Here is a 137,442-nt window from a genome sequence, read left to right as displayed (position 1 = left end):
ATGGAACGTAAATCCATGGGCTATGGAAAATGTAATTAGTTGTAAAATTAGAGTTCCAAGCTGCACTGTGTAGCTGTGTTAGACATTCTTCTGATTTTCCCACAGTAATCCAACTCTAGTATATTCATACAAATTGCTGTACCCATCTTGCCAATTTTATTTTAACTTTGCAATTGTAATTGAAGACTACGAAATGGAAGCACAAAACAATTTGTAAACCAACCGGCACACTGTATGTACACATATGGAAGATAGCTTGATGTTTTTATGTTTTTATGTTTTGTTTGTTTATGTTTGTTTTTAAAAACTAAATTTTTTTTTTTAAAATAAATAAATAAATAAAAAAGAAAGTCTGGTCAATTATACACAGATATATTGTGCAAGCTCAGACACTGAGCAATAGTAGGAAATGAAGCAAGGAGTTACTAGATGCAGCTCATGTTGGTGCAATAACAAAAAACTAATCCAGAGTGAAAAAAGGTGAGATAGCCATCAGTTACTTAAGAATGTTATGTGACAGCTTTGAAAATCTTCTGGTAGTAATTCTAAAACAACTACTACTACTACTGCTACTACTACTACTATTGTTGTTGCTGTTGTTGTTGTTGTTGCCTCAGAAGTTGTGAATATTCCAACACTGGAAGTTTTTAAGAGATTGGACAACCATTTGTCTGAAGTGGTGTAGCGTTTCCTGCCTAAGCAAGTGGGGTGGGTGGGGGTGGACTAGAAGTCCTCCAAGGTCCCTTCCAACTCTGTTATTCTGTAATCTGGGATAGGACTGGGATTTGGTATAGGAAAGAAATGTTGAATGAGAAGAACACTAGCTTCTTTGTTTTACTTAACATGTTTAGATATCACCTTCATTTCAAAAGTATTTTGTCTCATCAGGAAGGCAATCACTTTAACCGTTAAATAAAAACACTTAGTTAAGTAATGCTTTTATTGTAATTTATGCAGTTAAATTGAACTAAACAAAACTTTGCCATCCACGTGCTTAGCCAGTCAGCCTGAAGCAGGGCCTCTAGTTCAATGATAGGAGGCAAATTTTGATGCTGAAGAGCTCATATTCGACTGTGATCCCTCGAGTTTTATGTTAACGGTCTGATCTGATACAAAGCACCTTTTCTGCTCCCAGAAATGAAACAAAATGTTAAAAAGTTACGATATTTATGTAGTTGCTTACCAAAATTCGGCATGCTCTACCGCTTCATCAACTGATCTTTCCAATTTCTACCAGTTGTCATATTCTTGAGCTCTGACATCTTTTTTATGTCGGTTTTAAATGAGTTGTTATCTTACATTGTTTTTACGTGTAGGCTGCTTCCCCCCCCCCCCCAAAAAAGAAGAAGTTAGATAGATGTAACTGGCTATGTAGACATGCTAGAAGAAACAATGGATAGAAACTAATTAAGGAGATAAGCAACCTAGAACTAAGGAGAAAGTTCCTAACGGTGAGAAAAATTAACCAGTGGAATGGCTGGCCTTCAGATGTTGTGGGTGCTCTATCACTGGAGACCTTTAAGAAGAGAATGGACAGCCATTTCTATGAAATGGTGTAGGGTCTGCTGCTTAAGCAGGGGGTTGGACTAGAAGACCTTCAAGGTCCCTTCCAAGTCTGTTATTCTGTTAAGATTTTAAAGGATAGGCCATTGTGGCAGGATCCTATTAAGTTGTATTTATTTTTACACATCATGGTCCCATCTTGCTGTACTCATTTGGATAAATGAAGGAGGCATGCCCTTCCAGGAAGCACTTTATCCATTTAACTATGCTGAAAAGTGTGTTTGTTATTATTATGAACTGGTGATCAAGTGGTAATCAGCACTTTTCCAAGATAGCAATGAATGATAGAAACCCAGATGTGTTGATTGCCAGGTTTGGGGGGAATTGTTTTATTTCAGTCTTCCTCTTATGCATGTTGCTTAAACAGAATTTAAGCCAACTGGGTAGCATCCAGATGTCTGTTCTTGCCAAGCAAAGCAAATGTTGGGAGAGTGCTTTTTCTAGGTCAAATAGGAAGGAAGACTTATTGCTATTATTAACATCTTCATGAGATTGGCCATAAGAAACCACACACAAAGTTAAATAAGTCATTTACAAGATTCCTGAACTGGAAAATGATATCTACTCCCTTTGTTGAGATTTTCAGGAAAGAGTAACTATGTCATAGTCTTTCCAGTTAGAACAAAAATATTCTTATGGTATCTTAATACACGGAGCTATTTCAGGCAAATAGCACCCTGGGACAGATGGTAACACTACAATATGCCACAGTATACTTTTCAATCCGTGATGGGCTTAAAACTATTGGTTGCCCCAATACAGTACAAAATGAAGATCTGCTATTTCAGGTAGGTATATTCCAAGAAAGGTATATTCCAAGAAAGATACAGAACATCTATTTCCTTACTTTAGGAAAATTAGATATTTCTTTAGAAACAGAACAGAGCAAAAGGGATAATTGAGTCCTCTCCTCACTATGCTTTTTTCATAAAGAAGTTGTAGAAGACAGCCTGTTCTTCAACTCTTTCTGAAAATTTAAATGTTATAATGTTACATTAAAAATATGAACTTGTTAGGAGAATTAGCAAATAATTTATTTAAAAATTTGCAGTTCTAGACCAACACCTCCTCGAAATTAGAATAAAAAATAATCAACATTGTGGCCTGCATGGAGCAGGAACTAAGCATACCAAGATATGTGCAAATCATACAGCTTCCAACTGCCTTTGATAGTCCACCTAATTTTGTCACTTTTCTAGAAACATTATGATCCTGATCATTAATAGGAAATGCAAAATTGCCTGTTTGGACCAATCTAAATAGTTTGTAATTATACAAGATATTGAACTCTATCTTCCAAGAATGATAAATGATATTGATAGGATAGATGTCCTTAAAAACAGAGATTCTTAGTAACACAGAGGCCAAAACCCACAAAGAATCTTAATGCAGTTTCTATCTAGATGTTCACTTCTTAGTTCAACAAAAATATGAAGTAATGTATTGAAGTAATGTATTTGAAATTCCTTTTCTCTGGAAAATTCACATTAATAAGCAACTTCACTCCTGTTTCCATCTCAGTACATTTTTTTCTCAAGCATTCAAAGTTTTATTTCCAGTCAAGAAAGGAATTATAGATATCTTTTTGTGCCTTTGAATGAGGCCATTCCTCCATTATGAGGATGTTGATTCTGTATCTGGTAAACTATCAACTGCTCTAAGGGAAACCACCTTTCATGGGTTCACAACAAGATTTTCTACATCTCCCACACATTCCTCTATTTTCTCCCATCTATCCAAATCTCGTACCCACCCATGTCATTGCCATGCAATTGACTGTCACTTCCTGTTTGTTTGGAATTAGTTTAATTTGAATATGAACCTGGTCAATTAAGTGTCTTATTCAGTAACCCATTATTAAGCAAACATAACTTAGCATGATAGTGAAACTTGTTTATAGAAAGATCAGTAAAGATATTCTGGGCTAGTATCAATGGTGTCCAGTGGGGGGATGCTCAAAAAAGTAAAAATTCTGGTTATGGCAATACACACATGAAGCCTTTCTCCTTTGTTTGTATGTGTGATCTTGATGTATGTACAAATCATCAGAACTTTGATCATGTTCTCATTACCACTATTTTGTTGTTTTGGATTCTTCCAGACACCATTAGGTGGTCACACTCTGTGAATATATGGTATCAAGCAAATTAAAAGAACAGCTAACTATTCACCAAAATTTCTTCACCCGCAGTAAACTTCTTGAGCAAACTGATAGGAAAGAATATTTTGTAGCTCTGGGTTGAACTGAGCTGACATTGGCTGTTTGTACTGATGATGTTACATAGTTTGGTAGTGAAACATCTTTTTTATTTTTATTTATTTATTTTGGTTTGTCAATCGCTTATAAGATAATAGGTATAAGTATATACATAGTTATTAATACATGAAATGGGTCCATATAAGAAAAATAAAAGAAACAATAGGACAGGGACGGAAGGCACGTTGATGCGCTTAAGCACGCCCCCTACAGACCTCTTAGGTCAATAGTAGACAGTCTAAGGTTAAAGTTTTTGGGGTTTGGGGAAGAAACCACAGAGTTCGGCTAGGAAATACTGGGCATGATCCATTGCTGTTTACAAATACTGAGCCAAATAATGTGTTAAAGATGTTGGCTTTAATGGTGTCGTCGTTGCAGTCTTTACCATTAGGTCCTATCAGGGGTGGGATGGCCCTTGAGTCTTTTAGTTTGTTGTTTACAAAATTATAAAAAGCGTGGGTGGAATTGGTGCATAGAAGTTTTTCCTCTTGTTTAATGTGATAACTGGTGGCATAAATTTATGTATTGGCTTTTGAAGTTGGCAACGTGACCAGATCTGTTTTTCTGCCAGAGTGATCTCTTTTTGAATGGAAGTTTCCTTATTGTTATGGGTAATCTGTTTTTTTTTGTTTTGGGAGTTGTTAATGGTACATATAGTTTGATGACTCTTTTGACTTCAAGTAAAAATATGTTGTAATGGTCTTCAACAGTATTGCATCCAGTGAATAGAGATTGCCAATCAAGGGATGAGAGAAAACATCTGCAAGAAAACATCCAAGAACAGAGAGCACGAAGGATCCCACATCCCTTGAGTTAATCCATAACATATTTTACTTACGTTACAATGCTATATGAACATAAGCGATTGTGGCTTGTAAATCTTCCTTTAATTCCATATAATTGCATGTTGCAATTTATTACTTGTGAAACATAGTCCCTAACCTGAATAAAGGATAAAAAAAGCCTGAAAAGATGCTTAAAGAAATCCAAGGAATTAAGACTATTCTTAGCTATATATTACGTGTAGCTTTGACAGCATTATGCTTCCCCCTCTTTCCTCCCCCACTACTTTTTGGTATTTTAAGTCTTGTTGCATTTATTTTTTTCCTTTTAGTAACATGTAGATAAATAAGTAGACAAATGGTGTAACAGTACAATGTAATTAGCTTAAAATGGAAAGTTTTATCACACAACAAATACTTTGATGAAATTCACAGCAGATTCTTTTTTTCAATCTTATACTCAACTGTGAATGAAAATGTCAAATAATGCATAGTAATACCTGTATTAGTAATATTGAAATTTTAAGTTGTAACTGAGAGTCAGTTTGGTGTATGTAGTGGTTAAGACAGTAAGCTAGAAATTGGAAGATTGTGCGTTCCAGACAGTCTCTGCCTTAGGTATAAAGCCAGCTGGGTGACTTTGGGCCAGTTATACCTTCTCGGTCCTGGGAAGGAGACAATAGCAAATAATTTCTGAAATCTTGACAAGAAAACTGAAGGCATTGCCTGGAATTGAAAATGCCAAAAACAATAATAACAATAATACCACCTCTCCCAAGTCCTTGTGAAGGACTCAATAGGTGGATAAAAATGCCAAATCCAGTCTGAACATTTGGCTGACTGTGCAGTGAACCATAGTGACAAACAACAGCATGACAAAGTAGCTGCAATAGTGTATTGAAAGTTCATGAAGAAATAACATTTGTCTGCAAGCAAGAATTGGTGGAACCATAAAACATAGAAAAAATAATAATAGAAATGAAGCAGCTAAAGTGCTCTGGGATTTCAGAATTCAAACTGACAGACACCTGCCATATAACACCCCAGACTTAATAATTGTCGATAAATAAGACAAAAAAAAGTCTGGATAGTAGATGTGGCAGTACCTGGAAAGAGCAGAAGAGTAGAGAAAGAGCTGGAAAAGGTAACAAAATACAAAGATCAACATCTGCCAATCCCAGATCTTTGGGATAGGTGGACAAAAATGCCAAATTGACTCTGAACATCTGACAAACCAAAATAATAAGAATATGTTTTTCTCCTTTTAACACTCTAAGTTATCTAAATATTGGAATGTTATTATTTTTCATTTAATATGGTACAAACATCCATGTACTTAATCAATATAGTGGTCCTTGACTTACGACCACAATTGAGCCCCAAATTTCTGTTGTTAAGTGAGACATTTGTTGAGTGAATTTTGCCCCATTTTACAACCTCACTGCAGTAGTTACATTAGTAACACAATTAAGTAATCTGGCTTCCCCATTGACTTTGCTTGTCAGAAGGTCACGAAAGGTGATCCCATGACCCTGGGACACTGCAACAGTTATAAATATGAGTTGGATGCCAAGCATCTGAATTTTGATCACGTGGCTATGGGGATGCCACAGTGGTCTTAAGTGTGCAAAATGTTCATAGGTCACATTTTTCAGTGCCATTGCAACTTTGAATGGTCACTAAATGAACTGTTGTAAGTCAAGGACTACCTATACAATATAGTAAGATTTATAATCATATAATAACAAAGAAAAAAGGGACCAATGTAAAATTCTGAATGATTAGTATCTTATGCAGCTATGTATTAAAAAAGAAAAAGATTTAAAAAGTATAAGATAATAATTATAGGAAAACATGTTATAAAGAGCTAAATGCAACCATCTGGCTTATAACAATCAAATTGTAAATCTTTTCTTTTTGGTGATCCTGATTACAATGTATACAGAGCTCCATGCCAAATGACAGTGACTTGGCAGCTTTCCAAGGAACTGTAATCGAGAACTCGAGCAATATTTTAAATACTTGAGATATGATACATCTACAGCAATGCAGCAATGACTGAAATTTCCATAACGCTAAGACAATGGTAAGCTGCTATTATAGGATAGGGCAAGATACGTTTTTTTCCTTATTGCCTGAAAAAAATGGATTCTGTAATCGTATTTGTTTTTCACTTATGTTCTAGTAAGTTCTCATTTACCTGAGTAGCTGGAAAAATCGGAGCTGTAGTCCTACTCATACACCGTGTTTAATTGTTAAGTTGTTTTCGTATCAAGTGAATATTTAGAGTCAGTTAATTTGCCTGTTTATTCTGGCCTTGGTTTTTTTTTCCTCTTTTCAATAAATTAGTTTGTTAATCAATCCATCTAAATGTGAATAAGAAGAAAAATATTCTTATATATTATTTTTGTACAAGAATAAGAACCAACATGTTTGAATTTGGGGTGCTCATATTCATTAAAGAAGACATGATCTGAAAAGAAACACTGTAATTTATTCTATGATTTGCAACTAATTTTCCTAAATATATAAATAAATTCCTATTAGGAAAACAATTTCCATCAGGTTCTTGCTCAGTCGTCACCAGGTGACATCAAGCTAAGCAGAAAATGAAAGGATGCAACTCCAGTGATATTTGGATTTTCATATTTTGAAATATATAACACATTATTGAATAGAATTTTGATTATGGGTCTCCCAGTCCTAATTCACATTCCAATGCATATCACAATAACTCTTTAATTTATATTAAAGTGTACATATTGTAAAAAAAAATCATAACTACATAATTCTTGAATTTCTTTTTTTTAAAACACATGTCTTAAACAAACATCCAGTGGTCTTTCCTTTACTGATTGTATGGAAGCTGAACATCTTTTTGAATGAAGAGTGATGCAAAAATCTTCTAAATATTTCTGTTATTTGGTTATAAATTATTAGCAAGACAGTATCTGTTGCTAAGGTAACTGGGAAGCTTGCTGAACTGATTCAGAGATTTGCAGTGGATTATATTATTTATCCTGGCAACTGAAACTTGGGGTGTTACATTTTATGCATGCATTTGGAAAAGTGTTTGGAGTATCTACAATTTTTCTTAAATGAATATTTTGTAAAATGAAACCTTCCTTTCCCATTCCACAGAATTAAATTGTTATCACAGAAAGCTGGCCCTGTCCAATGTGCAACAACCAATGAAAACATATACAAGATGGAGATTTCAAAAGACTTTATTTGTGCAGAAGAAGGATTCTGGGAAAGGCGAAAAACGGGCCAAACTGGAAGTTCCGGTAGACCACGCCCACCCAGCAACCCAGCAGAGAACCGGTTGCTGGGATTTTTGAATCCCACCCCTGTTAACAACCATATGACTAACAACTGCAGTTATTCACTTAACAACTGTGCCCAGAAAAATTGTAAAATGGTACAAAAGTCACTTAACAAATGTCTCATGTAGCAGCAGAAAGTTTGGGCTCAATCATGATTATAGGTCGATGACTATCTGTATTGCCCACAACAATCTAGGTCCTCATTTTACCAGCCTTGGAAGGATGGAAGGCTGAGTCAACCTTCAGTCGATACTGTATTCTAACCACTGTGCCACCATGAATCCTAGGCCTGTATAAAGACCACTCCTTCAACAGTACAGTTTTTATAGTTACTTTTCCATAAGCCCACCCTAAGCCCACTCCCTTTACTTCACCCTGTAACCTTATCCATATGACTTGAATTAAGCCAATGTTGCTTAGCTAGCATCAGCATCTTCCAGCAGCATTCAGCACATTTGTTCCTAATTTCTAGTAACATTTAGCATATTATTCCATAATTAGCATATTGCCCCCAAGTTCCTCTTTTCCCAAGTTGTTGCTTTGTCCTTTGTCATGCCTGGTGTTTCACTTGAGCAAGCATTCTTGATTATTATTTTTATTTTTGTAAGCATTCTTGACCATTCTTGCATGCTAGCAAGTTACTGAATATGAAGGCCCCTAAAGGCTTCTAAAATTTAGCTTCTTAATATAAAGATATTAGAGGAGGGGCTTTTAGTCTTTTCAACTGTCATCAAATTGACAGTTGGAAAAACTCAGCAGCTACCAGGACATCAGCACCCTGGCAGGATTAACTGCTTATGTCCATTTAGTTTCCCCACTCAAAATTTTAAGTTGGCATGGTTGCTCCGCAGGTAATCCTTCACTTACAACAGTTCATTTAGTGACCATTCAAAGTTACAACGGCATTGAAAAAAGTGACTCATGATTGTTTTTCACATACAACATTTGCAGCATCCCCATGATCAAAAGACAGAGACTTGGCAATTGGTTCATATTTATGACTGTTGCTGTGTCCCAAGGTTGTGTGATCCCCTTTTGCGACCTTCTGACAAGCAAAGTCAATGGGGAAGTCAGATTCATTTAACTGGGTTACTTACTAATCAACTGCAGTGATTCACTTAACAACTGTAGCAAGTAAGGTCATAAAATGGGGCAAAACTCACTTAACAAGCACTTAAATGTCTCACTTAGCAACATAAATTTTGGGCTTAGTTGTCATGAGTCAAAGTCTAGCTGCAATTGACTGCAGAAATCCATAAAATGACTAGATGGCAGCAGAGCGTTTAGGTTTCTAGAACTTCTCTACTTCCATCCACCAGACAGAAATCCACAAGATGTTTTCAGCTCAGATATGGTAGTCCTTACAAGGTACCTACCCTATTTCTCTGGCTTCACTATGTGGGAAATGTTACTTGACACCTTTTGTCAGTGCTGCTTAAAGTTAAACTTCTGCCCTGCTTCCCCACTTGACAGGAGGGAAACTCCATCAGAGACCCACCCTTTGCCCAAAATCTGGTACCTGCTTCCCCCCCCCCCTTTTTTTAAGAGATGGGAACCCATTAAAGAATCATTTTGTTTCAGAATTAAATGAAGTACAAATGTGTCTACCTTATGAGAAGATGCTTAATTTTTTTCTGTAAAAGAATGAAATATGCTTTTCATCTTCTTTTTTCCTTCCTTTTCCTTTTTTTTAAAATAACATTTTTACTTTAGCAAAAATTCCAGGCCTTGGTTCACTCAATAGATTGTAGTGGTGATTCTGCTGACCATGGATTATAGAGGCAATCTCTTTGATTTCTAGGGTCAAAGGCAGGGCTCTATATCTGGCTCTTTCAAGAAAATGAGATATCCAGACAGGATGCTGATCGCATCCCAAACATGCCTAGCCTTCTACCATGCCCATGAGTTATGTTAAAAAAACCAAAACCACTTACAGTACCTCAGGACAAGCATTATAAGGTTGAAATGTTCTGGGCCTTCCCGCCATTTTGGCTGTGTTGTCCTGTAATATTAAAATTCTACCAAATTACATATACTGTACAGATAGGAAAAAAAGCTAGTGTGCCTCAGACATGCATTGTCAATTCAGCACAATGCCACAGCATTGGGAGCATCATCCTGTTTCCCCTTCTTTTCTTCTCTCATGGGGACTTCCTTTTCCACTTCCTATTTCTGTTGGCTGTGACATTTATGCTGTTACAATCTGAAGTCTGTTACAACCTGAAGGCACATACTTTTTCTTCTTCATTGCTGAACCATAAATAAAAGCCCAAAACATGCAGTTATGCTCTATTTAAATCTCAGTATAAAATACAGCTTGGTAATGATAATTTGAGGAACTAAAATAATAATTTAAAATAGTAGTATCTGGTAAAGATGATCAAAGCCTCAGAATATTTTGAAGCTCCAAAGGAATCAAATTCTGCAAAAAAAAAAAAGTGATGGAAGTGGGCCAAGAAAAATGCAGCATCATGCGTGCATACAAGAGATTATTTTGGAAGGATGATTAATGGGACTATCATGTTTTTTGAAGCATGTTCAACACAAAGGTGTTGGAGTGTGCTCTGTTGCTATTGTATAACAATCTGCAGAGAGAAGAATGAGGCTGCAATGGGGAAAAATACCCCAATAGCTACACAGAATTACATATTGCACAAATTCTGGTGAGTATGGAAAAGGTGGAGCTTGGGGCTTTGGTAGGCTACATGCACCATTCATTATAACATTACAATGTTGAATTGATCTTGCTGTTTGTGGCCAATATATGTGGTTGCAAAGATAGGCAATTATGAGCCTGTCATACAGAAGTTTTTACTTTTGAGTTTTTACAGAAGTGTTTCCTTTGAGACAATGCCAGAGTCGTTCTTTGCACCTTGGGTGTACATTACATTTTTTTGTGCTGTGACAGCTTTCTTCTAAAGCAATATCAATTTTCGCTTACTATAGCAGGAATGGAGGAAAGTTGTGTGATGCTGAGCAGTAACTGAACAACTCCCTTCAGGAAATTAAGCTACTGGGGATTACAGTATATGATACTCTGTTGAAAAACAATTTAGCGGTTCAAAACCTCCCAGACAGGAGACACCGTGTGAACTTGTAGAGAGGCTTACCTTGATACCTGCATCCTGAGCACTTGGCTCACTCCCACTAACAACACATTAGCCATGACATTAGAGCGGTTCTTGACTATGTGCCAGAATTCTTTCTCTGAACAATCTTGCCCTTTAAAGTTTTCTTTCATTCTGGTAAGTCTAAACAAGAGGAATTATTGTACTTTTCAAACGTCCCATTTTGTTAGAATAATCTCAGGATGTTAGTTGTTCCTGGGACCCTAATACATTTATTCCTGGCTCCCTTGCAGTTGAAGTGCAATTGCAACAAAGCTGGTCTTTTTCTCTTGAAGCATTGTGGAGAAGGCCATTCCCTACTGGCTCAATCTCTCATCTCACCTACTCCTCTGGCCTCCTTTCTCTTTAATGATCTACATAACATTGTGCTTCAACATTATTGTGGAAAGGTGATTGGGGACTGGCATCCAAATGTTCTGAGTAACTCGGCAACAGAAAGGTTGATGATGTGGAAGTGCCAGAAGACCTCTCATTGCATGCAGTTGACTTACACTTGTGCTAAAAGCAAAACAGATAGCCCTCAACTTACGACTTACAATTGAGCCCAAAATTTCTGTTGCTACGTGAAACATTTGTTAATTTTACGATTACATTTTACAACCTTTCTTGCCACATTGGTTAAGTGAATTATTTAAAGTAGTAAATTAGTAACACAGTTGTTAAGTGAATCTGGCTTCCCCATTGACTTGGCTTGTCAGAAGGTCACAAAAGGGGATCACATGATCCCGGACACTGCAGCTGTCATAAATGTGAGTCAGTTGCCAACTGTCTGATTTTGATCATGTGACCACAGGGATGCTGCAATGGTCATAAGTGTGAAAATCGGACATAAGTCACTTTTCTCAGTGCCGTTGTAATTTCGAATGATCACTAAACGAACTGTTGTAAGTTGAGGGCTATCTAGTAGGTTTCAGGGAAGTAGAAAGACTGTTTATTAGAGATGTATTAGTTTATCTGGCAATTTTATTCTTATCAAATGCAATCATCAGATGTTTCTGCTCTAAACTTGTTTTAGTTCTTCAAACACTGACTTTTTTTCATTGAGTTGACCATGTGTGTCTGTGTCTGTGTGTGTTTTTCCGCAACGTGTCTCTGGTCATATAAAATAAGGTTTGAAACACTTTTTTCTTCCTTTACCAACATCAAAGTGCGTCTACGGTACACTTTTTAGAAATCTATAGCTTTGTAGACAAACTCCAAAGTCTTGTATTTCAAGTTGTGCATCAACTTTTAAAAGATTTGATTCCCAGCTGAAGGCAGGTCTCTGGTTCCTATATTGCTAGATGAAAATATCATCTTGTGCAAGTTGTATAACAGCATAATCATACTGAAGGCTGATAATGTTTGGGGAAGGATCCCTCTGATGCCATTACTATAACAAAGACCAGCAAGAGTTTTTAATAATAGATTTTTCCATAAGACATTAGACAACATCATTGTTTATATATGTTTAAAGGATGCAGCCTCTCTAATACTCTTTCTGAAGAAAATTTTCTCCTCTGTACCTATTCTACTAACCTGAGGAAGAGATCTAATATACTTGCAATAAAAATTTTGAGAATAAATCACACTACCACCAAACAGATTTCATATTAAGAGTTTAAATATAGCCTCATATTTTTTGTTATCTTTTTGAAGGCTGAGCAGAGAGAGAAAAAAGTGGTTGTGATAGACTACAACACAGATGTCACAGCTAACAAAAGTAGGAAGGGAAGAGGAAATCTACATGAGAGGGAAAAGGTCATTCCTTTTTTAGAGAATTAGTACCTACTGTTACTTATGACACATCACTAATTATTCCTATAATTAAAAAAGGAAACATAGACAAGCTTGTTTAGAGGAACAGTGCTGGCATGCAGTCAAGAACATGTAGAAACATTCCTGTGTTGTTAGTGGGACTGAATTAAATATTAAGGTTGCCAATTGGGCTGTGAGTATGTTGTTATATTGTATTACAATATCATGTAGTATATTGTATTACAGTTTATTTTTGGTAATTATTTGCTCTCTCTCTCTCTCTCTCTCCCTCTCTCCCTCCCTCTCCCTCTCTCCCCCCTCTCTCTTTCTCTCTCTCTCTCTCTCTCTCTCTCCCTCCCTCCCTCCCTCCTTCCCTCCCTCCCTCTCCCTCTCTCTCTCTCTCTCTCTCTCTCTCTCTCTCTCTCTCTCTCTCTCTCTCTCTCTCTCTCTCTCTCTCTCTGAAGAATGCTGCCTGAGCTGCATCTTGAGTGGACAGATTTCTATAATGAATTCCATATGGGATAGCCTTGAAGACCATCCAGAAACTTCAACCGGTTCAGAATATGGCAGTGTGACCAGTGATGGGAGTGCTTAAATTGCCCATGTAATACCTCTGCTTTGCAAGCTGCACTGGTTGCCTTTTGCTTCTGGGTGTAATTCAAGGAGTTGGTTGTTACCTTTAAAGCCATGGCACAGGGCCTAGTAACTGGAGGGATTAGCTGTCCTTCCAATGATATTACCCCAGCCTGATCTAGCACATATAGCACACTCTGGATTTCTTCACTTAAGCAATGCCATTGATTGGGGCCATGGAAGTGCATTTTTTCTGTAAGCTTTTTTGCCCTAGGAAATGAGGTTTCCTCTTGAGATACAGATAGCCCTTTGCATGCTGTTGTTTTGAAGGGGCCTAGAGACCTGGCTCTTCATCTAAGCCTTTAATAAAGATGACTCCTTTTAATCTGATATGTTGATTCCTTTGGTTTTTATCCAGTTTGTTGTTCTGCCATTTGTACCTTTTTTGTTTCTTGTCAAAGTCTTTGGAATCAAGTGGCATATATATTTAGTAAGTAGTAATAAAAGTAAATAAAGCCATATTAAACATCCCCTTCAAATGGGGTTACATCTGATTGTTAAGTAAGCTAATGTTGTTTAGACTTATTATTAAGTGAACTAAGGATGCTTACTATTAGAGGTGGTATTCAGCAGGTTCTGACCAGTTCTGAAGAACCAGTAGCGGAAAATTCGAGTAGTTTGGAGAACCGGCTAATACCACCTCTGACTGGAGATTTTACAGTATCCTTCCTCTGCCACGCCCACAGAACCAGTAGTAAAAAAAATAGAATCCCACCATTGCTTGCTATATAAATATTTTCAGCACTTTGTTCTTATGTGAGCTCCCCTGAGTCACACAGTTTGTCTTCTAGCTTAGAAAATGAAACAGAAGAATAAATGAATTCATGAAAACAACAGAAATAGTAATCTAGAGTATTCTTGTTAGCTTGAAAGTATAACAATCACAAAAAACATAAATTGTCAAAACATAGTTTACTCCTTAGAAGGGATAGCTGCAACATCTGAAGGCGAGAACTGTTAAGAGCTATGTCAAATGTTCTCAATGAAATTCTTTCTCCCTAGATGTGTTAATCTATAACTCTCTTAACTCCTGTCAATTCTCGCTCTTAAATTTTGAAGACTTTATTTTTAAAATACATTTTTATTAAGAATTTTAACAACAATAGTAAGAACGAGTACAAAGTAAACTTGAGAACGAGAAGAGAATGAAAAGAAAGAATAAAAAGTGTAGAAAAAAGAAAAGAAGAAAAAAAGGTAATATAATAAAAGGAATACATAAAGAAGTGATTTCATCACATCGGGAATAAATCAATTTAACAACTGTTCACCTCCTATAAGGTTAAAAAGTTATCTCTTCGTCTTTCATCCCAGATTGCATTCCTTATCTATAAGCAAATCCATAAAACATCCATTTTTCAATCCTGGTGTCAGCAAAAAGTCTATAAAGACTTGCTGGAATATTGCAAAAAAGAAAAAAGAAAAATGAAGGCTTATTTAACTGAACTCAAATAAACCAACTTTACATTCCTTCCTTTAACAAGTAGTCCTTGACTTACGGTTGCAATTGGGACTGGATTTATGTTGTAATTCATTATAGAAAGTGCAAATCCACTCTTCTTGGGCAGCTATTTGGATAGAGGGGGTGATGGCATCTATGACCTCTCATTCGCATTTGTACTGGGGCATGCGGGAGAGGGCATCAGCCAGAAAGTTCCTCCCCCCCGGGATGTGTTTTAGCACAGAGTTGAATTGGTTGAAGTATTGAGCCCAGTGGACTTGTTTGGGACTCAAGCCCAGTGGACTTGATAGCTTTCGCAGGGTCCTAAGGGCCTCCAGATTTTTATGGTCGGTCCAGACTTCGAACGGCAACCTTCAAGCGGGTGACGCCAGGTTAGCAGAGCCCATCTCACCACGAAAGCCTCTTTTTCCCATGCAGCCCTTTGCGTCTCTGTGTCCATGAGCTTGCGGGAGGTGTAGGTGCAGGGCTGTAGGCTTCCTTGGCTATTTTGTTGGAGTAACACGCTCCCACTGCTAGGTGGCTGGCATCTGCTTGGAGGGGATGAATTGCCAGTAGAAGTTTGTGAACCCGAAGAAGCTGTCTGCGGGTGTGAGGGGATTGCCAGCCTAAGATGGCTTGTACTTTGGCTGGTCCATCTCTGTGCCCGCATTTTGACAGTTTGACATACAGGTTTGCCACTATAAGTTTTTTCAGTACCTGCATGCCGAAAGTGCGTGCATGCACGCAAGAGAGTGCACATGCATGCCTGCACCCATAATGCAATGCACACATGACCCCACCGGTGCTCCCTGCCTCTCTGTGCATGCACTCAGGACCCCCTGTGCTCCCCCCACCCCCTGCGCATGCACACGGGACCCCTGCACTCCCACCACCCCCCTGCACATGCGCACATGTCTCCCGCATGTGCCCCCCCACATGCACGGCAGATACCCGAAAATCTGCTAGCTGGCAGGAGGCATGCACGCATGCACAGTGGAACTGAGCTGGGGCGACGGGTCTGCGTGCCACTTCCAGCACTGTTTCAGACAGATGGTTGTCCAATCTCTTCTTAAAAACTTCTAGTGTTGGAGCATTCACAACTTCTGGAGGCAAGTTGTTCCACTGATTCATTATTCTAACTGTCAGGAAATTTCTTCTTAGTTCTAGGTTGCTTCAGGGGTGGGATTCAAATTTTTAACAACCGGTTCTGTGGGCGTGCATTAGGTGGTGGGCGTGGCTTGGTGGTCATGTTATTGGCTGGGCGTGGCCAACTCAACATCACTCACATTGAGGCATGCATCTCCTCGCCTAGCCTCTCATGACTGTGGGGATACTGCAACAGTCATAAGTGTGAAAAACGGCCATAAGTCACTTTTTTCAGTGCTATTGTAACTTTGAATGGTCACTCCACACAAGCAAAGTACCAGCAAAGGAGGGGAAAAACCTCCAGAGAAGTTACAGAGACAGGAAGTCTAGTCCTGCCAAGGGTTAATGGAGAGGCAGTTTCTGTAAGCAACACCAGAATGTTTCCTTCCTGCCTTCCTTACAGGATTAGGCCAGTAATTTCTTCTAACAACCGGTTCTCCAAACTGCTTAGAATGTTAACAACTGGTTCTAGAAAATAGGTACGAACTGGTAGAATCCCATCCCTGGGTTGCTTCTCTTCTTGATTAATTTCCATCCATTGCTTTTGTTCAGCTGCTCTGCCTCTAGTACTTTCTCTACACTCTTTTGTAGAGTCTCAACATCTTTTTTACATTGTGGCGATCAAAACTGGATGCAGTATTCCAAGTGTGGCCTTACCAAAGCATTATAAAGTAGTATTAACACTTCATGTGATTTTGATTCTATCCCTCTGTTAATGCAGCCTAGGACTGTGTTAGCTTTTTTGGCAACTACAGCACACTGCTGGCTCATATTTAAGTGTTTGTGCACGAGGACTCCAAGATTTCTCTCACAGTTACTACTGTTAAGCCAGGTACCACCTATACTATACTTGTGCTTTTTCTTTTTCTTGTATAAATGTAGAACTTTACTTTGTTCACCATTGAACTGCATTTTGTAGAACAAACAATGGTGACATGGTTCAAATGTGAGGGCTTTTCTATAATCACCAAAGGACAAATTGACTTCTTTTTGGTATTTTTTGGATTTCTCAGTTATCCAGCAATAAATAAATAACAAAAATACCAGCAATAACATCTTTTTTTTCCTTGGCCTTTTCTAAATCTGGTTTGAATATTTGGATCTCCCTTTCTGTGTAGAGCACTAATTTGTATTATGAGATTTGAACCCAAAGCATTATTTTGCCAGTACATGAAACTAACAATGCTGTACAAGTCTCTTTTCATTGGTACTGGCATGTAGGCTAACATCTTCCTAATTGAAAAATATGTTATGGATAAGAAACAAGCTTGGCTCTGAGATGGTTTTGTGCTTGTAAATTTAATGTGGCTTTCATACCAAAGAAATCTCAATGGAGATTTATGAGGTACCAAATACTGTAAAGTAGATTAGACATGCCATTAAAATCTTCAGCAGCAGCTCTGAACTGCTCTATTTATTTGGCAACAAGTACAGGTAACCTATCTCTACAGCTGAGCATTTAAGATATGAACAATTAAAAAGCTGAAATAATACAGCTGTTATAAACCTATTCTCAGATATCAGCAACAGCTAAGCAAAGCAAAGCAAAGCAATAATAACCCTTTACTTACCAACTCTCAATACTACTTCATACTACTTCATTACTTTCATTATCTCAAAAAATCAATTTCTTTAAAATAATTAATTTTTATCAAGTGATTAATTGGTTTATTGTTTTTATTGCTTAGTATGATTGAGTGTTTAGTGCATATAGTGTAATTACTGAATATCTGATTAGTAAAATCTGTGATTTACTGAATTTAATTGACCAGTGTGTTTAGTAATTACTGTAATAAATTAGGCTGTTTGTTGCTTAGCAAAATTATTTGATTAGAGTGATTTGAATAACCAATTGATTGATTGATTGATTTTTAGTAATAAGTAACCTTACTTTTGATTTGTTCTCTAACATATCAATTAACATTTATTAATTACCAACATTCATTAAGTAACTGTCTACCTATCACATTAACTAGCTATTGTAATTGATTACTGTACTATTGCCATTGACCATGCCATCCAAAAACTACAAACCAAAACAAAAGAAAAATATCTCTACCAATGACCTCCCAGACTCCTGCACATGTTTCAGATGTCTTGAAACCATCAATGAAAGCGAAATTTACATCAAATGTCGCCTATGTGATAATCTAGCCCACTCTGCCTGCTTAAACACAAACAAAAGTCTAGTTGATATGGTTAAAAATTCAGATACATTCTTTTATCTATGTCCATCATGTTCTCCAAAGCTAAACAAACGGAGTACCCTACCTGATAGAGTTGAAAGCATAGAATCACTCATTCACTCAATAGAAGAACGCTTAGCAACACGTTTTGAAACAACTATACAAGCAAGCCTAATTTCTCTTGAAAAAAATACAGCACAGATAAGTAAATACCTATCAGCTCAAAATCAAATCCCACAACAACCACAACCACTACCTCAACTACAATCACAACTACAACCAAACATAACCACCAAACCACAGCCACAAACAATTACTACCCCTTCAAATAATTCCACAAATAATATCTCCTTACTCATCAGAGACACCATGGAATGTGAACAGAAACGTCCAAATGCCATCTTATTTGGTCTCGAAGACACCAACGAATCAGATGACATCACCAAAGTTTGTGATATCATAAGCAACTCAAATACAACAAACATCTCTCCTGAAGATATCATTGAAATAACCAGAGATGGCCATGGGTACAAACACAATGACGGCTCTGTGGCCCCAAGATTTTGTAGAGTTGTATGCAAAAATGAGTCCAGCAAACGCATATTCATTCATACAATAAATGCCATTGCAAAAACCAATCCCAACCATGAAAAACTTCGCTCAAGACCAGACTTATCCATACTGCAAAGAATCCGCTCCCGTGAACTCCGCGCAGAACTCAAAAACCATCTAGACAATGGAGAAAAGGACCTATACATTGACTACAGAGCTGATTGCATCAAAAGAAATTCACACAACCCACAACTTCGCATCCAGCCCCACCCCATCCAATCCAACATCACTCAAAACTAGGCATGCATGCCCCTAACTACCTCTATTCCAATCACAACTGGCCTTAAATGCAAGCTACTCAATGCAAGAAACCTTGTAAATAAAATACCTGAATTTCTCCTCTTACTAAATACGGCTAAATTCAATATTATATTTGTCTGTGAAACATGGTTCAACGCATCTCTCCCTGACTCCATTACCGCAGTAAGAGACTATCATGTTTACTGATCAGATCGTGAAATCCGTAGAGGAGGTGGTGTTGCTATTTTCTATAAAAAGTCCCTACATCTAAAAAACATCCAAGTTACCCAGGAGCTTGCTCTTCCTGAGACCATTGTCTGTGAACTGTCCTTAAATATCACATTTCGGTTCTTACTATGTTACAGAGCCCCTGATTATGACATTGAACATGTAAACAAGCTAAATTAACTACTAACATGGGCAACATCCTGCCCGCACACTTTTATCTTTCTTGGTGACTTCAATCTACCTCACATTAACTGGACCCTAAACGAATGTAAAACTGAACCCATACATGCAACCTTCTACAATGCTGTAACAAATCTGGGACTGGAACAACTAGTAACCGACAATACTAGACTTAATAACTGCCTCGATCTCATCTTCTGCAATAGTTTGAATTCAATTTACGGAATACAAATTAAAGAACCCTTTTCCAATAGTGACCACAACATGATTGACTTTTGTCTCAACGTACATCCACACAAAAATCATCACAATGACGGAATCCCCCAATAACTTCAAAAAAGGCAACTATGATCTTATAAACAACGATCTCTCATCCCTTGATTGGCAATTTCTATTCTCTGGATGCAAAACTGTAGAAGACCATTCCAAAATATTTTTAGTTGAAGTCAAAAGAGTCATCAAAATATATATGTACCATTAACAACTCCCAAAAACCAGAAAAAACAAATCACCCAAAACAATAAGGAATCTTCAATCCAAAAAGAAATCATTTTGGTGGAAAAACAAATCTGGTCACGTTGCCAACTTCAAAAGCCGATACAAAAATTTATGCCACCAGATAAAAACTGAACGCACCAATTATCACATTAAACAAGAAGAAAACCTTCTACGCACCAATTCCACCCGTGCTTTCTACAATTTTGTAAACAACAAGCTAAAAGACTCATCCCACCCCTGAAAGGACCTAATGGTAAAGACTGCAATGCCGACACTATTAAAGCCAACCTCTTTAACACATTCTTTGGCTCAGTATTTGTAAACAGCAATGGATCATGCCTAGTATTTCCTAGTCAATATCTATTGGACCGGATGGAATATGTGCCTACTTCTTAAAAAAGCTATCCACTGCCATAGCCAAACCTCTAAGCATAATCTTTGAAAAATCTTTCAGGACCAGCTCCTTGCCAAAACTATGGTCACAAGCCATGGTCATCCCCATCTTCAAAAAGGGAGACCCCAGCCTAGTTGAAAATTACAGACCAATCTCTTGATGCTGCGTCACCTGTAAAGTCATGGAATCAATCATTAACCAATCCATCATCCTCCACTTAGAAACAAACAATCTACTCTCTAATAAACAATTTGGTTTCAGGAAAAAACTATCATGTAATCTGCAACTCTTACACTGCAAAAACATATGGACTACACAACTCAATCAGGGCAAAGCAATAGACGCAATCTACATAGACTTCTGTAAAGACTTTGATTCAGTGGTACACGACAAACTACTACTAAAACTAAAATCTTACGGTATCTCTGGACATCTGCATAACTGGATAGAAGCAATCCTGTCAAACAGACAACAAATGATCAAAATTGGGAGCGTCCTATCAAATTCTGTACCTGTCAACAGTGGTGTCCCCCAAGGCAGTGTTCTAGGACCAACTCTTTTCACACTCCACATAAATGACCTCTGTGATCATATCAAGAGCAACTGCATTCCCTTTGTTGATGATGTAAAGCTATTCAACACCACAGACAATACTGCTACCCTTCAAAAAGACCTTGACTATGTATCAGAATGGTCAAACAAATGGCAAGTTCAAATCTCAACAAATAAATGCTCTGTCCTACATATTGGCAAAAAAAAATATCCAAAAATAAAATACAGGCTGAATAGTCAAGACCTTATTGATGATCCAAACTCTGTCAAGGATCTTGGAGTACTCATCTCAAATGATCTAAGTGCTAGAGCCCACTGTAACTACATACCAAAAAGGCGTTAAGAGTTGTTAACCTAATCTTACATAGCTTTTTCTCTGGTAATATCACACTACTAACTAGAGCATACTAAACATTTGCTAGACCAATACTCGAATACAGCTCATCAGTCTGGAACCCACATTACATATCTGATATTAACACAGTTGAGAAAGTCCAGAAATATTTCACAAGAAGAGTTCTCCACTGCTCTACTCGTTGCAGAATACCTTATGCCACCAGACTCGAAATTCTCGACCTAGAAAACCTAGAACTATGCCACCTTCGGTCCAATCTAAGTATAGTATATAAAATCATACATTGCAATGTCCTACCTGTCAATGAATACTTCAGCTTCAACCATAACAACACAAGAGCAAACAATAGATACAAACTCAAGGTTAATCACACCAAACTTGATTGCAGGAAATACAACTTCAGCAACAGAGTGGTCAATGTCTGGAATACTCTACCTGACTCTGTGGTTTCTTCCCCAAATCCCAAAAACTTTAACCTTAGACTTTCTACTATTGACCTCACCCCTTTCCTAAGAGGTCTGTAGGGGGCATGCATAAGCGCACCAACGTGCCTACGGTCCCTGTCCTATTGTTTCATACATACATACATACATACATACATACATACATACATACATACATACATATATTATTTTCTTATATGTATCCATATATTCATAACTATGTTTTTACTTATACCTATTATCTTGTAAGCAATTGACAAATAAAATAAATAAATAAAAATAAATCAGAATCTGCAATGACCCAATTTTTGTCGTTGCAGTATTGGAATCATCATGCTATCTTCATCAATTTAATTTTTTATATTTCAACTTTCTAAAGAGGCACAATTATAATATCATACAGTATGTTTTGCATGGGCATTAATGTATTGACTCCTAGCTTTCACATCCCCTCTTTAAAGATTAAAACATATTGGATTTCAACAGAAGATTATGTCTGATCATATCCTCTTTCAGTTGCACGTCAGTTTGAACAATAAGCTTATTTGCGTGAAGCAAATTCCATTTAAATTAATGGAATTTAACACACTACATTTCTTCTAGGTCAAAGTCTCAGAGACATAAAAGTTTCTTTGCATCAGAAAGTGTGTGTGTGTGTGTCTAGATAATTAATAGACTCCTATTAAGAATGGCAAGAAATGTGTGCTTCTGTGAAAAACCATCCTGTGAAAATGCAATTTGTACTGGAAGGCAAATTTCTATGGGCGAGCGTGTGCAACTTTGCCTAATACAAATTCTACTTTAAAAGAAACAAATTTCCCCATTAGCAAAAATATAGTATAAGCTGTATTTTTAAAAAGTTGTTTAATGTAATATAATTTGAAATTGTCCAGATTTTAATGGACTCCAGTCCTTCTCATCCCCAACAGCTTTTACAAGGAATTCTGATTTTGAACGAAGTAGCACTCAAAGTTATTATGTTTGCAGAACCTGTTTGTTTTCTGAATTCTAATTTAGGGAAGAGCCATACTTTCTATTTGGACTATTGCCAGTACAGGCCATTCACTTTATGTTGAGTACAAAAATGGATGACATTTAATTCTCAGCCCATAGCAAACACATTTAATTGTTTGCAGTCCAGAGTCAAAACTGCTTTTTCTGACACGAGCCATCTTTTGCCTATCAAAGGAGACAATCTAATTCTGTTCTAGTAACAGTCCTGGTTGTGATTGGCTATGGTGCCTGGCACACTCCCTTCCCTCCAGAGTTGGTCTGCAGCCATTTCATCCTGAACTGCCAGGCAGCTGTGTATATTCTCAGCAGGGTTATTGTTGTTGTCGTCGTCATCATCATCATCATCATCATCATCATCATCATCATCATCATCTCTTTTATTCATTAAACATGAAATTCAGTCAACTGAACATTTAAAATTGTATCACAAATATCAGTGACTGGTGCTAATGGTCGATATGGGTTATTGCCAGTGTCCTATGTATCAACCAATATCTTCTTAAAGTATACGATGTTCTGAGTAGTGCAGTTTTTTGCAGGTCCACTGGTGTTATTGCAGGACGCTGCAATTTCTTGATATGTTTTGTAAAATTCTTGGACACGGTACCAAGTGCCCTGATACCAATGGGTATCACTGTTACATGTTTCATCCATAATCGTGAAGCTTCAATGGCCAGGTTGCGATATTTTGTAATTTTTTCCAGTTCTTTTTCTTCGACTCTGGCGTCTCCTGGTACCGCGATATCAATAAATTGTACGCTTCACCCTCAACAACCGTAATACCTGGTGTGTTGTGTTTCAAATGGCGATCCGTCTGTATTTGAAGGATCGCCATTCTTACCATTATTATTGTTATTGTTCTGAGGTAATTCATTGATGGAGTATTAAGTCAATGAACTATACCCAACTCTAGAATCTGATTCTCCATTCAATCATCGCCTCTCCTGCTGGGCACCCTTTCTATTTCTAACTAGCCTGGATAAAACATGCTCTCTTTGCTTTTCCACTTCTGCTGCAAATCTTTCCTTTATGCTAAAAGACATTTTAAACTTTCAAACTAGGGATATTGCTACTTTATTTCCAGGAAGATGTACTAGCTGACAGTTCTTCTTTGCTACTTAATTTCTACTCTCTATTCTGTTACATGGAACTTACAGAAGAATCGAAAGCAAAACAGCAAAGTATCCTCTGTTGCTTTCATTATTATCACATCAGAAATAAGATGGTGCCGTTGCCTTTAATCCTGAGGCACCCTAGTTAGCATGAAGCTGGAAAAACCCGAGTCCCTGAGTCTGAGAAACACCAAAAACCTTTGCAAAGTGAGTCTTTTGCCCCCTGACAATATGAACTGCAAGTAATTCAGGCAAAGTGTTTATTAAGGTGGGTCAGGGTTATCGGGTTACAGAAATAAATGATCACATACATTTGATATATGTGATGTATCAGAAGGCAACAAATCAAACAATAAGACATTGATCTGCAACAAAGTGTTGCTTTGTTAGACATGGAAAGGAAAGACAGTCTTAAATATGTTTCATCTCCTCCTTTTGTACCTGGGTTCATTTCTTTCTTAACACTCGCAACTTTGATCAACAAGGGAAATGGTTTTGGCTCACAGGAAAAACATGGTTTCCCCTAAAGGTCAAAAGAAAATATGGATCTCATGCTAAAATACTAATATCACCTTTAGTAAAATATTAATAAAGTCTAAGATTCTATGTAAAAGTATCAAAATGGAAAAAAAGGCTTTTAAAAAAAATCAGTTTGGAAGCCTTGCAGTGTGGTACTAAATACCATGATGTGTGAAGACAGTCCTAATATATGTGCCCAAGATGTTGCATAAGAGTTATTTATTCCTTTTGGTATAAGCATGTTAAATTTGTCAAAGGGTTCAGTGAATTTATGATGTGCAATGAAATGAATGACCTTGGGGAAAGATGCTGCCTAGGAAACAATCAGGCAAGAAAGACTGGAGGCTTCAGTTCCTTAACAGTCAGAGAAAGAGATTTAGGAAGAACTTTCCCTCCTGGATTAAACAGTTAAAAGTGGAGGCAGGAAATTTGTATCTTCAGACTGGCATGATTCTCTTAATGTAGCCTTACACTGAAGTAAAATCAGTCCATCTTGTGTTTCCTATCTGGTTTACCTGGTTTACCTTGTGTTTCCTATCTGGTTTACCTGTTTTATTGCCTGCCTGCACTCCATAGCATCCTCATCCATGAGACATTCACACACACACACACACACACACCTCCTCCTGCAGGCACCTTTGCACCTGCCTATGCTCTACAGTGTCTGCCCATAACACTCCCATGACACCACAAACCTGTGCATCTGCCTGTGCTCCATAACACCTGCCCACGGCAACTCCTGCAGCACTTGCACATTTACACACTGGCTTGCTTGACTGAACTCCTGGCTCTTCCCATTCAAACAACCCGTGTATTCTTGAAGCTACAGTGGCAGCCTAAATTGCCTTCATTAAGCAACATAGTCCCTTAACATTGAGCTTTATGATTACACTGCTCAGTGACAGGAATTCTAATCTGAATTTTTATTGTAACAGGAAGGCTACCTGTACTAAAAAATGCAACTGAAAATGCAACATGATGTCACATCATTAGTTTTTATAACTATCCTGTGTGTTCTAAATACAAGGCAATGTTTTTAAGGCTAAAATTCCTTCTAAGAGACTGTTCACACCACCATGATGTTTACCCAGTTGGAATAAGCATGTTGCTCCCAACTCATAATTCCACATAAAATGAAATACCAGTCAGTTCCAACCTGGCTATTTGTGATCACTTTGGCATATTTTATCCTAATGTTTAGCTTTAAGCCAGAAACACAGGCTGCATTTGCACATTGCAATCATTTTACCATAAGGTTGGTTTGTTGGGAACAAACATAATAAGTGACCCTAGGCTTTGTAGTTTGTAAACTACAATGTGTAGGTTAATGTGATGTATGAATCCAGTCATATTCATATAGCAGCTTTTTGAAGTAGATGGTTTGCAAAAGTACTAGATATGAAATTGTTTGGTTTCCCAACTCTTGTTTTGTCCGTTTGGTATACTCTAATATTCACCTCCAACGAGGACAATGTCACTCGCATTTTCCTTTTGCTATTTTCTTTGAAAGAGTTCTTATAGAATAGGTGATATAGTACTCTGAAATTTGGGTAACCCAAGGTTTCCCAGATAGCAACAATAACACGCCAGTCATTGAGGGATGCAGGACGGACAATCATACTGCTGCCACTGCTTTGTTTCAGGCTATGGGCGAAGTTGTTACAAGAATACCCAAACTGCTGAGAGGTCACTGCATCATCTCCATCAAACATAGCCAGCACCTTCAAGTGTACCTTAGTCCAGGGAAAATACATGAGCAGTGGCAGATTAAGGCTCACTGGTGCTCTAAGCACTAACAAATCTTGGTGCCCCCTTCCTTTGTACATACTGTACAAACGAAGCCATATTCTCAACTTTATGGTGCCCCCTTTGGGCCTGGTGTCCTAAAAACATACTTAGTCTGCTTAACAGTTAATACACCACTGTACATGAGAGGAAAGATATAAAATTCTCTCCCAAAATTTGAAAGTCACAGCACCGTGTTTAAGTATAACCACATACCTAACAGGCTTGTTTAAAATTCAGTCACCAAGCCACTCATAGTATCATACCCTCATCCAGAGCATCAGAACATCTAAGGAAATCAAGCAAACCTTCCTTTGTTTTCCCTATCATCCAGCTTGACCTTCTATTTTTTTTTATTTTCCATCTGGTCACTCAACAATCTCTGGCTGATGAGTTCCTTTTTTGGGAGTTAGCAATTATCTCATCCACTTAAGGAATTAGTCTATGTGTATACATATGGGCACGTACATTTTCTGAGTTGTCTTTCCTTTTTATCAGCACCCACCAACATATTTGCTATTAGGTGTGATTAAAATCTATTACTAATCATTGCATTCAGTCTACAAATCTTTTTTTCTTTTAAGATTGATCTCAAGTCAGTTGGGATAATTTTTAGATTGTTTTCCTTTCCTTTCTCCCCTTGCCTGAATGTTTGCACTATAGTATTTTATTTGATGAACTAATCTAAAGAGCTTGAACTTATTGCATGCTTTTTGCTTGGTCTTAATAAAGATTTTTCCCATGCTATGCATTTTTTAAAAAAATATGCAAACATCCTAAGATCTAGAGGAATTCCATCCTGAGTTTTCCTCAAAATACTCTCCCTCTGCCTCCTAAAGCTGAGTAGGCAGAGATGAAAAAATATGATAGTTTTTGCTCAAAAACATTTTTTTAATTCTAGGATTTCTTTTAATTACGTGATACTCTGACTTGAACATCTGGGCATTTTCAGGATCCCTGAAAACACTTAGATTGTTCCCCAGTCATCAAATCATTAAAAAGACAAATGTCTCTCCTGTGTCAAGGTACTTCTGGTGCAAATCTGAGTAACTTTTATTATTTTATAGAATGAGGCTGATGTCTTGCTAATGTTTGATCCCAGCATAGTACAAGGACATCTGTGGTACTTTGAAGGAAATCAATGCTGAGTCATGTTTCACCTTCTGTTTCCATTTGAGTCAATCATATACCTCTACCAAGCCCATGGCATGGCAGGAACACAACTGGTACTCCAAAACCAATTTTGTTAGTTATGGCTCAACTACAAATAGCTTTATCCTGTGTCGATCTGACCCACTTACACATTATGCTGTGCCATTTGTTGACCCATGATGTGCACAATAGGTACAACTTGTACAACTTATTAAATCATAAAACTTATTAAATCATGAAACCGCATTCATCAGTCACATTGGCTTTATACATGCAATATATTCAGCCAAAACCAAAAGTACAGAATAAGGAATTATAGCTGTCATTTAGATTAGTGATAAAAAACAACAACAACACATCAGATAAGTAGATGGAGCTAGCTAGAGGAACTTATGAATTAAACTGAAAAACAGTGATTTTAAACCATTATGTAAGCATTATGATCAAAGTCAATTAGAAAACAAGATTTTATATCTTTTGGCAATGGTTAAATAAAGTATCAGTAATCAAGGTAAATGTTGCCCTTTTGAATGTCTTAAGAAATAAAATGAAATGAAATTATTTGTTTTGTGAAAATCTGTAATTACATATATGTAGCACAGTGGTTAGAATGCAGTATTGCAGGCTAACTCTGCCAACTGCCAGGAGTTTGATCCTGACTGGCTCAAGGTTGACTCAGCCTTTCATCCTTCCGAGATGAGTAAAATGAGGACCCGGATTGTTGGGGGCAATATGCTGACTCTGTAAACTGCTTAGGGAAGGCTGTAAAGCACTGTGAAGTGGTATATAAGTCTAAGTGCTATTGCTTTAAGTTCCTGCCATTCTTCTTTCTTTAAACCAGGGCTCTTAATTTTAAAGGAAGTTTCTCAGTTTTAAAAATACTTGTAATATGCATCATTTAAAAGCAAAGTTCAAATCTTACATTTGAAATTTCACAAAGGACTATTTTGAAACACAAAGCCAGGACATTATTTTTAATGCTTCCTCAAACACAGAACCAGCACATCATGTTAAGGCTTTTTCATTAATTCTGTAAAGTTAAAACTACTAAAAATAGTTCAGACTGGAATAGACAAGACACCTGTGCCCAATATTCTGTTTGTCTTAGCAAAACGAAAGTGAATCTTAGCAAAGCTGAAATGCAAGAAAGTATAGTGGAAAGGATTTTCCAGAACAGGAGTTATTATCTCATTTTCTCATCATAGTACTCAAACTTACTTTGTTTTGCATATGAATGAGGTATAACCCAAGGCTTTTAAACACTACTTTTTTCCCCACCTGGTGCTTTTTAGAAGGAATGAACAGAGAGGGTGGGAACTGAAACTAGCTATACCTGTGGGGCACCAGACTGGGAAAAAATGTAGTAGGAAAAAAGAAAAAAAGAAAAAATGATCACATGTATAATATTTCTTCTTTTTATGTGATTTCTTCTTTATGCTAATAGTTGTCCCTTCTTGATATGATCATTTGAGTCAAATTTTATTTTCTATTAGATTTATATTGCACTTTTGTTTTGTACAGCTCGAAGTTCTTGCCCCTGTTTTCCTCATAACACTCATCCTGTGGGATGCTATACTGTGGATTAGATTAGACTGAGAGAGTGATGGATGCTGCATGCAACAGTATCTAGATCAGCAAACAAAAAGGATCTTGAAAATACAGGCTTTTCTTAGGAGCTCCTTTCTTTGAAATATTCTACATGGAAGCTATTTTCTCTTGTAATTCTGTAAAGAATTTAGTTTTGTGGGTCAGAGAGCTGCTAGGGAAAGGATATCTTAGGTCAGTGTAGGAATCATGTCGCAATCCAACAAAGTTGGATTTTTTCCTCATCATTCCCAACCAACCAAGATGGTATCAGACAAACAATGGGAGTCATTGTCCAATGATTCTGGGTAAAAGGTTTCCCTATCTACTCTACACATTGTGATGATGTGTCTCACTGGAGGAATGCTTTACTGTATTTTTTAAAAATGTAAAAAGAGATTAAGAAAGAACAATCAATAGCACACCTTCTTAATTAAAACCCAGTACTTGCAGAGAAATATAAAACAGAGTTTAAAACTTACAAGAATCTACTTTGGTTGGTAATAGATTATCATCCTATTTAAAATCAATTTCTGCATAAAGAGAGAAGGGTGTGTGCTTATTAGTGAACTATAAACAGTCCATTAATAATGCCCATGTAACAAGGTGGGGAAAAGTACACAACAGTTGCAAAATATTTCTAATTATGACTTATGTTGTCTACAATTTATGATAAGTTACCTAGGAATCAAGTATACACAACATCATTATAATCTCTACAAATATACCTATCAATTACAGGAAACAATCAATTGGTCTAGGTGCCAAATGAAGGCTAATCAGATTTACCCAGCCTAGTTGACTTGTAGGACAAAGATTAATTTATATGCTCCAAGCAACTACGCATATGAACACAATAAGTAGTGTTGCATACCAGCACTTAAGCCATCAGAAAAGCATCCTGCCTCAAATTATGCTACTTCATTTGATGATTCCTACACAACCATGGTAAAAAGACCAGAGAATGGTTCTATCCTTAGTTACTTATTGTGACTTATGTTTGAAAAAAGGATTCTTAGATATCTCTGGCTTTGTTTCTCCTCCTGCCAGTGGAGGTGGGTGAGAGGAAATCAGCAATCACTCTTGCTTAGAACAGAGGGTTTAGTCACCTATCAAATTGTGCCAATTAACAGAACCTGAGGGTCATGTGGGATGAAGCAGAAGAAATTTCTCCCAATGTTTCTGATAGTGCCTCCTCATGCCTCTTGTCAGCTGGGCTGTTTCTGAACACAGGTCTATATATTCTAAACAGCTGATCCCATATTCAAGTAAAAGGTATGGTGGAAGGCACAGGTTGAAGCACAATAGAGCAAGTGATAACAAGGGAGCCGCTGTGCTCAACTATTGCTACAAGGAAATGGCACTGCCTATGTGAGTGACCAAAATATTCAAGTTCTGAATTGATAGATGGCAATATCTGGAAGGAGTTGTGGATAGCCATGAATAAAATGCAATTTTGAGTGGCCCATGTGTAATATATACAATCATCAGTATAGCGTCTAGTGTTGCAAAAGGCAGAATGGGACGGGCAAAATGGCCCTGCAATTTTTTCAGGGTGACTTAAGTAATTTTGGTACATTGCACAATAGGAACTGCAGCTGCATGATACTGATCCTTGGAACATTGTCAAATCAGGGCAACTGTTCTATTGTTTGGGCAAAAATCCTCATAAATAATAAAAAGGGTAAAAATGGGAAGCATAAACATCTTATCAGCAGAAGCAGTGGAAAACCTGTGGTGATATAATTAGTAATGTGTAGCTGATAGAAAATGGCTTTCTTTCTCAGTTCAAATCAACCTTCTGTGCAGTGTAAAGGTTTTTCAAAGAACAGGAAACCCACATTTAAAAATCAGGCATAAGATCTTTCAGTGGAGCACTAAACCTGTAATCATAAGAAGTCTGTACTCTTAAAGATCTGACAAGTATTATGAAAAACAACCGGCAAGAATTATGCAGACAAATGCCTCTAGAAATCAGGTGTGTGGTCATGCTTGAAGTGGAACTGAACACGGCCATGGGGGACAGTGTTCAATATAGGACGGTAAAGGGGAATGTATGCTCAGAGCAGCCTAAAGTGACCCATACAACTTTGGCACATTTCAAAACCTGACTGCAACATCATTAATGAAACATCTGGTTTGCTCCCACAGAAAAAGTTACCCCAGAAAAAGGCAAACGTTTAAATTAGCTTAACAGTAAAGCTAAGAACTTTAAGTTTTTTTAAACTATGGGCTGGTGTGAAAGTCATACGCCCATGGCATACAAAAATACTAGGCAATGTTTGCAACCACATTAGAGTAAAATGGGGAGGAACCCTGTAGCCTCATCAATCCAGAGTCCGGAGAAAACCATCTGGTTACAGAAATATCCAAATAAGCCTCCAAATGAGTAGTCATTTAGGAATAAAATAAATTTTAGTCACTTCTATCATTGACATTATAGATTGATGTAGATTATTTAACTAATAAATAGGTTATTTGATGATACAACCAATTAGGTTATTTAACTAATCATTGACATTGTAGGTTGATGCATGTTATTTAACTAATACCTACATTACTATATCACTAGCATTGGCTAGTCCACAAATTGTTATATTGCTTCCTTCTCCTCTATCATGCACATTGCTGTTTTTGAGTGTGTCCCTATATTAGAATCTATATTATTTATTTCTTTGAAATCTACACAGGCTTAGGCACCCATAGGGACTTAACAGAAATTTACATAGTGTAAAAATTAATTTATTATCTTTGGTTATTGTATTTAAGTCCATTTATCTTGCCTCTGGTAAATCAGTGCCAAAAGACATTCTTCTGGGGGCAACATAGCCAATTGGCCTTTCCAAAATGAATATTAAGATAGTTGGAGGAGAGTTTGGGGATAACAACTTTAGCTGTATTTGAAAATAAGAAGCTGGAAATCATTTTTACAAAATCACCAAACTACTGCATGAAACAAGTATAGAAGCTATTACATGTGGGAATAGCAAATGCCTGAGACTGAAGAATTTGCATTACAGTGCAACACTGAGCATGTTAACCCTTTAAAGATACTGGCAGAGCTGCCCCCAAATTTGACAAGGTGATGGAACAGCCTTCAGCGGTAAACTTTTGGAAGTTCAATGTAACAGTGGGGATAACTCCTTCTGATCTCCAGTTAGAGCTGTATAATCCGCTGGTGAACTAGCTTGCTGACCTCGGGTGTGGGGAAACCACTGTTCTGTTGCCAACAACACAGCAAGAAGCACCTCCGTATCTAATCAGCTTCTGGAGATGTAACAGGAGAAGGCTATTTTCTCTTTGACTTGACATAACAAAATGTCTTGAGCTGCCTCTACCCACAGCTTTTGGATGCTTCTGGTTAGAACAGATAAACTTGGGTATTTTATCGCAACTAATTTGTATATGTGATAGTAGTAATTCATTGGCCAGATGCAAGGATCTTAATGGAAGTATTGAAATAATTTGTTTTTAAAGACAAAAAAAGGAAAACAAGATAGCTTGGCAGACAGTAAAAATACTACAATGCTGTGTTTTGGAAAAATATGTACTACTCCTACTTATAAAACAGACCTTAAAAAAAACCTTTTAAGATACATGCAATATATCTATTATCTATTATTGATATATCTATTATCCAATCTATTAGCACGTTGTTTTTTTATATAAACGTACAGGATAAGGCTGAATTATGGGAAGTTTATGGATTTGGTAGAAGAAAGCCAAACAACTTTTGGTATAAGCGGAATATATATATATATATATATTTATATATATATATATATATATATATATATATATATATATATATATATATATATATATATATATTATTCAGCTTTGCTCGGGTATTTTCCCACGTCATTGTAGTTGTGCTTTTAAAGTTGTAGCAACGTTTCGGCAGAATCTCATCTGCCATCATCAGGCTTCTGTATTGTGTTCATCTGGATCCAGAATACTGATTTTTGTATTTGTTTAATTAGAGGTCATTCTTTGATTTGATGTCCTTTCATTATTGCCTGAAGAGGCTCTCCCAGTCCCTAGATTTTTTTTTTTGAGTTTAGGTTGTTTTGTTTCTGACTTAATGGTATTTGAGACATAGTGACTGTACCTTAATAAATAATTCTTTTCTACATCTTTCTAATGTTTTTGGACTACACTAGTATTAGAGAGGAAATAATTTCTGGATTGAAGTTTATAATATTTACATCCCCTTTTTTTCTACAGTAGTAGTCAAGATAACCTGCAGTTTCCCAACTCGGGATCAATGTCTGTATTATGTACACATCATATTCTGAGTCTAGGCCATTTATAATATATTGGTTATAATATTTGCTCATACAAGTAGAGCTTTATTTGTTTGAAGTTTAAAGTAATTTAAAACCATTATTGAAAGTATGGAAACTTTTCTTCATATTTTAGGTTATTAGTAGACAGTTTCCAGGCCCAAGAATCTTCATCCAGTTTTCTGAATATTAGGAGATAGAGTAGAAAGTATCCATTATATTAATGAATGAAATTAATTATCCTGATGTTTTTCAAGGTGGCTTCTAGTCAGGGCTCAGGACTTATATTTCTTGATCACCATGGTTAATAGTCTTTATAAAAGGAGAAAATAGAGAATTCTATCTGAACCTTTTAAATTCTTCATTATTTTAGTTATCAATTGACTATTACCATGACTGATTTCTAACATATCTCATGCCAGGACATAAATCTGTAAATTCTGAATTCCAGGTTTAGCAAGCTATGGATGGGAATTATACTGAAACTGTCTCATTATTTAATAATAATGTTATACAATACCAACTTGTAATTCTCAATAACACATCTCCCTCCACTTTTTCCACATTCTAAAAGTTTTCAGAAAGTGAAGGTTAAGAGGAAGATATAGAGTTACAGATGCTTTTTTTAAAAAAGACGCTTTAGTTACATTTTTTTCAGCAGAGGATCAGTCTGATCATCTCTGCCTTTTGATTTTAATCCATATGATAAAGGCTGCAATATTTCTTTAAATAATAGACAATGAAAGTATATTAAGGTTAACCGCTTGGGAGGCTGGCTATGCCAAGATAATCATTTTATATATATCCATATTACATGCACACTTTCATTCAATAGGGTTTTTTTGGTTGATGCGTCTTTGGAAGACTGTATTAGATAGAGATAGATAATAAACTGGTAAATTGAAAAAAACATATTGCAGAAAAAGGCAAATGACTTACATATTGTTACCAAGAAAACTACATGGACATGTAGACCTTAAGTGTATTATTGGAATCTCTAAAAACAACACATTGTAGTAGTTTTATGTCATCCTTACTGACATATATGTCTGCAAAAATATTGAGAAATGGGCAGGGGTGGGATTCAAATTTTTAACAACCGGTTCTGTGGGTGTGGCTTAGTTGGTGGGCGTGGCTTGGTGGTCATGTTATTGGCTGGGCGTGGCCAACTCAATATCACTCACATCGAGGCATGCATCTCCTTGCCTGGCTTCTCATGACTGTGGGGATGCTGCAACAGTTGTAAGTGTGAAAAATGGTCATAAGTCACTTTTTTCAGTGCCATTGTAACTTTGAATGGTCACTCCACACAAGCAAAGTACCAGCAAAGGACGGAAAAAAACTCCAGAGAAGTTCCTGAGACAGGAAGTCTAGTCCTGCCAAGAATGTAAGGGTTAACGGAGAGGGAGTTTCTGTAAGCAACACCAGAATGTTTCCTTCCTGCCTTCCTTACAGGATTAGGCCAGTAATTCCTTCTAACAACCAGTTCTCCGAACTGCTTAGAATGTTAACAACCGGTTCTAGTGAACAGGTGCGAACTGGTAGAATCCCACCCCTGGAAATGGGGTCTCAATATTTGGAAGTGAGGTCTGTGTTTTTGAAGTTTAGAAATCACAGTTTGATTTCTAATACACTCTTGATAGGATTCTACACTTTTAATATGAAAAAAACTGTTCTGAGATAATTTAGCCTCATGGGCAAGTAAAGACTCATTTTTGAAGTTGTGCAAATTAGGTTATTAGTCAAATATAGGCATATTATCATAATTCATTGCTCTTTCATAAAATATAGATTGGACAAAGAGTTTAGAAGGAAGTTACTGGAGCTCATATTTTCTACAGTTCACTATGCAGTAAACTAATGAGGTAACATGGCCTAATTTTAATTGGGATCTTATTTTGAATCAAATCTAAATTGGGAGGGCAGCTTCAGTTTTGTGTTACTGAGTTGGTTCTGTTTCAGCAAAAGTAAACTGAAAGGCTATGTATGAATTGCATTAAACCAAGTTTTGTTTAATCATAAATTGAAGAAACTACTCTTCATCATCCTAGCATTTTCATGTGGCTGAATCATCCACTTTTCAGATCAATGAACACCATTTCATGTGATTGTATGTAGCAACTGGGTTCAACTGTAGAATTTTAATGTCCACATTAATTGTATCCTGCCACCATTGCTCTGGTCTTCCTTGCGGGCATTTGCCATCAGTATTAAAGTGGATGGAAGTGCAGGGGACAGTGAGAGGTGCTGCTTGAAAAACGAGGCCATACTACTGAATGCATTTTTCTCACACAAAGAAATTATAATTTGTTCAGTTAACTCAATGTTTCTCAATTTTGGCAACTTCAGATGTATGGACTTCAACTCCCAGGGAAGCCATGGCTGGCTGGGGAATTCTGGGAGTTGGTCCACACATCTGAAAGTTGCCAACATTAGAATGAGAACCACAATTTGCAAATAACAATAAGCCCTAAACCAAAATGGAACCATATTATAGTTTAGTGCAATGCATGAATCCAGTCAGCAGCAAACTATAGATTTCCTGTAAATGCAGAGAGCTTCCTTGCCTTTTCTTTTAAATGAACGCTTGCTCCACAAGCGAACAGTGAAGAAGAAGTAAAAGGAATAGAATAGAATAACCGAGTTGGAAGGGAGCTTGGTGGTTTTCTAATCCAGCCCCCTTACTCAGGCAGGAAACTCTATACCACTGCAGACAAATGGATATTTAATCTCCTCTTTAAAAAATCCAGTATTGGAACGTTCACGATTTCTGGAGGCAAGTTGTTCCACTGATTAATTGTTCTGTCAGGAAATTTCTCCTTAGTTCTAAGTTGCTTCTCTCCTTGATTAGTTTCCATCCATTGCTTCTTGTCCTGCCTTCAGGTGCTTTGGAGCCCCCTCTTCTTTGTGGCAGCCCCTGGGATATTGGAACACTGCTGTCAGGTCACTGGTTTTTTCCTAATCCAAATGCCTTCTTCTCCACAAAAGTCAGATGGATTTAGGTCCCCAGCTGTGACAAATAAGAAAATAGATATATGTGGATGGACCCTTTTGCAATATATACTTCCCACTGCTGAAGCAATGTCTTTTTCATATTAAAAAATATGTATATACTGTACCCTGTTTGTTGCATAGGCACCACAGTAATGTCCCCATTTCCTCAGTTTATAGATGCAACTTTGAATTTTGGAGGTGTTTGCACATCTCAGTCTTGGGAATATAAAATGACTTCAGGATCTTACAACACCTCTTTTCCCAAGGCTTGCTGATGCAGCAGGGTGTGACCTCTACCTATGGGAGTGCACAAACCACCTTCTTTATGCAATCCTAAATAAAGAAATTGCAGTATTGTGTATTTTGTATACATACTTGTCATGGGATTTGTTTTCTTGAAGCAGATTCTCCGTTATGGAGGAGACAGAGAAAACTTGTAGTCCCATTGATACCCGCACCGGTTTCAGTTGACAAGCGGCAATTATTAGGAAGAACAGATTGTGGAGACTAAATACAGTACTATGGTTTGTCTGGGAAGCATGGACTTTACTCCTTACATAGAGAGCAATTGACAAAGTGGAAGGAATTTACAATTAGCATATCATAAGTCTTACCCATGAAGTTTAGAAACAAGATTAGTTTTGGAATCAAAGTACTTCTGAGGTTATGTAAAGCAGCTTTGTTTTTTAAGTAATATTCTGGCATTTGGAATTGTGGAAGGTATAGAAAATCCAATCCTTTATTCACCAGGTCTAGAGAAATAATCTCTCTGGAACAACCTTGGAGATGCCAGAGGTTAAAGAACTCAGTCATAAATACACATACAAAATACATTAGCCATTCATACACATACAAGATACACAACTATGAGATTTAAGGGGATGTGAAAGGTTCTATGAGGTCTACAGAGGGTTTTTCACTTTCAGATCTTTTGGAATGCTGTCATATTGTTTACATTTGGTTAGAAAAATGATCTCCTCCCCCCAATTTTCTCATCACAGTTTAGATTTTACATCAGTTTAGCCATTCTAGGCAGCTGATGTGGTGAGTTGCAGCTCACAAAAACTTACATCCTTTCATAAGATTTATTAGTTAGAAAAGTTATTATTAGACCCCTTCCGATTTTTTTGCTACCATAGATCAACAGAGGTAACCTCCTACAATGTGCATAGGTGCTAAAAATCTCGTTTAAATTTTTTATTATAGCATATTTATTGAAACAATGAACAAAAATTTAAAAATAAAAATAACAACATTTAAAAAGCAAACATTATAGAGACCCCCCCTTCAAAAAAATATAGTATGAAACAAGTGCATTCATTTCATTATCCCCATTAAAACAATGAAAATGTAATTAAAATGATTTGTATGTGTATGTGTGTGTATCAATATATACATCTACCTCTACCTCTATATCTGTCTGTCTACCTTACAAGCAGTGCATGAATGCCTAGCAATACAATTGAACCAGCATGCTGGCAGCAGGTTTTCACCCAGACTGGCTATTCGAAGGAAGGATGGTGCTGATCATGAAAAACCCACACAAGGGAACAACAGTGTCCAACTACCAGCCAATAGCCCTACCACCCCACAACATGGAAAGTTCTATTAAGTATCATAGCCACTAAGCTATAATACCATATGGGCCACTATACAGTATGAGCCCAATTCAGAAAGGCTTGGGAACAACACTAGAGGCCCAAAACACCAGTTGCTAATAGACAGAGCAGTTGCCCAAGACTCAAGGTCTAGACAGATCAATCTTAGCACAGCCTGGATTCATTATAGGAAAGCCTATGTCTCAATGCCACACACATGGATTTGTGAATGCCTGAAGCTATACAAAGTCATTAGGATACTAAGGGCTTTCCTCAAGAACTCAGTGAGACTGTGGAAGACAACACTGGAAGTCAACTCAAAACAGTTTACAAGTGGCCATCAGGCACGACATTTACTAAGGTGGTGCGCAGTATCCACTGCTGTGCTGAATAGGCTTGAACTCTCTTAGCTAGATAATCACAAGGACTAGATATGGATACAAGAGTGGAACTGTCTTTAGCCACCTCCTATACATGGATGACATCTAGTTGTATGACGCTAAGAGTGAATGAGACCAACTGATTGATCCATCTGATATAGATTTACAGTGAAGACATTGGGATGTCATTCGGGCTAGAGACATGTGGCCGGATAGTAATCAAGAGAGGGAGAGTAGTAAAACTGATGGGGTGGAATTACCAGCGGGCCACATAGCAGGCATACAGAGCAGTTACAAGTAGCTTAGTATCCCAGAGTCACCTGGGAACCATGAGGAAGAGGCAAAGAAGATAGCAACATCCAAGTATCACCAAAGGATCAGACAGGTCCTGAAGAGTCAGCTCAATGGGAAGTACAAGATCCATTCCATCCAGATATATGTCTTGCCAGTCATCAGATACCCTGCCAGTATAATGAGCTGGTCAGAGGTGATATTTGCCGGTTCTTCAAACTACTTAAAATTTCTGCTACCAGTTCTTCAGAACTGGTCAGAACCTGCTGAACACCACCTCTGCTCCCAATATACAGATCTTTCAACCCAGAGTTCAACACTCAGGGACTGTACACTAGCTGGAAAGAGGGTCTGGCAAGTGTCAAAACCACTGTCCTGGATAAAACCCAGAGTATCCAGGAATATATCAATAAGATGGCATCCAAAGATGAGCTATTGAGAGAATGCCTGAGCATCAGCAGACATAGGATGAAGATATATACATACATGTATACATACTGGTACATACAGTATACCGTATATATCTCACATATTTACCTTTATGGTACGTAATTGCTGCTTTATAAGATTGCATTCTGGTTTGCATCTTTCCTGATGTAGTTAACTTAGACTTCATAGCACTGATAGGATCTGGGTGTTCAAAATGGGATTGAGGCAATCTACATATGTCAGATTCCATTCTGTATGTCTACCTTTCATTAACCCATGGTTGAATGATTTGTACTCTACTAAACCATTTTTTTTAAACCAACGAAATCTAAGCTGAAGATACCGTACAATTTTGTAAATGAATTTAAAGAGGAAGAATTTCACATTCCCTCAACCCAGACTGAATGCAATCCATCTACCATCATTTTTGCTCGACTAGCCTCCTGGGACATAGCCAATAGCTGTGGTAGAATATATATGCTTTACCTTCAGAGTCCCTGGCCAAGTCACCAAGTTTTTTCACCTGGATTACTACAAGAGTCTCCTAGTAGGCATTCCTGATTCTTCTATCTATTCCCTGATCATAATCCAAATCATTCAGTGACATTCAGGTTGTCCTGGACCTCTAATGATATTCTTACTGAAGGACTACAGGACTCTTCACAGGTTCCTTATTTGACCCAGAACCCCATTAAATTATTGATGTGCATACTTAGAGCCCTGTGGTCAAAACTTCTCTGTATGTGTCCACTTTTATTTCTCCCTACACTTCTTTCTGGGCCTTGACTTCCTTTGAGAAAAGCTCTTTGTTCCCTGTTTCAGCATTACAAATCCCCGATCCCAGGCTTTCAGAGACTGGGCCCTCTGATTTGGAAATCAACAATCATAATCAGAATGGGGTTTGAAGATTGCAATAATGAACTTGAGGAAGTTAGTTGGGTTGAATAGATTACTGTTTGTGCAGATTTAGGCTTAATCTGGAGTTTCCTCTCTGTCTTTATGGCTCAATGAAAGAGAAAATCAAGAGTATATAGCAACACAGGGTTTTAGTAGAAATGTAGGTGAAGGTGTCAGCCCTTCAAAGCACATCAGACTAGGAAACCAAAGCTATGAATACTAATACTACTTTTATTATAAAGTTACTGTAACAGAGTCTTGAAAGTCTGAATATGTGCCCCCCACCCAATGAGGAGAGTCATATGGGCGATACTTTTCAAATTATCATTCTGGCCTGGGTTCAGTTTTCTCTTCTATGACCATTGTCTTGGTTGCACTTCTGTTCCTCTTCTGCCTATTTATTACAGGACTGAGATTATGTAGAATTTCTTTGTTAGAGGAAAATCATAATTTTGTCTGTAAGCATATGTCTGCCTATTGCATAGTTAGAGAGGAAAGGCAATAAAGCAAATATGTTTGCTTTTTATCTAGTTTCCTTTGCATTTTGTGCTATGCCTTTTGGATTACACATTTGCATATTTTGGAATAATGGTTCTCCAGATGAGCTGTTCAGAGCATCCATTGTTTGGGATGATGCTTCTGTCGCTCATTTGATAGGCTGGGCTTTAATTGAGAGGATGCTCCTCCTCCTCCACGGGACTCCTCCCTAGCGTCCCCAGTGTTTTGCTCAGCCTTCGTGGATATAGGCAGCTTAATTTCCTTTCCCTTGGCCGGAATAGCAAAGGCTTCAAAAGGAGACAACAAAAAGGTTTGCTTTTAAACTCTAAACAACTCCTTTAAGGCTTTTAGTTTCAATGAGTCAAGCAGCTCCCTACGGTATATAACTCGAGCCAAGGGAGCTCACCGTAGCTTCAGATAATGATCTCTCACCCCCAGGACGATCGGAGGTGATAACGCCTCAGCCACATGGCTAAAAATTCACATTTCTTAGCCCGTACCATTACAATCTTTTCAAGCCGAGCCGCTGTGATTGCCACTGCCCGCGCCCGAAGGGAGAGGCTCCATTTTAAAAGGGTCCAAGGCTTTTTTCTCTCCCCTGGGAACACCATCTGGGGTGGGGGCATCAGCGCCCATCTGCCCCACCGCGCCTTTTTATTCAAGGGGAAACTCTGCAGTATTGACTCCCCACAAGGCGTGGAAGTGCTGCTGAGCCGATTTACCTCATTACGCGCCTAAAGAGATAATGGCTACCATGCGGTAGTGATCTGCATTTTATTTCTGGAACTGTGAGGCTTTTCTTTCCCCAAGCAGGGGTCTCCTTCCTGGAACCTGAGGGAAATCACCCTAATACATATGTGCGTGTATCTATATGCGTGTATATATGTATATATGTGTACATATATGTATGTGTGTGTGTATATGTGTATGTATATAGATATTCAGATATAATTATTCTATTTTGGACCCTTATTCATTAAGGAGGAAACTGTTGGCTTATGCCCTCACAGAATTAAACAGCAGCACCACAGTGAGCACTAAGACCCGTGTTCGCCTGTGCAGGAAGCTGTCGCAGGCCTACATCTTATTTCAACAATTCCTCCTTTCTAGGCCTATGAGGTGTTCTAAATTTGACTAATTCAGAAATAATAATATTAATAACAAAGTAATAATAACGATAATAATAATAGGAACAAGAATAAGAATTCAATATTCTTACATAAGATTATACAAAACTGGGGAGCATTGTTCCCTGGCCATTGCTGGTTCAGGCCCCTGGGCGTGCCAACCGCCCAACATTTCAGCCTCATTAACAGTAAAATTTAATAAGTGGTCACAATGGCAAGCAGCAGTAGCTCAAGAGCCATGTCAAATTCTCAAAACAAATTGAAGCATTCTAAGTGTACCTCCTAAGCAGCAGAAAAAGACGCTAACATGAGCCATAAGGTACTAGAAAAACACATGAAGAAGTTCATGTGGAAGGATGAAGAAAATTCTCAAACCTCATCTCCTCCAGGCCTACTTTGTCTCCAATCCCCCTCTGCAACCACCTCTGGATCTGTCTGTGTAATCCAGACGCAGCGCAGCTGCACAAGATCAGGTAGCCCATCTAGATCAGTACAAGTGACTCGAAGTGACTCTCTGGCCACATTGCTCCAACACTGGCCAGATTCTATCAAGATGATGACTTACCGGAAAAGATCCCCGCAAAGATGAGACTGTGGATGGAATTAGCAATATGCCAATGTATCTCTGCGAGGGTGCAGCATACTGCTCTGGCCAACAACAGAGCGTTCCTTCTGATTGGAATTCCCTATAACTCTGGTCACTAAGCAGGACAGAGCATCATTACCCTCAGGTATCTCTCCACAGGAGATTCTGTAGTTTCAGATATACTCCCGCAAGGTATATAGAAGAAGCAAGGGCTATTGATCGGGTGCAGCCAGAGGACTCAGAGTTCTCCTGCTCAAATTCTCAAATTCTAGTTAGATTCGCATTGGCTCACAATAAGAATTCCATGGCATTATCTGTTGAGAGGCCACTTCCCATCACAAGGATCTCTCCGTGAGGGTCCAGGGGATATGTATGCCGATTACGGACCTCTTTCTGAGGTTGACTATTGGGCTTCCCTTTTTAAGTTGGCAGCCCTCACAGAATTCTAGCAGCACAGTAACAGTGAGCGCCAAGGCCTGTGTCCGCCTGGGCAGGAAGCTGTTGAGGGCCAGTGACTGCAGGATCACCCAATTGCAATACAGGTCCTGAAAGGTGTTCTCTATTTGGCCTCACAATTTGATTCCATATTCAGTCATCTAATTATGAGTTTGGTAACAGCACAACAATTTATGTTAGTAGCTGTGCACAGATATAACAAAAATATCAATAATAACAATATTACTGGTATCAATATTATTATGAATAATAACATAATAAATTGAATTTACAAAAAAAAAAGGGGGGGCAAATATCAAGAGGATTCCCTGCCTCTGTTTACATCAGTCCTCTGAACCAGTCAACAGTCCATTAATATCTCATACACATATAGATATATAAATATAGATATCTCACCTTGTGGGCTTTAGGTCAGAATCTTCAAGGGCAACCAAAAATACCCCCAGAGGACAATAAACCAACTCAAAGTAGGTCAAAACATCCTAGAGAGAACTCTAAGGTCAAAATGCATTAGATAAGCATATCTTAAAAAACAAAAAAAATGTATGAGGGAGGTTGAACAGAAGTCTCAGTCCTCTTCCCCAGCCAGGCTGGTCCCAGTTCCAGAGTGCTTGCTTCAGCAGCACATATACTAAAATTGGAATGATACAGAGAAGATTAGCATGGCCCCTGAGCAAGGATGACATGCAAATTTGTAAAGTGTTCCATATTTCACCTTGCCTCCATCCCTGGATCTCTCAAGGCCATCCAGGAGAGCCTCAGAGGGACCCGTTCAACCCAGGCCTTCAGCAGCACTACTTGCTTGAACAGACAGTTGTGGGACCATGCCAGAATTCCTCCTCCCAGAGGATATCCCTGACAAATTGAAGGCCTGGAGGGACATGACAACTTGAAGAGGCATCGCAGCCGGGGTACAGTAGAAGTTGATGGCTAGGCAGCTTCCACAATCTAACCTCGATTCTCACTTGATTTAGTTACTATGCAGAACGGACCTTCATTACCAGCAGGTACCTCCTTCAAGGGAGTATTATATAATCCTGTTACACATTCACATGATGCACAGGGTGAGGGAGAACTAGAGACCAGATGAAACAGGTTGAGGAAGGGTCTACTCACGATAGTGACCAAAATCTGTCAGAGGCGGATCCCCTAAATAAGGGGGGCATGTCAGACATTGAAGGCATTAAGCCAGACCACCGACCTTCAGGTCTGTTTCGCCCTCAGACTTTTTTCAAGTCTCCGTTGTTTCAAAAAACAACAGCAACCCTACTGCCTGCTTTGATATTCCATTCCCCTCAGCCCAACAATCGTTACTGTAAGGGGGGTCAGACGATTTAATCTTCTCCCAACCAATAATGTAAGAGGAAGTCATAACTGTCCCACAGAGGTTCTTGGACCTCATCCAGAAACAAGGGGTCTCTTCAGTGGCGTATACCCCTCTTACAGGATATGATAGAAAACTTTTAATTTGGTTTTCTGATTCTACTAAATTTCTCATCACCACGATAGTAGATAAAACAATAATGGCAATTATCATCCTCCTTTGCAATTCCAACGGAAGCAGAAGAGGCTCTCAAGTCAAAGGATATATAGGGTCGAGTTGTCTCCATGTAGGGCATGTCGATCTGATGTGAGGGCCATAAGAGCGGAGTCGGCCGCATTCCCCTTTTTTACTAGATCGTCTCTCAGGTTGCTCCGCCATCTGAGGGAGATTATCTCAAATTCCAATATCAGGGCACACAAGGATGCCGCAAAATTCTATTAAATTAAAATATATCACTTATATTCTTGTTCTCATTTTTGTTTGACAAATTCCAATAAATAAAATAAATAAATATTAGCCCTGGAATTACATGTTATTTTCAGCCATAGAATTCTAAACACACACACACACACACACACACACACACAATAACAGAATACACTCACCCAGCCCAGATCCTATTTTTCGAAACAAAACAGAACATATACTGCAGCTAGCTTCATTGATTCTAGCTTGTTCTTCAGATCGATTGTATCCATCCCTGTTACTGGCTGAAGATTTTCACTCTAACCCACCTTCTATTTTTTTGTCTCAGAAAACAGAAAAAAAACTACCCACCCATCCTAAACAAAATGGAGGCTGCTATCTCCTTTTTAAAAAAAAAAAAAAAATCCTAATTGAGGAAACACACAAGTTTGAATGATTCCTTGAGGTTTGATTTTTCTCTTACTGTTGTTGATACTTCCTACATGGATGGATAGATCAACTAACATTTCTTTAACACGTTCCATATTTGAACCAATTGAAATGGAATTCCCTGCATTCACTATAGTTGAGTATACAATCATGCTTCTTGGGAAACTCTCGACCATCATTTTGATTCTCATACAAAAGAGGTGGAGTTTGATTTCAGGGTCATGATTTCCATCTTGACTTTTTAAAAAAATCTGTCACAGGAGATGCTACTCATGCTTCTGCTCACTTTGTTATATGGAATGAGGGTTAAGTACGCCATGAGATAAAAGTAAATTGAATGTGGTAGAAGTGAATGTAGGATCAAGAATGAATGAGAGCTGAATGAATGATTCAAAGGTAGGTTTTTTTGCTGCTATTTAAAAAACGTCTAAATGGCGAATAGCTTTTGAAATAGTTGTCCTGCAATTGGATGGATGAACAGGGATGCCTCCAGTTATAATTTAAAAGAAGGCAATATGGGAAAAGAGTTGGGTAGCTGGAGAGGGAACACTGAAAAGCCTTGTTTCTGGCCATCATTATATAAGCCAAACTAACTAATGGGACTATGAAAAGATTTCCCTAACTCACCGTATTGTGTAGATTAGATGCTAATAGGAGAAAGGAACATTTGAAGTACTTTGGTCCTGGAACATATAGGCCTTTATGGACTAATGTGAGAAGATTAAATTGGGCTTCGTAGATTGCAAGTACCTACTGCTATATTTGCATTTCTTTTGTATCCATTTGTTCTTAATATTTTTGCCTTAAGTGGCAATTTGTAGTTAGACCTCCAGGATGGGCTTCAAAAATTTTAGCAACTGATTCTCTGCCTGGTTGCTGGGTGGGCGTGGCCATGGTGGGTGTGTCCTAGTCTGCCTCCTGCACTACAGCGGGGGGGGAGGCATTTTCACCCTCCCCGGGCTCCAGAGGCTTTTCTTGAGCCTCCAGGAGGGTGAAAACAGTCTCCCGGGCTCCAGAGGACCTCGGGGGAGGGCTGGGCCTCCCATTGACTCCAGAAGGCCAGAAATGGGCCCATTTCTGGCCTTCTGGAGCCAGCGGGGGGGCCATTTTTTGCCCTCCCCGAGCCTCCGTGTAGGCCCTGCACTCACCTGGCATCCAAAACAGGCCGCATGGAGACTCCTGGGAGGGGTGGGATGGGTGGGGCAGGGCCAGTCAGGAGTCTGGTTTGCCAGTTCGCCGAACTGGGGTGAACTGGTAGGAGACCACCCCTGAGCATCTCCATTAGCATCTCTATATTTACAGTCAGCATCATAATCTGGCTCATATTATCTTTACCTTTTATTTTGTAAAATCCACCAATTGTCTGCATTCTATAACAGTAAACGGAAAGCAGTAAATGGAAAACATCCACAAAGGTCTGGTTTGTTTGTCTAATTTAATTCTTTTTTTTTTTTCCAAAAGCACATTCACCAATAAAATAATCTTTCAAACCAACTGTCCCATTTATCCATTTCATACTTCCTTACATCTTGTTAAGCTGTTTGCCAAAAGTTTCTAAATCTTTAAAACAAATACAAAGTAGCATTTTCTCTTAAAGAGAGAAAATCTCTCTTTAGCTGTAAAATAATTTCCAAAAGTGTTAAGAAATGAGATTTGTGCAAACCTTACATCCATATAGGCTACATTATGGCTGAGAGCTAAATTGAAATATCTCAAGTCTCAGCTGCTCAACTCACAAGCCAACTGCAGAAACTTAAGTTCTTTCAGTCTGCTTGTGAGAACCAGCTATGTAGCATACAGGTGGGTGATTTCATGATTTCTCCTTTTTCTGGAAATTCTTAGTGCATCCAGAATTTGTCATCTAGTCGCTGATTGATGCTCCAATACCAGCCTTCTAAATCAGGGCGATGTATTTTGCCATGAATTCTTACTGGCGTCAGACTAGCACTACTATAGAAGAATGTGGAGATAACCTTAAGGAAGAAACAGAGGAACGTAAAACTTAATCCCGAGAAAGGGAAATTGCGAGACAGAAACTGAAAATGATCTCACCTTGATTTCTTTTAGTATAAAATGGAGCAAGGAAAGGCTTTGAAAATTCTGTTATTATACTTTACAATAATAATAGCAATAGCACTTAGACTTAGATACTGCTTCACAGTGCAACCAATGAATCTAGATTCTAGAAGCAGGTGGCAAAGAGAGATGGAGTTGAAGGTCATACTCCAAATATCTGGATGACTTCCACAAGTTATGTAAACATTGAATGTTGAAGGAGATCTAGGAATCTTGTGGCAAAAACAGAAATTTTTCTCAATGGTGGGGATTTTGCAGATAGGTATGGAGCCCCCATTATGCAATGCACAGTAAGTTGCTCTTAGCAATATCTCACAATCAGTGGTATCAAAGGCTACTGAAAGATCCAGAAGAATCAACTTTCTAAGTAAGGATAATCACTGATGACAACCAAGGCTCTCCTATGTACAATCCTGAACTCACATACAAATGCATTTATACAATTGACCTTTTCCAAGCATGCTTATAAATGCACCACTTATAATATCTTGTTGGAGAAAAAGATATTTGCAACTGAGTGGTAGAGTTGTCTCAAATCTTGGAGTTTGTTTCATGCCTAGCCTTGAGGACCTTGCCTATAATCAAGGAAAGCTATCCGAGCAATTCACTGAGGATGTGCTGATGTGAACAAGTAAGTCCTCTTTGCCACGATTCTGCAACACAGCAGGCTGATTGTGTACTCTGTTCTGTACATATATTTGCTGAGTGATTACGTCACCTTCAGTAAACCCAGAGCATTTCTGAAAAGGATACCTGGGAGTGTCTCAGGATTTCCTCAGAGCATTCAGTGATCCCCATATATCTCTAAGAGTGAAATATATTCATTAGCCCTCTGCTCTTGCAGAAAGTCAACTTAAATCTCCTCAGGAAATGCCCAAGACAGTAGAGTGATTGTTTGATCGTTTGCTTTCAGACATTTCATTACCCAATTAAGTAACATCAGCAGTGCAAGTGAGTGTGGGGTTTGTTCTCTGTTTATATACAGAAGCTTGACTTGCCACTGCTGTTGGGGATGTGGTTTTCTCTTTGGTGGTTCCTTGATTAGGGCATTGCTTTCTACTTAAACTTCGTGTTCTGCTTTGTTTGGTAATTCCTGCTTATCTGGATGTTCCTTGTGGAGGCAATGTGTTCTAGTCTTTTTCTTTGCTTCTTAGCTGGTGCAAGAAGAGGAAACACCAGCCGAACAAGTGGAAAATATAAGAAAATAGATTTGAAAAACAACAACAACCGCCTGTTGTGGCAATTTCTTACTCTATTGTGAAACAAAGTATGAATCTGTCCACCTCCGACATTTCTATTGAGAAAGGAAAAAACCACTTATCAGATTAAGGAAACTTGTGCTACACAGTATATATAATGTATGCAGCCTTACAAGGCCCTCACAGTGAGGATCTCCTCTGACATTTGCAGATGTAAGAGTAATTTATACAGTGGTTGCTTAATTCTTTATCAACCTGAGAACCAACTTTTACATTTATTTTCTAATTTGCTAATGAGTTAACACAGAGGCATTTTGTTATTAAGTGGGTGTATGAAATGGAAATGGGCTGCTGCTGGTTGAGCTGGGAACAAAATTGCCCAACTCAGATACTCTGATAGAATTGTCTAAATTGGTTGTATTCCAGGGAGATATTGTAACTTGGAAGAGGTCAGTGTCTCATCAGAATAATTACAGAATATATTTGTGTGCTCCAGCTGTAGGAAATACCATAGAATGTGATCAGAACCACCCCTTGCTCCCTTGCTTTGCACCCTGAGCTACAAAAGTAGGCCAACAAAAAAGACCATTATAAAATCATAGCTAAAACAACCAGTTAATTGTTAATTCAAGTTTTGTTATCAAAAAATAAGTTCAGTAGAGCACATTTCATGGCATTTTGAATGCCTTTAAATCAGCTAAATAAAGCTTATTTATCTTCAGTATTATTGTAATTAGCAGTAATTATTACAAGCTGGAGAATTTGAATCAGCACTCCCTGGGCAGGCATAAGTGTTGGGTTTGCTGTTTTTAATATTTTTTTAAAATTAATAATTGTACTATCAAATGCTGTCTCCTGTTCATAAACTCTTGCACAACCAAATAAAACACAGATCCCAACAATAAAAACAGTACAGTCCATTATTGCCTCAACCTTTCGCAAACAAAATTGTAAATCCATCCTGAATAGCTCTAATCAGGAGAAAAGAGCAACGTGCAGCCGTATATAGCTGAACGAGCAAAAAATTAAATGAAAGAGCAGCACAGGACAAAAGAACAGAAAAAGCTCACCAACAACCCAAAAGTGTCTTCGGCTCTTGGTACTTTTTAAATGCCCACCAAAAGCAGAGAGAATGTATCTCCCTTACCGAAACTCATCAAGTCAGCCCCAATAAAAGAGGCTCTGCATTTTCCAATGCACTTTGGAAGCTCTGTGTCCATAAGAACGATTTACAAAATGTACCCATCCCAAAACAAAACAAGTCAGCCTAGAGGAACATTTCCATGTTTAAGTGCACTCTGGACACTCAACAGCAACAAGGCATAAGAGCCAACGTATATTCTACCCATTCCCCAATCACAATATTGCTGAATGCCCCTTTACCTCTGCTGATACTATAACTACAGAAACACAACTCAGTGTTTCAAGTCAGTGTCAGCAAGGGCACCATAAACCATATCTTTGTGGCAGATGATGGGCAAGAGCTGCCCGTACTCTGAAAGACAAGATAAACACTTAGTTCCAGCCTCTTCCATCTGAAAACCAGAAGTACGTCAGTGCAATATTGGTTCCCACTAGTGGCGTTTTTCTTCAAAATAATATGGGTACGCTAAGTACATTTTTATGAGGAGTGTGACTTCTTTTATTTTGGTGTTTTTTTTATGATATCACAGAAGGCTATTATACAATGGACATAGATATGAAAATATCCATTGAAATATTTTGATGGTGCCTCAGCCGCTGGCTACTGCTATTAAAAGTCAGGCTGGTGTATGATAAATTCATCCTCGTTAGTGAGGAAGCCAGCCAACCATGTATTACCAAGACTAGCGCTGACCTAGAGACAGATGTGCTGAGAATGTGGGAGATTTTGCAGATGTGCTCACCCAGGTTTCAGATTTGATGCCATCTGTGGACCTGGAACTAGGAGGGATGGCGTGGCAGTTGTCATACAGGAAATTGTTAATAGCTTGTGGAGAGTCTGTGTCACAGATGTCATATAAGAGTCCTTATAATTGAAGTGGACCTCCAGGAAACAGTTGGAGGGTTTTGTTTTGTTTTTTTGCTGTTATATCAGCCTCCTTGCTTTGCAGTGACATTCCTGCCTAAGTCGCTGCATTTTATTGCTGAGTTAGCAGTCAAATCCCTGAGGCTGGTAACCCTTGGGGATTTTAACTTACCTTTCAATAGCATTGAGACAGAAGTTATTAGGGAGTTCATGGCCACCATGGCAACCATGGACCTATTCCAAATTATTGAGCATCCTCTGCCTGTGGCTGGTTCCAGTTAGTATTAGTAAGGGGGAAGAAATCAAGTCCTGACTTGTGGAGTGCCTTAGAGCTTCACGCTGTCACATACTCAGGATTATAAATGAAAACTCCCCAGAAGAGGCAGGACCAAGCATCCTAAGACTTTCAGTCTTACTAGGAATGAGCCTGAGCTTGTTCTCTTCCACCTGGATCCTACAGACTCCAGATACAAAACCCCAACCACACAACTTGGTCAGACGGGTTTAGGTTGTGCAACTAACATCAGGATACTACTGATACCTGAACCCCAATTGATGGATGATCTCCAGTAGGCAGGCCTTCTCTATTGCTGTACCAGCCCTTTGGAAAGAATCTCCCCAGAGAGCCACAGAGCCTCCACCTTATTGCTTTCAGGCAATTAAAAAAAAACCTGGTTGTTTCCATAGGACTGAATTTAGATGGTGAGTTCCTTTTTAGTGCAGGTGTTGCAAAGTCGTGCTTTTGGAGTTGAGTTTTTTGGGTGATTTTACACCCATATACCACTTGTGTTTTATATGATGTTGTATGCTGGGTGTATGTATATATATGTGTGTGTGTGTGTGTGTGTGTGTGTTGTGTTTTCTGAGGTTTTCGCGGGTATTTGTATGTGGATCTTTGGTTATTCGGGTTTTCTCCCACGTAAAATTGGAAGTATCTAGGCGATTCTCCGAGAAGCACAAAGCCGAAGACACAAGCCTGAAGATGATGAATGAGACTTCATCGAAACGTCGCCTAGATACTTCCAATTTTATGCGGGAGAAAACCCGAATATATATATATATATATATATATATATATATAAATATATATATAACTATATATAATATATAACTATATATATATATGCCAAAATGTTGCTACAACTTTAAAGCTGAACTATAATGACGTATAATACAACAAAGCATGAATTTATATATATATATATTGTGTGTGTGTGTGTGTGTGTGTGTGCGCGCGCGGCATATATGTATGTATATGTATGTGTGTGTGTGTGTGTGTGTGAAATCATTCAGAAATGTTTGGAACTTGACAAACTAAAATCTAACTGATCAGTAACTAATTATAAGTACACAAGAAATAAGAACAGTCAGCAATGCTGCCGTCATCCTGATACAACCAACCTCAGGCAAGTTGCCTGAACTGCAATATGTTGAGGGTATTTTGCTCTCTCCTTGACTTCTTCTATTTTCCTTGCCTTTGCCTTCTTGTTTTGGATCAAGTGCCTGAAAGAAAAAGGGCGTTGGTACTTACCTGACATGCCCGTTCTCTTTGAGCTGTGAAGAGCATCCAGTAGTGGGGAGGTGCTTCAGTCTCTGCTGGGCTTAATTTGTGGAATGCTCCTCCTCCTCCACGGGACTCCTCCTCAGCATTCCCCAGTTTTGGCGAAGACGAGAGAAATAAACTCCCTCATCCTCATTGCCCTAACAATTCATTGGCCGAAACAGGACCCCACCAGATGGGGAAAGGGTGGGGCTGGATGCTCTTCACAGCTCAAATAGAACGGGCATGTCAGGTAAGTACCAACGTCCTTTCTCCCATGAGCTGTTCAGAGCATCCAGTAGTGGGACATACCAAAGCTTGGCCTGTCCTATGGGAGGGACTCTGTCTGGTCTGGAATCTCCTCCTGGTCCCTGTGGACCCATTGCAGAACTCTTCTGCCAAAGGAAGCCTCAGCAGATGCAAACACATCTATTTTATAATGCCTAATGAATGGCGATGGAGAGGCCCAAGTTGCGGCTCGACAAATTTCAGTTATTGGTGCCTGTGTGGCTCACGCTGCTGATGTTGCGGCGCTCCTTGTTGAATGAGCTCTTATGCCCCTGGGCACCTGCAGGGATTGAGTCTGATACGTTTTCGCTATTGCAGCCCGTAACCAACGGCCTATCGTAGAAAGTGAGACCTTGCCTCCCTAAGTGTTGGGCTGAAAGGACACAAATAAGGCCTCCGTTTTTCTGAAAGCCACTGTACAATTGATATAAATTCAAAATGCCCGCCTCACATCAAGCCTATGCCATTGCCGCTCCATCCCTTGTGATGGTCTGGGGCAAAAATTAGGAAGTATCAGCTCTTGTGCCCTATGAAAGGCCAAGTTGATTTTGGGTATAAATGTAGGATCAGGGCGAAGGACCACCCGGTCAGCATGGAAAACACAAAGATCTTGTCTGATAGACAAGGCTGCAATCTCTGAAATACAATGAGCAGAGGTGATCGCTACAAGGAAAACTACTTTATACGTCAGAAATTGGAGGCTTGATGTTTTCAAAGGTTCGAAAAGGCCCTTAGTGAGTGCAACAAGGACCTTGTTAAGGTCCCAGGTGGGATAACGGTGCACCGCTGGAGGACATAAATTAGTGGCTCCTCGAAGGAAGGACCGTATGCATGGATGATGGGAAAGAGAAATTAGGCCTTCACAAGTGAGAACTGATGCCAAGGCCGCCACCTGTCTTTTCAACGTATTAGGTGACAACCCCCTGTCAAGTCCCTCTTGTAAAAACTCTAGAATTTGAGCCACAGAAGGAGAGGTAGGATCAATTCGACACTTGGTACACCATTTACAGAAAGTGGACCATGTGGCATTGTAAATGCGAGTTGTTGAGGGGCGTCTGGCAGCTAGGATAGTGGCGATAACTCTGTTGGAAAACTTTTCACTCTTCAAACCACTCCGCTCAACCTCCAGATGGTCAGGTGCAACCATTGAGGGTCCGGATGTTGAAGGGGTCCCTGAGTTAACGAAATCCTGTCTGGCGGGATTCTCCAAGGGGGTGATACAGAGAGGCTGCGGAGGTCTGCAAACCATGGCCATCTGGGCCAGTAAGGAGCTACTAGAAGTACTTCCGCCCTCTCGTCTAGTAATTTCTGGATGACCTTGGGAATCAATGGAAGTGGAGGGAATGCATACAGGAGCCCTGGGGGCCAATGACAGTGGAGCAAGTTGAAGTTCTCCGCCCCTTGCGATGGGTACCTGGAAAAAAATCTCGGGAGTTGAGTGTTGAGGGGGGAAGCGAACAGGTCCACCACAGGTCCAAATGTCCTGATCGCTTCCTGAAACAAGGAGGGATGGAGGCGCCACTCTGATTGATCGATGGTGGCCCTGCTCAGCCAGTCTGCCTGTGTATTCAACAGACCCGAAATGTGCTCTGCTCTGATGGAAAGTAGGTTGTTCTCCGCCCAATGACACAAGCGCCCCACTTCCTGCATGAGATGTTTCGATTGTGTGCCCCCCTGTTTGTTTATGTGAGCTTTGGCTGTTACGTTGTCGGTCAATATCAGTATGTGCTGATCGCGTACCTGGGGAAGGAAGTTGCGGAGAGCCAGGTGTACTGCTCGAAGCTCCAGCCAGTTTATGCTGCACGACTGTTCTATGTCGGACCAGCGGCCTTGGGTTGTAAGCGACTGGACGTGAGCTCCCCATCCAAACAGACTGGCATCGGTGGTGATGGTGAGTCTTTGTGGCTCCTTGAAGAGACAGCCTCTGTTGATGAGTGGTCTGGTCCACCAGAGGAGAGATATGAGAACCTTTGGTGGCACCCTGACCTTGTGTTTGGAGTTGCTTCGGCCGGAGCACTGGTACGGTAGTAGGAACCACTGGAGGGATCTAGTGTGGAGGCGGGCCCAAGGGATGATAGAAATACATGAGATCATCTTGCCTAACAATTTTGATAGTTCAGCTAGGGACACCTTCTTAAGAGCCCTGATCTCCTTAACTAATTGCTGAATGCTATTTAGTGTATCTGGTGACAGGTAAACCTTGCCTTCCACGGTATCTATGACCGCCCCCAAATGGATTATCCAAGTCGATGGTGTTAATTGACTCTTCTTCCAATTTATTAAGAAGCCATGCTCTTGTAGGGATTGTAATGTGTTCTGAGTGTCTTTGACTGCTTGATGGGCGGAAGGTGATAAAATCAAGATATCGTCAAGATAACACTGGAGTTGTACGGGGATGTCCCTGAGATGGGCAGCTAGTGCTGCGAGGACCTTCGTGAAGGTCCTAGGGGCAGAAGCTAGTCCGAAAGGAAGGGTCACATATTCAAAATGGTGGTTATTATAACAGAATCTCAGAAATTTATAGTGGGAAGGCCGAATAGCAATATGCAGGTACGCCTCCATCAAATCTATGGACGTGAGGATGTCCCCTTTCCTGATGCCCAGTAATATTGATTGGAGGGTATGCATTTTAAACTTGCGATATACTAAGAATGTTTCAGGTCTAATATCGCTCTCCAGCCCCCCGAACTTTGGGGCACAACGAAAAGATGTATATATATAGTATATATATAGTAATAAGTATAGGAATATTAAGTGAGTAACAAAATATAATGTAAAGCCAAAACAGTCAAATTGTGAACGCCTAAGGCCCGGGTTGATAATTGAAGGGGCCTTCAACAGCTTCCCTGCACAGGCGGACAGAGGCCTGAGTGCTTGCTGTTGTGCCGCTGAGATAATTAGGCTGTGAGGGTTAAGCCAACAATTTAAGACGTAATCAATAGCCTCGAATGCAAACAAGCCAAGACGAGGGTATAATCGTTCCCAGAATCTTGAAGGGAACCTGCTGCTCCGAGCAGAACTACCACACACAGCTCGAGAATGAAAGGACAGGCGTGTAGCCACGAGGTTTTGACAGCTCAAAATGGCCTCTGGCCGTTAAACTTTTCGCACACTCCTCAAGCGGCAGCTTTCCACCCTGTAAATGAAATGGCAGGAGTTCTCTGTTAAGCTAACGGCGGGAAAAGGTGGAAGTTATCACAAATTCAAGTTCTCCACTTCAAAACGGCGTTCGGAGAGGGGGAAGAGCGATATGACTCGGTTTTGGAGAGAAAGGCTCACGCTGCTAACAGAATAAGCGAAAGAAAATGCTGCGGCAATCAAACTGGCAGAGGTAAAGAATTTGGCTGTGGGGAGGTGGCGGGGAGCAGCGCCGAAGCCTCCCGCCGTTTTTGGGGGCGTGAATCGGCGCTTCCCCTAATCAAACCTGTCAGGCTGAATATCAATTTGGGATAGAGACAAACTGATTACTATCAAACCTGCTGGCCACGAACTAATTTTTCCTGTTTCAGTCAAGGAAGAATCACAAGCACTGCCTATCTCTCACGAGGCTGAGCAAAAACTGGGGAATGCTGAGGAGGAGTCCCGTGAAGGAGGAGGAGCGTTCCACAAATTAAGCCCAGCCTACAAATGCAGAGACTGAAGCACCTCCCCACTACTGGATGCTCTGAACAGCTCATGGGAGAATGCTTTTAAGGTCCTAGGTTTTCCTTCCTTTTTCTATGAGCTCAGATTGGGATATAGCCTGCAGAGCAATTTCAGCAGGCTCAAGGAAACTTCAAGGATTAGATAAATACAAAATGTAGGGGAAAAACCACTATGCTGTAAAACAGCTCAATTAGGATTGAGTATGTGGTATCTGGTGGGAGAATGTGATAGAGAGAGAGAGAGAGAGAGAGAGAGAGAGAGAGATTAGATAGATAGATAGATAGATAGATAGATAGATAGATAGATAGATAGATAGATAGATAGATAGAAAGAAAGAAAGAAAGAAAGAAAGAAAGAAAGAAAGAAAGAAAGAAAGAAAGAAAGAAAGAAAGAAAGAAAGAAAGAAAATAACTTTACTGTCACTTTGAATGTACATTATTAATCTGGAAGAGGGCTTGGTTGAGTTACTGAAACTTGAATTGCAGGTGCATCATTGCCAAATCCAACAGCTGAAGAAAATTATGGTGTGTCACCTGGGTGTAAACATGTCAGTATTTGTGTAGTTATGATACTTATTAGGTGTTGGGAGAATTATTTGATAATCCTCAGGATAAATGTATCAGATGAAGTATGTTTGCAATTAAGATCACAATCATCTGTCTTACTTTTCACATTGTGGTTATACAGATATAAAATCTATTCGTTAGGAAAAATTGGAAATGGAAACAAATCTAAGCTGATAAGGAATTGGACAACCATTCATCTGAAATGGTATTGTTTCCTAGAAGACCTCCAAGATCACTTCCAAGTCTGTTACTTTGTTCTGTTAATCAGGTAATTTCTTCCACATAAATTTAAATGCTGGTTTGGTGTCTTTTCTTTGCAGTTCAGTCTTTCAAATTCACTTAAATTTCCAGGTGCAAGCTTATTCAAGTATTCGTTTGTGAGTGATGAATTTAAAAAGTAGATCATTCACACCTGAGCAATCCCTTTCTTCTACTGTTTCAGTTTAACATTTTTGTTTAGGTATTTCTGGCCATTCTCCTTTCTTCTTAAAGAACACTGCTCCAGAGTGCTGTCTGTTCTGGTACTGTACACACTGATGAAGGCAATTCTCTGATGCTGTATTTATTCTCTCCACAATAGTTTTTGTTCTTAGCACAAAGTTTCCCACTATGTACGCAGTACAAAAATTAGGGAACTGTAATGTTTTCAGAAAACCATACCCCTATTTTCCCAATAAGTTGATGATTTTCAAAATTATAATTTTTCAGGAATGAAATACAAGGAAGTAGGGACTGTCTGACAAGTTGAGGCAGTTACAGAGAAGTGTTCCGCTGATGCACAGATAGTAGCCAAACAATACCAAGCCAAACTAATTCTTGCTATTAATTTACATGGAAAAAATATCTGTCAGAAGAAATATAGAAAATCAAAAACAGAAATGTGGTTGAATAAAGTGAGAATCCATTCTGAATCACTCTATTGAATGGCAGATAAGCTTTGGCGTCTGGAGTGTATTAAGTTTTTGTTTGATAGTGCTTGGGTCTTTTAATTGTCTAGGTTTTTATTATGCTTTAACTGATTTGTATTTAGTTATAATTCTCTTTTATATTTTCTTTGTTAGGCTAAAACACATTAAGAGATGTTTTTAGCAGAAATGTGCAGTAAAAAGTCAGTGAATTCAATATAGAAATATAGACATTACTTATGAACTTTTGAGTTACAAAATTTTGCCAACACGAACAAGCCTGTCCACAAGGCCAACTGAGAAAGTCCTAGAAGTTAAGAGGAAGTTAGTTTACACATGACATATGTATGCTTGTTTGGACTTGCAAACAAAATGGATTTACAGCCTCTTGCAATGTAACCAGTTCGTAAGTACACCGTTGTTTGTATGTAATGGAAATTGTTTATGTCTTCATTTCCATTTTCTACTTGAGTTTTTAATTTCCCATAAAAATTTATTCTGGCTGGATTTTATTTTCATGAAAGACAGTTATGCATAAAAATTATAGTATGCAATAGTTCCTAAGATGTTGATCTGGGAGAGAAGAGATTCGGTATCTAGTCTACTTTCATCCACAGCATTTCACTTGGAACCCACCACTCTTTCTCAGTTCAGTCTGCTTGACAATATTATGGCTGCAGGGAAAACCTAGAAAAGATAAAAATTCTGCCTTGAGCTCCTCAATGAAAACATAAATAAATAATGAAAAGTTTGAAAGGTTTAAAAAATAAAAATAAGATGGCAAAAAAGATATTTTAAATGATTTAAAAATATTATATTATATGTTATAGCATTAAATCATAACACAAAAATAATATAAGAACATACATATATATTATTTTTATATTATGCTATTATATAATAACATTATAACATAATAATTACATTAATACATAAAACAGGAAGTAATGAGGTAAATTTACGTTGGCCATCTGTGTGATTATAATTATGATTATGTCACTTTGCTCTGTATATATTTAAGTCGTCTGAGATCAGATATGAAAATTCTTTCACCCTTCCTTTTTTTCCTCAAAATCTTTTGAGAAAGGAAAAAGACAAGAAAACAAAAGGGAAATAAGGAGGCAAAAAAGAGAGAGAAGAAAACAAAGTCAATAAACAGGAAATTTACAAACAACATAGAATTACATAGGTCAAAATTTGTTAAGGAAATATTTCCTAGATAATTTTTCATACAACTGAATATCTTATACCATTATAAAACCTGTAAGTCATTGTTATATTCCAAGTAATATAGATATCAATAGTGATAATCAGCACAATACAAAACATAAAATAAGACACAATGATCAGAGCAATTTCCAAAAGATCAATCCTCATTTGGCAGACCACTGAAAGTTCAATGATTAAGATTTACGTTAAGAAAATTGTGAGTGTGCATGTAGTACAAGCCTTTACATGGAATTACAATTCAGAAATTATAATTCAAGTTGAATTAAATTCTGGGACTAAACAGTTTTCTTGATCAGATTTTTCAGAATTAGTTTGCCTTTGGTTTCTCCCTTGGGCGGTGAGAAAGTGATGGGCCCAAGATCATATGCCTGACTTTGTGCCAAGGTGGGACTAGAACTCTCAATACTAGCCTGATGGATTAACTGCCATGCCAAACTGGCTCTCAATAAAATAATAGGGAAGGAAATCCAGCTCTTGTATTTTGTTTCATTCTATTTTCTCCCCAGCATTTACTAGGTATCCTTTCTGCCCTTTTATACACATCCATCGACACAAATATAAGGAGGGACTTTGTCCTCTGCTATAGATCCAGAACCAAGATAGGAAAAGTAGCTTATTTCAGTAAACAAGGAACACCCAATCTAATTACAGCTGTATCCTTTTAATACAGAAAGACTTTGAGATAAGTTTGTACATTAAAGGAAAATAAACAATTTAGAGTATAGGCCAAGATATAGCAACATGAGCAAAGAAAGCAAACTTGAGGTTACAAGTGCCAATGTTCAAATCTGTTTTTTTACAGATTTCTGTAGCAACTTGCCAAATTTGGAAAGAAGGCTTTTATGTTTCAGAATCTCCGTTTGTTCTAGACCCAACCAGCACTCATTGGTACTGTTATAGAAGTCCCAAAGGTGCTTTTTCAAGAGGCAATTGGACTTTCTGGTTTTTCTTTGAAGACATTTTACCCTACCTGACTCTGTGGTTTCTTCCCCAAACCCCAAAAACTTTAACCTTAGACCAGGGATCCCCAACCTTTTCGACGCCGCGGCCCGGTTCCGACATCAGCTGGGCGCCGCGCCGGTATCAAGGGCAGCAAGACTGGGCGCCGCCATCTTTTATGACGAAAAGGCGCTCGGTGACGTCACGAAGCGCAGCCGTTATAAAAGATGGCGGCGCCAGCGCTTCTGGTGAGCTTTTTCGGTAGAAATGGCTTTCTACCCGAAAAGCTCACGAGCGCTGGCGCCGCCATCTTTTATGACGAACAGCGCTCCGGTGAGCTTTCACCCGAAAAGCTCACCAGAAGCGCTTTACCAAAAAGATGGCGGCGCCCAGCAACCAGCGGCCCGGTAAGGCTTGTTCCGCTGCCCGGTACCGTCCGCGGACCGGCGGTTGGGGACCCCTGCCTTAGACTGTCTACTATTGACCTCCCCTCTTTCCTAAGAGGTCTGTAGGGGGCGTGCATAAGTGCACCAACATGCCTACCGTCCCTGTCCTATTGTTTCTTTTGTTGTCTCTTTAATTTTTTTTATTTTTATTATATGCATCCATGTATTCATAACTATGTTTTTACTTAATACCTATTATCTTGTAAGCAATTGACTGTGGCAAGAAAAGTTGTAAAATGGGGCAAACTCACTTAATGAATTTTTCACTTAGCAACATACATTTTGGGCTCAATTGTGGTTGTAACTTGGACTACCTGTACTGTGTATAGCTTTTTTTTTTCTTGCCTAGACTGTGAAATTTCTCAATCCCACCTACCGCTACAATGGCTTTATATTGGCTTTATATTGCCTTGCCTTGTTTCAAAAAAATGGTCTCCTTCATTTCAGTACTGGTGACCCTATGAATGTAGATATTTGTTTATATGACAGGTAAGATTTCTTCCAAAAGTACTAATAAAATGCTGTATAGTGTAGAGTCAAATCTTGGTTATCTTCTCCTTTGTGACTAGTTGTGGAGTATGAACCGTTGTTGTATAGCCCATGAGGCAAGAACAGCATTGCTTTTGTACTCTGCCCTGATGTTTAATGATGATGAGTAATAATGCTACATGTTCCAGCTTTATTTCATTTTATTGTGATACATTATTCTGCCTTCCTCATTCTATACCATTGGTGTCATATTGCATTAGAATTTAGAATGGAGAAATATCCAGCTAGCATATACATTTAAAATAATAATAATAATAATAATAATAATAATAATAATAATAATAATAATAATAATAATAATAATAATAATAATAATAATAATAGCAGCCCAAGAACAAGCCATCAAAACAAATGCAATCAGAGCCAGAACAGAAAAATCTGCTGATGATCCCAAATGCAGACTCTGCAAAGCAGCGGACGAAACTATCGATCACATACTGAGCTGATGCAAGACAATCGCTCAGACTGACTACAAACAACGTCACAACACAGTCGCTCAGATGGTCCACTGGAACTTGTGTCACAACTACCATCTGCTTGTAGCAAAGAACTGGTGACCTGAAAAAGTGGTCGAAAATGAGCATGCAAAACTACTGTGGGACTTCTGAATAGACCGACAAAGTTTTGGAACACAATACCCCGGATATCACGATTGGGGAGAAGAAAAAAGTGTGGATCATCGACATTGCCATACCTGGTGACAGCAGAATCGACGAGAAACAACTTGAAAAAGTCACCAGATATCAGGACTTGAGAATCGAACTGCAGAGACTCTGGCATAAACCAGTGCAGGTGGTTCCAGTGGTACTCGGCACACTGGGTGCTGTGCCTAAAGACCTAGGCAAGCACTTTAAAACAATTGGCACTGACAAGATCACCACTGGTCAGCTGCAGAAGGCCACCTTACTGGGATCTGCTTGCATAATCCGCCAATACATCACGCAGTCCTAAACACTTGGGAAGTGTTCGACTAGTGATTTGTGATACAAAACCCAGCATAGTTATCTCGTTTGCTGTGTATACTGTCATTTTTGTGTATAATCATCATCATCATCATCTTCTTCTTCTTCATCATCATCATTGGGACCTGCAACTTGGTCATTAAATAAAATGGTCACTAAGTGAAACCACAACTGTGCTAATCATCTTACCACAGCTTTCCTTTCCTTTTCAGACCTGTGAATATGTAATGTGAGGATTGGTTGCAAAGTTACCTGTTCAGTTCTAATTCTGAATGATTGCTAAACTATAGGTAGTCCTCAACTTACAACAGTTCATTTAGTGAGCATTCAAAGTTACAACAGCACTGAAAAAAGTGACTTATGACCATTTTTCACAGTTACGATCTTTGAAGCATCCCCATGTTCATGTGATCAAAATTCAACTGGTCCATACTTACGACATTGCTGTGTCTCAAGGTCATGTGATCACTTTTAGCAAACTTCTGACAAGCAGTCAATGGGGAAGCCAAATTCACTTAACAACTGTGTTACAAACTTATCAACTGGAGTGATTATCGTAACAACTGTGGCAATAAAAGTTGTAACATGGGGCAAAACTCATTTAGCAAATGTCTCACTTAACAACAGAAATTTGGGGTTCAATTGTGGTTGTAAGTTGAGGACTACCTGAAGTCAGTCACTAAATAAGGACAGTATATTATTTAGGTAATGTATAGAAATGACATTGGAAGTTTACTTGCAAAGTAATCTTTGCAACAGTGGATAGAATAAAAATGAAAGATTGTTTCATCTTTTCCTATTAACACAACTTCTGGAAATAAATTATTAGTAAAGATACTATGTTACAACAATAATAAAACCAACCGTAATAATTCTATTTTACCTGGGTGACTCTGAGCGATTTACAATTAGAAACATTTAAAAATAACGCTAAAAAAACACAAAAGCAGCACAAGACAAAAGAACAAGGTTGGCACAGAAAATAAACCCAGAGGGCAACAAGGAAAAGGAAGAGCATTAGTCATCCTTGCCAACTGTCTGGTAAGAGTCACATCTTCAGGGCCCTTTGAAACACCAACAGTGAGGGCCTTTTTTGGGCTATCTCTTTAAAGTATCTCTTTAAAGTTAAATGTTATTTAACCATTGATAAAGAGATCATTCATTTGGTAACTGATTAGTTTTGATTTTATTTTCTGTTTTTACAGGTAATCCTCAACTTACAACAATTCGTTTAGTGACCGTTCTAAGTTACAGCGGCATTGAAACAAGTGACTTGTGACCATTTTTCACACTTATGACCATTGCAACATCCCCATGGTCATGCGATTTACATTTGGACGCTTGACAACTGGTTCATATTTATAACCGTTGCTGTGCCCCAGGATCATGACATTTTAATGGAACACGGGATATAGATTCAATCTCCATATTTGATCATATACAAATATGATTTCTGAATTGGGGGGGGGATTTCACATGCTGGGATAGACAAATCCTTATCTCACTGAGGTCGAAGACCTCTCAGCTACCCTCACCTGGTTTGGTCTGTCTGCCAAGATAGTTTACCAGGGTATGACCACCGGATATGTTACAACTACTTGGAGCTACAGGTGAGAATAGAGTGTCAAGTGAGGCCTAAAGGTGAATGAGCAGCCTTAAAAAGCCTGGAAGAATCTTCCACAAGAAGTACTCCTCCTCCATGGCTGAAATATCTTCCAATTGTTGCCCTGATAGGTAATGCATCAATTTAGGCCAGGCAAAAATGTGTCTTATGCAGAGCATGCATGATCTTTAAGAAAGCAGTTAGCAAGAGTCCAAGAAGAAAGGGCAATTGTACTATTGTACAGTAAAATAAGGATAGGAAATGTTGGTTCTATATGAGTGAGTATCTAAGACTTTATTTGATTTCGGCTAAAGTTTGATCCAAGCCTAAAGTAAGTAAAGCTGGTATTAATAGATCACAATAAATCAAGCCTTGGTTGTTTGCTTTTATAGGGGGGTATTATTCAGAGTAAGATGAACCAAGGAGGTCCCACAAAGGATTTGCTTTGCCTAAGGCTTAAATGGCAAGTCTTGCACAGACCCTACAATAGATGCAACCCAATTCTAATTGTGTTACAACATTAAAGGTCAAGTGAAATACGCGTGCTAAATGTTTTTAGAAACTTAATTTATATAGGGTTGAAGACTGATAGCTTCTTACCATACTGCCACATCCCCAAATTTGGACTTCAATAGCAGCTGGGACAAAATTGTTTCTAGGCCAGTATGCAAATTTTGAAATTGCTAGAGATGCTCTTGGGCCCTTGTAGTTAGTACCTTTTACTTGGTTATCCCAGCAGATAGAATATTGAAAGCAGAAACCAAAATAATTGAATGTGGAAACCTAAACGTTTGAAAAATATTATACTGTGCCTATTCACACATGGCAACTCAAGGCAGCTTACAGGAATATAAAAACATCATACATAAAAAATTAAATTAATAGGAGAAAATAATCAAATAATAAATTAATAACATAATAGGCCCCCACCCCTGTGACAACACATCAGACTAGCCATTTAATGGACCCCATCCAGCTCTGGGTTTCCCAGGCCCTCTGGTAGAAACAGGTTTTCAGCGCCTTCCAGAAGAGAGTGGGGGCCATTCTAATCTGTGGGGGAATGATATTCCAGAGAGAGGGAGCCACCATGGAGAAGGCCATTCTCCTGAGTCCCACCAGGTATATCTCCCTAGGAGATGGGACCTACAACATTCCTTGCTTCCCCACTCTAGTGGGTTTATTTATTGATCATCTAGCTTAGGTTGTGAACTTATATTTTATGATCTTTGAGTTGTAAAAATAAATGTATTTTGCAAGTCAGTAGTTTTCGTGATCCACAACCAAAAGGGAAACATAGAATTGAAATACTTAAAAAGATCGAAGAGGTACAACATGAAAATGCAGATAGGAGTTTGTATATGCAATTTGCAAAGGCTGTAATTAGGCATCATTTTCTCAGTCAGGACTTGTAGAAAAATGAAGGAAAGTACTTGAAGAATTATAGTGATATAAAGTAAAAGTACACAGTTTTGAGGTAGTATTAGCAAGAGAACATCAACAGACCAAAACTGTTGACTTTTTTTTTCAACAGCATCAAGCAAGAAAGCCCAACTTATACATGATGATTTTCTTTAGAGTGTGATACTGCATCAGAATAATATAATTTGAAGCTCTTCATTGTTGGTCAGTTATTAAGTGTCATGCTGTGCAAGAGATTAATCATACTAACTTCCACTAACTTGCCATATTTGTCTCTATATCTGTGCATTGGTTGTGTTAAAAAGAAATATTTGTAAACTGTGTTGTTTGTACAAATAAAAGGCAACTGCCCTGTAAAACTAGATGGAATACTGATTACTCCTTATCTTTTCCTCTCCCCATTCACCCACTTTGGGTATTTATATAAATGCAAAAATATATGTAATTTTGAGGCTGTTCTTCAGAAGATGAGTGTGTGTGTGTGTGTGTGTGTGTGAAATTGAACTATACAAAAAGAGAGCTGGAAAGGTGTATAATTTTAGTGTTTAAAATAATCTAATCTTTTTAAATGGTTTGGTACAATTTAGTACTAAATTTTGTATAAAAAGTTTAGAAAATGTTAATGTAATTAATGTTGATTTTCAATGAAAATACACTAGTTCACATAAACACACCATGGTAATGTATTTTCATTGAAAATTTCAAATGTTTAAACAAAGATTACTATGTAAGTTTTAAAAGAATGAAAAAAAAACTATATGTCAAATATACCAATCAAGTATAAAGTTTGAAGAACTATGTCCATTTTTATAATTAAAAAGCAAATAAATCTCTTTATTAAAGCAAACGTGTTCTTTTGAAAACATTTAAACAATGTGGGAGGGATTTCAACATGTTACCTCTAGAACATGTTGTGCTATAACATTTCCTTGAATTTATTTCACCAAAGGATTAAGTGAACAATAATATAAATATAAATATTATATGGCAGGTTTATTGTCTGTTTTGACCAGGACTAATTAATCACGTTGGAGATTAATCTTTGTTTTTCTTTAATCAATAGCCTTTTCAACGAACTGTGAGAAAGAAACAATGGATGAATAGATAGATAGATAGATAAATTTATTGTCATTGTACTCAGGACCTGAGAACAACTAAATAAGGTGCTCTTTCACAACATACAACTGAACAACACCAAAAGACATATACAAAATAACAATGTAAAACAAATTAAAACAAATAACAGTTAAAAACTATACAACCAGGATATATATATGTTAAGACCACCAGATTCATAGCTCTGCATTTAACCTGATCACAGCACTTGGGTAAAAGCTATATTTAAATCTACTTGTCCTGACTTTCAGCACTCTATATCGTCTATGAAAAATGTACATAAGAGCATTTTAGATGATCAGATGATTTTCAGTTTTTGATTATACTGACAGATTTTTTTGAAAGTATTACCTTCCCCAAAAAGATTGTATGTAGACATTTTTAAGTTTTTCCTTCTTAAAATTACTAATGTTCTCATATTCAAATGTTACACACACATACCCACATCTCACAGAGTAAACCATCTCAAGGTTTCCAGGGTTTTTTTCCACTCTGGACACCCATGCAATTTCTCCCATTGCTGAACGAAAGCAACAGACTCCTACAACCGCTAAGAATGATCCAAGAGGACAATGAGAGGAGGAGGAATAAAGAATCTGCACAATGTACATCATTCAGCTTTGGAAAGCAAGGTGAAATCTTTTGCAGGAATAAACAATTGTTAGTTTGGACTTTTGCATAGCAATCTGCATTGTAGAAGAAGAACCCAGCGGGATTCTGTTCGTCAGTAGGGCTGCGGGACTCTTTGGTGATGGTGGTGGGTTCAAGTTGTGATATTTCTGGCAAGGCCATTTGGTCGCGCATTTTGGGTTTAGAGATTCGTTCCAGTGGAGGCGCGCCGGCGGCGGCTTGGCTTCTCGGAAGATGTTACGGGGCATTGCAGAGTTTGGGTTGCCAGGGACAAAAATATATAATATAACCAACATAGTGCAACAGCAAAAACAAATATTAAGAGAGATGACCTCCACAACAACTACGGCTTTGAAAACAGGAAGGAAGACCACTCCGACCCTAACGACTACTTTGACTTCTGCTTCACCAACAATCCAAAAAACCATTGAAGAATCTCTAATAGGGGAAAAACAACCCAATGTCTCCAACGTTAACATACAAGCTACCCTACTATCCTTGCAAGAAGCAATGTCCAAGATGCAAGAAATAATGATTAAGAATCATAACGAAACCAGAGCGGACATTAGCGAATTAAAAGATGAGATGGGAAAGCTTAAAGTGGAAATGAAAGCAGACTTACTTAAGGTGGAGGATAAGATAGGGTCCTTGCAACAGGCTATGGAGAAAAACGAAGTTAAGATAAGAGAAATAGAGAGTAGGACAGAACGGATGGAGACAAATTTTGAAAGGATAGATGAGGAATTTAAAAATGCAACTAGAGAAACCAAAGACTCTCTGGTCCACCTCGAAATGGATAAAGCAGCGGCATATTTAAGGTTTCAAAACGTGGCGGAAGCGAAAAATGAAGAACTAGAACAATTAATGGCAGAATTATTGGCTGAATTGTTAGGGAAAGAAAAAGACGATCTAATTAAAGAATTTGACGAGGTGTATAGGGTCAGCACAAGTTATGCTAGACGCCATAACTGCCCGAGAGAAATTCATATTCGTTTCACTAGGAGATGTGTGAGGGACTTAATTCTTAAAATGTCCAGAGAAGAAACAATAACATATAAAGGCAAAGAGATTATGATTCTAAAACAAATCCCAAGGAAAGTGAGGGTCATAAGACAGGATTATAAATTTTTGGCCAATTATTTAAATAAAAAAGGAATCCCTTTTAAATGGTTAATCCCGGAAGGGATGTTAATAACTTGGAAAGAGAGAAAAATCAAAATAGACTCTATAGAACAGGCCCAAGACTTTCATGATCAGCTAATAGGCACGGATGACCAATACACCAAGGAGGAAACTAAAAAGAAACCACAGGATGACCATAATCGCCATAGAAACCAAAAAGAAGGACTTCCTCAAAATTCAGGGAACGATAAACCACAACCAGGGAGAGAAGAACCAAACTCACAACAACCGCAAGAAGAAAATCGAATTATCACTAGACAAAAAACTAAACAGACTTAGATAAATGGAGATAGGAAAGAAACTCCTCTCCATTAATATAAATGGTTTAAATTCAACATCTAAAAGGAAAAGGATATTAACTAAATTAATTAGACAAAACGCAACATAATATGCCTACAAGAAACACACATTAGGAAAAATGATGAAAGATATTTAATTTGCCCGAAACTTGGAAAACTTTTTACAGCACCAGCAGACAAACATAAAAAGAAAGGAATTGCAATATTTGTGAAAGACGATGTAAAAGCAGAATTAATCTGGTCGGATCCGGAAGGAAGAACTCTGGTTATACAAATTTGGATTAATCATATTACATTTTTATTGGTAGCAATCTACGTGCCAAATGAAGAACAAGGGAAATTTTTTAAAGATCTTCATCAAAAAATAATAGGTTTCGAAAAAAGGAATATTTGCATGATAGGCGACTTCAACTCCATTGCTGATCATCAAAAAGACCATAGTAATGCGAATAAGAACAAGAAAGGGAAAAGAGAATTTTCTATGCCCTGTAAGGACATGATGGAAGAATTAAACTTAATAGATTTATGGAGAAAACTAAACCCAGAAGAGAAACAGTTTACATACTATTCCAATCCACACAAAATTTGGACCAGAATAGATATGGCCTGGATGGATGGGGAATTGGCTAATGAAATAAAAGAAATTAAAATCCTACCAAATGAATGGGCCGACCACAACCCAATACAATTAATTTGGAGAGATAGGAGAAAAACAAAGAAAAGATGGACACTTAATACTCAGTTAATAAACGAAGAAGAGTACATTAATAAGCTGAAAGAGGAATTAAATTATTTTCTAAAAGAAAATAATAATGAAGCAACCACGAAACAAAATATTTTGGATACAATGAAGGCAATTATAAGAGGAACAACAATCTCTTATAATGCCATGAGAAATAAAAGAATACATGCCCAACAAAATAAATTCCAACAACAAATTAAAGAATTAGAAATACAACAAAAAACCCCTAAAAACCAGAGAATACAAAATCAGTTAATAACAATCAAACATAAATTGAACTTACTTGAACAAGATAAAATAGAAGTTAATTTGAAAAGGTCCAAACAAACTTATTTCGAGTATGCAAATAAACCAGGAAGATGGTTATCCCATAAACTTAAAAAAGTGAAAGAAAAGAGATTGATACATCAACTGATGGATGAGAAAGGCGTCTTACAACATGAGATAAAGAAGAAAAAAGGTATCATTTGCAACTATTTTCAAAGATTATATAAAAAGGAGGAAGTTAATGAAGATAAAATAAGAACTTATTTAGAGGAGACGAATGACAAGGTAATTGGAGAGGAATGGATAGAATTATTGAATAAAGATATTACATGGTCTGAATTGAAGTCAGCAATGGAGAATCAAAGTAATAACAAATCTCCAGGACCAGATGGGATTCCGGCAGAACTATACAAAGCAATAATGGAACTAGTAGGACCACTGATACTGGAAGTGTTTAACGAGGTACTTCTGGCAGCCAAGATGCTGGACTCGTGGAGGGGGGCGCTGATTTCGCTAATCCCGAAGGAGGATGCAGATCATAGATATATTAACAACCATAGACCGATTTCACTTTTAAATGCCGACTATAAATTATTTACTTCTATCATAGCTAATAGCGTAAAACAAGCTTTAAATCCACATATCCACGAAGATCAAAATGGATTTCTTCCATCCCGACAAATAAAGAACAATTTAAGAACCGTTATCGATGTCCTAGAATACCATGAAGCCCATCCGGAGAAACAATCCGCACTCATGTTTTTAGATGCTGAAAAAGCATTTGACAATTTAAATTGGCACTTTTTAATTCAAAAAATTTACAATATGAGTCTTGGCACCAAATTTGAAAACATTATAACAACAATTTACAATACACAACAGGCTAATATACTAATTAATGGTGAACAAACAGGTCCAATAAATATAGAAAAAGGTGTTAGACAGGGCTGCCCTCTCTCACCTCTTCTTTTCATATTTGCCCTAGAATCACTTTTAACACAGATTAGACAAAATTCTGAAATTAAAGGAGTGAGGGTCAAATCAGAAGAATATAAACTACAAGCGTTTGCTGACGATATGGTTTTCTTTTTGGAGGAACCTATGGAAAAAGGATATAATCTAATAAAAGAATTAGAACAATTTGGCGAGTGGCAGGATTAAAAATTAATAGAAAAAGACGAAATTAATGATCAAAAACTTAACAGAAAACCAGAAGGAAGAATTAGAAGCAATGATGGGGATACAGGTAACAAAAAGGGTCAAATATTTAGGAATATGGTTAACACCACAAGGTAAATCACTCAAAGAGAACAATTATGATAAATTACTTCAACAAACAAAGAAAGATTTAGAATCCTGGAATAAGCTGCAGCTCTCCCTATTGGGCAGGATTGCCTCGATTAAAATGAACATATTACCAAAATTCCTTTATTTATTCCAGACAATTCCAATTAAGTTGCCAAAAACTTTTTTCGAAGAATTAAATAAGATTACACTTAAATTTATTTGGCAGGGGAAAAAAGCCAGGATCAATGTAAAGGCCTTACAAGATGCGAAAAGTAGAGGGGGTCTAGCTCTTCCAAATTGGGAATTATATTATTCAGCAGCTATCTTATTATGGTTAAAAGACTGGGTGAACTTACTTAATAAAAGAATTTTAGCATTAGAAGGGCATGACCTCCAGAGAGGGTGGCATGCCTTCCTATGGGAAGTGGGGAAACCCAAGCAGTCTTATTTTCACAGACACCTTATTAGGGACTCATTATTAATTAATTGGAAAAAAATATGCAAAACACTATCTAAAAATTCCGATCTGGCTATCAACAATGGAGGCAATGTCCCAATAATTTGGACATAACAAAAATGATTAAATACAAATATTTATTAGATCCGCAAGGAAAATTAAAAACTCGACAAGAATTACAGGAACAGGGATTTAAAATTGATCAGTGGTTATATATTCAAATTCATAGCAGATACAAACAAGACATTAAAGACTTTGGAATTTATAACAAACTGCCGTATTTAGATAAAATTTTATTAGGATCAAACAAAAAGAACATATCTAAATTCTATAAATATTTACTGGAAGTAGAATTAGAACAAGAGATAGTCAAAGGGAACATGATAGCCTGAAGCAGGAAGGTCGGAAGAAGTATTACATTATCAGAATGGGAAAAGATTTGGAACAGAAATATCAAGATTACAAAATCGGCAGCATATAAAAAAAATACATACAAAATGTTTTATAGATGGCACTTGCCCCCTTCGAGGTTGGGGAAAATGAACCCTAACACGAGTCCAAAATGCTGGAAATGTAAAAGCATAGAAGGAACCTTTTTTCACATGTGGTGGTCTTGCAAGGAAACCCAGAAATATTGGCAAAAAATCAGAAAATGGTTGGAGGAGATGACCAAAGAACAAATTGAATACAAACCAGAGTTCTTCCTACTAGGGATCTCTGACAAACATTTATCCAAAAAGATGAAATATGTAACAATTCATATTTTAACTGCGCCAGATTAGCATTCGCTTCAGTGTTGGAAATCACCTTATACACCTACAGAACAAATGGTTATCCAGAAAATATGTGATTGTGCAGAAATGGACAAATTAACTATAGCACTTAAAAATAAAGAGTCTTCAACATTTTACGATAATTGGAACCCTTGGTATAATTGGTTAATCCAGAGATAAACTGCTTAAAAGACAATGGGTAATTTAAGCATAGATATTGATAAGATGTGCGTATTCAAATCAAGTTAGGAGAATTGGATCTTGCAGACTGTCAAAAAGGATATTGTCTGTTTTTAAATGTATTCTTTTCATTTCTTTTTCTCTTTCTTTGTTTCTTCCTTTCTTTTATATCTCTCCTTCTCTTCTTTTTTCAGTTCGTAAGGCCGAGTGTTTTTTTTTCTTTTTTGTGTATGTAATGTCGATGTTTTTAATTGTAAATTTAATAAAATTTATTTAAAAATAATAAACAATGTGGGAGGGATTTCAACATGTTACCTCTAGAACATGTTGTGCTATAACATTTCCTTGAATTTATTTCACCAAAGGATTAAGTGAACAATAATATAAATATAAATATTATATGGCAGGTTTATTGTCTGTTTTGACCAGGACTAATTAATCACATTGGAGATTAATCTTTGTTTTTCTTTAATCAATAGCCTTTTCAACGAACTGTGAGAAAGAAACAATGGATGAAAAATGTACACAAGAGCATTTTAGATGATCAGACGATTTTCAGTTTTTGATTATACTGATAGATTTTTTTGAAAGTATTACCTTCCCCAAAAAGATTGTATGTAGACATTTTTAAGTTTTTCCTTCTTAAAATTACTAATGTTCTCATATTCAAATGTTACACACACATACCCACATCTCACAGAGTAAACCATCTCAAGGTTTCCAGGTTTTTTTTCCACTCTGGACACCCATGCAATTTCTCCCATTGCTGAACCAACAGACTTTCTTACAACCGCTAAGAATGATCCAAGAGGACAATGAGAGGAGGAGGAATAAAGAATCTGCACAATGTACATCATTCAGCTTTGGAAAGCAAGGTGAAATCTTTTGCAGGAATAAACAATTGTTAGTTTGGACTTTTGCATAGCAATCTGCATTGTAGAAGAAGAACCCAGCGGGATTCTGTTCGTCAGTAGGGCTGCGGGACTCTTTGGTGATGGTGGTGGGTTCAAGTTGTGATATTTCTGGCAAGGCCATTTGGTCGCGCATTTTGGGTTTAGGGATTCGTTCCGGTGGAGGCGCGCCGCCGCTTGGCTTCTCGGAGGATGTTACAGAGTTTGGGTTGCCAGGGACAAAAACGTTGTCACCGGGAGGGTGTTTTATGTTTCTGGCGGGCGGGGGGAATGGAGGATAGCCGACGCGGCTGTTCTGTGGCGAATGACTCCCGAGATGTATAAAGGCTGCTTTCTTCCCCTTCCGTGCTGCCACCGTTCCCCTTTTCTTCGCTCTGATCCCCCCCCTCACAATGCAACTTCTCCACCCCTTTTTATAATAAATGGCGACATCGCCTCTTCCTGCCTTCCCGCCACATCCTGATTCACCTTCTGTTTTTTGTTTTTTGTTTCTTTTTTAAATCCCATTTCCCGCCCCCTAGCCCCCGCCCCCTAGCACACCCTCGAGGCGGATTTAACGGGACCACGCTTCCCGGAGAAGAAGCGCGGCGTCAAAGCCTGAGGGAGATCGAGAGCCAGCCAGCGAGCGAGCGAGCGAGGGAGAGGGGACTGGGGGGGCGTGGCTTTAGCAGATGACATTCACAGGGCGGGGCCTGAGCAGCTCCTCCGCGCGAGCCCAGGCCGTTTGGTTTAATGTATGAATGTGAGTGTGTGAGAGAGATGAAGACAACGTGAACGAGCAGCGGCGAAGGAGGCGAACGCCGCGGTGGGGGCCGGTAGAGCACGAGGCAGCCTGTCAGGAGGAGCCGCCGCCTGCCGGGTGGAAGGGCAGCCGAGAGAGAGAGAGAAAGAGAGAGAAGGGAGGAGGGCGGGACGAGAAGGGGGGCAAGGAAAGGAAGCGAAGGAGGTCGCGTCTGAGGGGGAACGTGAGGGCAGCCAACGAGGGGGGCGGAGCCTCGTTTATCTAGCCTCCGTAGCCGCCGCTTCGGCGAGTGAGTCCAAGCGCCCGCTCTTCTCTCGCTCTCCTCGCTCTTCCCCCCTCCCCGCCCCCCCTCTGTGCCCTGTGGCCGGGAGGAGATGGCGATGCTGAATCTGGCCCTGGAAGGACTCGCCGTCTTCGGGCTCATCCTCTTCGTGGTCCTGTGGCTCATGCACTTCATGTCCATCATCTACACGTAAGTGAGGCCCTCTCGGCGGCTGCCCTCGACCCCCCTCTCCCTGAATCGCCACGCGCGTGGGAAACTGTGGAGCCGGGGTCGTTCTCTCCACCCCCCCCACCACACACGCCCCCTCCCCTCCCTTCCATTGCGCTGTTCCTCTTCCAGCCGGCGCCTCCGCGCTTTGCCAACCCGCCAACTCCCCCCGAACCCCCTCACCCGCACACACAAACCTCCCAAACTGAGAGGCGGCGCACCTGCCTTGTTCAGGCTACAGCCCTGGTGTGTGGGGGGGAGGGAAACCACCCCCGCTCGTCCTTGCCGCACTGCCTCCCTCGCCATGTACCGCCTTCACAGTTTTCTCTCCCAGCTCCCCCCCACCCCGCTTTACCACCCCCACCCCACCACCCCCGTTGGGGTGCTCTCCGGCGATTCTCGTCATCACCAGCTGACAGTTGCAATCCGGTCGGTGGGCTCTAAAAGCGCTTTGGAGCTCCCTCCTGTCCTTTGGTGGTGGTAGTGGGGTGGGGTGGGGTGGGTGGGAGACTGGTCCGACCTTTGCTTTGGGAGAGCAACCGAGAAAAGGGCCAAGGCATACAGATTTGCTCCTGCTGATAAAAAACACAATACGAATCCCTGCATTTCTTGTCTTGTAAAGGGGGAGGGGAGGCGGAGGTATGCTTTTAAATCTGCTACTTACGGGCTGCCTTTTTGTCTACCTGCCTTAAGCCGGCGGATCCATGAGAAAGCATTCCTGTTAAGTCTACTCTAATACATATCGCCAAGGATTCAGCTTGTAGAACTGCCGCTGGCTTTGCTATAATGTAACTAAGCGGTGGCATTTTATTTGCTGCGGTTATCTTTCTGTTATCGTTTTTTTTCTCACTCTTCTCCCCCCCCCCCAGATGCCATATTTGATCAAGCCTCACAAACCCCCCTCCCACATACTACTTTTAGCGGACCCATGTTTGTATCTTCCAGTTTTGGTGTTTCAATTCCGGAATTGCGGGTTCCTTGTTAAACTATCATGGGGCTATGGTTTTTTTTTATAGTGAGAGTTAAGTCCGAATGGATTTAACTTTTGAGTTGATTTGAAGGTATCACTTAAAGGGAGACTGGTTTTACTATGCAAGCAGTTATATTAATGCACGATTAATTTAAGGGGTATGACATAATTCCATCGTGTCAGTTTGTCAGGTTTCCCTTAGCTGTGTTGCAATGGGCAGATGAGTAAAAACTTCTGTAAATATTCTTAAACTATGAAATAAATGCATAGAAATTAGTTAGCAACAGATTTCTTGGAAGGTGTTAATAATTGGCAGTTGAGATATTTGGAATGTGTAAAAGAAGATGAAGACATTGAAAACGTATTGTGAAACAGTTTAAACTCTTATAAATATAATCCTAATTTCTTGCCAGGTATTGATTATAATGAATCACCTTTAGGCTTATGCAAAATGTTTGGAAATTAATGCAATGATTTCTTGATCGCACTGACATTTGGGGCCTTTGAACTGATTTTTGTATGGCTGTGTGACTTAAGTGTTTCAAACACTGATAATATTTTAACTTTTAAAAACAATAATGAATTTGAAATTAGTCTTCTGAAGACATTCTTGGCTCTTCTCCTTTAAGCAAGTTAATTAGCATTTATAACTTGACTGCTATATTACATCTAATTTCTCCAACTACATACCACATTTTTGTAGTGTAAAAAGCTAGTTAATCTCTTGAATACTGAAGATTTCTATGAAAGGAAAGAGGATTAACTAAAAAAAGATCTAACAATCATATTTAGAAGATGATTTTTTATTAACTGATATATACTTAGCAATTTGAATATTGATGTGGATAATTAAATTATTCACTGTATTGTTTGTCCTCCTTCAAGCACAATGTAACGTTTGAAGTTTCCACTGAATCCTATGTCTTTGTCTATGTAGCAACTTAGCACAAGGAAGCAGGTAGTGTTAACATGATAGGAGGAACCATTCTGCAATGCAGAAAATTAAGAACATTAAATCTGTATTTGCCTGAATTTCAGTCAGGATTCTATAACATGGAGATTTTAGGATTTATTATCTAAATAATGGTGCAATGATTTTGACTATATTTGTTTTAAGTCTGCAAAGAAGAAATTTATATACAGTGTTTCAGGAGACAATACATATTCTAATACCTAAGGAGCAGAGCAAAAAATGTAACTAGTATATAGCACAAATAGCTTTAGTATACTATGTAGCATAGTAACTTCTAGAGGTTTATCTACTGTATAAAGAATAAGTATTGTTTTTGCAGAGGCAATTGGCTGAAATAAGTATACCATTAAAATTAATATGTTGATTTTAAAAACATGTTTTGAATACATTTTTACAAATTTATATAATGAGTCTATTAGGAAATAGTATTTTGAGTTAAAAGAGATTTACACACTTGCATTATTTATCTGTATTTCATCACTTGCAGCCATTTGAAGTCTTTTGATTTTACAAAAAGAAAGTAATGCATGGAATGGATTGATTTATTTTTAGATAGCATAGTATTACAAGTAGCTTAGTTCTAGACTTTAAGCCCAATTTGACCATCATATCACATATATAGCATATCTAATTGAAAATAAATGTGACTTCTTCTCTGCTGGAATGTAATGTGATAAAATATATTTACCTTGCACTGGCTTAGTTGAAGGACATAATTAAAACAAATCTGTGGTAAGGCAAGATAACTACAAAGGGAATTCAGTTTTAGGGCATTTATTCACACACCCTCAGTCAAAGTGGCTACACTCCTACATCCATTACATACTTCCCATCTTTGCATGCATACTAACTAGCAAGGCTCAGTGCATTTGGAAACCAGAGACCAACAGCACACACCTTCCTCAATAGATTATCCTTGGTCCCCAAACTGATTTAATTGATTATTAATGTAGGTATGGATGATTGTAAGAAAGAGATTTTCTTTCAGTATTCCTGTAGCCTGTTTAAAATAAAAGTAGATGTTACACTGGAGCAGCTTGAGGGTGAATGAACGAATCTTGTTTAATTTTTAGCATTCAGGCTCTATTTCTATTCAGTAGTCTGAACAGCTCCCTCACAATAGGGGAGATATATAGATATCTGTTATCTTTTCCATTATATGAAACAAAACAGCCAGAGGTACTTTCTTTGAAAAGAAGATAGCTAGCTTGGGGAAACAGTGTTCCCTTATAGTGTTCTGTTTAAGATTTTATTTATGTAGCAATATTCGAGAGAAGTGTAGGGCAGTTACTGTTGATAAAATGGAGATTTGTAAATGCATTTCTATGTATTTCTAATGTAATTTATTTCTTGCATTTTTCTTAACTATGCTATAAAGTAGAGAATGACAAAACAGTTTTGAAGTACAACCTCAGGAAAATAATTGCTCCCACTTAATATGTAACTTGGATGCTAATACTTTATAACAGGTATTTAATAGTTACTTAAAGGCTCTTGGTGACTATGCAGATAAATTGATTCTAATTATTGTTTTTCCTATCTTCTGCTTCCCACAACCTTACCATTCATGTGTGTTTCTTTTAGTCCATCATTTGCTTGTATTCCATGGTCAGATATGTGAGTTTCTGTTTGTTGATCATAATTTCAAGATAGCAGTCATACATTACAATATTTCACCCAGAAATATAGAATGGTTCTCCTTGCAATCCAAGTTACTCTTATCAATCACTTTCAAATCCATCATTATCATTTGCAGATATCTTTATTTCCTGATATTTCTTGTTCTCCAATATTTCACAACTATATGTTACAGTGAAAAATCTATTGGTTTAACTATTCTGATGTTTGTTATCATAGAAATATCCTCATTCTTCAATGATCTCGTCTGTGTTTATAATTGCCACCTTCCTAGGTGTGCCGTACCCACTTATTTGCCATCAACTGTATATGCTCACTAAGCATACTGGTTGAATAAGATGTGCCTTTTTAATACTGAACATTAACCAAGATTTTTTAGTTTCCTTTTTATTTAAATGATTTATATTTTACAAGTTTTCTTAATTTTCAGTTAATAAAAGAACAGCTGCATATCTCTCAGTGTTTTACTATCATTTTAATTTTAGATGTGCCCTTTTCTAGTACTACTATTGTTATATTTCCCCTCTAAGTTTAAACAGATATGGGGAAAAATATTCTGAAGTACTCTTTCCAATTCTGAGCTATTGTATTTCTTTGATCTTGAAGTAGTGTAAGGGACAAGTATTGTAAAGGTTCATCAGAAGAATAATCAGGTGTTTTTGCACACCTATTTTCCTTAATATACTTCACTTTCAGATAAGCAAAAGTTTTGTTACAGACATTGAAAAAAGATAAACTTTTTAAAAAATTTCTGTTCTCTCCATGATCCATTGATCTGACCTTGTGTCCCTTTTCCTAAACTTGCCTGTTCTCTGGCATTTTCTCTCCCCATATATGGCTTTATTTGTAAGATCTTAAAGTTACACATTGTGTGCATGTTAAATTAACGCAGTGGTTCAATAATTTGCTTATTCTCTTGCCTCCCTGCCTTCTTTTTCTCTAGGTCCCACTGCCATTGTCCATATATATCATATATCATATACCATATACCATATATATCCATATATCAGGTTTATACCCACATGTTCCTAGTGAAGACATTCATGGCAGTTTATAACACAAGAATAAATATCATTAAGCAACAGTATCAGTTCAAACAGCAGCAATAAAAGAATATTTCCAAGCTTATTTGACGATATGGGACTGTTAGCACAAAGAAACTCTTTTCTTCCAGTTTTAAACAGTTCAGTTAATAGTTTAGGGACTGGATGCTTCCATATTTGATAACTGGTTTATTGACTCAAACATCTCTTCCTAGTGGAGTTGATTCCTGAATATAACTTCTTTATAAACGTTTCTGTCATTCTACATTCTTTGTTGTAACAAGTTTCAGTATTGTATTTCCATGTATTTTTAATCTTATTTAATATATAACCCTATTAGAGCATTTTTTGTGATTACTCCTGACTATTTTTGCCCTAGCTGAACACTTGTGATTTTTTTTTTAAATCTCTTTATTTTTTCCTTTATTTGTTGATATCCCTGATTGAACTATTTTTCACTGTTCTTTTTTGCCTGATGTTGGAAGTTGGACAGGGTTTCCTCAGTATATAGACTACCTAACTGAAATAACTCAAGGTAATGTACATTGGTTTTAAAAAACCCATTAAACTAAAGTAAACAGTAAAGACTGATATATAATCATAACAGACAGTTGGGGAATATTTCTCAAGACTTTAATCTTCAGTCTTTCCTTGGCCATTGTGATAGATTTTTCAGAAAACTACTTGAATATTTTCCTCTTTGAAATTTTGAGATTTTTTCTGGTTTTGTTTTTGCAGAATCTTGTATCTCTTCTCATAGCTTCTTTATTTGCCTAACTACAGTGTACAGAATTGATCCTTTCATTGCTCTCTTTTATTCTAGCTATACAGGAAATCCTGAATCACAAATAAGCCAAAAATTTCTAAGCACAATAGTTGTTTTGCCTATTTTATGACCTTTCTTGCCACAGTTGTTAAATGAATCACTGCAGTTGCTCAGCTAGTTGCTAAGTAAATTTGGCTTCCCCATTGATTTTGCTTGGAAGGTTGCAAAAGGTGATCACATGACCCTGGGACACTGCAACCATAAATATATGCCAATTGCCTAGCGTCTGAGTTTTGGTCATGTGATCATGAGGCTGTTGCAACAGTTGTAAGTATGAAATATGGTCATAAGTCACTTTTTTCAGTACTGCTGTAACTTTGAACAGTCACTAAAGAAATGGTTGTAAGTTGAGGACTACCTGTATGTCCTCCAAATATTTCAGGCACACCTGCACTCTGGAAGTTTTAAAGTTTAACCTGTATATTTAACATCAATTATGATTGTATTGATTTATTTGTAACTTTTACTGTATGTATCCATGCATCTTATATCAAATTTAAGCAATGTTTAAGGAAAGGAAATAGGAGTGTGCCCACCCTATATGATCTGGGTAGATGGGTAGATATCCCTAGGGAGAAGTGGTCCCATAGATAACCTGGCCAATGATTACTGGTTTGTTTCACAATATTCAACTGAAAGTCCCCTAGCTGACTGGATTTCAGTTCTGCATTTTCTGCCATAGTGGCAGAATTTGATTTTGTTCTTATCATTCAGGGATGCCATTATGTAGACTCTAAAATTATGTTGCTTGAAGATGTTGTTCTATTAATCTGGCTCCTGTGTTATTTTGTTCATCTGATTTTTGTATAATTTCAGTTTCTTTATTTCTTCAATTTTTTCAATCCTGTTACTAGTGTTACAACTTTTATAGATGCCCCATTTGTCATAATTCTTTAATGTTTTATTCTTTGTGTATGTAATGGCTCTATCCAGACACTGGCATTATACAAATATTGCACAAGTATATGAATGGATCCTACAGACAAAAAAGATCTACAGACACTAATTTTAATAGATACAATCCTATTTGGTTAAAGCTAAGCACACAATTAGCAACATTCCTTTTGAGTATCATTACCATTCTATTCCCAACAGCTTGTTCACTGTTGCAAATCAATTTATTCTGGTTCAAACTGATTTTAATATTTCAGATTCAATTCACTGTTGCAGTTCCTACAAATAAATTCTAGCCATTTCACCTGCACCTAATAATATTTTTCTTCAAGTGACCAAGTATTCAGCCTCCAAGATCTTGATCTTTTTGTTACAGAAATTTTAAGTAGCTTGAAATAGAGCCTTTTTGACAAAGTCCTATTTACAGCAGATCCAAATAGTAGTTTATATGGAACTGTAAGCTGATGAGAATTACCTTCCCTTCAGTTTCTGCATCACAATCAGAAGATGTGTTAAATTCAGTCTAGATAGTTGGTAGCTCTTTTATTACTGTTTCTGTCTCTTATTTTTTCAACAGAAAAGATTTCTGTTTTCTGTGTCTTCTGATTTCTTGATAGTTGTAAGAAAACTTTAATTGGAAACTTTTAACTCATCATAATAAAAGGAATGGCACAACTTTTATGCCTACCCCTTCCTAACTCACTTTGCCTTTTTAGGGTTTATTATACAATTTTCATACTATTCTAAGAAAATTGTATTCTTTTATCTTCCTCTCTTGGACTTAATACAGGAAGGAAAGTGGGAATGCAGATATTGGATGACTCATTTAACTAACCAGACATTTCTTATCTAGTGTTTATTAGATCTGACAAAACATTGATCACCTTGTCATATGTGTCATCCCAATGTTAATCTTGATAATCAGTTTATACATGCATACAATCTCCAATCTTTGTTATTTTTACAAATAACGCAAGGCGGTGAACATATCCCACACCCTTTCTTCTTCCTATTTTCCCCACAATAACAATCTTGTGAGGTGAATTGGGATGAGAATGAATCCAGCCCAAAGTCACCCAGATGGATTTTATGGCTAAGGCGGGACTACAATTCACAATCTCCTGGTTTTTAGCCTTATGTCTTAACCACTAGACCATATTGGCTGTATATATTTGAAACTCTGCCTAGATACAACATTTTCTTAATACATATATACATGTACAATGTAAGAATATGTATCTAGGTAGTCCTTGACTTATGACTTACAATTGACCCCAAAGTTTCCATTGCGAACAAGGCAGTTGTTAAGTGAGTTTTGCCCCATTTTGCAACATTTTTGCCACAGTGGTTAAGTGAATTACTGTAGTTCAGTGAATCATGTGGTCATTAAGCAAATCTGGCTTCCTTCATTGAGTTTGCTTTTTGGAAGCTGTAGGGAAGGGTTACAAATGGTGGTCACTTGACCCTGGGACAGCACAACTCTCATAAATAGAAGCTAGTTAACAAGTGTCAAAGTTTTGATCGCGAGACTGTGGGGATGCTGTGAAAATCAGTCATGAGTCACTTTTTTCTGTGCCATTGTAACTTCAAACGGTCACTAAACAAAAGTTTGTAAATTGAGTACTCTCTATATATGAATGATCAGGAAAATTACCTTCTATACCTAAAGCTTGTTGGAAGAGTAAGTTCTTAATTGCTAAGAGAAACACAAGCAAAGTGGAAGTTCCCCATACCAGGTATTCCAGTATATGGAGACCACCATTGGGAATGCATGTCCCTGGGCTCTTTTCATTTTCTAACTCGGGGTTGGGGGAAGACTCTCACTAGCCTTTCTTAAGATGGTTATACAGGGCAGATTATTTCTGTTTGGGAGAAACAATAATGTGAGTATGTAGGCACCGAATTTTACAGGGTTTTGGAGATTAAAGCCAGCACTTTAAATTGGGCTTCAAAGCCTATATCCTATGCAGTCTCCATATTTCAGTTCTTCCATATATGTCTTAGAGTTAGAAGTAAAAAATTACCTATCAAGGTTTTTATTCCTAAACAGGTTGATTGATGCCTGGCATTTCTGGGATATATACTTCCTAGAACAAAGCTGCAAATAATGGAATACTGTACATCTGATTGGATGTTTCACTGAAAGTTGCTTAGCCAAAAAAAAAGTTCCATTTTGTAGTGAAAACTATGTTTCTACTAACCATTTCTACTATATACTCTGAGAACTATTACCGAGGGGATCTCTTCACTCTATTTCTCTCACACAAATCTGGACAGAGCTGCCTTTAATTTCTCGACAGCGCACCCCCTCCTTCCTGGGAATCCAGACTACTATGCAGTATTTCACCATACACAATAGTGATAGAAACTAAAAATGCCATCCAATCATTATTTCTTCTCCACTGATTGCAAAATTGAACACCATTTTATACTGAAGAAGAAATACTTCAGTTTTTGTGTATGGAGCAGCTAATTTATTTGCTTTAAAATATGGGAAATGTGTTTAAATTTCAATATAAACTTTTGATTTGGAAATTTTAAAGTCAAGATTAGCTTTTGTGTTTCTTTATACAAGTTTGCAGGTATATCATTTTCACAAACTTTTGTTCTTTGAAGTTCTTGTTGAATGGAAGAAGGCATTAAGGAACACCTTTCAAGGCCCTGCCCAAGCCCTAGAAGAAATAATAAAGTTGGTACTCTTTCTGTATCTATTTTGTATCTATTTTGGCCTCATATCTTCAAAAAATGAAGATTTAGTTCTTACCTTTTGGAAGGAGGCTTCATAGTATCTGAAGCAGAACAACTAGATTTATACCATATAGTTAGTATCCATCTTAACTCTTTTTTCCGTTGATTAGAATTTCATTTTTTAAAGTGCTAGTATGTTCACAGAAAAACAATGCCAATAAAGGTTATCTTAAGTTGGTACTGTGATGCTACAGTAATATCTTCAGAGGAAATGTGACTGACATTCTTCATCTCTTTTTGAAAATTGCCAGGATCAAGTCAAGGATTACAGAGGGAAAAAAATTGAGAAAAATCCCTTCCTACTACATCTCAATAAGAAAAGCAGAATGTTGATAACTATTCAGTTCAAAATTCCTTTTTCTTTCCTGCAGGATGCCCCAATTTTCCCAGACCATGTATATACAGGTAGTCCCTTAGCAATTGTTTGACCCAAAACAAGGTACTTATGATTGAGATTTGAAGTTCCAATCACCGTACTCCCCAAAGTCATATGATCGCATTTTGAGTGCTTGGCAAACAGATTGCATTTATGGCCACTTGAGGCATCCTGCTGTCATGTGACCCAGTGGTGGGATTCAAATTTTTTTACTACTGGTTCTGTGGGTGTGGCTTGGTGGGCGTGGCAGGCTGCTGTAAAATCTCCAGTCAGAGGTGGTATTAGCTGGTTCTCCGAACTAAAAATTTCCTCTACCGGTTCTTCAGAACTGGTCAGAACCTGCTGAATATCATCTCTGATGTGACCATGATTCCACCCCTGGTTTTTTGTTGTTGTTGTTGTTTGGTGAAACTAGTATGTCTACTTTCTGGCAAAAAACATTATTTGCAGAAAAGGATTTAGTTACCAATTGCAGTATAGTTGGCACAATTTATGATAGTAATTCCAGGTTCAATTACAGTCATAACAGTCTGGATTCAGGCAGGTTACAGTATTAAGAAAGCATTTGTTGCGCTTGTGGGTGATTTTTGGAGGGTTTGGGATGGGGAATCTGTTGGCGGCTTGCAATGCAATTGACCATGGTATCCTTCTGGATTGGCTTCAGGGATTAGGGGTGAGAAGTGCTGTTTTGCAGTGGTTCTCTTCTCCTCCATGCTGCATCGAGAGCCCAGGATGGGTTGACTCCTTCCTATGACGCCGTAGCTGAGTCTGTACTAAGATATAAAAGCCAGCCCCCGGGAGAGACCCCAGGTTTTGACTCAGCTCGTTTCAGTCAGTAGCTGTGTCTCTGAAAGCGTTCTGTTAGATAGCAATCACCAGCTATCTTCAGTACTTTTTTCCTCTCTTCAAGCAGCTCCCAGGGATCTGGGCAGCTGCTCTTCCAGGAGAGCAGGGCTCTCTCTCCTGCAACGTTGGGAGCAGCGTTACCAGAGCTCTGTGCAGGCAAGCTGGGCAGCGTCTGCAGACCTCCCCCACACCTGCAGTTTGGAGTGATCGTAAACACGATTGGCAAACTGATAAGAGCTCAAGCCAGCTGATCGTGTAGCTGGTTGCTGTGTTTTTCCCTTGCTGACTTCGCTCGGGGCTCTGTATAGCTTAAGAAGCGATTCTTCAATCTTGGATCTTGTTTTCCTGGAGTCAGTGGCCATCTTGGATTCAAGCCTTCCACCATGAGGTGAGCGGCCATTTTGTAAGCCCGGGGGCCATTTATACCCTAAGGGGCTTAATAGAAAAATTTCTAAACAGCTTCTTTCCAACGCAAGAGCCTTTATTTTACAAATGGAGCAAGATCAGGCTCTGGCAGAGCTTTCCCCCCCAGTGGAACAATCTCTTAAGCCCAATAGGAGAAAAAGACATAGGCAACGCGCCCAATCAGTCCAGAGGGAGGTGGCTGCTAAAATCAAAGCTAAGGCTCTAGCCCCTAAGAAGGCAATTCAGGCTGAATTGAGGGCAGAGAAGCGCAGACATGCAGCTCTAGAGAGGCAGTTCAACAGAACTATTCAACAGAAGGGAGTGCAACTATAGCATGTTTCAGGTGATACTCGTGGCCCCGAACCAAGCCCTCCCAGGGAAGGAGAAGTTATCTATGAGCCTTTCCATCCTCCATCCTGATCTCCTAAGGCTCTTGCTGTACAGTCAGATCCTCAGGATTTAAGCAGATCTGGGCCTTATTTCCAACAGGCTTCTGTGCCCTATGCTCCTCCCGCTCCCTCCAGGCCTCGAACCTCTCCTCAATCTAGGCCTGAAGCCACCTTCACTCCCACAGCAGCGGGCCTTCGGCCTTCTGCCTCTACCTTTGAGCATGGACCAAGGGATATCCAAGATGTTGTCTCATCAGCCATTAGGCAGGATTGACTGAAGGCTTCAAGCAAATTCTTCAACCTCTGGAAAGGGTTCAGGCCCTTCTCCATTCTCAATCTATAAGTTCCTTGCCTCATCACCCTGATTTACACAGGCCCCAGGACCTCAGGGTCCATTCTTCTCTACCAGAATGGGAGGAGGTTGATGAGGAAGGAAGGCCTTCACCATCTGAACACAGTTACTCCTCTCATTCAGAGTGTGAAGAGGGTGAGATTTTTGACCAAAATCTTTCAGAGGAAGAGGCTTCTCGCCCAGAGCAGACATCCTCTGCATTGGTCTTCAAACCTACTCTCTTCAGACCATTACTCAGCAAGGCCTTGGTCACTGCCAAGCTGTCGCCAGAGGAAGTGGCTCCCGAACCATAAGGAAATCCCTCTGGCCAAGGGGATTCGCTCTTCTCCAAGCCTGTAGTGCATGCAGAGGTTTTGCCTTCTCCCATTTTGTTCCTGGACATGGTCAAGGAACAGTGCGCTTCTCCTTCAGCAGATCCTCGCCCATCTTCTCCAGATAAGCGTTTCTACAATGTCAGCGCAGCTCTGGACAATGCCCTGGCAGTACCTTCTGTTGACATTCCGGTTCTGGCTTCATTCTCATCTTCTGGCACTCCCACGGACCCAGAAGATATCCTGAAACCGGATGATAAACGTTCCGAACAGACCCTAAAGCGCAAATCACCAGGCTGCTGCTTGGGCTGCTCGGGCTTCAACAGCAGCATCCTTCTTCACCAGGGCATCCATACGGTGGCTGCGTCAAATCCAGAATAGATTGCCTGCTTCCGACCTTCGGTCTCACCAAGACCTTAATAAGATTATTGCAGCGGTCGAATTCACTACGAATGCCACTCTCAATTCTGCCAAATTTGCATCCAAGGCCATGGCATCTTCTGTAGCAGCAAGAAGACTTTTATGGCTCCGAAATTGGCAGGCGGAGTCACGCCATAAATGGAAGCTGGTTTCAGTTCCTTTCGCAGGCGATAAGTTTTTTGGCGATGCTCTGGAACCTTATCTCATAGAAACCAGAGATAAATGTAAAATTCTCTCTTCCTCTGGGAAGAAAGCCGACTATCGCCCTGCTCCTTATCGCCCTCCTGCCTTCCGAGCGGAGACCTCATCTCACTTCCCCTGCTCTCACAGGCCATACTCCCAACACCAAGACCAACGGGCGGAAACATCTGGCAGGCAACAACCTTCTGCTGGTAAATGGCCCTTTCGGGGGTAGGGGGTCGTTCCTTCCGTCGCTCTAAGTAATCCCTCATTCTCCCCACCCATCGGAGGTCGCCTAGCCTTCTTTGCCTCCAAATGGGAGGAGTCAACGACGGACGCCTGGGTGCTCAGCACTATTAGGTCAGGGTTACAATTGGACTTCCTAACCCCCCCCCCCAATTTTTTGATCTGTCCTGTGTCTCGGGACATTTCCAGGCAAGCCCTCATGAATCAGGCCATTCAGCACCTTCTTGAAATCAGGGCTATTCAACCTGTTCCCCCATCTCAATGGGGATGTGGGCTTTACTCTCACCTTTTCATCGTTCCCAAAGCCTCGGGGGTGGCGAGCCATCCTGATCTAAAATTTCTCAACCAATTTGTAAAATACAGGTGATTTAAAATGCAGACTCTGCATTCTATTTTAGAGAGCGTTCGGGAGGGCGACCTCCTCTCTTCCATTGATCTCACTGAGGCTTACCTCCACCTCCCAATTTGGCCTCATTATCGCCAGTTTCTCCATTTCTGTTATCAGAATACCCATTACCAGTATCGAGCACTTCCCTTCGGCCTCTCATCAGCTCCAAGGTTCTGGCAGCATTGGTGAGGATCCAATGCTACTTGGATGACATTTTGATTCTTTCCTCTTCCATCCTTGCAGCCCATCGGGATCTCCAAATTACCCTGTCATGTCTCCAGAGCCACGGATTTTCCATCAACACCAAAAAGAGCCAGGTCTCTCCTACAACCAAATTGCAACACTTGGGAGCAGTCATCGATACCATGTTGTGCCAGGTTTTCCTGTCCCCAGCTCGTGGAAAGAGCCTTGCAGAGATCATCAGCCAGATCCAGCAACATCAAATTGTCCCCCTGTCGCTGCTGTCCAAACTTCTGGGGAAGATGGTTTCCTGTATTGGCATTGTCCCGTGGGCTCGGCTCCACTCCCGAGCCCTCCAGTGGTTCCTGCTTCCCTACCAACGAGCAGGAACCAGCCACTCATCCATCAAGGTCCCACTCCCGCCACAAATCCGGAGATCTCTCAATTGGTGGCATTCCCCATCTATTTGGAGGGAACTCCTGGTCAGGGACCCAGACAGGCTAGTGATAACCACCGATGCCAGCCTCCTGGGTTGGGGTTCCCATATGCAGGGCCAGATAGCTCAGGGCGTTTGGTCCAGATCGGAACAGACCCTTCCCATAAATTGGCTAGAGCTCAGAGCTATTTTCCTGGCTCTCAAGCATTTCAGGCAATCAGTGACCGGCTCTCATGTTCTAGTCCTTATGGACAACATGGCCGCAAAGGCTCATGTCAACCAGCACGGGGGGATGAGGTCCAAAGCCCTCATGAGAGAGGCTCTACGGCTGGGGTTATGGGCAGAGAAACACCTGTTATCAATCTCGGCGGATCACATCTCCAGGGTCAACAACTCCCAGGCCGACTGGCTCAGCAGGAGCCTAGTTGACCAGGAAGAATGGTCCATTCCTCCGTCTCTATTCAGGAATCTTTCCCTCAGATTTGGAACACCGGAGGTGTTTCTTTTCTCCACTCCTCAAAACGCCCAAGTCACCAGATTCTTCACCAGGTTTCCTTGCCAGGGAGCGGAGGGGAGCAATGCTCTTCGGTGCAGATGGCCCAAGGGTCTCCTCTCCGCCTTTCCCCCGCTTCCCATCATTCTGGCAGTAATTCGGAAGAGGTTGGAGGAACGTGCGGAGCTCCTCCTCCTGGCACCCTATTGGCCAAGGAGGCCCTGGTTTGTGGACCTGGTCAACCTATCGGTGGCTTCTCCTTGGAGGATCCCTGCCCATCTAATCTCCCTTCACCTGGGGGCCCTGCTCCACCCAGAGCCCCAGTGGTTCAAGCTGACCATGTGGCACTTGAGCGGCAGCGGCTAGAGGAGGCTGATCTTCCAGAAAGGGTCATCCTCACTATCCTGGCTTCTCGCAAACCTTCTACAAGGTGCATCTATGATGCCACCTGGAAGGCTTTTTCCCGATGGTGCCTCAGGGAGGGTCTTTCTCCTGCTTCAGCCCAGTTGGCAGAAGTTCTTAGCTTCCTTCAGCATGGGCTGGAGAAAGGTTTGGCCTCCAACACCTTACGCAGGCAGGTTGTGGCCCTCTCAGTCCTTTCATGGGGTTCGCTTCCTTCCTTATGCCATTCAGTCAGGAGGTTTTTGAAAGGGGCTTCCAACCTGCACCCTCCGGTGGTTCACAGGTATCCTTCCTGGGACCTTCATTTGGTCCTTAATGCCCTTACAAAGCCCCCCTTTGAACCCCTTTGAACAGTGTCTCTCCGTTTCCTGACTCTGAAAGTGGTGTTCCTTGTTGCCATCACTTCTGCCGGGAGGGTTTCCGAGCTTGCTGCTCTTTCCATCAGACAGGACCTTTGTTCCTTTCACGATGATAGGGTTGTCCTCAGTCTGGACCCCTCATTTATTCCAAGGGTTAACACCTGTTTCACAGGTCCCAGGACATTATGTTGCCTGGCTTCTGTCCCCTCCCACACCATGACTTAGAGCAGCAGTGGCACTCGCTAAACGTAGGTAGGGTTCTTAGAATATACATTAAGCGCACTTCCTCCTTCAGGAAGTTGGAAGCCATGTTTGTTTCCTTTTTCCCTTCTCACTTGGGGCACAAGGCCTCTTCTACTACTATTAGCAGGTGGGTCAGATCTTGCATTGAGCAGGCCTACAAAGCTGCGGCCCTTCCAGTTCCCCGAGGTCTGATGGCGCACTCTACCAGAAACGCGGCCACTTCTGCTGCCTGGGCGACCCAAGCATCCTTGGAGGAGATTTGTCGTGCGGCCACATGGACATCCCCGTCTCCTTTCATCAGACACTGCCTTCTGGATGCTTTTGCCTCGGCGACTGCAGCCTTCGGCAGACGGGTGCTTCAACGAGTGGTTCCACAGTCGGTGTGATGAGCCAGACGAGGACCCGCCTGTGGACATGCAAGCTTTGGTATGTCCCATCCTGGGCTCTCGATACAGCATGGAGGAGAATGGGCGTTGGTAGAAGTTACCCTGAACACCCTTTCTATCTATGCTGCGAGAGAGCCCAGCCCCTCCCTTGATTCGTCCGGAGAGGGTAAGTCATATTTCTGTATTTGGGCTTTCAGAGACACCTTTCAGTCTGTCAAGTATCTTCGCCAAAGCTGGGGTCTCTTCCGGAGGCTGGCTTTTATATCTTAGTACAGACTCAGCTAAATGACGTCATAGGAAGGAGTCAACCCATCCTGGGCTCTCTCGCAGCATAGATAGAAAGGGCGTTCACGGTAACTTCTACCAATGCCCATTTCCTATATGGCCAGGCTAGTTTGGTGTTGGGGTAGGGGAGAGAGTTGTAGTCCTACAACCTTAGACTAAGGAGCCCTCAGGGTTTGGATCTCATGGGATCTCTCATGCCTCCCACCCTTAATCCCTGGAGCCAGGTCTGGAAGGATACTATAATCAATGGCTACTGCTGGTAGAGGAAAAAATTGAGTCTGTTATTATTACCTTGCTGTGTATGTGTGTGTATTTGTGTGTATATACATGCTGTGATAAATCCTAGCAAAACATTACTAAAGTTATACAGATGCATAGCTATATGGCTAGGGGTATAGTTAATAGATAAAGATATAGATATATTCTCATTCTGAGACATTGAATGAATTAAGCAGGCTAGCTGCTTGGCAATGTTTCCTGTAACGTGTGTTAAGACAGGGGTCCCCAACCGCCGGTCCGCGGACTGGTACCGGTCCGCGGAACAAGTCTTACCGGCCCGCTGGTTGCTGGGCGCCATCTTTTTTTGGTAAAAAAGTGCTTCCGGTGAGCTTTTCCGGGAGAAAGCTCACCGGAAGCACTTTTCATCAAAAAGATGGCGGCGCTAGCGCTCGGTGAGCTTTTCCGGGTAGAAAGCCATTTCTACCCAAAAAGCTCACCGAAGCGCTGGCGCCGCCATCTTTTTTGACGAAAAAGTGCTTCCGGTGAGGTCACCGGAAGCACTTTTTCGTCAAAAAAAAATGGCGCCCAGTTGATGCCGGTACCGGGCCGCGGCGCCCAGCTGATGCCGGTACCGGGCCGCGGCATCAAAAAGGTTGGGGATCACTGTGTTAAGAGACAATCAGACTATGGCTGTCCAAAAATCCTTTTGCAGTTTCTAAACTGCTTTGTAGCTCCTAGTGTTGTTTTTGAAAAGTTGAATTAAACAGTGCTTGCTTTTTGCAGTTACTTGGACTTGAAGGTGTTCCTGAGGGTAAGGCACTAAAGAGAGAGTAGTAAATGAATGGGCCTGTAAAGCTTACAGAGAAAGAGCTTACTGGAGAAAAGACAAATGCTATTGACTAACCTAAGAGTTTGTATACTATAAAAAGGGCACAGGACTGCCAGCAAGAAGGCCATTGATAGCCTGCTGCCCCAGATGCCCTGCTCTAGCCCTTTGCCTCTTGTCTTTCTCTTTTCCCTGCAAGTTTGGCTGAGGTTTGGGCCTAGTATCTGCCACTTACTTGTCCATCCTTAGGTTGAGGACTTCAGACAAACAGGAAATGGATTGGATTTGGCTGTTGAGCTGTACTTTGCAAATCCCTGGCACAAATCATAAATCTGGCCAGGTACCAAAAGTTGGTGAAGTGGAGAAAAGAGAAGCAGATTCAGCAAAAAGACATGAATGCTCTATGCTGTAAGAAAAAAGCAATTACCAGCCTAGAGAAAAATCAGTCTGTGCTGCAGTTTTACTTTCAGTAAATTAATGTATCTTCTCCATACACTAATCTATTCTTCTTCAAATATTTATTAATAGGACTTAAATGAAGCTCACATTAAATTGTAGGTCACACTACTGTAGGATTCAGATTGTTCTGAAGTGATAAACTTCCTTTCACCTCTGTATGAACTCTCTGTGAATTAGAATGTCCAATAATTAATTAAACTTGTTGATTCCTACCCAAAGGAACCAATATCTATAAATACCTCAAACAGTGGTATTTAGTGTTTCCTTGCTATCCTCTAATGTAGATGGAGTAGTTTATCAGATTTGGATTCAGTATCTGTGGCTAAAATTGATAAAAACCTGCTGCTGGGGTTTTTTCTTCTACTATTATGTTTTAATGCACATACTGTTAATATTTATTTTATTTATTTATCTTGTCAAGCGATTATTAGATAACAGGTATAAGTATAAACATGGTTATGAATACATGAAATGGATACATATAAGAAAAAAAAGAAGCAATAGGACAGGGACGGTAGGCATGTTGGTGCGCTTATGCACACCCTCTACAAAGAGAAAGCTTTCCAATAATATAAAATAGGCAACTGCTTAAATTGCTACAGCAGGTAAGATAAAGAACAAATGGAAAAAAAGTAGAAAATAAACCTATATTTTGTGCAGGAAGGTCTACAGCCTGACATTAGACCTACAGATGTAGATGTTTCCAGGTTCAGTCCTGGGCATCTGCAAATAGAGCTATAAAATAATTTATAGTGAGCTAGATAGACCTGTGAGTGTAAAACAGGCAGTTTAGTATATATTTTTAAAGAGATATATCTTAATTAAAATGAAATTTTGTTTCATACTTAGAGAAATTGCTTTTCAGCATTATTTTACATCAAGTGGAAAATAAAATCATCAGTTGGAATAAGTGTACAAAATAGCTTGCTTATGGCAAAAGAGTTAAGAAATATAATTATGGAGCCCTGGCAGATGAGAATTGCTAAGAGAACAGGATTCAGTTTTGGAGAAAATAAATCTTTAGTTAAGTATGGGTTGTCTGCTAGGTATGTGGGAAAGTGCTTTCTCTAACAGACTTGCAGAGTGTTATAAGGAAGAAATGTCATCACCTCAGGGTACCAAAGACTACATTTAATTAGTTGAAAGGAAAAGTATTCTACTGATGTTCAAGAGCTAGTACAAATTATCAGAGGTTACCAGTTCTGATATGGATTGATTATGATTAATATTAGTATAAATTATTAGTATATAAAACAATGCATATTGCTCATTTGGATGTTGCTTAGTTGTAACTGGCCTGTAATTTTTCTTCTAAATATAGGAATCATTATATGCCTGGGAAACTGGCTAAGGTGAAACCTGAGATAAAAATAGCTGTTTTTAACTATCCAGTCTCCTAACCTGGCATCTGCCAGTTGAATTGGATTACTACACCTCCAAGCCAGCATGGAAATGGCTGGAATGAAAAAGACTGATACAATCAGTTACAATCAATTTGGTGTCTGTAGCTTCCTCCACTTTCATGTTTGTAAATGTAATATACTGCAGCATGTGGATGTAGTTTCAGACGCTCCAATGCAGTAGGGGCACAATCTCTGCCTCAAGAATTTGAGTAAAACTCCACTTAAGCTAAAAAGAGAAGAGCACACCAATCTAGTTCTGAAAAAGATTTTTGGTTGGCCAAGAGAAATTAAGATTGTTAGTTGTTTGCCTAATTTCCATCTAGAGTACATAAATAGTGCAATTTTTGATGTGTGAAATGTGGCCAAGCTCATTCTAGTATTCTCAGTAATTGTTCTTTTAGCATGGATATGTGATTTATATGGAAATAAAAAATACAGGTCTCCAAACGGCGCTTCCCCTAAACAAAACTGTCTGGCAAGTTATAAACTTGTGAAGAAGGCTAAAGAGAGAGCTGGATTACAATCAAACCTGTACACGACAAATTGATTCCTGTTTCGGTCAATGGAGTAACGAAATCACTGCCTGTCTCGCACGCGGCTGAGCAAAAAACTGGGGAACGCTGAGGAGAAGTCACGTGGAGGAGGAGGAGCGTTCCATAAATCAAGCTCAGCCTACCAATGCAGAGACTGAAGCACCTCCCACTACTGGATGCTCTGAACAGCTCATAGGAGAACTTCCAGTTGAACTTAACACCTGCTCTATGTAATTTCCTTGGCAGAAATATTGAAATAGTTTTCACTGTTGTCTTCCAAGATTTATTTCACCTTCTCAGTCTACACCAGGGGTGCCAAACTCATATTGTAACGGCAGCATCATGTGACATACCGGGACTTTTTTTCCCCTTTGCTAAACCGGGCATGTGTGTGGCCAGTACCTGATGCATCTGGCCCGTGGGTGGGAGTTTAACAGCCCTGGTCTAGACTGCATTTCCTGGTAGTCTCCAACTCAAATACTAATTATATACAATCCTGCTTATATTTTGGGAAACTAATCAATAATAGTTGGGTTGAAATATTATGCCTCAATCATGTATGTGTATATTATAAGCAAGCACCTGTAGTATTGTAAAGTTAATATACAAACGCTCACATACACACATCAATATTTGTATACATATACATACATACACATATACACAAATCTTTGTGATAAAAGTTGAACATCAATATAAATTTTATAAGTGTAAGCTATTCTTTGTGGTACTGTTGCATTCATTGTTCATATTTGCAGGAAGTGCTAAATAGATATGTTTAATACATTCATTCTAATTAAATTTAAAATACCTCAGTTTTGAATGCAAAATAGTTTCCTTGAGGGAATACAAGATATTTTTTGGCATTTTGGAAGTGTTTTGAGCTCAAGGTATTCTGAACAACACAATCTGTTCATATTAAAATGAAGTGTTTCAACTTTGAAGTTGTTTGTTTTGAAATGTTCTATACATTCTTGATGCTAAACCACTATTCTATCAATTGCTCATGATTACTGTTACAATGAAATTGTAGTTCATATTGCATATTTTATTTTTTGTTGATATGTTTGCTGAAGTAATGCATGGAATTCATTTTTGAAGCATAGACATTTTTTTGGAAATGATTTTTTCTAAACATCTGGTAAACATACATTTAGTTATATAAAAAAAAGAAATCTCCAGACTCTGAAAAAGAGGGATGGATAGGGTTTAATGATTAACGTGAATTGAATAGATTTGTTCTGTAGCAGAAAATTCCCTGTTTGGATTTATTTTGAGTTAAATATGACAATGAGGGATTTTTCTCAGGATTGTTGGAGTGAATAAAGTACTTAATATCTATCTTTTTGTCTATTTTGCCTTTTTGTCATGTTAATTTTTGAGACTGGAGATTAGAAGTGTCAGTATTTTGAAGTGTCTCTCAAACATAGACTGCTACAATAAAATAAAAATATTTGACCTATTCATTTCTTTCTTTCATCTTCAGGACATTAGTGCAATCAGAAATATGGAATGGATGTGAAAGTATCAATGTTTTGACTTACAGCTTTATTACATATTTTTGCATGAGGTTTCCTTTAATGTTTTTTGTATCTTAGTTACAGTAGATCTGTATGCTTAAAAGTTACTACTGCATTTTTCCTCCACAATGAAACTGTGACAAGGCAAACATTAATATTTGCATAGGAGTGTTTAATGTTTAATTATCATTTTACTTTTGCATTTCTTAAATGGCACTTTTTTCTTTTAGGCACCTACAACTCAACAAGAAAGCAACAGATAAACAACCATATAGCAAGCTTCCAGGTGTTTCACTTTTGAAGCCTTTAAAGGGTGTTGATGCTAACCTTATTAACAACTTGGAAACCTTCTTTGAATTGGATTATCCCAAAGTATGTATCAAAGTGCTTTTTAATGAACAAAAAATATAGCATTCTGTGTTTTTGTTATCGTGATCAATAAAATATTTTAATGTATGATAGAGACCCAGTTTGGTGCAGTTTTTAAAGCATCAGGCTACAACTGAAGACCATGAATTATAGTTGCACCTTAGGCACAAAGCCAGCTGAGCAATCTTGGGCCAATCCTCTCTCTCAGTCCTAGGAAGGCTAAGGCAATCCATTTCTGAAAAACATTGAGAAAAAAAACCTGGAGGGACTTGTCCAGTGAGTCACCGGGGTAAACACTAATTCAAAGGCACAAAAAACAAACCAAATAACCACAGGGGGATATAATTTAACAATATCTTCAGGACGACAGCTTCGCCAGTGATTCCTGAGATGAATATTCATTTCTTTCCTGTTAATTGGCTTCATATATAATTAGCATCATATATTTAATATACATGAGGTTACAAGGTATTTCTAATTTTGAAATAATTGGTAGTATTATACTATGATCATAAACTCATAAATTAAGCCAATTATGCTCATAAATAAGAGGACCCCAGTGGCACAGGGGTAAAATGTGGTATTTGCTGCCAAACTCTACCCGCAGTCTGGAATTTGATCCTGACAGGCCTCAAGGTTGTCTCAGCCTTCCATTCTTCTGAGGTTGGTAAAACAAGAACCCAGATTGTTGGGGGCAATATGCTGGCATTGTAAACCACCCAAAGAGTGCTGTAAAGGGCTATGGGGTGATATATAAGCCTAAATACTATTGCTATTAACTTCAGGATGCCAGTTTTCAGAATAATTCAGAGGACAAAGGAAGGAGAAATCAATTTTTCAACAATTATTATAAGATTTGTAACCCTTTCTCTATTGCTGAAGGCAGCAAAAGTATATAATACTCCTCTGTCTTACTTTTCCTCACAGTAACAATTCTGTGAAATGGATTGGGCTGAGAAAGAGTGATTGGCCTGAAGTCATCTAGCTATCTTTCATGACCAAGAGAGGACTAGAACTCATAGTTTCTTACACCAAACTGGCTCTCAGTACTGTATTTTTTTCCTTTTATTATAATGTTACAAACCTTGATACATAGTTGATTCATAATCATTTCAAAATATAAGCAGTCTAATATTTAGAAAGCTTCAAAATTAAGAAAGTAAAATTTTTATTTGAGGACCATTTTCCTCAATGAATAAATGAACAATATAATGTTTTTCCAAAGTATTTATTGTGTACTACACTTGTACAAAATAATATAGTTTCTCTCTTCATCACAGAAGGTAAAAACAATTTTAATAGTTTATCCCTTGTCTCTGAATAAAACATAATCTCCCTTCTCTCCATAGCTCATCTCTGGGAAAATCAAAATGCTATGTTGTGGGCAACCAGATATAACTATTTTCTTCATAAACTGTTTTCTTCTTATAGCTTATTTCTTAGATAAAGAAAAAAAAGTCCAAATGCTCTGTCAATCAGTCTTTATCCATAAAAGTCCAGTAAGGACAACCAGATAGAACTATTTTCTTTTTAAAAAACCGGATTGAACAAGTCAATCTCGTAAATCTTCTCTGATTTTTTTAAAAATATTCTTTGATTTCTTCAAAAAATGTCCCAGAGGTAATTTATTGTTCATCTGTTTCAAAGTAAAAAAAATTTAGGATTTAACAGATTTTTCTTGTATCTGAGAAGAGGGTGTGTTTTTTGTGTGAATTCAGAAGAATTTTTTTTATCCAAATCAGTTCTTGATTTAGTGTCTGTTCATCTTCTTTACGTAATAAGTTACCTATCAGACCTATTCGTTTTATGAATCCACATTAATTTAAACATCCATTGATGAATGTATCTTTCTCCAGATGAGCTGTTCAGAGCATCCAGGCATGGGAGGTGCTTCCTTCCCTTGTCCGATAGCATTTTCTAATATCTAATTCATGAACAATGACTGAAACAATATTTCCAAAGCTGCTTTTGTCATGCCAAAAACAGGAGCAACAAAATAATATATTTATTGTAGGATATCATGAAACAGGTTACATTATACGAATAGTTTTTAAAAGAAATACCCAAAACATATGAGAGAAAGGGGGAAAAAAAACCTTGAAACTTGTTTTTAAAGACAGAACTATGTCTTGATTAAATATTAAGCCTTTATATTATGTTGCTAGCAAGCCAATGTATACGGAGAGAAAGAACACGTATTCTTCCAGGCTATTTTCCCGTCATAATGTAATAATTTATTGTACCCCGTATTTGATAAATCCATAGATCTTCATGTATTGATAAATGTTAGTATACATTCTACCACATATTAACATCTTTAAGTCCATTTTTCTGATACCGTATCATGAACTAAAAATGATATTGGGCCAACCATTTAATATATATAAACATCCTCCATCCTTTTTCATTACCAGTATAATAAAATTTACAGCGCACCTTTTTAATTATTCTCTGATATATCAATAATTATGAAAAAATACAGAATTAATCTAAATATGAGATAATCAGAAACATATTTAATATTGTTTAAGATAGTTAATTTTATATTGCATCCTTTAAAAAATAGCATTTTAGAAAAGTGGATCATTTAAAGATTTTTTTAATGTGAATATACATATTTTTGTAAAGTTAGTACCTTTAGACAATTTATCACATGTCCTATATATACACATTATCCCTTCCATTTTTGGCATGTTTATTTTTTATTATCATTTTTACATTGAGCAAGTAATGTATGTAAAATAATAATATTTTAAAATCTTGCGTATTTGTGGAATCTTTCCCTGCAGTGCGAAGAAGATAAATACTGTTCAGAAGCTAAGCTTTATACTGAATCTTACAAAAGAGCCTTTTAACAAATACAAATGGAATTTCACTGTGGTTAATTCTGGGCTATTCCTTGTGTCCTTTAAACTATTTTTTCTTTGTGTTTGTGTCAGATACAACTTTGTCTTTTGTTCCATACGAAAAAGAGATAATCTTCCTCCTGATTTCTGCATGATAGTGAAAAAAAGTATTACTATTTCTATTTCCTGGATTTCTATTCCCTGGATTTCAGTTCTACAGTATATATAATGTCATATGTCAGGAACCAATTTCTGTTGATTGAATTTCAGTTATTTGTGTTCAAAACTTTTGTTTCATTTGTTAATCTAGCAGGGAAGAAATAGTTTGCTAAGTCCAGAAGGTTGTATGGCATTCTTGAGAAATTTAGGAGATTCAGACTATGTGAAAGTATGCTTGAAACAAGGGGCAAGTGTTGTGTTTTCCCAAATGATTTTGAGAAAAAATGGGTTTCCTGGACTTCTTGGCACTCTTTTATACTATCATTCCTGGTATTCTTCTAGGTATACACTGAGTTGGGTGTGAGGAAACACTAGTGGTCAGATCAGGGGGTTCTGCTCTGATATGACGGGCCATTTCCAGGAAGTAGTGCATGGAATTATTGCTAATACCTTTGAGTGATTTGTATGCTCTCTGCTCTCAAAGGATCTGAGTGTCTGACAACCAAAAAGAAATCTTAGACTAAAATACAACCCTGAAAAATAATAAATAAGCCCAAATGTAATATAAACTGAATTAATGGCAATATTCAAACTATCAACAATAGACAAAGTCATGCACCTCCTAGTTTCAGGACTTCATCACAGTATGCCCTCCTCTTCCTCTGCTACATGGAACAGACAAAATTTAGCTGGAATTTCAAAACATGGGGGCAGTAGTCAAGAATTCCAGCTTTCAGAATCTCACCAAGATTCTTATGTAGGTGAGACTCAGAGGCAGTTGAGCCAAGGCAGTCCTATAGAGAATCCAGTCTAGAGCCATGTAGAGCTTTAAATATGACAATCAGCTCTTTGAAAGTGGGACGGAGTGAGGAAAGGGAGGAGGGAGAAAAGAAGATGAGTATATGTGTAGAAATAAAAATAAATATTGATATCAAAAGAACTGATATCAAGTTCTTTTTTCTTTTTTGCCTAGTAGATGCAGTCAGGGCAGTGGAAGTCAATGTTTGGAAATGATAATGGATGGTACAAGGATGAACAAATACAATATTTAATTCAAATAAAATGGATATATAGTTAGGTGATTACTCAATCGGCTGAATGATGTTCAAGTTTCTGGAAAGTTTTAAACTTCCTTTTAATATCATGGTTCATTTGGAGAGATTTTTTTTTATCATACTGTAAATTCAGATTCTAAAACTACTATGGCTCAAATAATCTTGTATTAATTTCAACTGATATTTCAGGTGCAACCACATCAACCTGAACATTGCTGGTCTGTCATTCTCACTTTGGAAATCTTTAAGAATGTAGTATATGAGATTGACTTTTAAAGACTACTTGGAAATTATAATTGGTTCCAAACAAAGCACAAGACAATAATAATTATAGTGATTCCTAGCCTAATTTCCAGGCTCATTGCACAGTGTTGTGAGTTTAATATTTAAAACCAGGGGTGGGATTCACTGGTTCAGGCCTGTTCGAGTGAACTGGATGTAGTTCCAAAGACCAGCTAGCCCCCTCACCCCCCCAACCCTACCCTCCCAAGAGTCCCCACACTCCTGGTTCTGGCTCCCAGGTAAGTGCAGGGAAGCTTGCTAGGCCCAAAATGGGGTACGGAGGGGTGCAATGTGCTCCCCATGTCCCGTTTTGGCTCTCCTGAGGCTACAGGGAGGCTTTCTAGGGCCAAAATGGGGCAGGGGGTGTGGTGCCCCCCCGCACCCTATTTTGGTTCCCAGGAGGCTCCAGGGAGGCTTACTAGCCCCAAAATGGGGCGCGGGGGGTGCAGAGAAAGAAAGGGAGAGAAGGGAGAAAGAAAAAGGAAGGGAGGGAAGAGAAAAATAAAGGGAAGGAAGGGAGAAAGAGGGAGGGAAGGGAGAAAGAAAGAGGGAGAGAAAGGGAAGGAAGGGAAGAAGAAAGAGGGAGAGGGGAGAAAGAAGTAAAGGGAGGAAGGGAAGGAAGCAAGAAAGGGAGGGGAGAAAGAAAGAAAAAGGGAGGGAAGAGAGAAAGGGAAGGAAAAGTGAATGAGATATGGATGGAGGGAGGGAGGGAGGGAGAGGAAAAGGAGAGGAAGGAAGGACCACAAACCCTGGCGTTAGATGCAGCTTCAGAGGATGCTTTGAAACAGCACAGCGCAATGCAGGGCTGGAAGGTACCTCAGAGTCATCTAGTCCAACCCCCTGCTCCAAGAGCATTGTTAAAGTGAGTTTCTCTCTTTTGATCCACCCAGTCACGTGACCACCTAGTCACGCCAACAGAGCCAGTTATTAAAAATTTGAATCCCACCCCTGTTTAAAATTCTAAATGGCTTAAGGCTAAGCTGTCTGGAAGATCACCATCTGTATATATATCTATATATGAATAAGATTCAGAGATGAATTATATATATATATATAATATTATATATATAATATAATATAATATAATATAATATAATATAATATAATATAATATAATATAATATAATATAATATAATATAATATAATATAATATAATATAATATAATATAATATATATAATATACACACATACATACACACATACATTAATATAGATTTAATATATAATAATATAATATATATATACACGGATTTCGGTACAGGTATGTAGGTCTAGGTGTGTTCGGGTCTTTTCCCGTGTAAGATTAAGAGTATCTTGGCGACGTTTCGGCGAGGTCCCACTTGCCATCCTCAGGCTGGTGCTTTCGGCTTCGTGCCAGTGCAAGCAGTGTGTGATTGGAGCTGCCGTCTCTCTATAAATACTGGTGGGGGGGCTGGTGTGCTGTGCTGGTTGGCTGTGCTGCTGCCTCTTGATTGGTTGATGGAGTTGATGTTGGTATAATGGGCTGTGTGATGGCCTTGTGAGTTTTGTTGTGGAGATATCCTGGATCTTGTGCTTTAATCTCCTGGGTCGTTTGTGTTTTGATCTCTTTTCCATGGAAGAAAAGAATAAGTACCTGCCTGGATGAACACAAAAATGCAGTAAAAAAGCTGGAACATACTTCCTCACTAGTCCAACACATGAAAGCCACAGGTCATAGCATTGACTTCAATGGCACCAAAACCATAGCCACTATAGAAAACCCCAGCTACAGAATTATCAGAGAAGCCATAGAGATTGAAAAAAGACCTGAAAGCATGAATAGAAGAGATGACTCCACCAGACTGTCAATTATCTGGAAGCCTGCACTCTCAAACAAAAAAATCTCCACACCACAAGCCAGGCAAACACCTGGGCACAAACAGACCCACCCTGATACCACCAGCTCAAACACACCCCAACCAGGCACCCAGATGAAACCTAGCTTCCTAATAAATGATAGCCGTCCGTTTACTCGGAGCCAAGCCGCACTAAAAGCCTCCAATACAGGAAACACAATGTTGCCAGCCAATCAAGACAAAAAAAAAAAGCTACAAAACAGACAGAAGATATTAGAAACACCAATCAAGCAGGACACAGCAAACTCCAAGACCAATAAACACAGACCAAGACTCCCAACCAATCAGGATGAAGAAAAAACCATTCTGGCCCAGCAGTAGGCTAGCACCAAATTTAAAACAGAAACGGCTGTGAAAGCCTGACTCACAGATGAACACAATACAGAAGCCTGATGATGGCAGATGAGATTCTGCCGAAACATTGCTACAACTTTAAAAGCACAACTATAATGACGTGGGAAAATACCCGAACAAAGCTGAATAACATACATACATACATACATACATACATACATACATACATACATACATACATACATGCTGTTCTGTCTCGCCTTTCCTCTTTCCCAAAATATGAAAGAGTACAAACTCACACCAACACAGGCAGGCAAGCTGGCTCGGACTTCACAGAGTTAAGTCTTTGGAACTGATAATATTCTTGGCATTTCCACATGTCCTGCCTGCCAAGTCCAAACTGATGAAGTTTTACTCACAGAAAATCACAAGGCAGTCCACAAAAATAGTCACGAAGAAAATCTGAAGTAAGGTTAAACTTTGTCCCGTAGAAAGTTTCAGGAGAAAACACACCCACTTTTATCCCCTGTGGGGTGTGGCTCAATGACTCAGCTCACTCTCTGACCCTCCCGTGCCTCCTATGTTGCTGCTTACGTTTCTCCCTGCGACGCTGCTTAGAATCGAGCCAACACTCTTCCTCTTTACTCCCTGTCAGGGGCTGCTCCGATATGCCTTCCTCCTGATTAATCTCAGGCTGTTCCTCTTGGTTGTCTGATGGAACCTGAGGCATTATCAGGGAGGAAGGTCCTGGGGAGGAAGGCATTCCCAATTCCTCCTCCTCATCTTCCAGGTCATCTTCCTCTGACAGCATAGCCTCGGGAATCGGGACCACAACACACACACACACACACACACACACACACACACACACACATGAATCTCATTCATCTCTGAATCTTAAGTCTTGTTGGAGACATTGTTCCATATGTGGCAAGCAAAGTGAAGTATTTAGCTTGTAAAAAGAGAAAGTCTTATCAGTTTGCAATTATTTTGAAAGCTGCTGGATGTCTTTATACTCATAGCATGTGATAAAACATGTTGAAATTACATTAGTTTGATCTTATCTTCATGGTGGACCTGTTAGAATCTCATGATATTGTAGCAGTATAAAGTTTAATCTGGTTTCTGTTAGTAGTCATCTTTTTATATGGGAAAAAAGTGCGTAGTTTATCCAATTCGATTCTAAGCTACCTTGTGTTTTTGAAGTGCATAAATACTTTGATTGATAGCAAGCAGGATTAAAGAAAAACATACAGTTCAACCTTCCAGTCGTTCTACTTAACAATGTTGAGACTATGAAGTATTTAGTAATGATTAACTTAGAAGTTTGTTTTCTTCTTGCATGGCATTTTATTTGAACTGAATATAGCACACAAGTTTTAAATTATGTTTTTCAATAATGTAGCACAATAATTTGAGTGATACTTTAAAGCATTATTTTCTGTTGAGCAGATGATTCATATATTAAAATATTACTCATTAATGGTTTTTTCCTGTTATGGGAATATTAATAATCAAAAACTAAGTTTCATAGAAACTTATAAAAGAGCCTTTTAATGTATCAAATGGAATTTCATTGTGGTTAAATCTGGTTATATATCTTTCAACTTTCCATATACGTGTCTTTTATATAACTTTGTATTCTACTCTGTATGAAAAAGAAGTAATGTTTTCCTGTTTTCTCCGTGATAATGAAAGGTATATGTTGGCTATATTTACAAAAGGCATGAAACTTTATTTTTTATTTTTTAAAAAGGAAATATTTTCTATTTTCTGAAATAGAAAGCTTACTGTAGTTCAGGGGTGTCAAATGTAAGGCCTGCGGACTGGATCTGGCCTGCAGGTAGTTTAATTCAACCTGTGGGGCCGGGCTGGAAATATCAAGGGACCGGCCCACAGTGCCTAAGGCAGCTTAAACAGGCCCCATGTGGTCCCCTACCTCGTTTTCACCTTCCATAGCCTCCTGTAGCACTCTGCTGACCAAAAACAGACTGAAAATCGGGCCAAAAGCAGGTCCAAAACAGGACGAAAAATGGGCCAAAACACCAAAAAATGGGCCAAAATATGGGCCCAAAATGGGTCATGCAGCCCGTTTTTAGCCACAGAGTGCTGCAGGAGGCCATGGAGGGCAAAAACTTGGCTTAGGGGGGCTGCAGGTGGACCACCATGCCCCATTTTGGCTGGCAGGGTGCTGCAGGAGGCATCCGTTCCACGACTCCTGCCCCATTCCATCCCGCCTGCCCCCACTTATGCTGCTGGTCCACAGAGGAGAGCTACAATGCTGATCCGGCCCTCAAGAAAATCCAATTTGACACCCCCTGGTATAGTGTTATTCCAGGATATTTGATTCATTGACTGATTATGTGCCATCAAGTTTTTTTTATTTCTAATAACCACATAGGTAAATTTTCTCCAGGGCAACCTATCCCTAGCCTTGTTGTTTTCAGGTCTTCAAATGATTTACTTATTGCCATTTTCCCAAAGAAGCTTTTCAAAAGGCAACTGGATTTCCTTGTTTTTTCCCTTTGTTTTTTTCGCTTCTCATCCAAGAAGCTTCTTCAGTTCTGACTGAATGGTGGGGAATGGAAAGATTTATATTCTTTGTAGTCATCTGGTTCTTAGCTCTCTGAGAGTTGTTGAGACCACTTGGGGATTTATCTGTACCCTCATGGTCATTTGAATCAAAGTGCAAATGAGTGTGGAACCTTCTTGGGACTGCTGAAAAGATTGTGTTATAGACAAGACATAGATATCCCTGTGGTAAGCCTCTCTCTCTGTTGAGAGAGGGCTGTTCAGTTTTAGCATAGATAGCCTTTTTGACCCATCTTTCAAACCAATGGTCTTCTTTGTCCAGAATGTGAACTTTGCTGTCTTCAAAAGCAGGGTCCCCAACCACGGGCTGCGGACTGGTACCGGGCCGTGGAGCACTCTCTGGGCCGCAAATAATTTTTTTTAAAAAAAAAAGCTGGCGGCTTTCTTCACCTTCGGTGAATGCTGCTGGGATCGGGATCAAGGACACAAATGAAAGAAGGGGAGGGAGGAAGCAACGAAGCCTGTCCTTCTCTCTGGGTCAGCTCTCTCAGTCGCTCTCTCGCTTCCTCCACCAGCCCAGGAAGAAACTGCTTCAAAGAGCGGGGCTTTCCTGTCGCCGCAGCTCCTCCGAAGCGCCCGCTTCTCCCTCACCCCACCCCGTCCGCCCGCCCGCGCACGCGCGGGTTCAACCCAGTGCTCTGTTCTGCCTGCCTGCCTTCGTTAATGGTTGAATCGGAACAGCTTCGGCTGAGTAAAGAGGCGAATAGTTATTATTCTCAGCGAAGCTGCTCCCAAACAACCAGAAACTAAGGCAGGCAGGCAGGCAGGCAGAACGGGACACTGTGGATTGAAGTGCACGCGGGCGGGCGGGGTGGGGTGGGGGTGAAACGGGCGCTTCAAATAGCTGCGGCGACAGGAAAGCCGCCCCCGCTTCTTTGAAGCAGTTTCTTCCTGGGCTGGTGGAGCAGCGAGAGAGCAAGCCTCCTTCTCTTCTCCCCCGGTCCTTGCAAAAAATTTCTGCTGAAACCGGTCCCTGGTACAAAAAAGGTTGGGGACCACTGTTCAAAAGAGTAACCTTGGTCTTTGAGATGCAAATGGACTGCTGAATATTGTCCTGATGGGTTTGTTTTCCTGTGTTGTGCCACATATTTGGGAAGTGATAGTTTTGTTTTCCCTTGTTTGAGATCTGCATTGTCTTACTGCATTGTACTGCATATACCACATTGCTCAGTTTGTGTCTGGGTGCTATGAGGCAGTATATAAGTGCTATTGCTATTGCTAGGCTGTGACATATTTCTTGACTGCTTGTTCCTTTACGTTGAATCTTCATTGCTAATTTTGAGGCTGGTTCCATCTGTTGCCATGAGTTTGGTCTTCTTTATATTTAATTTTAGTTCCATTTTTTCACCTTGCTCCTTAACTTTTATTACTAAAGTTTTCAGATCTTTTGCATGTTTGAATAACGGAATTAGCATTATGCAGGTTATTGATGTTTCTTCCTCCAATATTAAAAACATGCTTGTCTTCTAATCCAAGTTCCATTAATACACATTCAGCATTTAATACCTTAAATTCCTACAGAAAACGTATTGCTTAAATTTCTTCAACAATATAACCAAACTAATTCTAAGCAAGAAATTAAAGGACGTTATAGAAATATAAATTGATAGCAATTTAAACTTCCTTTGAAATTCCATTTGTGCTTATTAAAATGCACTTTTAAAAAGATTCCTAAAGCAAAGATGTGTGTTTAAATATCAGGGATATATAAAAATATAATTGTGAAAATCAGGTATCTTTATTTAACTGTTTCCAATATACCTTGTGCCAAAAAAAAAAAATGTTTTCAATGCCTTACAAAACTTTGGTAGAAGCTATCTGCAGAAATGTTCTTCCTGTATGGTCCATCCTATGCAAGGGTGGGGATTCTACCAGTTCGGACCGGTTATATAGAACCGGTTGTTATGATTCTGCACAGTTCGGAGAACCGGCAAATCGTGTCCCTGGCTGTCCCCGCCCCATTCTTCCCTACTCCTTAAGGTTCTTCCCCCCCCCCTCCTGACGATCAGCTATTCCTATGATCAGCTGTGCCGGGATTCCCCTCGCTGTCTTACTGCTTCGCCAAGGAGGCTTCCCTAAGGCCCAGGAAGGCAAAAAATGGAGGGGGGGGCCGCAGCACACACACCCCCATGGTCCATTTTTTGCCTTCCTGGGAGCAAAAATGCCCCCCCAGGCAGCTTCCCTGAGGCCCAGAAGGCCCCAAAACGGAGTGTGGGGGGTGCTGTGCGCCCCTTCCAGGCTTTTTCCCCCTGAGCTCTGGGGAAGCCTTCTGGGAGCAAAAATGACCCCCAGGAGGCTTCCCTGGGGCCCAGAAGGGCCAAAGGGGGGGGGGGTTGCTGAAAAAAACGCACCCACACAGTCACACACCCATGCCCACCTAGCCACGCCCACAGAACCGGTTGTTAAATATTTTAAATCCCACCTCTGATCCTATTATCTTAAATAACATATGGAGTGTGTTTTGCTGGCTTTGTTGTAGAAATACGTACTATTCTCCTTTTTCTGTTGTGAGGCCTACTTTATAGAATAAACATCTATTGGAATTGAGACATGCCCCTTATTAAAGTTCAGGAGAGGCTCCAAATATCTTCTTAAATTTTTAGTGACTTTTAGAGTTTTATCATTCTGTTAGCTAGTATATTGTAAACTGTCCAAAATGGGTAAGAATTGTTGATAAATTCATTTGCTAAATTAATACGTAAATATAACATCTTGCATTGTTTCTCTTTGCTCCCAGTATGAAGTGCTTCTTTGTGTGCAAGATCATGATGATCCTGCCATTGATGTCTGTAAAAAGCTGCTTGGAAAATACCCCAACATTGATGCAAGATTATTTATAGGTAAGAAAAATTATAAAATTCCTTTTTAATAATTGCTTAGAAAAGTTGTTAAAGAAACTGACTGAAGTAGGGAGAGAAATCTGGAATAAGTTAATATTCTTTCCACTTTGACAGAAAGTTATTTTTGTATTGAAATAAAAATAGCTTTTCTCTCCTGTATGTGTTGATTGATTACATGAATGTCTACTGTTATTCATGGAAATATAAATTTTGAAATTTCTACAAATTTATTTGTGTATATTATAAAAGCATATGAGAGTTCAAGTACGATTCCCTAGGTTCTCTATCCAAACTAGTAGTAAAAATGTCATTTGTCCTTACTGAAAATGAACTAGTGTGCTGGTGGCATGTTATTCCTATACATTTTTCCTGCTTGGCTTCTTCTGAGAACAGGACTGGCTAGACAAATGAGAAGTAGTTATATTATTCTATGCTAATGAATCTATTTCCATAACAGCAGCTCTGTATGGTAGTTTGAGCTAAGAGAAAGGGATACGACTAAAATTACTAAGTGAGCCAAGAAAGAACAGTTTGGATATGCCTCTAAGTAAAATCTATGTGAAGGTTTCTTGGTTTGTTTTGCTGATCCTTACAGAAGGAACCAAATAAGAATTACTGCATTTGCTTACTTCCGTTAAACCTATAGCTTATATATATTATACATTTATAGCAAAATATCATTCTTCAGGTCACAGGCAAGAATTCTGGATAAAGTTGCTGAGTGAAGAGCTTAAGACCACAAGCACAAATATTTATCTCAGTTTTATTCATAAAACTGTGCGTACATGAGTAGTTGTGTGTGCACGAGTAGTTGCAGACAAAACTTAAGACACCCTACCCTGGTCAAGCTGTATGTTTCAATGAATACTAAGTGAACAGAATTTAACACTACATCTACATGGTATAGAGTTAAACACAGTTCGGTCTTTAAATCTGAATGTATACGTACTATTATGTCTAGTTGACAAAGAATATAGCAGGTATAAAAGTTGAACAACATTTTCCGTTGATTCAGTGTGGTTTTATTTTTACTATAAAGTTGTTAATAAGGTCTCAAAATATGATTGACTCATTTGGTGTATAGTTAAGTAGGTTAAAACACGTATACAGATGAATGACTTCTCACTTCTCAAATTGTGATTCCTCTTTCTGCTTTCAACAGAAAGCAGCTTTCAGAGCATATGAAAGTGAAGGTAATTCACTCAATACAAGGCAGGGTAAGACTTTGAAAGGTCTGCATTTTCAGCCTGAGAAAAGTTAAGAAATGAAAGTTACATGGAACAATAGAGCATAGATCTTGAAAACTAAGAAACATTGATGCTAGAAATGAAAACCAGATAGGTTTGCAAAACAGAACCCACAGACCAATGCAGATAAGCTGCTGACAAGTTTTGCTGCCACTGGAGTTGTTCATATGTTCACAGTACAGGATTGCAGTGATCTGCATGAGAGACTTGGCAAATGAAATCTCTTCTTTGATCTCAATATAAAAATCACTGTGCAAAGTATGCAGAAGAAAAGCATGATTAACTTGAAATGTTTTGGAACAAAGTGCTTTAGAACAATGAAACAACACTTGAACTGTTCAGCAATAACCAGACAAAATACAACCTGGGTGGGTGGGCAAAAAGAGTAAAGCATTTGAAGAAGAAAAACCTTGCCAACCATTAAGCATGGGAAAGGTGACTTTGTTTTGCTTAGTGATTATGTGACAGCTACTATCACAGGAAATGCTGTGTAGGTAGAAGAAAGAGTGAGTTTGACGAAATATTAAGAAAGCATAGGAGCCTGGTATCTCACAATCAATGAAGAAGCTGAAAATAATAGTTGAAAATAATTTCATGATGTACTTATAGGAAAGTTTAAACCTCCAGTCTTGAATATTATTTAAAATCTATGAAGAAAGCTTAAACATGCAATCAATGCATGTAGGAGACTTAAGAAAATTTCTGATCTAGAAGACTAAAGAAAAATTTGGAAGCTTATTTCTGGAAAATGAGATGTTACAAACTCCTGACTGAAAAGATATCCAAACTTCTGAATCTACCATATTTTCATATTTTGAACCTATAAACAACTGCACACAAATACGAAGTATACAGTCAAATTTGCAGAAGAGTACCATGTTTAACTTTAGACTATTGTAGAGGCTGTGTTAGGTTCTGTTCTCTTGTAGATACAGTGAAACATACAATGAATAGAGGTACCTTAGCTTTTTCAAGCAACTCTGTATGGTATATGGATGGATGGATGAATAAATTCAGCAGAGTTTGCACAATACTTATGTCTCGTTAGTAGTAATGACTAACAACTTAGATGTTATTTTTAAGGTGGTAAAAAAGTTGGAATAAATCCAAAGATCAACAATTTGATGCCAGCATATGAAGTTGCCAAATACGATCTCATATGGATCTGTGATAGTGGCATTAGAGGTAAGTGATTTCTTTCAGTGCCACAGAATGTTATTTTGGAAAAGTTCCTGATTGAAGCTATTGAAATAAGTCACATTATAATATTAAATGTTGATGGTATCATGCACTTAATCAAATTACATTCTGCCAAGAAGACATTAGAAAGTTTGTGGAAATAGAATTATAGTCATTCTCATAGGCACAAAGTGTAAGAGTCAAAGGTAACATGAAACATATGGAAGCAAATACTGTCAGATTGTTGTTTGATTTTTTTGGAGCTTTTAAGTCAGGGGTGTCAAACTGGCAGCCCAATGGCCATATGCATCACGTGTAGGACACGCCCACTTCAGCTCTGCAATTGGGAAAAGTGTCACGAAACAATGTGACACAGCGAGTTTGACACCCATGCTTTAAATCATTCCCTAGCAGACAGCCATTAGGGGCAGAATGCCTGTTCTCAAAATCAGTAATGGAAATTACTGTTCAAAAATATCATTGTATTCATTCAGGAAAAATTGAGGAGACAAACTGTTGGGGTTGCTTCTTGCGATCCTGTGTAGTCTTCCAATTGAGCTCTACAATGTCTATCTATCTATCCTAGAAGGGTTGGCATGTTTCAAGGCAAGTCATTGCACAATAACTACCTGTGTAGCTTCATCTTTATTTCTAAGAAGGTCATTCTTAAATAATAAAAATGATGCTAGTGCTAGTTTGATGACCCTAAGACATGAAAGACAGCTGGGTGTACTTGGGGCAATCATGCTCTATGTCAGCCCAATCCATCTCACAAAGTGGTTATTTTGAGGAAAATAGGAGGCATGAGCATTATGTACACCTGTTTGAGTGATCCAAAAATAAAAGTAGGATATAAATATGTTATGAGTGTATGCCAACTTTCCATTTATGTATCTAGATGGAACAGGATTTCTTTCAGATTCCAAGTTAGATGTCCTGGAGGCAAGTCATTGGGGAACTCCCACAATAGTGGTTTTTTTTTCCTTTCAATTCTTGCATTTGCTATTTGTAGGATAGCAACTACCTCAGTTGGATGGTATTTATTCTCCGGACTCTGATTACTGCTATAATTACTGAGTTATCAAGTCACATTAGGACTCTGTAACAAAAAATTAATTTCCCTCAGTTTTATAATGTTCAGCAAAGCAGCCAGAACTAGGAAATCACATTGGGGTTGTTGTTTTTTGTTAGATAATAAGATTTCATACTGTGAGGTAGTAATCTAACTACTTGAGAGTAACTTTTTCTTTTTAAAACATTAAGCCATTGATGTTAACCATCGTTCTTATTTTCAGTTAACCCAGATACACTTACAGATATGGCCAATCAAATGACTGAAAAAGTTGGTTTGGTTCATGGTCTGCCTTATGTAGCAGATAGACAGGGCTTTGCTGCCACTCTAGAACAGGTAAGTTTTTGTTTGTTTGCTCAGTTTCGTAGACTTAAATTGTTGTAAATTATAATAGTTTAAAGCTGAAAAAAGAATCAGTAAATGTAAACATCTTACAAAAAAATATTTACTACTGTAGTAAAATTGGTTCCATGTTTTCCCTTCATATATTAACTCCAAAATATTATTCTAGATAGTCTGATATTTGTGAATAGTGATATTTAACTATCAGTACTTTGCTGCCAATTCATTATGCAAAAAGTTTATTACTTTTACATGGAGAGCTTTCTAATAGCTTTGAGTGAAAAGGCTCATTGCATTTCCTCCTCCTGATGATTCACTCATTGTAGCATATATTTTTGTAGGAGGCTATTGCTTGCAGCGTTTAATAACTTCTTTGGAGTTCTGAATTTTAATACATTGTTAGTACCACAGAGGTAGTAATTTTTAAAATTTGGATGAACTCACAGATTTATAAAGGATTGCATGAACTCAGTTTCCTAAATGGCAAATATAGCAGCGTTAATTCATATACAATGGCACATTGACAATAAAGGAATCAATTGTTTGTAGTTAGTTCCTGAGCAGATATTGCTGTCTAATTTGAAGTTTCAGGCTTTTTGCTTTGTTAACTTTACGCCTTAAAGCTGAATTGAATAGTGCTTGCTGCCACAACATTTTTGTTGCTAATTCAAGTACAAACATCATATATAGTACAAAGAAATAGTTTACTGTTATTGGATTAGAAAAAATAGTATTAGAGCAAAATATTTGTAATACTTTTTACTTTAGTGCATCCCTCTTTTCTTTCTCCCATTTTCCCCTTTTATTGCTGTACCCGATAATTTCTATTGTACTTACGTTGACCTTGTAGTCATTTAACTAATACCAAGAAAAAAACTTTTGTAGATGAACAAAAAAATTGAAAAGTGACAATATAGATAAATTCATTGAACTGCTTTATGTTGTGGGCTCATTTCATGTGAAGTAGGTAAATGAATAATTGTTTATCAATTTCTATATGTTTACTAACAGAAGAAGTGACGAAGTACTCTTAAGAACTTCAGTTTTAAGATAATCTACATTCAGATCAATACAGAAACAATGGCAATCTTTATTTAGAGATTTGCATTAAATAATAAGAATGACTGCATAATGAGAAAGTTCTTTTGTATATAAATGAGCAAGATGTTACAAATGGCTGGAAAAATCCAAGGAAGCTCAAACGTTTACTACATATCTTTATAAGACTGTGCGACCTCTGTAATTTGTGCAGGCAGATATTTAAATATCTGTGCAAGTGTTAAATGTAAGGGACACTATAGGACCATGACCAAGGCATGTTTTTTTTTTAAAGGTATATTTTGGTACTTCCCATCCAAGGACCTACATTTCTGCCCACATAACTGGCTTTAAATGTGTAACAGGGATGTCTTGCTTGATGCGAAAAGATGTTTTGGACCAAGCTGGAGGACTTATAGCTTTTGCACAGTATATTGCTGAAGATTACTTTATGGCTAAAGCAATAGCTGACAGGTATGATGATAATGTTCTCAGGAAAAGCTTACCTTTAGTGTTTATCATCATCTGCCATGTTTTTTCTTGTTTGTACAGTAGAGTTCTAGCACATATTATTAAGGGTTTAAAGAAAGTAAAAAGGATCACTTACCCATGTCACTATGCCATCAAAACAGTAAACTAGTCTATGAACTAAGGATTTCAACTTAAATTGTTATGGGTGCTACCTTAGTACTCATTTGCTAGTCTGAAGGCTGCAACACTAAAGCTTTTTCATACAGTAATATCAAAATTTCAAAAATATAACTGCATACAATTAAAAATAAATTTATTAAATTACTGCAAAACATAAATATTTTTCTTATATTTAACTCTGGTCTCTTGGCAGTATGTGTATGAGTATATTGCAGTATGACCCTCGAAATGCAATTTTGAGACCTCTGACATAGACTGTTTTTAAACATTGCAATAAGGGATGTTGGGCAATTATTTAGATGTTCTCTATTTTCACATAATTATTTATAGCACCTAGCTAAAGCTCTCCTACATCTGAAAGGAATTTGTCTCATTTATTTTTCAAAGAAATCTGAAACTTTATTCATGTTTTTCTAGTTAACAGGATGATTAGAAGAAATAAGCAATCATGATACTGGTCCTGTGCTTTATCATTCAGTGTCTATATATTTTGATTATATTTATTTATTGTATTCATTAAACGAATTAATAGCCACTCACATATAAACTATGTGAAATATAGAAAAGTTACATGTTAAACAGAAAACTTTCTCCTGACATGGTATTCTAATTATATGTGTTTAAAGAATATTTAAACTGTGCCTATAGTTGTTTTTTGTTTAGTTAGAGCTGCCCTGCTCAGTTTGTATGAGAGCATTAGAAATGTAAGACACACACAACTGTTCTAGTTTGTTTGTATAGAATGGCTTTTAGGGTCAAATCTAAAGCACCGTGACAGTAGTTATGAAGTATTTAAAAAGCAAATTCAATTAGTGTTTAACTTTCCAATGTTTAAAGAAAAAATGGCTAACCAACATCCTTCAACAATGTGATTATTTATCTTGGTTATATTCCTTCTTTCAGAGGTTGGAAATTTCAAATGGCTTCACAAGTTGCAATGCAAAACTCTGGCTCTTATTCAATTTCACAGTTTCAGTCCAGAATGATAAGGTAAAAAAAAAAATCTGACTTTTTATTATCTCATTTATTGACACCTTCAATTTGGCATATGTTTTAGGTCAAAGAAGTTCCATTCAAAATTAATAAAATATATAATTCTATTCACTCTTGAGTTTTTTTTCAATCAACTGTGGATTTTTGACAGCTTATTTGGATTTTATTTTTTAATATTGTGTGATTAAAATTGTATTAATAAATTAATTAAGACATGTATTAATAAATATTTCAAATTTTCTGAAACATTCTCTATTTTGTTTGATTTTGTAATTAATATCTAGACTCGAATTTGGCTTTCAAGTCATGTCAGATGAAACTGGTCTTTATATGCATTATTAACATAGTGGCCAGCTGCATGCCAGTCATAACTAGTTTAGGCGAATCATCTTTGTTTAGTAGAGAAAAATGTACAAACAGCTTAGGCATGAAGGATATCGTGGTTTTTTTTAAACTAAAACCCTGAGATTCATTAAGTGAAGGCAGACACAAAATTATGCTGGGAATGAAACAAATGAAGATGAAATCAATTACCTTCTACATTGTAAGCTACAATACATATTATGTTGAATTTTGTTTGTATTATGTGAGCTTGTAAATGAAAAGATTTGATTGGGGTGTATGTGGACACAATTACATCAAAGCAATGACTCTTCTGCTCTAAGTTGGTTCTTACTAAATATGCATTTTAGTTTTTGAGCATTTAAAAAGCAATCATGTATGAGTCAGAGCATAATGATTTTGATTGTACCTGGATTTGGTATTTGTCCTAGAGAAGTCTGGTTTCAGCAGATTGTCCTTGATGCTAATTCTGAAATCTATTTGTTTGATGTGCTAGAAATCACAATTAACTTCAGATTCGTTTCTGGTTTGTGTTAGTTCTAACATGGTAGATGATATTGCAGAGTTGTGGCAAACTACTCAGAGTTGGATCTGAAGTATTTAATGTGAAGGATGTAGGGTTAGGATTTGAGTTAGATTTTCAACAGGTAAATTATTGTTTATAGATCTGTCACTCTATTATAGTCCCCTTGTTTTCTTCAAATTCAAGTTTACTGAGGTAAAATTTATTAGATCTACGTCAATCTATTTTCATCTAATCATATATTTTATTTAAGAAAAAGTGCTGGCACCTGTTAAAATGTGGCTGTTAGTACAATGTAATCCATAAAGTAAAATGAGTTAACTCATTGTCAGCCTGAAAATGTTACCCTTTAAAGAATTGTTACCCTCATTTGCTTTTTAATCCAGCATTACTCTTACTCCAATTCTTGTAGTTCAGCATTGAGATCCAGAGTATTCTGTAGTGTCCACTCCTAAATAAGAATAAATAAAATTGCAGTCTTACCTTTGATGCTGAAAAAGGAAAGAATACCAGCTTTAAAAAATCCATTTTATATCAGATTTCCCGTAGATCAGCAGAAGTCTTTTAAAATTAACTTTCATTTATCAATTTCTGAATGCAGTAATATTAATTTCTCCTGTTTAAATATATTTTTTTAATTTCTTAAATATAGGTGGGCCAAACTACGGATTAACATGCTTCCAGCCACAATAATCTGTGAGCCAATCTCAGAATGCTTTGTTGCGAGTTTGATTATTGGATGGGCAGTTCATCATATGTTCAAATGGGATATAATGGTGTTTTTTATGTGTCATTGTTTGGCATGGTTTATATTTGACTACATTCAACTCAGGGCTGTCCAGGTAGGTTCTGCTGCATGGAGACTCAGATATAATAAAATTTCTTTTGTAAATTAATTACCATGCTTTTTTGCATGAATATTTTAAAACCATTATAACATTTTAAGTGTATCTGTAAATTCAGAATGAAGACTATGCAAAATGCAAATACTAATGTATTTTTGTGTCATGAGTAGCACAGTTTCATGCAATAGAACATTTAAAAACATTTAGCCATTTGATTGATATGAAGGATTGAAGTTCACAAATATTCTCAAACACATCTACCAACATTTTTGGATTAAATGAGCCAAAAATTTGAGTTGGCAATCTGTCCTATATACAAATTGGATAATATGTATTATTAAGAGTAATAATTAACATCTAACTGAGGGTATTTGGATTATAATCAATGGGGATGTTATCTGAGTGGAAAGATCTTCTGTTGAAGACATCTAAGGTTTTGCTTAATTCCTTTTCTTTCTTATGTTGTCTGTTCTCCTCCCCCCCCCCCCCACAAAAAAATAATAATCTAGAGAGTTAAAAAATCTCTGGCACAGAGAAGGAATGTCATAAAAGCTGGGGGTTAGGTGTCTGAAATCTGGATGAGGAATTTAAGCAAACAATGTCACAAAGAGTAATTATGCATGTACATGTAGTCCTTGACTTACAACAGTTCATTTAGTGACCATTTGAAGTTACAACGGCACTAAAAAAAAGTGAGATGACCATTTTTCACACTGATGACCACTGCAACATCCCCACGGTCACATGATTTAAATTCGGATGCTTGACATCTGACTCCCATTTATGATGGTTGAAGCGTCCGGGGCTCAGATCCCCTTTTGCGACCTTCTGACAAGCAAAGTGAATGGGGAAACCAGATTCACTTAACAACTGTGTTCCTAATGTAAGAACTGCAGTGATTTACTTAACAAATGTGCCGAGAAAAGTCGTAAAATGGGGAAACAATTTTTTTAACAAATTTCTCATTTAACATAAATTTTGGTCTCAGTTGTGATCATAAATTGAGGACTACCTGTAAACACTGTAGAAACAACGCTATGTAGGGTTCCTTCAGCATGTCCCTCTGAGTCCATAACATGAAGCTAGTATAGTAGAATTGTCTTCTGGTGATCCATTTATGTACCCAGAAGACTTTGAAGAAGGAGTGTGCTTTTTGGCTGCGGTTGCAGGTAGTCCTCGACTTACAACCTTTTGTTTAGTAACTATTCAAAGTTACAGTGGTACTAAAAAAAAGTGACTTACAACTGGTTCTCACACTTAAGTCACAACGTCGCCCCGGTCACATGATCAAAACTCAGACACTTAGCAACCAGCATAATCATCATTTGCAATCATTTGAGCTGGTTTCTGAGAAGCAACTTCAACAGTGGAAGCCAGATTCATTTAACAACTGTAGTGATTTGCTTAACCGTGGCAAAAAGATAGTAAAATCAGGCATGACTCACTTAACAACTGCCTTGCTTAGCAATGGAAATTCTGGTCCCAGTTGTGGTCATGAGTCGAGGACTACCTGTATTTAGCCTCTTTGTACCACAAATGTAGAGTAGGTCTACATGGTGAAAGCATCATGTTAAATGATTTATGCAAAGTTTTCAGGATCCTAATTAGTCTATATAAAACTAAAAGTGTTGCCATGCATACTTTTATTACAGATTCTAATAGTGCCTTTAGTTCCTAATTAACTTAGAATAGTTGTTTCTTAAAAATGTGAGCTACAGATTCGCCTGGAGTATTAGAAATAATAGCTAAAAAAGTAGTCGCTAAGCTACTTATTTTTTCTGCCTCTTATAGTAATCTTTTTTAATTTAAGCTTATTAAGTAAATATTTAAATTAGTTGGTGAAATTGTTACTAATTATGAACTTCTGTTCATATAATCCCTTAGGGCAGTGCTCTGTGTTTTTCCAAACTTGACTATGCAGTAGCATGGTTCATCAGAGAATCCATGACGATATACATTTTCCTCTCAGCTTTGTGGGATCCTACTATTAGCTGGAGGACAGGACGCTACAGATTACGCTGTGGAGGCACTGCAGAAGAGATCCTTGATGTATAGCCACAGCTTTGTGACTGTGTATTTCAAGAAAAGAGAAAAGAGAAAGTATCACAAATTATGTTTATATAAATGCTTTTAAAAGATCTACCTTCAATAGTTTTATTACCTGTATGTTTTCATATCTGTTCTCTAATTTATTTTGCATGGCACTTGCATCTGTGAAAAAAACAAAACATCTATAGTCTTGGCCAAATGGTACCTTGTTTTTATGTACAAAATCAAATCAAGAGGATTGGTTCCAGGATTCATTTTTCTTAGGAATGTTCTGCAGCAAGTTCTACAAACAGCATCTTTCAGTATAGCAAAAGCTACTCCATTAATCAAAGGACATAATCCACTGGGAATAAATTCTGCATAGGTCCACTGCAAAATCTATGGGATGTATGCCAAGCACAGTTATACGTTTGTTCCAGATGGTTTTCTGGTCATTGGACTGCATTCACTAAAAGGCTAACAATGTAAATACAAGAGCAGTTAGCTTTGGAAAGCACAAATGGTGGGGCAGAAGGAGAGAAGCTTTTTAGATGATCTATGCCTACCTCTTGCGATTGCTGCAGAGCACCTATGAATAGGTAACTCGGCTTTAGGAATAGCAAAATGTGTATCTCTGTCTGGGTATAGACAGATTAAATTATTTTGGTCTCTCTGCAGTGAGCCAGAACTTTGATGTGGAACATGGGAAGAATTAGTGCTTCAATGGGGGGCATCTTTTGGCCAACTCTAACTGGTTCTGTCTAGAACCATTTTAATCACTGTGCTGTAATTAGCCTAGCTAGTCATCTCCATTCCCATTCTGACTTTTTTAAAGGGGTGTTTTTGTTTCTCTGTAAGTGAACATTTGATAGTTATGGGGAGAGGGGATGCATTTCAGAAACATTTCACATATGACCTATTTTCTTACTGTCTTCTTAAGAATGTAACTTCATGAAGCAGATATGTATTTATTTTTTAAAGTGGGCATCTTTCTGTCTACACTAGTCATCCTTAAGTATCAAATTGCAATAGATGTCAGTATATTAAAAGGCAAAGTGAATTTGCTGTTACTGATTTGAACTTGTAAGCTTTAATTATCAACTGGATCTTCTTTTTGGATTTTTCCTTCTATTAATCTGGTCTTTCAATTGGGTTTTTGTATTCAAACTGTAATTGCTACGGTAAAAGAAAAAAGATTAGATAATAACCAATTTGTAAATGCATGCTGTCTCTCCCCACCCCATTTAACTCAGTTTGTTCTCCCATCCATTATTGGATTGCTCTTAACATGGTGAACTGGACTTGTTTAACTGTGACTTTGATCACAAAGCAAATTGAGAGGGGCACTGCATTAAGCCTTTTGTTTTCTTTTGTATCCATACTTACGTTGCTTCTCCACCCCCCACCCCCGAAAAAAAAAAGGGGGCATGACATGTTATCACCATAAAGGACATTTGCAAAATGCATTGCCAATAAGACAGCTTTAAGTCCTAGGTTGTGACACTTCTGTGATAAAGAGCATAATTTGTAGCATTTTAGCAATAATTATGAGTATTTATGGAATTGGATGTTTTTCCAATTTACTGAGCCAGTGCATTTAATTGTCTGGTATACACACAGTGTAAAGTAATAGGGTGCGTGTTTGAGCATGCACTTTTTTGTGTGCAGACAAATCCTATGAAACATTCCCCAGAGCTTTGCCTTATGACATTACAGAAATTGTTTTGAAGGGCATCTTTCCCCTTGAACGAAGGCTTTTAATGCATGTTTCATTCTTTACATGTGAATCGGGAAGAGCTGCTTCCTGAGGAAGATTGCAGATTGCAAACTAGTCTGGTTATGAGCCATTCCACTTGTGTTTTTATCATGTTTGTTGTTATCACTCATACCTAGCTTAATTTTGCTTATGACGTTGATATATTTCTGTTTGTTCTATGAAGTTTGGTTGATGCCATCCATTGCACTGTTAAAGTGAAGCTTAGCTGACTTGGCTTGATGCTGATCACCATGTGCAGTGTAATACAAAAACCAAAAAGGCTGGACAGACTTCAATGTGTGTATGTGTGTGCACATATGTGTGTGTGAGAGACCTATGAAGAACTATGTAAGAGAAGTACGAGTGTGTGTGTGTGTGTGTGTGTGTGTGTGTGTGTGTGCATTAGTGAAACCTTTATGATTTAAAGGAAACTGATGCTTCACCTTAATAAACAACTTAATTTCTTGTATAAGAAATCTGGGTTGATTTTGGAAAAAAACAAACCTTAAAAATATTGTAGGAGGGCACTATGACAGAACAAAGCAATGGTTCAAAATGCTTAATCTAGAATTGTCTGTCAACATGTTAAGAATACCATGTTTATTTAAGACTGTCTTGTTTTGTTTAAAAATAAATTTTGAATACAATCATATGTTTTGAGAAAAAGCTTTTATTTATTGCTTTTAGTTTTATTTAATAGCCTGTGATTGCTTCTCATATGGAGATCAGTGCTTTTCATCTTGTGTCGTATTTACCACTCTCATTTCTATAAAAATGCACTCAATAATTACATCAAATATGATTTTAAAGTTTATCTGTATATGTGTACACACACACACACACACAGAGCTGTCCCTAATATAGACAAACAGTTACAGTTGGAGATGTGTAAATGTTATTTACAATCATCGGAAATGTGTAAGTTTAATACATTTTTATACTTCCTGTATGTTAATGGCTCTGCATGACTTACAAAGATAGAATAAAATGTCAATTAAAACAATATTAAAAGCATATTAAATGTAAACCATGCAGGGTTAAACCAAAAGGCTGATCAGATGCATCTCTTCATAGCATTTCACCTGCTAGCCTTCCTGTGCAATTACTAGTCTTGCATTTCTCTACTAGTCCATTCTGCCTGTTCTTTGGACTGTAGATGTTTAAACTTACTTTTCTTTGATATGTATGATGATCAGTCTGCACAGGCCTCATTCTTGGTCCCGAGGGCTACTGTAATGGTCTCGTGGTTTTCATTAAACTATTAGTGGTACATCTGGCTTTTTAAATAGAGTACACTTGATGCAGTGTGCATGATGATACCTTTAACTCTGTCCACTTTTCAGAACAGGCCTTACTTAACAAGTGGTAGATTGCCAGAATTAATTCATTAAATACAACTTGAAAACTTTAGAGGTGGCCTGGATCTTGCAGTCTGCTGATGTGGAATGATGTTCTGACAGCCCATACGGCATAACGGGACTATGTGCACAGGTTGAAGACTGACCAGACCAGCCTGTGATATGTCCAGTACTCAGCACCATGCATGGGCTAAGTGATGACATCTTTTAGGACATGCTGACATACTGTGACATGGTCAAGAAGGCAGTGATAACATGGACCTGGGGTTGTTTTGTACTTGTTTGCAAGTCTGAACACATGGTAGCAATGCACAGGTTGGGCTCGGTACACTTGCTCAGAAGCAGCAAGCCATTGCTGTTTAGTTTTCCCACCCCATGACTCCCAAGAACTCCATCCTAGTTGTCCTGGCTCTAGCGCTGAACTTGTCCAAATTAATGTGTTTGTTGCTGGTGGCGTTGTTTGAAAAATCTGATCCAGGTCTTCGTAGAAATCTTCCTCGTCTTCATCTGGACCCATGAGACTTCATGTATAGACCACTGACAAGGATGATATACCCGGATATATAAGGGTGATATACCTTGCTGAGAAGAAAGCGGAACTTCACAGTACAGGTAGTCCTCAACTTACATCCACAATTGAGCCCTAAATTTCTGCTGTTAAGTGAGACATTGGTTAGGTTGAGTTTTGCCCCATTTTATGACCTTTCTTGCCACAATTATTAAGTGCAGTTGATTAGTAACCCAGTTGTTAAGTGAATCTGGCTTGCCCGTTGATTTTGTCAGAAGGTTGCCAAAGGTGATCACATGACCTTGGGACACAGCAATGGTCATAAATATGAACCAAGTACTAAGCATCTGAATTTTGATCACGTGATTATGGAGCTGCTGACAAAGGTCTTATTTCTCAAAAATAGTCATAAGTTACTTTTTTCAGTGCCATTATAACTGAATGGTCACTAAACGAAGCACTGTAAGTAGAGGGCTACCTGTATTTTCATTTGTTCCAGTGGATAGAGCGGAGACGTTCTTCAGCAGAAGTTTTGATTGCAAAACCTACTCTGTGAATTCTGTTCTCTCTCTTTGCTTTCCCTTCCCAGAAGAATGTATATCCACTTGCTGCTGCCTGAAGTACACCCTAATCTGCAACCTGAGTGCAGTGATATCAACTCTAACATTGGTATAACATTGAAATTCAACTGCTCTAAGTGCTGTTCATCTTTGAGGACTTGGTACCTTGTCTCTAATATGCAGATGTTCCACACTCCTTCTTTTTCTTGATATGCAGCCGCTAAGGCAATGATATGCCATCTGTGGTTAGCTAACCAGATGTTGTGAGACAGGGACAAAGATACCTTTTCTAATCCCTCCTTCAGGTGAAGATGGACAGCTTTAAAAAGAGTTGTCCAGTCACTCTGGATCCTGCTGGACTTCTCTGCTGCCCAGTGTAGTGAGATGACCAACCACTTTGATCATAAATCCCTAGCAACTTCCCAGTGTTTATGACCCTCACAGTGAGTCACATGATCACTATTTGCAGACTTCACAACTGGCTTCTAACAGAGTCCATGGAGAAGCCAGCATTAAAATGGCAAATTTCAGTCACAGGATGCCTTAATGAATAACCATGCTTGATTTGCTTAATAACTGCAATGAAAACGATGGAAGTCCAGTGTAGCCATGCAACATTTTACTTAATAACCGCCAAATGTTTGTTATGGCATGGATGTTACGTTCCTAGCATGACCTCAGGTATGGTGCTTTACCTTTCTATATCTAATAAATAACCATAATAAATGTTGGAAATTATTATAATTTAATAATTATATGACATAATTATAATAAAGGAAAGTACAATAAAGGATTGTCTTTATTCAATACATCTGCTGGTGCCAACTCTTATTTTTTCCCTCTACAAAAGTGAACAAACTGCAGTGACAAGAGATTAAACCTGTGTAGACTGAGATTAGGCCTTGAGTGTCAGGGTCACAATTCAGGTGTATCCTGAATTGTGTCAACACTGGGTACCATGATTTAATCAGCTGGCTGAAACCAGCAATTAAAATTTATGGGACAACTGCATCATTTTCTGAAGGTATCCTGTCTGGCCTCAAACATTCATCAGGACTCCTTTGTTACAGTCTCATACATACAACCTTTTCTTCTGTGAAAGCTATATAGCCCTTTGTAGGAACAATTCAGGCACTGATGATCAACTATAGAGCCAGCAAAACGTATATAATTTGGAATGAGGGAATTGGGAGATGACAGAAGTTTGTGATTTCTGACTCAAATTATTGATATATTTGTTGGGAACCCAAGAGGCTTTTCTCTGACTTCTGTAATTCTGTCTCATGGGTCATTCTCCAGTCTTACAGCCAGCTGTGTAGGACAGATGTTTGTGTTTAGTCATCGATGCTGTTTGGAGCATCAGCTGTGCATAGACTGGAAAGCCACTGCCTCTTCAGGGCTCTTCACATCCAAGCGGTTGGAAGAATGTATTTATTTTCAAGGACAGAAGTGTGAAAACCTCTGACAAGTGAAGACTGGAATGTTAGCCATTTCTTCTTTCCTGTGGAAAACCACTTCTTTCTCAAATGAAACGGTTCAGTTTAAACAAATGTTCCCTAAAACATTCACTGAACATAATTTTTTTCTGAGGTTAATGCTGCTTTTTGATGGAATGTTTTATGAATATTGGCATCTCGCATATTCTGGGTGAATGCCACATTGCCACATGCTTTCACTTTTTTGATTTCATCACAAATGTAAACTTTCACTCATCTCCAAACTGGTGTCCTTCAGATGTATTAAAGGCCATGTCAACAGTATGAGAATTGAGGTCTCACTAAATTTGGAAGGGTGTCAGATTAGCATAATGCCAATCTAAAATTATTTCTCAGTTTGGAAGGTGAGGAGGAACATTACTGCAAAGACCATTTCCTGCTGTTTATCCCATCCATTTCTCTTTTACTATGTCAAGCCCACAGCCGTTCACTTTAATCCATGGATCTGCCTTCCAATCCATACAATGATCCAAAAGATATTGTGGTTTAATATCAGAGTGAAACTAGAAATGTTTCCAATGGGTTTTATGGAAGGGACTTAGACAAGAAATAGTGGAAATTAGTATTGTATATGGAAACTGGCAAGGTGACCATATGCAAAAAGTTGGAAAGGCAATGAAATACAGTAGAAGATTGAATTATAAAATTAACTGAACTTGCAGAAATGGCTAAACTGACAAATCTGGTGTCGGGCTCAGAGTTCACTATGGAGCCCGTCAGCTCCGAACACACCTCACAGCAAGTCAGCTGGCAGTGGAGAATATCACCTTAGCTCTGCTGACACCTGATCTGTATTGCTCCTTGTGTGCTAGCCGATGGTGTTGAAGGTTGCTTTAGAATGACTCAGCAGAGCTGTGAGCTGCAGGATGGATTCTGAAGCAACTGCAGACTGCAGGATGGGTTCTGAAACAACTGCGGGGCTGGAAATGGCTTTTTTCATGTATTGTTGTGGTACATATTGTTAGAGGGGGTTGGGGCACATATAGGTGGTAATTAAGCATTGAGTTAAGACATGGTGAAGGTGGCACCAGGTGGGGATCAGATAGTGAGGGTCGGAATAGGTTAGGTTAGGGATGTAGACATGTTATAGGGTTAATAGCATTTAGAGATAATAGGTTAGGCGTGGCCAGGAGTAGAACTGCTTATAGGCCTGGGTGTGGTGGTGGGGTGTCTCATAATAATGATAATAAAAGAAAGAGAGCAAACTTGAACTGTAGAGTTGTAATTGCAGGAATGTTCCAATCTCGGATGGCAAACCTCAGATAAAGAATGTTTCCAAGCAAATACAACTCAGGTAAACAAAGTTACTAATCTAAAGGAGGATTAGAGAGAGGAAGTAAACATATGTTAGACTTTAACTAGAGATAATTAATTGTATGGATTACTGTGCTAAACAGTAACAAAAGTTAAGCAGTAACCAAAGTTAACCAATGATGGAGGATAATTAAAAATGTGTATAAATGCAAGACTAGACTCCAATAAAGATCATCATGATTCAGTTGTTCATCATCAAACAATTCCACTGCCTCGTCATTACAACATTGAACCCAACATTAACCTTGCCTGGCTTTTACCCATTCTTGCCTGATTAGTATTTGTTGTTTGCTGATATATTGAATAAACCATCATTGTCCTAAAGAGGAGCTAGAGTTTGGATTCATTTAAAGACAAATCTTCAATACTCAAGGACTGGCTGAGATCTGGTCAGAGAAAAACACATCAGACTGGAAACCTTATATGGATTTTGTTGAAAGAAGAAAAGATAGAATTGATGATTTCTTGATTTGGGGATTAAAAAGGTCCAAAGATGATGGGGAAAAATAATATTTGTGTGTGTATGAGAGAAAGAGAAAAGGAGAGAGAAAGAATGTGTGTGTACAGAATAAACATGAAACAAACTGATGAACTTGCCTTCCAACTAAGCTAGAGATTTGCATAGCTGTGTGATTCATGTTGGATATTATTATGGATTGGATATAATGTTATATATATTATGCATTCCCAAGCTGCTGGAATACTCTAATGTTGCCAGCTGCAGGCAAAAAGCTGTGTAGGAAAGGAAAAACAAGTTGACTCGTCAAGAATTCTTAGTTGTTGTGCAAGTTTTCTTCCAACTGCATGGCGTAGGCCTTCCTGAATGGCATGCAAAAGTTGGTAACCCAAATATTGGGCTACTGAACCCAGGATTGAAGCTCTCTGCACGCTAGCCTTGAGTGGGATGCCTGATTTCTCAGAGCAGCTGGGAAACACTACTAAAACAAATACTGTCTAAATCAGAGCAGCCATGAACATTTCACTTGGGTTGAAGTTCCAGCTTTGAGCAATGAAGCTGAAAGGTAATAATGTGAGAAAAGAGGAAATCTCTGGGTATGGACTTTGGCCCTGGAGGGAAAAAAAACTGCCACAAGCAGACAAAGAAACACATTCTTGAAAATGTGTGATGCTTTCAGACACCTTGGAGTTTCACAAGATCCCTACACAGAGGAGGAAATTTCTTGGAGTCATATTTTTTTTTACTGAAATGGACTGTATTGAATGAATTGGAATAATTAAATGGTCCAGGGCTTTAAACTGGACAATTTCTGGACCTGTTTGACTGGGATTATGACCTAGAGGTTTTAAAAAATGTTTCATTCCCTGCCCCGACATTTGCTTTGCTTGTATATCCCATATGTGGACAACTGCTGTTAATTCAATTAATGCAGAGCACATACAGATTCTGAATTTTATATGAATTGGAAGACCTGAATAGGCACAATTAGGATCAGAGTATTACTATCCCTGTCTCCTGAACCTCCTGTTTGCATAATCTAAGGAGAACAAAGTGTATATTTTAGGTTAGTTGCTAGGAGGGGCCAAAAAATGCATATGTAAATGCCATTATGCCTAAGTTTTCAATCTGACATATTAAAAACGTGCAACTCAGAAACAGAGGTGTCAACAGGGGTATGGTTAAAAAAATAAATGAAGATGATGCAATTGAAATTCCACCCAGTTTTAAATGTACATCACGTGTATTCACATTTTTAAAAATGGGCAAGGCTTCTCTCATATTGTCACAGATATCACCTTGAATCTTTTTTACCATACCTTTGAGGACACTCTCGAGCAACATGCACGATGTTGTCCAGTGATGGGATTCAGCCAGTTCGCACCACTTCGGGAGAACCGATTGTTAACTTTCTGAGCAGTTTAGTGAACTGATGGTTGGAAGAAATCATTAGGGCGGAGAACCAGTTGTTAAATTATTTGAATCCCACCACTGATGTTGTCCTGGTTTGTCTCCTTTGTTTGCCTTTCTTGAGGCAGCCGGTGTTGATTGGGAGTGAGAGGTCTTCATACCCAAGAAGCTCACACCTACAATGTCTCTGTTTTTACATGCAAGGAAATCATAACTATCAATCTGGATTAAAAGAAAAGTACATTCACAGCATAATTATATTATCCAGTTAAGGAGATTAAATTAGATGGGAGGAATATCTAAGGCTGATCATGAATTTAATCCAGGTACCAGTAGAGTCAGTCTTTCAAGTTGAGCTCAGCTCTATGACTGTATGAATACGTTCATGGGGTTTCCAAGGCAGCAGTAAGGAATTGGGCTAAAATGAGGCTTGCCTGCTTGTAGAGTTTGTAAATTAAGCATGTAGGTTAAATTGTTTTGTAGGTTAAATTGTTTTGAATCTAGTCAGTCTAGTCAGTCATAGTTCACTGAATGTTATGACCCCAGAAATGTGAGTAAATTCAGAAAATCATGTAACCCTATTTCAAAAGCTTCCTAGCTTTCAAGTAAATTATTTAGGGGAATAATTTAGTTTAAGGATTAAATAAAATAGTTTAATCCCTAAACTATCCATATCCTACATTATATAGTCTTCAGCTACAAAAAATATTAGTAAAGTGACTTTATAAGTAGCTACTGGTCTTCCTACCACACTTCTAAAAAAAATTAAAGAAAAAAGTGTGTGAGTATTTTTTAAAGAAGCAAATACAAACCCCCGGGGATGCATCTCATGCAGAGTGAGCCTATAAAGCTTGTTCCTGAAACTTTCCAAACTTATCTTTGATTACTGAAAGTCTGGAAAATAGGCAGTCCTTGCATGCCATAACATGGTGAAAAGGTACTAAGTAATGCAAGGAGCTCAGTACCTAAGAGCATTTTTGGCATGGCAATGAGCTTAAAATAGGCCTCTAAAATTACAGTAGTCAATCTGTACTTAAACTCTGGTACCATTTTATAGGATCAGGAAAACACACAACTGATAGAGCCCTCTGTAATGCCTTTCCAGCAAACAGCGAAATCCTAGCAATGAAAAGTGTTGTCTCATTACTGTAATTCTTCGGGCTAGTTCATACTAGCATCATTCAGTCTGCAAGTGTACCAAAGAATGCAGAATTCTTTTTAAGTGGCTTTGGTGATTTGGGTGACATGATAGCAATAGTCCAATATCTCAGAGGCTTCCACAAAGAAGAGGGGGTCAAGCTATTCTCCAAAGCACCTGAGGGCAGGACAAGAAGCAATGGATGGAAACTAATCAAGGAGAGAAGCAATCTAGAACTAAGCAGAAATTTCCTGGCAGTGAAGTCATTCCAATTAATCAGTGGAATGACTTACCTCCAGAAGTCATGGTGCTCCATTCCTGGACGTTTTAAAAAAGTGATTGGACAACAATTTATCTGAAATGATTGAGGGCTGTGAATGGCACGCAGATCCCTCTCTCTGGGCATGCAAGCCGTCACCCCAGCTCAGCTTTGCTATGCACGCAAATGCACCTCCAGCCAGCCAGCTGGTCTTTGGGTCTCTGCCGTGCATGTGTGGGGGCAGGGCATGCACGTGGGTCGCATGTACATGCACAGGGGCGTACACGCAGGGTTGTGTGCACATGCATGGGGCATGGGGGCGTGCACGCATGCACAGGAGCACAGGGGCACATGTGCGGAGTGCATGCAGGCACGGGTTGCATTTTGGGGGTGCATGCATACACGTGCATGCGCTTTGGGCACTTGGTGCCGAAAAAAGGTTCGCCACCCCTGGTATAAGGTTTCATGCTTGAGCGGTGAGTTGGACTAGAAAACCTCCAAGACTCTCATCGCTGTTATTCTGTTATAATCTGTTAAGAGTTGATTTAAGAACAGTTGTTAGACACAAGGAACCAGAATGATACTATGAGCTGATCAGAGCTTCTTTATTGTTGCCTACCTAGTTACAAGAATCTCATCAGACTAACTACATTGTCTTGGGAACAGCCAGATAAGGACTTCGGGGATTTTGAAGGAAGAGTCTAGCTTCCATCTCTTCCTTCCCTGCAAGACCTCTAAGCACACCTGTCTTTTCACCACCACCCCTCCACTCCAGCTGGAGATTCCACCACATCAATGGATTCCAGACATTCGACCAGTATAATTCCCTGTCCCACTATAGGTGGCATTATTAATAACCAGGGATGTCCAGATCATATTTTTCCAAAAAGGCAATTGGGCTTTCTTGGTTTTTTTTTTCCTTGTTTCACTTCTCATCCAAGAAGCTTCTTTAGTTTGTTTTCAAGGGAAAAAATTCCCAAGGGAAAAGAACCCAAGAAAATCCAGTTGGCTTTTGGAAAAACACCTGTGGAACAACTGAGACCTGGATAGTTGAGAATTTCCATAGACAACATCAAGGGATGTTGGGACCTGTAGTTTATTAACATCTAAAGGTTTGTACCTTTCCCATCACTTCTCTACAGGTTGATTGAAAATTTAACCATGGGCGTAGTTACATTACCAAATGTTTTAATAATTTGAAGACATGTTTGATTTGACATCTTGCAAAATGGGATCAAAATGAATTTTCTGGACACTTTTCTGGACACTTATTACCATGAATCAAATTCTGAGAAAAATAATGCTTCCTCCTCTTCCTCCTGTATCTGTCTGCAATTCTTCTTTCTTTTTTTTTTTTTTTTTGTAAATTTTATTTGAGTTTTCACAAAGAGAAAAAAAAATACAAATAAAACATCTTTTTTGAAAGTAGCGTAATCCCGGGTTACATTTCTTCGTACAGACACAAATTCAGGTTCATGCTCATTTTTATATTCTATTCCATATCTTATTACTATTTTACATTTTCTGCATAGCTTCTCCCCTCTTTTAATTTTCTCAATTTTATTTTAGTTATCTCATCTCAAGTCAAATCATTGTATTTATATTTTTTGCCTGTCCTGTTTCAATTATCTATTATCTTTTCTCATTAAACAAAATTTCTCCTGTAGTTACTGATTGGAGTATGACGCCTTTGTATCTTTTAAGTTTATCCATTTAACTCTTATTTAGGCTTCAATATATACCCTAAAGTTATAACATTCAATATAATACATAACTTCCATTCGGATTCTGCTTGGTACATTCTTAAAATACACACTATATTCTTAAAAAAAGAAAAAAATTATAAATGTATGTAATTAAAACAACACATTCCATTCCAATTCAATTCTATCATTAATATTAATATTCATTAAAGTCTTAACTTCTTTAACATTACTTTTCAATTAAATATCATACTTCTATGGGAACAATTATAAGCTTTCCATAATTAATTCCCCCCCCTTCACTTATATTTTATAAAACATTAACTAATTAAAATGTTCCTGTTCCTTCCTAATTCAATTTTCTCATTTATTTTATTTCACTTATTTTATTCACAAACATTTCACTAAATTACACTAACTATTTTATCCCTCATTTTAATCATACGTTGTTTCCAATTTTCTAAAGTTATTTCTATTACTAATATAACAATACAATCTTATGTACCTTTACAGAATCCCCTTTTCAGTTCCCATTATCTCTAAATAGGTCCTGTTTCTCTATATCTTGCTCCGGTCCTTTGTGACTTCTTTTCCTTTCCTTCTTCCCTCTCTTCTTCTCTCTCCCCTTTTTACCCCCTTGTCTCTCTACCTCTATTTCTCTCTTCTGTATTCCCCTTTTCTGTTGCTTTCCAGTATTATACTTATTTTTCAAATTATTTTTCCTTTTTTTGGTTGTTTTTTTAAATCTTAAATTCTCCATTCTCTTCCCCCCCCCCTTCCTTTTTCTTCCCCACATAGGATTACTTGTTCATTAAAGATGGCTTCTTCTTTGTCCCAGTCTTCTTGTTTTGCAGACGTTTCTTGTTGTTTCTCATAGTTCCAAATCTCCATTTCTAAGAATTGAAAGACGAAGCCAAAAGAACCCCTCCCTTCTTGTGCATCTTCTTTGTACTTTTTAAGTTCCATTTTCAATTCATCCAGAAGTAGTGCCATTGTATAAATTTTTAAACAACCACCCGATTAATTTTAGTCATTCAAATGTAATAACCAAGAATCCAAAGATCACCAAATAATCCAAATACACGCAAGCTGTTTCTTTTTGCTCTTTTTTTTCCACTTTCTCTTCCTGGGGTTACTGTTTAGTTACAAAGTTTCAATTAAAATGTATCTTTTAGAAGTCTTATTGAAATTTTACTGTAGATTCTTTTTAATTCCAGGCAGTCTCCTCCCTCTTCCAGATCCTGCCCTTATTCTTTTCTCTCCCTTCCTGCTTATGAAAAAAAATTTTTAGTGTCCAGAAATCTTTATTATCCCTTTGGCATTTTGTTTTATTTTCAGCTTAATTGCCTATTGATGTCAAAGCGGATTTTTCCGATTTCTTATTTAAGTCTCTTAGTTGTCAATATAGGGAAGGAGAGAGAAGGGGGAAAAAAGCCAAACCTTTCCCTTTTCACTTTCCTTCGCTGCTTCCGACTCTTTTTTGGGAACGATATTATTTTTTTGTAAGTTTAAATTCCAGGGTACCTTAGTTGTTGCTTTTACAAATTTAACCCGGTCAGCCAAAACTTTCACTTCTTATCTTCCTCCTGCACATTCTTTTCCGGTCGAGTTCTTCTTTGTGGTGGCCATTTCTGACCACCGCTGCAACCGCCTTCGGGAAAGGGAGTAATGGCCGGCTGAGGAGGAGAGATGCGGCTTTCCTCAACCCTGCTGGCGATCTCCCCCCTCTTCACCACCTCTACGGGGTGGCTTAGCCCCGAAACCAGCTGGCTCGAGGCACTCCAGCGGTGAGCCCAGACCGAAACCGGATTTCTGTCTGTCGCCGAAGAGACTTCAAACCGGAAGCCTGCAATTCCTCTTTCATGGCAATATAAATTTAGTTTTACATCCACCCTGAGGTACTATAGTTTTCCTCCAAAACATAATAAGTCAACCCAGGAGTTGCCATCCTGATTTGGACAGATGAATCAAATCTCCAGTCAAACCTATCGTTTTCATAAGAAAAGAAGTTGGCCTCATGACCCTATAGAACATGTAGAGGGGAACTATGGCCCTTTTATGACTTGTGGACTTCAACTCCCAGTATGCTACGTCCACAAGACCTAAAGGAGGCGTAGTTCCCTATCTCTGATGTATAGAATGCCTCAGGGGTGGGCTTCAAAAATTTCAGCAACAGGCTCTCTGCCCGGTTGCTGGGTGGCCATGGTGGGAGTGGCCTAGTCAGGCTCCTTTACCACAGTGGGGGGTTGGTTTTCACCCCTGGGCTCTGGAGGCTTTCCTTGAGCCTCTGGCAGGGCAAAAATGGCCTTCCCATTTTTCTGGGAGGCCCATTTTTCGCCTTTGCATGGTCTCTGCACTTATCTCGTATCCAAAATGGGCTGCGTGGAGACTCCTGGGAGGGATGGGCAGGGTGGGAGGAGCAGGGTGGAGTGGGCGGGGCCAGCCAGGGGTGGGAATTGATGGTTCTCAGAACCGGCCATAATGTTAGCTATGGGTTCTCCTGAACCTGGGCCCATAGCAGCCCACCCCTGGAATGCCTGGATTTAAGGCTCAAATATGCACTATTGAACCATAGCCTGGGATCATGCTAGATGTGAACATTACACCATACCATTTAGAAAGGCCCAGTTGCTTGGTGAAAGAACAGTCTGTGATAGGCAATCCAAATTCCAGGAAATTTGAACATCTAACTGGGTTCGGAACTGAAATACAACACATTTGGTGGTGGTGATGGGAAAACAGTTCTTTCCTCTGGAATAACCATCTCTATGAGAAGAAAAGACAACTTTGTTCTAAAAGTAAGAACCAAATAGAAGCTTTAAGGAAAAGGGTGTAAAATACTTGCATTTCTTTACACTGGCCGCCAGTGTCACAGGCACATCTATGCACATGATGCCCAATTAATACAAGAATTATTTCTCTCCTCCAGGAACTGTGGAAATTGTAGTTTTTTTGACCCTTATAGACTGTTTTGAGTCCCTTTCCTATTGTAGTTTTTGTACGCCTTTGGGAATGGTTGAAATATACTACTACTACTGAAGTCCTACAAGGCTGGTAAATGTTTGTAATCCAATTACACCCTCAGGATTTCCAGTTTATCCAGTCTGGCTGAATTTTTTAGTTTGGATAAAAAAATGTGCATTTTGTGGCATTTTTCTCCAATTACCTGCAAATCAACCCCTGCTGCCTAAATACAGTCTTTGTATGTACAAAATGTGCTAGGATGCAGTCAAGCCAAATAACAAGAGTACAAGAGAAATGTTTGGCAGTGGAACTGCTTAAGATGGGAAACATACAGTTTCACAGCCCTTAAGGAGAGTACAAAATCAGACAACCCAGTGCAACGCTTCCAGCCAAGAGGCAACTTAATAAATTATATTTCATTTCCCTTTTTGCAGGGGGGTGGGGGAATTAGGCCCTTCCAAGAGAAAACATCACCCAGACTCAAATGCAGCATTAAATTTGGATTTATGCTCAGTCTGTAACCAAAGCTTCAGTTGAAACCTTCCATAGAAAACCAGCTTTTAAGATGGTTCGGATGTGAGTGGTTTTGGTTTATGAAAGAAATACCTGTCTGCTCCAAAGCAAGCAAAAAAAAGCCAGAGCCCTGCTGGCTTTGCTTTTGTTTCTGCATTTATAGATTTCTCAGCTCACTTTGTGCTGATGCTGAGTTTTATAGGAAATTGCTGCATTAATCTAAACTTAGATAGAGATTGTATGGATGTCTAGATGTTGCCAAACTGCAACTGCTTAAGACTTCAATTAACAAGGGACAATGCCAAAGCTTGCAATTCAACTGTCAACAATCTTTGCCTTCAAAAAATATGGTTTTTTTTTGTAAAGCTAAATAAGTCCTATCCAAGCAAGAGACAAACCACATATGATGTGAGCCTGCTATTAATAAAGCCTCAACTGAGTAAGGTCTCAACGGTGGAGAAAAGGGCTTGTTGTATTTTCTCATCCGGCTCTTCCAGATTGAAGCCATATGTTGCACACTGGGCTTGATACGATGGGCATAAGACAAACATCTTTTGTTTTCCATCCCAGCAGAGCTAAGTTGCAATTAAGGGAACTATTTTAATTAAGAACAGTGTAGGGGTAAGGATGACTCTTATGCCAGCACCTCAATTCTGTATAATCTGAGCCTTTAGTGACTGCTTCCACATTTTTTGTTGGCTGGATTTTTTAAGTCAGAAGCAGAGGTGGTATTCAGCAGGTTCTGACCAGTTCTGGAGAACCGGTAGAGGAAATTTTGAGTTGTTCGGAGAACCGGCAAATCCCACCTCTGACTGGAGATTTTACAGGATCCTTCCCCTGCCACGCCCACCAAGCCACGCCCACAGAACCGGTAGTAAAAAAAAATGGAATCCCACCACTGGTCAGAAGCCCTGGTGATACATCTTCTGCATTAAATATATTTCCTGCACTGGGAAGGATGGTGTGCCTTCAATTTAAAATCAGAGCAAAAGTTAACAGGAGGCTTGGAAACAATAAAATACACGTTTCCTTAACATATTAGTAGTTTGTTCCCTGATTAAAGGCAGCTATTTGAACCCAACTAAATTATAAGCACTGAATGATATATATGTGAGCAACATTTTGAAAAATATAGTGATATATAGGTTTTTTTTTTTTTAAAAAAAAACCACTATATATGATCAATTCAGAAGCATATACTTATAGGACTCATATTTACTGTATTCCCATTAGCAGTGTTAATAGTTAAATTAGCAATGAAAGATCGTATGGAGTTTATTTTGCTTTCTTGATAGCATGCCATATTTGGGATAAACTAATTATCATCATTATCATCATCCTAGCATTTTTCCTGCAGGTGCAGGATCCTCTTTCTGGGTCAACAAGCACCATCTTGCATGATCAAACATGATCCAGGCCCCATCTAGACATTTTTCATGTCCACATTTATTGTATCTTGCCATCTTTGCTTTGGTCTTCCATACATATGGAAGTGGAAGCCAACATAGGGTGCTGCTTGTAGAGCATGGTTGTACCACTGTAGGTGTTTCTCCCGCATTTTCTCTCATATTGCCGTGGAGCCCATTTTCTTCCACATTGTATCATTGCTGACATGGTCAAGGAGAAAATGCCTAATGAACAACAAAGCATGTGCATTTTCATGGTGCGCAAAATGTGCTCAATGTATTTAGTGACTGGTCAGCACTCAGTACTATAAAGAGCTGCTCGGTGCACCATTATTTTATACACCTTCTATTTTAGATGGATTGACACACGTTGTTAGGATATGTGCAGAGTAACCCTTGTATAAAAAGGATATGCACACGGAAAACAATTTATGAGAACAGTTATGAAGAAACATACAGCCACACAGAGTTGAACAAGTTGTATTAATGTTTATTTGAAGAAATAGTACAGTCCAATAAACAATCCATGTCATACACGTTTTTATCAGTCCAGAAGTATCCAGTTATAAAGTCTTCTTACATCTAGTTATAAAATCTTCTTACCGGTTCCATGTCTTTTACAGCAGACAAATATCAAACCATAATACAACAAATAACCTTCGATGTCAACAGAACATCAAAATAAACAGGGTTAGTCAGTATTGGTCCGTAGTCAGTCAGTATCATAACACACGTCAATCACAGAGAACGCCTTCCACCGTAACCATGCTTTTGTTCATTTGGGATAAACTATATAGGTTATACCATTTTTTAAGAGATGTACATCTATGGTATGAGCCTTTTTGACAGCGAGAGTAAATGGCAAGAGGTTAATAAGGGGAAGGGATTTCATAGCATCTGGTTGTCACTTGGCCTTCTGTTAGTTAAATGGGTCTCTGTACAGAGACAGGACTGGGATTAGTCACCTGTTCTTTAGATCCATGCCACTTCTGGCTGGTTAAAGTGGTCTGGGGATTGTCATATGAATGGATTCTGGCAGTGGTACATTGTTCTCTGAGTGAGGGGGAATGATATAAGAGGTAGGATTAATTTTTTTTTATTACCGGTTCTGTGGGCGTGGCTTGGTGGGCGTGGCAGGGGAAGGTTACTGCAAAATCCCTATTCTCTCCCCAGCCCACTAACCTGCTTTCCAGTTCTGTTCTCCTGTGCAGGGCAACAAAAGAAGACCCAGCCAATCAGCTGGGACTCTAGAGGCAGAGAATAGATGGGGGCAGGGCCAGTCAGAGATGGTATTTGCCAATTCTCCGATCTACTCAAAATTTCTGCTACTGGTTCTCCAGAACTGGTCAGAACCTGCTGAAACCTGCTGAATACCACATCTGGATGATATGAAGGCAATGCCACGAGGACATTTTATTTTTTATTTATTTTTATTTATTTGATTTGTCAATTGTTTACAAGATAATAAGTACAAGTGTATACATAGTTGTGAATATATGAAATGGGTACATATAAGAAAAATAAAAGAATAAGAGAAACAATAGGACAGGGACGGTAGGCACGTTGGTGCGCAACTAGGGACATGGCCTAAGCTTATATTTGTGCCTGTTGTTCTTATATTTTTTTTAAAAAAAAAAAATTCCATTCCTCCAAAGACCACAGGTCAAAACGTCTTGTGTGGCATAAATGCCTTAAAACAACTGATGCTAAAAAAAAAAACACCCACAAATAACCCATGTATAACTTATGAGCTTAATGACTTGGTTGGGCACTGAGTTTGGTTCTTTCTCAGGCGAAAGAATGCCAGACATTACAACCCTGACACATTTGGAAGGCACAGGGTTCGAGAAGCCCGTTTTGTGTTGCCCACAAAGAGCACACCTTTAAATCTTGGGAGTGTGTACAGGATCTTCAACAGAAAAGTGAGGATTGAAGAGATTCTTCAACTAACCCTTCTGATTAAATCTGTAATACGTGATTAAACAAGTTCTCCGCAATGACTAATTTTATCTTTGCATTAGAACTCCATGTGCCATTACATCAAACAGAAGTTTAGATACCATCTAAACGTGAACTAATTGCCCTAGCCAAAAAGTGTGAATTTTGGAATTGCTCAGGGAATTAAAGAAGCAAGGGTATAAACATAATATCATGTTTTCAGCATATAACAATAGTACATATAATGTTCTTTGGCAATACTAGTAGATTTATCTAATGTTACTGCTGCTGATGTTCTGAATTTAATTATCTGCGTTTAACTTTAAAGTCATATGTCCATACTTTCTTCTACTGAATGTTCATATTTAGCATCTGATATTATTGGCTGAAGTAAATAAAACAAGTTGCATCACTGTTTTGAACATGAGCCCCTCAAGCTCCTTTTGTTCTAGTCCAGAAATTGGATACCAATATTTGTGTGGGAACTCTTTTCATTGTTTTGGACTTTTGACTCTTGAAATAGCTCTTAATACCTATGTTTTACACTTACACTTAGGCAAGAAAAACCAAAAGTACTCATATAGACTGGATGAAACCAGGTTCAATAGTAGTAACTGCGAGAGGGATCTTGGAGTCTTAGTGGACAACCAGCTAAATATGAGCCAGCAGTGTGCAGCCGCCGCCAAAAAAGCCAATGCAGCCCTATATTGCATTAACAGAGGGATACAATCAAGATCAAGTGAGGTACTAATGCCACTCTATAAAGCCTTAATAAGACCACACCTAGAGTACTGCATCCACTTTTGGTCACCACACCATAAAAAAGATGTTGAGACTCTAGAAAGAGTGCAGAGAAGAGCAACCAGGATGATTAGGGGACTGGAGACTAAAACATACAAGGAACAGTTGCAGGAACTGGGCATGGCTATTCTAGAGAAGAGAAGGACCAGGGGAGACATGATAGCAGTCTTCCAATATTTGAGGGGCTGCCACAGAGAGGAAGGGGTCAAGCTATTTTCAAAGCACCTGAAGGCCAGACAAGGAATAATGGATGGAAACTGAACAAGGAGAGATTCAACCTGGAAATAAGGATTTTTTTCCTGACAGTGGGAGCAATCAACCAAAGGAACAGCTTGCCTTCAGAAGTTGTGGGAGCTTCATCACCAGAAGCTTTCAAGAAGAGACTGAACTGCCATTTGTCAGAAATGGTGTAGGACCTCCTGCTTGGGTGGGGGGTTGGACTGGATGACCTAGAAGGTCCCTTCCAGCTCTGTTAATCTGGTTTTTGTTTGTTTGTTTGTTTAGAAGAGTGTGCTTCTGAGCATGTGAGCAGAGAGAGTACCTCTCTGTGTCCACTGTGCATGTTCTGTTGGAACATAAATAACTAAGAAAAAAAAAACAAAATTCAAAACACATTGGGTAAGGGTGTTTCCTGATGTGACCCTTGCTCTGTTGTGCTGCTAACTAGGACTAGCTCTGAAACTGACAAGGAGCACAGTTGATCTTACCCATTTTATAAAGTTCTCTCCAAAGTCATGTATTTCAAAAGTTTGAACAGGAAAACCCAGTTCAAATTGTCAAAGGCCTTTCCTGCCTCTAAAAAAATAAACATAGCTTTTTAATTATTATGCTGCTCCAAATATTCCAAAATGTCCAACAATGGACTGAACAATGTTTGAGTCCTAATATTAAGGAAATGTACAGATAATACTTACAAATACCTGCAATATTAGGTGCATAGTATATTATCCAATAATATTTTACTTTAAATTCCAGGAATGATGAAAGCAAAGCACAGCCATTTCTCTCTCTACCTGCTAATATTCCCTTTTAAAGCATACCGTTAGGTACTTGTACACATTTCTTGTACCTGGGTAAACTTCAGATCAACAGGACAAGGTCAACAAAAAATATAAAATCAATTAAACAAATGACAGGAAGAATGCCCTGATAAAATTTAGTGATCAAGATTAATTATTAACAGTGATTAAGAAAATATTACCAGAGATTAAGAAGAGTGTAAACAGGATCAATCTTAGACAATATAAACAATATCCTAAACAACCCATGCCCAGTTGTTCCAGAGAAATAGAATAAATATGGGTGGACAAAAAAAAAAACACCAAAGCCCCCCAAAAAACATTGGTGGGAATGGGAGTGTTTTTCAATTTTCTGTTTGCTTCCCCATTGAGTGACCTTCTCAAGGAAGAATGCTGGCAAGGAACACCAGAACCTTCCTTCCTTCCTTCTTCCTCCTTCCTTCCCTCCCTCCCTCCCTCCCCTCCTCCCTATGAAGTTTAA

The 137,442-nt window shown here is 38.5% G+C and overlaps 1 protein-coding gene, 1 long non-coding RNA gene and 1 other non-coding gene across 3 annotated transcripts; 2 read left to right on the top strand and 1 right to left on the bottom strand.

The window, feature by feature from the left end:
• The first annotated feature begins 43,013 nt into the window (after positions 1–43,013).
• On the top strand, positions 43,014–43,120 carry LOC113415085 (U6 spliceosomal RNA). Its single transcript, XR_003371264.1, has one exon. It is a non-coding gene; the product is annotated as a U6 spliceosomal RNA (small nuclear RNA).
• Positions 43,121–56,453: 13,333 nt separating this feature from the next.
• On the bottom strand, positions 56,454–73,834 carry LOC148132433 (uncharacterized). The gene is made up of 2 exons (XR_015747993.1): positions 73,701–73,834; positions 56,454–57,499 (listed from the first exon to the last, which is right to left on the bottom strand). It is a non-coding gene; the product is annotated as an uncharacterized LOC148132433 (long non-coding RNA).
• Positions 72,479–118,769, top strand: UGCG (UDP-glucose ceramide glucosyltransferase). The gene is made up of 9 exons (XM_026672308.2): positions 72,479–73,018; positions 94,016–94,157; positions 105,999–106,101; positions 108,432–108,533; positions 109,823–109,935; positions 111,275–111,453; positions 112,534–112,620; positions 114,141–114,330; positions 116,218–118,769. Exons 1-9 carry the CDS (start codon positions 72,921–72,923, stop codon positions 116,386–116,388), a joined length of 1,185 nt encoding a protein of 394 aa, XP_026528093.1. The 5' UTR covers positions 72,479–72,920; the 3' UTR covers positions 116,389–118,769.
• The last annotated feature ends 18,673 nt before the right edge of the window (positions 118,770–137,442 follow it).

This window comes from Notechis scutatus, chromosome 2, assembly GCF_049901735.1.
Source record: "Notechis scutatus isolate UNSWTSFEM ecotype Mainland chromosome 2, rNotScu1.2, whole genome shotgun sequence".
NCBI lineage: Eukaryota > Metazoa > Chordata > Lepidosauria > Squamata > Elapidae > Notechis > Notechis scutatus.
This window is presented reverse-complemented; position numbering and strand designations above follow the sequence as displayed.

What these genes read in the sequence shown, in the direction of transcription:
- UGCG (XM_026672308.2), top strand. Translation starts at nt 72,921, where the DNA reads ATGGCGATGCTGAATCTGGCCCTGGAAGGACTCGCCGTCTTCGGGCTC. An exon ending in TGATGCAAGATTATTTATAG is followed by an intron (nt 106,102 to 108,431) that starts GTAAGAAAAATT and finishes GTTATTTTTAAG; the next exon opens with GTGGTAAAAAAGTTGGAATA. An exon ending in TTGCTGCCACTCTAGAACAG is followed by an intron (nt 109,936 to 111,274) that starts GTAAGTTTTTGT and finishes TTTTTTTTAAAG; the next exon opens with GTATATTTTGGTACTTCCCA.